Source organism: Bos mutus, chromosome 22 (assembly GCF_027580195.1).
Source record: "Bos mutus isolate GX-2022 chromosome 22, NWIPB_WYAK_1.1, whole genome shotgun sequence".
NCBI classification, from domain to species: domain Eukaryota; kingdom Metazoa; phylum Chordata; class Mammalia; order Artiodactyla; family Bovidae; genus Bos; species Bos mutus.
The window spans coordinates 53,188,700-53,314,146 of NC_091638.1; the positions used below are offsets into that span (position 1 = coordinate 53,188,700).

The 125,447-nt window shown below is 41.5% G+C and overlaps 1 protein-coding gene and 1 non-coding gene across 3 annotated transcripts; both read right to left on the reverse strand.

Annotated features, from left to right (window-relative positions):
* Window positions 1–42,279: 42,279 nt before the first annotated feature.
* Window positions 42,280–42,351, reverse strand: TRNAY-GUA (transfer RNA tyrosine (anticodon GUA)). Its single transcript has one exon. It is a non-coding gene; the product is annotated as a tRNA-Tyr (tRNA).
* A 21,210-nt stretch (window positions 42,352–63,561) lies between these two features.
* Window positions 63,562–97,302, reverse strand: CCR3 (C-C motif chemokine receptor 3). 2 transcript variants are annotated; one of them, XM_070359215.1, is made up of 2 exons: window positions 97,183–97,302; window positions 63,562–65,407 (listed from the first exon to the last, which is right to left on the reverse strand). In XM_070359215.1, the coding sequence occupies exon 2, from the start codon at window positions 65,394–65,396 to the stop codon at window positions 64,320–64,322; it is 1,077 nt and encodes a 358-aa protein (XP_070215316.1). In that variant the 5' UTR covers window positions 65,397–65,407; window positions 97,183–97,302; the 3' UTR covers window positions 63,562–64,319. The 2 variants fall into 2 exon arrangements, with proteins under 2 accessions (XP_070215316.1, XP_005900954.1); XM_005900892.3 differs by lacking the exon at window positions 97,183–97,302 and adding an exon at window positions 76,600–76,708.
* Between the last annotated feature and the right edge of the window lie 28,145 nt (window positions 97,303–125,447).

A 125,447-nucleotide genomic window follows, 5' to 3' on the forward strand; every position in this document is an offset into this window, starting at 1 on the left:
TTGAGGGTCAGAACCCGAGAGGAGACTACTTCTGGAATGGACATGGAGTGAGTCCCCCAATTCCTTTTTCATTCTTCCAAGGCTTCTGATTTTAGGTGTCGGGTCTGTTGTTGCTGTCTGTTTGTTTAGCTTACAGTCAAGGCTGGGGGCTTCTCGGAAAGTCATTCCTGGATATAAACGCAAAGCCATTTCATTCAGTGATGCTCAGTCAACTTTGATTAAGACTTTTTGCCTCTCCTACTACCTTGCTTTATTTTTCATTCTTTCTTTTGCACTCTGTTTAATACCTATGGAAAATTAGAAGTATATACAGCCCACTCAAATCTGTGTACTCACCAGATGCTTCTTACCCCTTCTCTTTCCTTTCTGATCTCTCAGCATTGCTGCCTGTTATGTTAATAAAGCGATCTCTTACTTAGCAAACCTTTGAAGTTCTTTAACCCCAGGAATAGATTAAAAAGCCTTTCAAACCATGAAAGACTGAAATCTTTCCCTCCAGCATCAGTGATGAGATTAAGATACCCATTTTCACCACTTCTGTTTAATAAGTAGTGGGAGTCCTAGCCAGAGAAACTAGACAAGGAAAAGAAAATAGACAAGGAAAAGCATCAAAATTGGAAATAAAGAAGTAAAATTGTCTTTGTTTGCATATGACTTGATCTTATATGTGCAAAACCTGGAAGATTCTATATAAAATCTGTTACAACTAATGAATTCAGCAGTGTTGCAGGATACGGAATCGATACATGAAAATCAGTTGCATTTCTGAAAAGCAGAAAGAAAAGAATTCCATTTACAATAGCATCAAAAAGAATAAAATATGAGTAAACTTAAGCAAGGAGGTGAAAAACTTGCACACTGAAAGTGCAAAACGTTTCTGAAGGAGATTAAAGAAGTTAGAACTAAATGAAAGGTAATCTGTATTCATGGATTAGAAGACTTAATGTTGTTAAGATGTCAGTATTAACTAAAATAATCTGCAGATTAAAGTCTGTGCAACCCTCATAAAAATTAAAGCACTTTTTTTTTCACAGAAAAACAAAAATCCATCCTAAAATTCATATGGACTCTCAGAGGACCCTCAATAGCCAGATAATGTTAAAAGAGAACAAAATTAAAGGTCTCACATTTCCTGATTTCAACCTTATATAAAGCTACAGTAGTCAAAACGGTTGTTCTGGTGTAAAGAAAAATATACTGAATAAATTAGAGAGCTCAAAAATAAACCCTCACATATATGGTCGAATAAATTTTGACAGGGCATCAAGCTAATTCAATAGGGAAAATACAGTATTTTCAACGTGGTGTTGGGAAAACTGGATACCCAAATGCAAAAGACTTAAGTGAACTCTTACTATATATCATATACAAAGATTAACTAAAAATAGATAAAAGACCCAAATGTAAGAGCTAAACCTATAAAAACCTTAGAGGAAACATAGAGGAAAGCCTCATGACATTGGATTTGGCAGTAACTTCTAGGATCTGATACCAAAGGAACAGTCAACAAAAGTCACAACAGACAAACTGGACACACTCAACAGAATGAAAGAGCAATCCATTGAATGGAAACAATTTGTAAATCATATATCTATGAGAGATTAATACCTAAAATATATAAAGAGCTCCTATAGCTGAACAACAAAAAAGCAAAGACCTAATTAAAAATTGGGTAAAGGGCTTGAACAGCTTATAAGTCCAAAAAAGAAAATGCCCAGCAAAGCCATGAAAAGTTGTTCTACATTGCTAATCATTAGAGAAATACAAATCAAAATCACAATGAAATACCACTTCACACCCATTAGGATGGTACTGTCAAAAAAAACCCCAGAAAATAACAAGTGTTATGAGGTTTGGAAAAATTGGAACTTGTACTTTACTGGTAGAAATGTAAAATGCTGTAGTAGCCACTGTGGAAAACAGTTTTGTCAGTGCCTCAAAAAATTAAATATAGACCATGGGATCCAGTGGTCCCACATCTAAGTATATTCTCAGAAGAACTGAAGGCAGGACTTGCCCTAAACAGATGTTTGTACTCTCATCTCTGTAGTAGCATTATTCACAAAAGTCAAAGGTAGATGCCACCCAAGTGTTCATCAAGAGATGAATAGATGGACAAAATGTGGTATATGTCTACAGTGGAAGGAAATTCTGACACAAGCTTCAATAAGGATGAACCTTGAAAACATTGTTTTAAGTGAAATAAGCCAGTCACAAATGGATAAATACTCTATGATTCCACTTGTATGAGATTTCTAGAGTAGTTCAGTTCATAGAGCCAGAAAGTAGAATGGTGATTGCCAGGGGCTGGGAGGAGGAGAAAACGGGGAGTTAGTGTTCAGTGGGGCCAGTTTCAGCTGAGGAAGATAAAAGAGTTATGGAGGTGGACGGGGTGGTGGTGACGGTTGCACAACAGTGTGAATGTACTTCATAACACTGAACTGTGCACTTAAAAATGGTTAAAATGGTAAATTTTACGTTATGTGTATTTTACCACAATTAAAAAAAAAACCAGAACACAAACTGTCTCCCAGACTAAATTTCACCACATCATGGGCTTGTAACACTGAGGATGATCTTTCTGGTTATGTGTTGCAACCCACCGATGTTACAGATGAAGAGACTGAGGCCCCGAGAAATGACACGACTTGATGGAGGCTGCCTAGCCACAAGAAGCAGAAGCAAGTTATGACAGTTGTCTTTCTGTCACTCTGCTTAACCCCATGTGGCTTTTCCAACTAGCCTTCTTGTGCTGGACTTCCATGCCCTCAGCCCCACCCCTGTCTTCTCACACATCCTCTGCAAAACCTTCAGGCTGTTTATTTGAGACTCAAGTTTAGGTCTGTATTCCCGATTAAAATCTCCCATGCTGCCCTCCTGCACCCCATTGTGTGATTAAGACCAGATTCTCTAGTGTGGCGTAGCAGACTTTCTGAAATCTGACCGTCTGACTCACCTTCCTCTCCTCCTGATGTCACCTTGCACTCTAAATTCACTCTAGTTCCCTGAGGTGTTACAAAGCTTCACACTGAATCTCCTGCCTGAGTATCTTACTTCCTCTCATTATCCTACAAAACAGCATTTCAGATCCCCTCTCCTCCAGCCAGCCTCCTGGATGTCCTGACGAGGATTGGGGCACCTGTGTTGATGTCAACACTGTACTGAGTACCACGGATCCCACTTTCAATTATCATTGCCTTCACACACTGCATGGCTGGGCTGTGAGTGTCCAGAGGACAGGGGTCATGTCTCTGATCTTGTTAACAAGTGTTTCTCAGTCATGGCTGTACATCAGCCCCAATCAAGGAACTTCACAAAAATACAGAGGCTTGGGCTGCTTTCTAGACCTGCTGAATCTGATTCCAGCAGCAAAGTGCTCACCATATTTAAAGGGAAGTCCAACTTCAGGGATTGGTAGGTCTATATAGGAAAATGCTAGGAGATAGGCCAGCAAATAAAGAAGGTTGGCATCCTTGAGAGCACCTGGACCATGGGAGTGATACTGAAATACACATTCTATGAAGGGTAGTCTGGTGTAGTAGGCAGTGTGGATTGGGAGGATGAGAGGCTGTGGACAGAGGCTTGAGCAACAACCTAAATGTTGTTTCAGATTTTTATTTCTGGTACCTAATGTAGTGTCAGACTTTATTTTTTTGGGCTCCAGAATCACTGCAGATGGTGATTACAGCCATGAAATTATAAGACGCTTACTCCTTGGAAGGAAAGTTATGACCAACCTAGATAGCATATTCAAAAGCAGAGACATTATTTTGCCAACAAAGGTCCATCTAGTCAAGGGTATGGTTTTTCCAGTGGTCATGTATGGATGTGAGAATTGGACTGTGAAGAAAGCTGAGCACTGAAGAATTGATGCTTTTGAACTGTAGTGTTGGAGAAGACTCTTGAGAGTCCCTTGGACTGCAAGGAGATCCAACCAGTCCATTCTAAAGGAGATCAGTCTCAGGTGTTCTTTGCAGGAATGATGCTAAAGCTGAAAGTCCAGTACTTTGGCCACCTCATGCGAAGAGTTGATTCATTGGAAAGGATTCTGATGCTGGGAGGGGTTGGGGGCAGGAGGAAAAGGGGACGACAGAGGATGAGATGGCTGGATGGCATCACCGACTCAATGGACGTGAGTTTGAGTGAACTCTGGGAGATGGTGATGGACAGGGAGGCCTGGCGTGCTGTGATTCATGGGGTTGCAAAGAGTTGGACACAACTGAGCGACTGAACTGAACTGAACTGAATGTGATACTGGCCACAAAATCGATGCTCAAGGAATGAATGAGTGAATGAATGAACTAGAGTCATGGTCGCAGGAACGGAAGAGAAAACTTTCCTGGATATATCTCAGGTGTAGAGAGAGAGTATAGACTTTTCTTCACCATCTTTTAGAATTCTTACTTTTTAAAAAAAAACATCTAGGATTATGTTCATTAAACTGTGGCTCAGCGCTGCTCTGCCAGGAATGAAACACCACGTATACCACAACCCCCACCCCCAGTCCCCTCCAGTGACCTCAAGTGTAAAACAGTGGTTGTAGCTGAGCTCAGCAGATTTCTGCCCCACTTCCCCTGCTTCTCTGAGTCAACTACAGGGAAGGAAGAGTCATGTCTTTTCCTGGACACACATAGGTTTTGTTTGGGTCAGAGAAGAGTTAGAGTTTCAAGGTTTGTTGTTCAGTTGCTCAGTCTTGTCCAACCCTTTGTAACCCCATGGATTGTTGCACGCCAGACTTCCCTGTCCTTCACCATCTCCTGGAGCTTGCTCAGATTCATGTCCATTGAGTTGGTGATGCCATGCAACGATCTCGTCCTCTGTCATCCCCTTCTCCTCCTGCCTTCAATCTTTCCCAGCATCAGGGTCTTTTCTAATAAGTCAGCTCTTCACATCAGGTGGCCAAAGTATTGGAACTTCAGCTTCAGCATCAGTCCTTTCAATAAATATTCGGGCTGATTTCCTTTAGGATTGACTGGCTTCATGATCTTGCAGTCCTCCAACACCACAGTTCAAAAGCATCAATTCTTTGTCACTCAAGCCTTCTTTATGGTCCAACTCTCATATCCATACATGACTACTGGAAAAACCATAGCTTTGACTATATGGACCTCTGTTTACATAGTAATGTCTCTGCTTTTTAAATGCTGTCTAGGTTGCTCATAGCGTTTCTTTCAAGGAGCAAGCATCTTTTAATTTCATGCCTGCAGTCACCATCTACAGTGATTTTGGAGCACAAGAAAATAGTCTCTCACTGTTTCCATTGTTTCCCCATCTGTTTGCCATGAAGTGATGGGGCTGGATGCCATAATCTTAGTTTTTTGATTGTTGAGTTTTAAGCCAACTTTTGCACTCTCCTCTTTCACTTTCAACAGGCTCTTTAGATCCTCATCACTTTTTGCCATAAGGGTGGTGTCATCTGCATATCTGAGGTTATTGATATTTCTCCTAGCAGTCTTGATTCCAGTTAATGATTCATCCAACCTGGCACATTGCATGATGTACTTTGCATATAAGTTAAATAAGCAGGGTGACCGTATACACTTACTTCAGTTCAGTTCAATCGCTCAGTTGTGTCTGACTCCTTGCAACTCCACGGACTGCAGCATGCCAGGCTTCCCTGTCTATCACCAGTTCCTAGAGTTTACTCAAACTCATGTCCATTGAGTTGGTGATGCCATCCAACTATCTCATCCTCTGTCATCCCCTTCTCCTCCCGCCTTCAATCTTTCCCAGTATCAGGATCTTTTCCAATGAGTAATCTTCACATCAGGTGGCCAAAGTATTGGGGTTTCAGCTTCAACATCAGTCCTTCCAGTAAATATTCAGGACTGATTTCCTTTAGGATGGACTGGTTGGTTCTCCTTGCTGTCCAAGTGACTCTCAAGAGTCTTCTCCAACACCACAGTTCAAAAGCATCAATTCTTCGGCACTCAGCCCACTTTATAGTCCAACTCTCAAATCCATACATGACCACTGGAAAATCCATAGCTTTGACTAGATGGACCTTTGTTGGCAAAGTAATGTCTCTGCTTTTTAATATGCTGTCTAGGTTGGTCATAACTTTTCTTCTAAGGAGTAAGCATCTTTTAATTTCATGGCTGCAATCACCATCTGCAGTGATTTGGGAGCCCAAGAAAATAAAGTCTCTCACTGTTTCCATCGTTTCTCCATCTATTTGCCATGAAGTGATGGGATTGGATGCCATGATCTTAGTTTTTTGAATGTTGAGTTTTAAGCCAACTTTTTCACTCTCCTCTTTCACTTTCATCAAGAGGCTCTTTAGTTCTTCTTTACTTTCTGCCATAAGGGTGGTGTCATCTGCCTATCTGAGGTTATTGATATTTCTCCCGGCAATCTTAATTCCAGCTTGTGCTTCATCTAGCCCAGCATTTCTCATGATGTACTCTGCATAGAAGTTAAATAAGCAGGGTGACAATATACAGTCTTGACATACTCCTTTCCCAATTTGGAACCGGTCTGTTGTTCCATGTCCAGTTCTAACTGTTGCTTCTTGACTTGCATACAGATTTCTCAGGAGGCTGGTCAGGTGGTCTGGTATTCCTTTCTCTGTAAGAATTTTCCACAGTTTGTTGTGATCCACACAGTCAAAGGTTTGGCATAATCAATAAACCCAAAGTAGAAGTTTTTCTGGAACTCTCTCACTTTTTCAATGATCCAACAGATGTTGGCAATCTGATCTCTGCTTCCTCTGCCTTTTCTAAATCCAGCTTGAACATCTGGAAGTTCTCGGTTCACATACTGTTGAAGACTGGCTTGGAGAATTTTGAGTATTACTTTGCTAGTATGTGAAATGAGTGCAGTTGTGCAGTTGTTTGAACATTCTCAAACAATTCTTTGAGAATGCCAATTCTTTGGCATTGCCTTTCTTTGAGATTGGAATGAAAACTGATCTTTTCCAGTCCTGTGGCCACTGCTGAGTTTTCCAAATTTGCCAGCATATTGAGTGGAGCAGTTTCACAGCATCATCTTTTGGATTTGAAATAGCTTAGCTGAAATTCCATCACCTCCATTAGCTTTGTTTCTAGTGATGCTTCCTAGGCACACTTGACTCACCTAGAGCCAGACATCTTTGAATGTGAAGTCAAGAAGTCAAGTTTCAAGGTTAGGGGAGTTAAAATCAGGGCTTTTTAGTCTTTCATGTTCTTGCAAATCTTCTGGAAATCTTGTTAAAATGCTCTTTCAGGAGCCTGGGGAGGCCTGAGATTTGCATTTTTAACAAGGTCTTGGTTGATCCTGAAGCTGTTCATCCCCAGATCACTGTTTGAGTATTAGGGTTCTGCAGAGCACTCCAGCTGGTGTTCCCAGTGAATGAAGCATCCTCGGTGGATAAGAGTTTGAGTCCCCTGGCTGCAAGTAGCCTCATCTTGTTTGTTGCAATATGATGAATAAGTATCATGCTCTATGATGGTACAACATGAAAAAGGTTGATAGGCACTGCTGAAAAGTATTAGTTCTCCAGTTTGGGTTGGAGTTAGAATCATCTGGGAAAATTAGTGAAACCAAAGGCCCAGGCCCTATTGTATATCAAAGAACCTGGACCTCTAGATAATTCGAATCCACATCAGTTTGAGAACCACTTCACTAATAGATAACTTTAGATGCCCCAGGTGGTAAGCTGTAGGCTGCAGGAAAGTAGTAAAGCAACTAATTGACTGTCAGAAAGGAGCCTCATTTTTCCTCTCCAGCTTTATTGAGGTATATTGATAAAGTTTAGGGAGGCTTTTTTTGTGCTTTCATGCACACTCTGTGTTAGGCATGGTTTTCAATACAGGGAGCATGGGTGTACCAAGATAAGTCAAACATGGATTTCACCCTCAAGAAATTCATGGTTTAATGAGGGAGACAGATGCCCAACACATCATTGGAATAGTCTGCAAGAAATAGGAAAAGACATGCATGCTTATAGTTCAGCAAACCTTCAGGGAACAGCTCTTCTGGATCCATTGCTAAGGTTACAAATTGAATAGGACACAGTCCTGCCTCCTGCCACCACCACCCGCTTCAGGAAACTCCTAGGCTAGTAGCAAAAAAAGTAATCAGGAAAGGTTAATGTGTTGGAGTTCCTTGGAGTCCTAGGCAGTAACTCAGAGAAGAGATGGTCTCTTCTGATTCAGGATTTTTAGATTTAATATCCATTGGTCACCATGGAAGTAGGTTGAGTTCTCATCCAGAGAAGCTAGCTCTCACAAACATTTTTAAGTGCCTAGTTGGTAATATGTTCTCCAGCTTCATCCCAGTTTTGCCCCCATCAATGATTTGTTATTCACATCCTACAGGGAACTGGAAAAGAGGAGGGTTTTAATGTTTAATCTTACCAGGATTTCACCATTTGACATTCCGTGGCCTACCATACCTCCAGTGTCATCCTCAATCTCTTCAGCTCCATAAGTCCTAAATTATACAGACTTTACACGCTAGGGATGTACATATTGCTTTTCCTCATTAGAAGCTTGCAATTTGCATCAGGCAAAAATGAGTCACTTCCTCTGGCCTTTTCTCTGCTTTGATGTTTAGAAGGTCCAGAACTACATGGCCAAAGAGGAAAGTTCTGCTGGTAGGACCTTGTGTCTTCAGCTATAATTGCTCCTGTGATGAGCCCAGGAGAAAGGTCATGCACCTGAAACAGAATGTGTTTATATCTCAGCCTTTGAATTGTTTCACCAAATGTAATCAATGAGAAGAGGAAGTCATCATCAGCAACCTCAGGAATGAGGAACCACTGTCTAGTTTGCTTTCAATAAAGCTTTGTATTCAAACATGGAAACAGTTGTCATTTTCAAAAAAAAAAAAATGAAATTATTGCATTTGTTGAGTACCAAGGACACTGTTTCACATACTCTTTATTTTCACATGTGTAATTTTCCTTTGGCCCCATCTGTACAAAACTCACAAGAATTTCCTCTCTCTTCTCATACAAAAATCCCTTTCTTCTCTTGCTTTTTCTCTAAAATAATTTGTGGACGCACTTAATGTCTTATCTGTGTAGTTATGGGTCAGCAAATGTTAAGGACTAAGGGAGGTGCTGTGAGGAGAGAAATGTTGAGACTTCTGTCCTCAAGAAGGATGCCTTCTAATAAAAGAGGCAGGACTTAACAGACCCGGAAGGGCAGCCAACAATGCTGAATTGCTTGTATTTGTAGGACAGTGTGAAGTCTCAGTTTATGCATGGGATATCTTATATTTCATTTGTGTTCATGGAGCATATGGACCTGTTGCTTTCTTATACTGTCTTTGTATGATTTTGGTGTCAGGGTAATACTAATCTCATAGAATGAGTTGGGAAGTATTTTCAGTTTTTTTTTTTTTTTCCAACTTTGTTTTTAAGTTCTATAAAAGAGTTTGTTAGAACTGTTATTGTTTCTTCTTGAAATGTCTAATAAAATTGAAGCCATCTGGAGTTTTCTTTGTGGGTTTTTTCCTTAACCTACAATCTCCTTTGATAGTTCTTAGTCTATTCTGTTTATCTGTTTCTTGTGGGGGTGATTTTTGGTTTTGTCTTTCAAGTAATTTGTTTTAACTGCCTAGTTTATTTGTATAGAATTCTCCATAATATTCCCTTAGTATCTTTAGGATCCGTCGTGATGTTATCTTCCTCACTTTTGATATAGGTAATTTGTAACTTCTTTCTTTTTTATGACTTTTTGACAATCTGGCTAGAGTTGTATTAATTTTATTGATCTCTAAGAACTAGCTTTTCATTGATTGTTCTCTGTTTTTATTAGTTGTTTTCTACTGCATTGATTTATGCTCTTTTATTATTATTTTTTCCTCTGTTTACTTTGGTTTAATTTGTCCTACTTTTTCTAGTTTTTTAAAGTGTAGGCTGAGGTCATTAATTTATGACTTTTTTTCTTTTTTAATATAGAAGGTTAGTGCTGTCACTTTCCCTCTAAGCATTATGTTAGCTGCATCCCACAAATTGATTTCAATGTAGAGCAAAGCAAAATCTAAATAAAAACAAAAATATATTATTATTGAAAACCCTTAGAAAGACTAAAAAGGAAAAACTCCTATTTTTCCTGTATTCTGTTCACAGCACTTCACCTAAAGGAAAACCCTGTTTCCTCTTCCTACAGAATACTCTGATCCCACATCATTGGGGAGTTTTTCCCACATCAACCAATCATCATTATGTGTGTGTGTGTATTCTTATTATATCACAATATTGTGGAAGACAGACATAGGAGATAATTTGTTGGTAAATACAGCAGAGTCATTCAGGACCTGTGAGAATGGTTGTGTGGTGGGTGTGCTACTGGGGACTAAGATGCAGCTCATTCTCTGTTCTAACTGAATATACCAACAATAGCATCTTATAAGGAATACCTTTTTCTGATTTTTCTGAAGGTGTGCTTTAGCTGCTCTGTCAGTGTTTCCCTTCAGTGTTGGAACAGATCAGTGGTTTGTTTTGTGTATGTGTTAGTCATTCAGTCATGTCTGACTCTTTGTGACCCCATGGATTGTAGCCTGCCAGGTTCCTCTGTCCATGGGATTCTCCAGGCAAGAATACTGGAATGGGTTGCCATGCCCTTCTGCAGGGGATCTTCCAGACCCAGGGACTGAACCCAGGTCTCCTGCATTGCAGGCAGATTCTTTACCATTTGAGCTACCCAGGAAGCCCAAAGTTTGGTTTAAGATGAAGTAGTTGGCTTGCTTTGAGGAGCCATGTTGGACAAAATAGATATCTTTATGTGGAGTTACTGTTATGATTTAAAGCTAAATGATAATCTTTGGTCTGTAAAATGTAGTAAATATTTACTTCTGTTTTATTGCCTGTATCTTTTAACTTGATTCATTGTGTCCAACTGTTTTCCTTTATTGCTGTGATTTTGTGCTTTACTTGTTAGAAAGGGTTTCCCTATCCTAAAGGAATAAACGTATTCTTCTGTATTTTCTTCAGTTCTTAAAAAGGGTTTTTTTTTTTTTACATTTATATATTAATCCACCTGAAATTTATTTTTTAGCTATAGTATGAAGAGTTAATTTTTTCCAGTGTAGAATCAATTTTTCTAACACCATTAGTTGAATAACCCGTCTTTCTCACATGATCTGAAGTGCCACCTTTATTCTATACTAAATCCCTATACACACATGAGTTGACCATTTCATTCATTTCCCTACTTCTGCGCCAGAATCCCCCATTTTAATTATAATTGCTTCATAAAATATTTTGATCTCTGAAAGGATGAGATTTTATTCCTCTGTCTCAAATATTGTTTGGGGTCTTACATTTTATTTTCTTTGTAAACTTGGAATCATTTGTCAAAGTTTAAAAAAATATTAAATTATATTGAATTTCTAGTTTAATTTGAGGAAAATAGACATCTTTACAGTAGCCTCTCTATCTAAGATATTAGGACTCCACACTTATTCATGCCCTGTTTTTTGGTCTTCTTATAGGAAACATTTCATATATACTGTGACATTTTGAATTTTTGCCACTACCCTGTGAGGTTATATGATGGGATTCCCATTTTAAAGATGAGGAACTCAAGGCTCAAATATAGTTTATGTAATTGGTCTGAGGCCAAATACTGTCAGAAGCAAGGTACCAGTGCACTTTCCATTATCTGTCATTTCTCCATGTGAAAATAGTAATAAGATGCTTTCCTGAATGTATGTTTTGATCAGGAGAGAAAGAAGAGAATATGACCTCACTTGAGCCTTTAGGAGAAAGGTGGATATGTCATTGGTGGCATAAAATGAGCATGTATTATTTTGACTCCCTGGTATGAAAACACTCTTTGTATTTTCAAAAGTAACTCAGAAAAGGAAGGGGAAGCTCTACTTTCCCTTGGAAGACAAATCAGGGGAGAAATGCCCCCTTTTCACTCTCTGACACCTTGTAGATGAGCATGTGATCTAGGCCTGACCATTTGCTGCCATCTGGAAATTTTCATCTGGAGTAAGTGGTGTTCAGGTGGAGCGCATTCACAGTGGCTGTGTTGTCACTGACTGACCAGTGTTGGGTGACAGGGTCTTCAGCAACAGCAGAAGTAGAACACTCATGTCATCAGGATAATGGATGTGCCTTAGTTTATGCCCAAACCTAGATTCTTAGTCTCCTCATCAATTATGGCAAATATTGATATCAATAAAATTATTTGCTCATATATCAATTGGAATTGTTTCTATTGCTCACAGTAAGAACCTTGACCAAATGGAAATTAGCATCTATAGGGGCACAAACCACAGACCCTCAGGGAAATGAGGAGACTGGAATTGATTCCCTACCCTGTTTTGGGCTAAAGCTGGGGAAAATCTAGCTGGTATTAAGGTATGGGCATTTGAAACAGCTAATGAAAGTATCATTTGTGTCCCCTACAATAGAATGTTATTTATTGTCTGGAATGTAAAACACTTCCGTTTTAAACGTTGTATAGAGGTGTTATTTAGCTTTAATCCATTTCTTAGGGGCACTCCTTAACATTTGAAATACCTCAATTAAGAATATATCCTCAATCCCATTCACCATTGCAACAAGAAGAATTAAATATCTAAGAAGAAACTTACCTAAGGCAACAGAAGAAATGTACACAGAAAATTGTAAGACACTTTGGCCACCTCATGTGAAGAGTTGACTCATTGGGAAAGACTCTGATGCTGGGAGGGATTGGGGGCAGGAGGAAAAGGGGACGACAGAGGATGAGATGGCTGGATGGCATCACTGACTCAATGGATGTGAGTCTGAGTGAACTCTGGGAGCTGGTGATGGACAGGGAGGCCTGGCGTGCTGCAATTCATGGGGTTGCAAAGAGTCGGACATGACTGAGCGACTGAACTGAACTGAACTGAACTGAATGAAAGAAATCAAAGATGACATAAACAGATGGAGAAATATTCCATGTTCCTGGGTAGGAAGAAACAATATTGTAAAAATGACTATACTACCAAATGCAATCTACAGATTTAATGCAATCCCTATCAAATTACCAATGGTATTTTTCACAGAACCAGAACAAAAAATTTCACAATTCATATGGAAACACAAAAGACCCTGAAAAGCCAAAAACCATCTTGAGAAAGAAGAATGGAACTGGAGGAATCAACCTTCCTGACTTCAGGTTAAACTACAAAGCTATAGTCATCAAGACAGTATGGTACTGGCACAAAAACAGAAATATAGACCAATGGAACAAGATAGAAAGCCCAGAAATAAACCCATGCACCTATGTGTATCTTATTTTTGACAAAGGAGGCAAGCATATACAATGGGGCAAAGACAGCTTCTTCAACAAATGGTGCTGGGAAAACTGGACAGCTACATGTAAAAGTAAGAAATTTGAACACTTCCTAACAACACAAAGATAAACTCAAAATGGATTAAAGACCTAAATATAAGACCAGAAACTATAAAACTTTTAGAGGGAAGCATAGGCAGAACACTTGATGACATAAATCAAAGCAAGATCCTCTATGACCCACCTCCTGGAGTAATGGAAATAAAAATAAAAGTAAACAAGTGGGACCTGATTAAACTTAAAAGTTTTTGCACAGCAAGGGAAAATATAAGCAAGGTGAAAAGACAACTCTCAGAATGGGAGAAAATAATAGCAAATGAAACAACTGACAAAAGATTAATTTCAAAAATATTCAAGCAGCTCATACAACTCAATACCAGAAAAACAAACAACCCAATCAAAAAGTGGGAAAAAGACCTAAACAGACATTTCTCTGAAGAAGACAGAGAGATGGCTAACAAACACACGAAAAGATGTTCAGCATCACTCATTATTAGAGAAATGCAAATCGAAACTACAATGAGATATCACTTCACACTGTCAGAATGGCCCTCATCAAAAAGTCAACAAACAATAAATGCTGGAGAGGGTGCAGAGAAAAGGGAACACTCTTGTACTCTTGGTGGGAATGTAAATTGATACAGCCACTATGGAAGACCATACAGAGATTCCTTAAAAAACTAGAAATAAAACCACCATATGACCCAGCAATCCCACTCCTAGGCATATACCCTGAGGAAACCAAAATTGAAAGACACATGTATCCCAATGTTCATTGCAGCACTATTTACAATAGCTAGAACATGGAAGCAACCAGATGTCCGTTGACAGATGAATGGATAAAGAAGTTGTGGTATATATACACAATGGAATATTACTCAGCCATAAAAAGGAACACATTTGATCAGTTCTAATGAGGAGGATGAACCTAGAACTATTATACAGAGTGAAGTGAGTCAGAAAGAAAGATGAAGATATAAAAATCTGTAGTCTAACACATATATACAGAATCTAGAAAAACAGTACTGAAGAATTTATTTACAGGGCAATAATGGAGAAACAGACACAGAGAATAGACTTATGGACACAGGGAGAGGGGAGGAGAGGGTGAGATGTATGGAAAGAGTAACATGGAAACTTACATTACCATATGTAAAATAGATAGCCAACGGGAATTTGCTGTATGGCTCAGGAAACTCAAACAAGGAGCTCCGTATCAACCTAGAGGGGTGGGATGGGGAGGGAGATGGGAGGGAGGTTCAAAAGAGAGGGGATATATGTATACCTATGGCTGATCCATGTTGAGGTTTGACAGAAAACAGCAAAATTCTGTAAAGCAATTATCCTTCAATAAAAATAAATTAATAAAAAGAAAAAGAATGCATCCTCTTGTAGTTGGTTAGTTAACTTTAGAAGACTTCAATTAAGAGCCTCATTCCAAAAAAGTATCCATCTTTCCTCCACTGATTGGCAATGACATGTTTATTATATATTAAATTATCTTATACTTATAAGCCTGTTATTATATTCAGTTCTGTTGTTATATCTGTCCAGTTTTGTACCAGCATCACAGTTTAAAAAAAAAATTGTGGGGTTTTGATATTATAGTAGAAAAATACCCTTGTGCTGTTTTAATTCGAGGTGGACTGAACTGGTCCTGCCAGTCAGATTCTAGTTCCAGAGTAGCAGAAAAGAGAAACCACACCTTCTGGGGAATGTCATCAAGGATTAGTTCTGTAGAGATGTGCTCCATCTTATTATGGCATTTAGACTTTCATAAAATATTCTAGATGTGAACTAGGCAAAGTAGCAAACACTTGTTTGCTCAGTGTTCTGATTTCTGTTTGTGTAGATTTCTGGTTAACTCTTTCTTTGGGGACATAACTCTTCTTCCATTTAACATCTTTGACCCTAATGAAAACTATTGGGTATTTTATGACCATAAGCTGATATAAATTTAGATGTCTCTCATCCTGTCTTATACAGCTAAAAATTCATTACTTTATATGCTATTAAAGTAATAAGTATTAGAGGAGGAAAAAAAGTCACACAATATGCTAATAGAGATTGCTTTTATTTTGTTTTTATGCAATTCTTGTTCATAATTTTAGTCCAGAATATGCATAAGCACATATAATTTTGCAATTCACAGAATGGGAAATAATTTTATTTTTATCACATACTGCAAGCTTTATTTCTGATGCTATATTGTTTTTAGAATAACACTTCTTCCTTTTAAAATATCCTTAAAATTTTTTTTAATTAAAAAAACTTTTTTCCCAGTAGTGATATTAATTATATGCCCAGTAGTGGGATTGCTGTGTGATATGGTACTTTTATTTCCAGTTTTTAAAGAAATCTCCATTCTGTTCTCCTTTGTAGTTGTATCAGTTTACATTCTCACCAACAGAGCAAGAGGGTTCCCTTTTCTCCACATTCTCTCCAGTATTTATTGTTTGTAGATTAAAATTTCCCTTTTTAAGGCATATAATGTGGTTGATATGGTTCAAATATGTGGTTCAAATACGTGGTTTGATATGTGGTTCAAATTCCCTGGTGGCTCAGATGGTAAAGAATCTGCGTGCAATACAGGAGACCCAGGTTCAATCCCTGAGTCAGGAAGATTCCTTGGAGAAGGGAATGGCAACCCACTCTAGTATTCTTGCCTGGAGAACTCTGTGGACAGAAGAGCCTGGTGGGCTGCAGTCTGTGGGGTCTCAGAGAGTTGAACATGACTGAGTGAATACCACACACACAATGTGCTTGATGTATATCAAATTATTAAGCATTATCATTATTATTGTACATTTGTCTCTAGACTTTTGCTATTATAAATAGTGCCTTAATGAGTTTCTTTCAGCATTTGGCATTTTCTTATTTTTAGATAATTTTTTTCAGTGTAAATCTCTAGGAATGGAGTTCCTGTGTCAAAGAGAAAGAAGTAGTTTATGACTGTTGAAACATTTACCCAATTACCTTCCAATAGTATTATGTCAATTGATAAAATATAAATGGATCATGTTCACTATTAACTTATAATATTAATACTTTAGCTATGATCATATTTGACATTTTTGAGATGTTAGTTTTTAATGCATTGAAAAATGAGACTTTATATACATTCCTATTAAACTTTATCCTCTTAGTTTTAACTGGTTATTTCAAGCTGTCAAGATGTTTTTGAAATCTTATTCTGTTATTTGTCATTAGCTGTCATTCCCAACTTTGTGCCAGTTATTATTCCAATAAGGCACAGCTTTAGTGCTGTCATTCCAGTAACTGCTAAATCATTGATTAGGAAACAGTTCACTGTCAGACATTTAGTTTACCCCTAAAGACCTTCTTTGAGGGTAATAGTAAGCCATTAATGAGCCAATGCTAGATACTATTGTTGAGCCAGTCTTCATTTCGCCAATGACTGAGCTATGCCTTAGGTCAATGTTAATTAAATCTATTTCTCATTATTTGAACTCCAAATGCCAAGATATGTACTAGGCAGTAGAGAGTCTGCCAAATATCTTGTCAGTAGCATTCATTGGCATTCTTGGATTTACCAATTAAGTAACTCCATTAGAAAGGGAAGTGTATTTGGTATGGCATGAATTGTTAGTAGCGGATGTATGTTGTCTTGACGGTGGAAGAGTTGATCGCCCTGCCACGGGAGTATGAGGGCACTCCGCAAAGGGTTTAAGCAACAACAAAAAAATAGGGATGGGCAAGTAGGGTGGAACTGAAAAGTTGTTGCTTAAGCATGCACAAGAGGGGCTAAACAAGAAGTTCATAAGCATGGTGGACTAATTGCAGGGAAATTTAGGTCAGAAGTTGGAAGTAGAAATGAAAGAGTGTTATTCAAGATGTTCATGAACTTTGGACACTGAGTTAACCAGAGCAAATGAGTATTGTTTTTAAATTCCTCTCCACTTCTCCACCCCTTCCTCTCATTTCTGTCATTTCTGGGGGCTTAACGTGTCCCTTGTCAGGCTCCTCATAATTAGTGTCTTTTAATATCTGTGAATTAGCTTCTAATTATTCTGCTCAGCATTTGTGAATTTTTGGTACCAATCTCATTCAAGTAAATACTCCAGAATTTCTTCTTTTATTGATACATATAAATGAAGTGAAGCAAGGATATCTTTCCAACTGCAGTCTTGGCCTCTTCTTTTACTCTGAATATCTTTGACAACAATTTTCCATTTATATCTGCAAATTCTTCCCAGACCTCTAACATGACTTATCTGAATCTGGAGAATAACTCTCTTTCAAAAAAATGGATGCTCTTGATATATATTCACCAAACTTGAGCTTTAATTTCTTCTTTTAAAAAGCGAGTTGCCAGTCCAGGTTCGATGCACGATACTGGATGCTTGGGGCTGGTGCACTGGGACGACCCAGAGGGATGGTATGGGGAGGGAGGAGGGAGGAGGGTTCAGGATGGGGAACACATATATACCTGTGGCGGATTCATTTCGATATTTGGCAAAACTAATACAATATTGTAAAGTTTAAAAATAAAATAAAATTAAAAAAATAAATAAAAGTTAAACAAAAGGAAAAAAATAAATCAGGAAAAAAAAAAAAGCTCATTTCTTCCATTATAAAGGTGATAGATACTAATTTTTGAAAAATTTATCAAAGCTATGACAAACCTAGACAGCATATTAAAAAGCAGAGATATCACTTTGCCAACAAAGGTGCATATAGTCAAAGTTAAGCTTTTTCCAGTAGTCATGTATGGATGTGAGAGTTAGACTGTAAAGAAGGCTGAGAGCCAAAGAATTGATGCTTTGAAATTGTGGTCCTGGAGAGGACTCTTGAGAGTCCCTTGAACTGCATGGAGATCAAACCAGTCAATCCAAAAGGAAATCAACCCTGAATATTCATTGGAAGGACTGAAGCTGAAGCTGAAACAGCAATACTTTGGCCACCTGATGTGAAGATATGACTCATTAGAAAAGACCCTGCTGCTGGGTAAGATTGAGGGCAGGAGGACAAAAGGGTAACAGAGGATAAGATGGTTGGATGAGCATCACCGACTCAATGGACGTGAGTTTGAGCAAAAAGCCTGGCATGCTGCAGTCCATGAGGTTGCAAAGAGTCGCACATGACTTAGCGACTGAACAATGTATAGAGAGAAGGGAAAAATCACTATAGTCCTACCATCAAAAGTCTACATTTTAAAGATTTAATTCTACTTCCTTTTAGCACTTTTCTCTTCATATCACCTGGATATTGTGCCAGTTCCTGGAATTGCTATGATAAGCAAAATAGACATACCTCGTACAGTCTAACTGTGGGACATGGACATAAAATTAAACAAACAGGAACTTCCAGGAAAGTGGACTAAAAGTACTTTCCCCTATTCTTCCCACTGAATACAACTAAAACCCCTGATCATTGTATATAAAACAAATAAGAAAACTCTGAAAGGTGAAGAGAAGAAGCTAAACCAGCTAGAAGTTAAACCAAGTACAACATGGTGGTGAGTTCATTGGGTTTTCTTTGCATCTCATATATCCTGGGCTGGGTGCTGAAAAACTAGGAACCTGGAACTGACAACAAGTATAGACAAAAACTAGGTCCAATGAAATACTACTCTCTCTAGCCAAGGACTAGAAAGACAGAAAACTTTCAGACGTTAAATGCTCTACTCCAGCCAAATGCCTCAAAGGGAACTGTGGCCCCAGCCTCACCCAGGCTGGCAAAGGCCAGTGTCAAGGCTTTAATGAGATTGCCCAGACTTCTCCCTTCCACCTGTGGCAGAATGGTGTCAAGAAAGTTATATAGGGAGTGGGGACTTTCATCCCCACCAGATAATGAGGCTTACCCCCTCCTCCCTTCAGTGCCAGTGGAGACTATGTGAGGAACCTGTATTTCAACTTCCACCTAGCAGTAAAAAAAAGGGTCCCTCCCACTATCCAGTGTGTTATTGTCAGAGGGTAACCAGTGGGAAGGCCAGGACTTTTACAACCACTCATTAACGAGGCCCAGTGGTAATGTGGTGTCAGTGGAGGCCACATGGAGGAACAGGAATGAGGCATTCCCATCCCCCCCCCATCCAGAATAGTATTAGCAGAAACCTAGTGAGTACTCTCACTTCCACCTAGCAGTAACAAGAGCCCTCCTCCTTGAGTGTCAATGAAGACCAAATGAGAAAATCTGGACATCTACCTTTACATGGCACTAAGAAGCCATAAACACCCTTTCCCCTACCAGAGCAGTGTCCAAGGAAGCCAACTAAAACAAAGGGTTTAAAAATAAGATCCACAGTTTTGTATTCTACTCAGAATGTCCAGGTTTCAGTAGAAAGTCACTTTGTCATATCAAGAAGCAATAAAATCTCAACTTGAATGAATAGAGACAACAAATAGCTCCCAATACTGAGATGATAGAGACGCTAGAAATATAAATAATTAAAAGCTGCCATCATATAAAGACTTCAGTGAGCAATTGTAAACACACTTTAAACATGAATAAGTTGAAGATCTCAGCAAAGAAATAGAAAATCTCAAGCAAAAAAACCCAAAATATTAAGAAGAACCACATGGAGATTATAGAACTGAAAAATATGGATGCAATAAAAACAACAAAAAATTGCTTCATGGGCTCAACAGCAGAAGTGGAAGTGACAGTAAAATAATCAGTGAACTTGAAAAGTGGACAATAGAAATGTTCTGTACTGAGCAACAGAGAGAAAAAGTGACTGAGGAAAAAAGAAAAGAATAAAAGCTCAGGAATCTGAGGGATCATAACAAAAGAATCCAACATTCATTCATCATACTTCCAGAAGGAGAGGAGAAAGAAAATGAGTCTGAAAGGGTACTCAAATAAATAAAAGATGAAAACTTCATAAGCTTAGAAAAATATATAATCCACACCAAGACACATCATTGTCAAACTGAAAACTAAAGATAAATGAAGAATCCTGAAAGTAGTTTGAAACACATTACCTATAGGGGGCAAACAATTATGACAATGAATTTCTCATCAGAAGTCATAGTTAGTGGTACAGTCTTTTAAATGCTGGGGAAAAGGACTATTTGATCCAGAATCCTATACCCAGTGAAAATACCCTGGAAGAATGAAGAGAAAATTAAGACATAAGATGAGAGAAAACAAGGAGCATATTATCTTAGGGAATGGCTAAAGGAAGTTCCTGAAACAGAAAGAAAATAAAATTAAAAAATCTTAGAACATCAGTAAGAGGGCAGGGACAATGGAAAAAGTTAAACACATCTTCCTCCTGATACTGTTTCATAACTGACTTTTGATGATTGAAGCAGAAATTGTAACACTGTTTGATGTGGTTTGAAACATGTAGAGGAAATATTTTAAGACAAAATATAAATGGGGAAGAGTAAAGGGAAGTAGAGGAGGTAAGTTTTCTGTACATCATTTGAATTCAGTTCAGTTGCTCAGTTGTGTCTGACTCTGCGACCCCATGAATCGCAGCACGCCAGGCCTCCCTGTCCATCACCAACTCCCGGAGCTTGCTCAAACTTGTGTCCATCAGGTCAGTGATGCTATCCAACCATCTCATCCTCTGTCATCCCCTTCTCCTCCTGTCTTCAGTCCTTCCCAGTGTCAGGGTCTTTTCCAGTGAGTCAGTTCTTCACATCAGGTGGCCAAAATATTGGAGCTTCAGCTTCAGCTTCAGTCCATCCAGTGAATATTCAGGACTGATTTCCTTTACAATTGACTAGTTGGATCTCCTTGGGACTCTCAAGAGTCTTCTCCAACAGCACAGTTCAAAACCATCCATTCTTTGGCACTCAGCTTTCTTTATGGTCCAACTCTTAGATCCATACATGACTACTGGAAAAACTATAGTTTTGACCAGACGGACCTTTGTCAGCAAAGTAATAAAGATACTAAATTAATAATGTAAGACTTTCCCTAAAAAGAAAATTCCAGGTCCATATGTTTTCACTGGAGAATTAAAACCATTTCTATGCAGCATCTCCCAGAAGGTAGAAGTGGAGGGAACAATTACAATTTAATATAGCTGGAAGTATCTTTTTACGAAAACTAGGAAAAGTTAATACAATAAAAGAAATGCAGACCAATATCCCTCATGATTACAGACATAAAAATCCTTAAGAAAATATTAACAAATAGAATTCATCAGTATTTAAAAACTGTTATATTCCATGACCTAGGGGGTTTGTTCTGGAGGAGGGCATGGCAACTGACTCCAGTATTCTTGCCTGGAGAATCCCCATGGACAGAGGAGCCTGGCAGGCTGCAGTCCATGGGGTCGCAAAGAGTTGGACACAACTGAGCAACTAAGCACAGCACAGGGGGTTTATTACAGGGATGCAAGGTTGGCATATTTGAAAATCATGTAATGTGATTCACTACATTAAAAGGCTAAAGAAGAAAATCAGAGGATCATATCAGCTGACCCAGAAAAGCACTGGACAAAATTAAAGATGCACTCATGAAAAAAATCTCAGAAAAGCAGGAATAAAGCAAAACTTTCTACTGCAAAAAAACCTAGATAGCATTATGGTTAATGGTGAGTAATTTAATGCTTTCCTTATAAAGTTAGAAACAAGCCAAGAATGCCCACTTTTACCACTCTATTCGATATCATGCTGAGTTTTTATTGCCCAGTGCCATTGGGAAGAAAAGAAATAAAAGTGTACAGATGCAAAAGTAAGAAACTGTCCCTATCTGCAGATAATATAATTGACTACATAGGAAATTTCAAGAAATCTACAAGGAAATCTCCTAGAAATGAGTTTGATAAAGCTGCTGGATGCAAGGTAAGCAACTAAAAGTCAATTATGTTTCTATATACTAGCTATGAACATGGACACAAAAGGTAAAAATGTAACACAACTTACAGTTGCTCAAAAAGTGAAATATTTAGGTATAGCTCTAACAAAACTTGTACAGGATGATTATGCTGAAAACTACAAAACTGATGAAAGAAATTAAAGATCTTTAGAAGTCTCAACATAGTAATGATGCCAGTTATCTCCAAAGTAATATATAGTGAAGTGAAAGTCGCTCAGTCATGTCCGACTGTTTTCAACCCCATGGAAATCTCCAGCCCAGAATACCGGAATGGGTAGCCTTTCCCTTCTCTAGGGGATCTTCCAAACCCAGAGATTGAACCCAGGTCTCCCACATTGCAGGAGGATTCTTTACCAGCTGAGCCACGAAGGAAGCCCAACCTAATATATAAGTTTAATGCAATTTATTTCAAAATCTCAAGAATATTATTATAGATATAAGCAAGATTATTCTGTAATTTATATGGAAAGCAAAGGAACTAGAAAAGCTGTAGAAATCTTGGAAATGAAGAACAAAATGAGAGTGATTAGTCTGCTAGATTTCAAGACTTACTATATAGCTATAGTAATTAATATGTGGAATTAGTGGAGATTTTTATTTTGTTCAGTCACTAAGTCGTGTCTGACTCTTTGCAACCCCATAGACTGTAGCACACCAGGCTTCCCTGTCCTTCATTATCTCTTGGAGTTTGTTCAAACTCAGATCCATTGAGTCAGTGATGCTATATCCAGCCATTTCATCTTCTGTCACCCTCTTCTCCTTCTTTCCTCAATCTTTCCCATCATCAAGGTCTTATCTAATGAGTCATCTCTTCCCATTAGGTGGCCAGAGGTATTACTGCTTTAGCTTCAGCATCAGTCCTTCCAGTGACTATTCAAGATTGCTTTCCTTTAGGATTGACTGGTTTGATCTCCTTGCTGTCCAAGGGACTCTTGAGAGTCTTTACCAGCACCACAGTTTGAAAACATCAGTTCTTCGGCGCTCAGCCTTCTTTATGGTCCAACTCTCACATCTGTACTGGAAACACCATAGTTTTGACTATACACTCCTTAGGTTTGTCATAGCTTTTCTTCCAAGGATTAAGCATCTTTTAAATTTCCTGGTTACATTCACCATCCACAGTGACTTTGGAGCCCCCAAAGTAAAATCTACCACTGTTTCCATTTATTCCCCATCTATTTGCCATAAAGTGATGGGACCAGATATCATGATCTTCATGTTTTGAATGTTAAGTTTTAAGTCAGCTTTTTCACCCCACTCTTTCACCTTAATCAAGAGGCTCTCTAGTTTCTCTTTGCTTTCTGCCATAAGAGTGGTATCATCTGCATATCTGAGGTTGTTGATATGTTTCCCAGCAATCTTGATTCCAGCTTGTGATTCATCCAGTCTGGCATTTCACATGGTGTACTCTGCATGTAAGTTAAATAAGCAGGGTGACAATATTCAGTCTTAATGTACTCCTTTCCCATTTGGAACCAGTCAGTTGTTCCATGTTCAGTTCTAACTGTTGCTTCTTGACCTGCATACAGGTTTCTTAGGAGGCAGGTCAAATGGTCTGGTATTCCCATGTCTGTTAAGAATTTTCCACAGTTTGTTGTGATCCACACTGTCAAAGGTTTTAGCCTAGTCAATGAAGCAGAAGTAGGTGTTTTTCTGAAATTCCCTTGCTTTTTCTGTGATCCAATGGATATTGGAAATTTGATCTCTGGTTCCTCTGCCTTTTCTAAATCCAGCTTGAACATCTAGAAGTTCTTGGTTCACATACTGTTAAAGCCTAGCTTGAAGGATTTTGAGCATTACTTTGCTAGCATGTGAAATGAACGCAGTAGTATGGTAGTTTGAATTTTATTCTTTGGCATTGCCCTTTTTTGGGATTGGAATAAAAACTGACCTTTTCCAGTCTTGTGGCCACTGCTGAGTTTTCCAAATTTGCTGGCACATTGAGTGCAGCACTTTAACAGCATCATCTTTTAGGATTTGAAATAGCTCAACTGGAATTCTAGTCCAGTGTTCTTGCTTGGAGAATCCCAGGGACGGGGGAGCCTGGCGGGCTGCTGTCTATGGGGTCGCACAGAGTCGGACATGACTGAAGTGACTTAGTGGCAGCAGCAGCAGCAGCTGGTATTCCATCACCTCCACTAGCTTTGTTCCTAGTAATGCTTCCTAAGGCCCCCTGGACTTCGCACTCCATGATGCCTGGCTCTAGGTGAGTGATCACACCACTGTGGTTATCCAAGTCATTAATATCTTTTTTGTATAGTTCTTCTGTGTGTTCTTGCCACCTCTTCTTAATATCTTCTGCTTCTGTTAGGTCCTTACCATTTCTGTCCTTTATGGTGCCCATCTTTGCACAAAATGTTCCCGTGATATCTAATTTTCTTGAAGAGATCTCTAGTCTTTCCCATTCTGTTGTTTTCCTCTATTTCTTTGCATTGTTTGTGGAGATCTAGTCACATAGGTAAGTGAAACAGAATCCAGTAATAGACCCACATAAATGTGGGCAACTGATTGTTGACAAAGGCACAAAGGTAATTCCTGAGAGGAAGAAAAAACTTTTCCACAAATGGTACTTAAGCAAATAGTTGACCTAGGAAAGAAAAAAAAAATACAAAAAACAACTCAAAATGGATCATGGACTTAAATGTTAAAGGTTTTTTACAGCTTTTGTTAAAGAAAAAAATTGGAATGTAGTATTAGGCAGAGATCTTAGACTTGGTACCAAAAACATGATCCATAAAAGAAAAAGTTGATAAAGTTAAACTTTAAAAGCTTTTGGTTTATAAAATATTCTCTTAAGAAGGCAAAAAGGGAAAGTTCAAAGTGGAGAAATTATTTGTAACACACATATCCAACAAAGGGCTAGCATCTAGAATGTATGGTATGAAGAACTCTCAAAACTCAACAGTAGAAAAATAATAACTAAAGAGAAGGACATAAAACATGAACAGACTTTTACTAAAGAGGAAATAGCCAAAAAACACATGAAAAAATGTTCAACATCACTGTCCTCTAGGGAAATGCAAATTAAGTCAGGATGAACTATCACTAAACACCTATCAGATTGGCTAAAACCAAATGCTGGTGACAGTGCAAAGAAGTGCTCACATCGCTGGTCAGAACGTAAATAAAACTTGACAGTCATTCCGAAAATAAGTCGGCAGTCTCTTAAAATTAAATCTGCAAATATGATATGACACAGCTGCTGAATTTCTAAGTATTTATTTCCAGATAAATGAAAATTTATGTTCATAACAAAAACTCGTAGATAAATGTTTCAGTTCAGTCGCTCAGTCGTGTCTAACTCTTTGCGACCTCATGAACCGCAGCACGCCATGCTTCCCTGTCCATCACCAACTCCTGGAGTTCACCCAAACCCATGTCCATTGAGTCGGTGATGCCATCCAACCATCTCATTCTCTGTCGTCCCCTTCTCCTCCTGCCCTCAATCTTTCCCAGCATCAGGGTCTTTTCAAATGCGTCAGCTCTTCACATCAGGTGGCCAAAGTATTGGAGTTTCAGCTTCAACATCAGTCCTTCCAACGAACACCCAGGATTTATCTCCTTTAGGATGGACTGTTTGTATCTCCTTGCAGTCCAAGGGACTGTCAAGAGTCTTCTCCAACACTGCAGTTCAAAAGCATCAATTCTTTGGTGCTCAGCTTTCTTTATAGTCCAACTCTCACATCCATACATGACCACTGGAAAAACCATAGCCTTGACTAAATGGACCTTTGTTGACCAAGTAATGTCTCTGCTCTTCAATATGTTTATAGTTGCTTTATTCATAGTAGTCAAAAAATGGAAACCACTCAGATGACTGTCAGTGGTTGACTGTTTAAACAAGCTGAGGTACATCCACACCACAGAATACTACTCAGTAATAAATAGGAACAAACTATTGATACCACAACATAGCCGAATCTCATGGGAATTATGCTGAGAGAAAGAAGTCATTTCACAAGGTTACATACTGTATGATTCAATTTACATAACATTCTTGAACTTAAAATTTTTGAGAAATAAATATTAAATTCAGTTCATTTCAATCACTCAGTCATGTCTGACTCTTTGTGACCTCATGGACTGCAGCATGCCAGGCTTCCCTGTCCATCACCAACTCCCGGAATTCACCCAAACCCATGTCCATTGAGTTGGTGATGCCATCCAACCATCTCATCCTCTGTCGTCCCCTTCTACTCCCGCCTTCAATCTTACCCAGCATCAGGGTCTTTTCCAATGAGTCAGTTCTTTGCATCAGGTGGCCAAAGTATTGTAGCTTCAGCATCAGTCCTTCAATGAATATTCAGGACTGATTTGCTTTAGGATTGACCGGTTGGATCTCTTGCAGTCCAAGGGACTCTCAAGAGTCTTCTCCACCACCACAGTTCAAACGCATCAATTCTTTGGTGCTCAGCTTTCTTTATAGTCCAACTCTCACATCCATACATGACTACTGGAAAAACCATAGCTTTGACTATACGGACCTTTGTTGGCAAAGTAATGTCTCTGCTTTTTAATGTGTTGTCTAGGTTGTTCATAGCTTTTCTTTTCTAGTATTCTTATATTAGGTTAGATAAGAGAAAATAAAGCAAGATGGCTAAAGCCAGATTATATCAAAAACCACAAAAAAGTAAAAAGTAAATGGATTAACATTATTCATTAAAAGCAAATTATTACCCATTGCTTATACAGGAACTCCTATAAGATCACCATATAGATTGAAAATAAAGGGGTCGGAAAGAGTTATTCTATTAAAAAAGTCAAAAGATTACTAAGATCAAAATAGAATTTATGTAAAATCCTTAATTTGGAAAAGAAGACTATGTAGTATTAAAGCAACAGTCTATTTAAAAAGTAATTTTCATTTTGTTAGTCTTAGAAGATATAAAATTTATAATATAATAAAATACTAATGTTGGTTTTAAATAAATTTTACAAATAAAATATTTTCCCAATTTTAAATGAGAAAGTTTCTCCTATAAACATAAACCCTTATCATGTTTATGCTTGAAACTGCTGGACAGTTTCAGATCAAGATTTTTGATAATAATAATTTCAAATTCATGCTAATCACAATAAATGGGAAGCTTTATTTATTTACACAAGTAATAATTTTTAAATAAAAATTAAAGCAAAATATTTACAACCATACAAAATTTTACAACAGTTAAAATTATATTTGAAGAATCTAATAGTTTTTCTCTTTCATTAACAAATATAATGTTGAAATGTCTTACAATGTTGAAGTACAAATGAATATCAAAGGCAATGAAATGTGTTAAGAGTTTAAAAACTGTGCAACTCTTCAAAGCTCACAAATATTGTTAGAACAGTCACCCTGCAGTTAGATTGGATGCCACTAAAAGGGTGCATCAAGCACAAATGGACACAAGTGACGAAATATGTAGAACATAGAGTGCACACAGCTGCTTAAAGCGGGGAGCCCCACCAAGCTTCCCCAGCCCCCAGTGTTAACCAGAAGCCTGTGCTCCATCTCCCAGGCACCTGGACTGTGAACCTCAATTCCGCAGAGCCCTTGTCCTTGCTGGGCAGCCATGAGCTCTGCAGCTGGCTGGTGATGTGGGTGTCCCCTTGTCTGGGCTCTTAGCACATTACCATAGAGCACAGGGCCAGGTGGACGTCATGAGTTTACTGTTCGTGGGGGCTACATTGTGCGCTTCCCCAGGCAAGGGGCTGCCTTCCAGAAAACCCATGAGGTTGCCTATGAGAAGGCCCTGCCCAACTGTCCTGAGGGCTGAAGAAATCAGTATGTTACAAAACCTGCAGTCCATTCATGGTGCACCAGTGGAGCAGCTCTGGAACCAAGACTGTGTAGAGACCTTGATAAATATCGACCAGATCCGAGTTCATAATACAGTTATTAGAAAATAAGGAAGTGTTATGACACAGACCACAGTCTCTGACTACAGTTTATTAAATTAAAAATTGTGTTTGTATAATTGTAAAAACCAAAAAAACATGTTTCTGAAACTGAAAAAATAAATTTCTAAATGCCTCATGAGTTAATAATGAAAGCAGAACAGAGGTGACAAAGTAATTCGAGCTGAATGAAAATGAAAGCATCAGTCCACAATCTGCAAGTCCACAGTTTGAAATCCAAAAACATCTGAAAACTGAAACTTTTGTTCGTAACTTTATTTACCTGACCCGAGATCATTCACAGTCTCAGGGATCGCACCTCTAAGCAAGATGGATGAAGGAAAAAAGAACGAGAAAAGGCACAGAGAAGCAATATTATCAACAACAGCCACCAAAGACTAAACTAGAACAGAGATGATAGAATGCTTGCAGCAACTTTATGACAGTACATTTGAAAGTTTGGACAAAATGGATAATTTCCTAGAAAATTATACATTGGTGAAATTGACTCATGAAAAATAGAAAAACCGAATAAACTTTTCTAAGAAATTGAGTTACTAAAATCTCCTTTATCCCTTGCCAACTTTTCAGAATGAGAAAAACAAATGGCCAATAGACAGGAAAATATGCTAAATTTCCATCATAATCAAGAAAGTGCACACTGAAACAGTATCGGGTTAACCGTTCCCATCATCTGCTTAGTAAAGATGAAAAAGCCAATTTTCATTGAGGATTTGGAGAAACCAGCCCTCTCCCATAATGTGGGTAGGGATGTAAGTTGGCAAACCCATTTGACAAGCAGTTTGGCAATATCTAGAAAATGTAGAGATGCTCTGATTTAGCAGTTCCATTTTTAGATACATGTCTGGCCTGAAGAAATTTCAATACTTGTACACAAAGAAACAGCAAGGGGGCCAGAGTAGTTGGAGCAGAGAAAGTGAGGGGCAAAGTATGGAGACCCAGGGCAGAGAGGTAGTGGGGAGCCCTGTATTGTGTGGGGCAGGTAGGCTTTCGGCAGGGAGTTGCCTTTTACTGGGCGTGAGCTGGGAAACTATCTGAGGGCCCTGGGTAGCAAAGTGACTGATGTAGTAACAGGATCACATCACTGTGGTGGCTGCATTGAGCACAGCCTGTTGAAGCAGACACCAGCAGGGAAACAAGAAAGGCAAAGTTCCCATGACAGAAGCTTTTTAAGGATAGGAGTAAGAGGTGGAAATGAGTGGTCAGATGCTGAATATGCCGGGGTCATGCGTCCGTCCTCTCCCACACAGTGAGTTAGAAATCTTCCAACAGCAAACAAGTCAGCTGCCTTTGGTTTGTACTTGTTGGAATCCAGTTTCTTCCCAGGAGAGCGCTACTTCTTTCCTGTTCCTTTTGCGAAAGTGAGGAGGCCACCACCATTACCACTTGTTTAATTTTTACCTTTTAAAGAGTTGATGTTGGGGAAGGATTTCTACAAGTGAGTCAATATGACCATTTTTAGTCATGTAGAGTGTGGAGGTGTCATGGAATGAAGCAAGAAAGCAGATCCCTAGATATACTGTCAAAATCACTAAGATCTTGAGAAAAGACATTGCAGAAACAAACAAGATTAAAAACTTTACATAATAATAAGGGGAATTATGACTCTGCCTCCAGAAGCAGGAACGACTGCACTGTATTCGGTGCCCCTTCCTAAAAGTAGATCTGCTCACCTTCTTCTCTGAGGGAAGATTCCTGCTTTGTCTAAACACCAGGATACTGATTCTGAATGATTCACTGGGTCTTGTGAGTTTGGGAGTTTATGAAGAAAATAAGGGTATTATTTGAAAAGAACCCATCATTTGTTTAAAGGTATGGGATGCTGGGAAAGATTGAGGGCAGGAGGAGAAGGGGACGACAGAGGATGAGATGGTTGGATGGCATCACCGACTCAATGGACATGTGTTTGGGTGAACTCTGGGAGTTGGTGATGGACAGGGAGGCCTGGCGTGCTGCGGTTCATGGGGTCGCAAAGAGTCAGACACGACTGAGCGACTGAACTGAATACTGAATGGGTTGCCAAGCAGTTACTTTGAACAGACTTAAATGACAGATATTACAAGGCAACCCAGCAGCATGATTCCGTCCTTTGGTTTTAAGAGCTTAGGAACACGTGTCACCCCACACTGGTCTGAGCATGCGGCTGGGTGAGCGGAGCACCACATGGATTTTAGTTGTCACCTGCCCCTATAGCAGGAGCAGCAGGCTTGTTTAAGGAACAGCCTACGAAATTGTCCTTGCCTATCCCTCCTCCAGCCACATCTTGGTAAAACCCAGAGCTAAGAGCAACCAAAGATCTCCTTATTTCAGTCGGGCTCCTTTTTAGAAATCCTTGTTAATTTTTTGTTGTCGTCTGCTCACTTGGGCCCCACTCACCCCAGACCTACTGAGCCAGCAGCTCTCTGGGTGGGCCTGTCAATCTGTACTTCAGCAAGGACAAGCAGGAGAAGCACTGTGAGGGGAGGGCTCCTACACAGAGGCCACGTTGATTCACCTAACTCCAGCTGGGCTCACCACTTCTTTTTATGAAGACTGAGGCATTAATTTTCAAGAGTCTCTTTTTGTAGTTTCACAAAATTTGGACTTTAAAGTAGATACTTTTTACAACCCTTTCTCTGTGTAACATTTTAGCTATTTTCCCCTTTACAGTTCAGTTCAGTTCAGTTCAGTCGCTCAGTCGTGTCCGACTTTTTGCGACCCCATGAATCGCAGCACGCCAGGCCTCCCTGTCCATCACCAACTCCCAGAGTTCACCCAGACTCACGTCCATTGAGTCAGTGATGCCATCCAGCCATCTCATTCTTTGTCGTCCCCTTCTCCTCCTGCCCCCAATCCCTCCCAGCATCAGAATCTTTTCCAATGAGTCAACTCTTCACATGATGTGGCCAAAGTACTGGAGTTTCAGCTTTAGCATCATTTCCCCTTTACAGATCCATTTAAATATAAGAACTTAGGAGCTATAGCTTTCTATTGTATGGCTCTGTAAAATGTCTCTTGCTTCCTTCTCCTCATCCCTTCTATAATTAAAGCCTTCTGGATATTCTAATTTTGAGGTAGCAGTGGGTTTAGGCTTGCCTGGTTTGTCGTGTGTGAAAAGCTCTTACTTACAACGGTGGAATTTGAGGCTTAATAGATGTTTGGTTGATAATTTTGGTTGAGGATTCTGCAAAAATGGTACTGTAGATGTACCCCTTCTGCTCGCTAACTCCACTGGCTCTTAATTATTCACACAGATCTCCTGTAGCTTCATTTTGATCTACTTTATCAGTTACTTTCCTCTTTGACCAAAACAATTTCATTTTTTAGTCATCATAGTTTGAAGCTAGGAGGCCTGAGCTTCAGTCCTGACTCTGCCAGTGAATCTGAGACATTGACCATGGCTTGTTACCCCTCAACTTCTCCAAAAGTAAAGGAAAGAAGACTGGATTCTGTCACAGGTCTAACAGTCTGTGGAATTTGGGAAGTTGTCTCTTGTTCTGTTTAATAGCGCCTTAAAGGAAGAAGAGTAAAGAGGAGCCTCTGCCCTGGGTGTTTCTTCTTCTGATGTCTCTTTTGCTATTTCAGTATGAGTCTAAGGAAGCGGGGTGAAAGACAAGGTTACGGAAATGATTCGGCTCTCTCCCCGAATGGGCTTTTTGCACTGTTTCCAAGCCCTCCCTCACAGTGCTTCTCCTGCTTGTCCTTGCTGAAGTACAGATTGACAGGCCCACCCAGAGTGTTGCTGGCTCAGTAGGTCTGGGGTGAGTGGGGCCCAAGACTGCTTTCCTAACGTGTTGCTGACACTGCTGGTTGGGGACCTCACTTTGAGCACCACAGCCTCCTCAACATCTCTACTTGTGTGATAACAACTAGAGTTTCAGCTGAGCCTCAGGATTCCTCAGGTGTCTGTAGTGGTCTACATGTCTTAGCTTCTCAGTCTCCACCACAGCCCTTTGGGGAAAGGGAATGTAAAATTACTGTTGTGCAGAGGAGAAAGTCCTGGTTGTGACAGGTTAAGGAATATTCCTGATCCCCCTCTTTCAGAGAAGGCAGAGATGAAAGTCAAACCCTGGCTGTCTGACTTGGAGCTAGTGCTCAATTTCACTTCCCGTTCTGTTTTACCACCCTGTGGACACGGCCCACACCCAGTCCTCTGTGCCTTTGCTTCACTGGCCCTGCCTGGAGTGCTTCTCTGCTGTGGGCTCTGCCGTATCATCCTCAGAGGCCATTTCAAAGGCTCCCTCTCCTTGAAGCTTCTCCAGATTTCCTAGTCTGTTACTACTCTAGTCCAGACTATTGATAACACCTCCCTCCTGTGAACATCCATTGTACTTTATCCTTGCTGTACTCTGTTCGGGCTTGTGTCTTAGCTCCTTGTTTTCCCGGCTTCCTTGCACAAGCCTAGGAGCTCCTTAAAGGTGGAGACTAATGCTTGTTCACGTTTGTATTCCCTGCCCCCTCCATTCCCAGCACCCAGCACAGGGCTTCAGATGTACTCACATTCACCACACACACGTGTTGGATTGAACTTCCTTGATGTAGACTGCATCTCTGGGAAATCATCCTGCTGGGTGTTTATCAGGAGTGCTTAGGATAGCTCAGGTGGGAGGGAAAGACAGGAAGTAGATTGAGAAGAGGGAGAAACTGGGCTGCATGCAGTCTCAACAAAGGCCTCAGCTGACTCCATGGGGAGCTCTGGAGCTGAGAGAACCCTGTAGAGTTATGAAGAGGGGAGGCAGTGGATGAAGGCTGTCAAGGGTGTGTGACTCTTTTCAGCCAAAGTAATGCCCAGAGGAGGCTGACAGCTGTGTCTGTGTTGGCAGCCCTCCCAGCACTGGGGGAATGAATCCTTCTGATCTGAAGGGGAGCCTGGGATGCAGCACAGTGACCCTGGGTGCACCCCCTATTTGACTCTGCCCACCCTTTCAGCCCTGGTGCTTCCCCTCTAGTTCCTGCTGCCTGCTTTTTGTATCTTGTACCCAACTCAGGCATTTGGGGTGGCCTCTGGCGTGGATCTCTTCAAGAAAATTAGAGATAACCAAGGGAACATTTCATGCAAAGATGGGCTCGATAAAGGACAGAAATGGTATGGACCTAACACAAGCAGAAGATATTAAGAAGAGGTGGCAAGAATACACAGAAGAACTGTACAAAAAAGATCTTCATGACCCAGATAATTCTGATGGTGTGATCACTCACCTAGAGCCAGACATCCTGGAATGTGAAGTCAAGTGGGCCTTAGAAAGCATCACTATGAACAAAGCTAGTGGAGGTAATGGAATTCCAGTTGGTTCCAAATAGGACTGGTTCCAAATAGGAAAGGAGTATGTCAAGGCTGTATATTGTCACCCTGCTTATTTAACTTCTATGCAGAGTACATCATGAGAAATGCGGGGCTGGAAGAAGCACAAGCTGGAATCAAGATTGCCGGGAGAAATATCAATAACCTCAGATATGCAGATGACACCACCCTTATGGCAGAAAGTGAAGAGGAACTAAAAAGCCTCTTAATGAAAGTGAAAGAGGAGAGTGAAAAAGCTGGCTTAAAGCTCAACATTCAGAAAACTAAGATCATGGCATCTGGTCCCATCACTTCATGAGAAATAGATGGGGAAACAGTAGAAACAGTGTCAGACTTTATTTTTTGGGGGCTCCAAAATCACTGCAGATGGTGACTGCAGCCATGAAATTAAAAGATGCTTACTCCTTGAAAGGAAAGTTATGACCAGCCTAGCTGCTGCTGCTGCTGCTAAGTCACTTCAGTCATGTCCGACTCTGTGTGACCCCATAGATGGCAGCCCACCAGGCTCCCCTGTCCCTGGGATTCTCCAGGCAAGAACACTGGAGTGGCCTAGACAGCATATTAAAAAGCAGAGACATTACTTTGCCAACAAAGGTCTGTCTAGTCAAGGCTATGGTTTTTCCAGTGGTCATGTATGGATGTGAGAGTTGGACTGTGAAGAAAGCTGAGTGCCAAAGAATTGATGCTTTTGAACTGTGGTGTTGGAGAAGATTCTTGAGAGTCCCTTGGACTGCAAGGAGATCCAACCAGTCCATTCTAAAGGAGATCAGCCCTGGGTGTTCATTGGAAGGACTGATTCTAAAGCTGAAACTCCAATACTTTGGCCACATCATGCGAAGAGTTGACTCATTGGAAAAGACCCTGATGCTGGGAGGGATTGGGGGCAGGAGGAGAAGGGGACGACAGAGGATGAGATGGCTGGATGGCATCACCAACTCGATGGACATGAGTTTGAGTGAACTCCGGGAGTTGGTGATGGACAGAGAGGCCTGGCATGCTGCAGTTCATGGAGTCGCAAAGAGTGGGACATGACTGAGCAACTGAACTGAACTGGCATGGCAGATCATACCAGCTTACTGCCCCACCTCTGTGTCTCTCCTTACTTTCTAACTGTGTTTACATTCAGGACAGTCTCCCTTCTAGCTAGGGATGGCTGTGTGGCACCGTCTTGGCCAATGAGACTGAAAGGGAAATATACTAGAAATTCCTAGGAAATTGTTCTTCTCTCATATTCTTGCTGCCCTACCTCTTCCTCTTAATTTATCTCTTCATTTTCCTTCCTGTTTAGAATGCAAATATGAGGCTGGCAGTGGGCCAGCCATCTGGAGCCCATGTGGCAGCAAGGGGACGAAAGCATTACTCTAGAGATGCAGAGTAGAGAGCTGGACGCAGAAGCTGGGGTATTTGTGCGAGTGAGACAAGTCCATAATTAGTCAGGCCACCCCTGTGGCTGGGTTTCTGTTGTGTGCAGGTGGAGAGATTCAGCTGGAATTGATCACCCCTGTTATTATGGCTAGTGTCTGTGCTGACCACTCAGTACATTGTTCTCACATATCTGGTTATTTAGAAGTACATGTGCTGAAGCTGTGAGACACAGGTTGTGGGTCTTGGACTTAGGGAGCTGATGAGAAGTCTTGGAAAATAGGGAAGGGATCCTAAAGTGTGAGTGTGGAGGAGGTTAGGCAGTAAGAAACAAGCAAAGGCAGAGGAAAGATTAAGCCAAATCCTTATTGTTCAGTAATGATCACTTCCTGCCAACATTGTTGCCAACACATCCAGGTCTTTCATGGGCCCTACAGGACTAGGAGGGTGGCCTAGGAGAATTTAGGCCTCAAAGAGGGGCAAAACTGAGGGTGAATCTTGAATTCCTCTCTGGTAAGCTGTGTAGATCATGGCATCTGGTCCCATCACTTCATGGGAAATAGATGTGGAAACAGTGGAAACAGTGTCAGACTTTATTTTTTTGGGCTCCAAAATCACTGCGGATGGTGACCGCAGCCATGAAATTAAAAGACGCTTACTCCTTGGAAGAAAAGTTATGACCAACCTAGATAGCATATTGAAAAGCAGAGACATTACTTTGCCAACAAAGGTCTGTCTAGTCAAGGCTATGGTTTTTCCAGTGGTCATGTATGGATGTGAGAGTTGGACTGTGAAGAAAGCTGAGTGCTGAAGGATTGATGCTTTTGAACTGTGGTGTTGGAGAAGACTCTTGAGAGTCCCTGGGACTGCAAGGAGATCCAACCAGTCCATTCTAAAGGAAATCAGTCCTGGGTGTTCTCTGGAAGGAATGATGCTAAAGCTGAAAGTCCAGTACTTTGGCCACCTGATGCAACGAGTTGACTCATTGGAAAAGATTGTGATGCTGGGAGGGATTGGGGGCAGGAGGAAAAGGGGACGATAGAGGATGAGATGGCTGGATGGCATCACCGACTCCATAGATGTGAGTTTGAGTGAACTCCGGGAGTTGGTGATGGACAGGGAGGCCTGGCGTGCTGCAATTCATGGGGTCGCAAAGAGTCGGGCATGACTGAGCGACTGAACTGAAGCTGTGTGACCTTGGGTGAGTTGCTTAGCCTTTCTGAATTTTTGTTTGGAAAAAGATTTAATGTGATTTACATAGAGCTAGGTCAAGAGAAACGTTTCAGATAAATCATTGAGGAAATTGAGGAAAACAAGTGGACAGCAGTGAGTCAGGCCACAGAGGGAGTGCTCCAAATTTTGGTATACTTTCTGGAGGCCTTCCAGTGTCTTGCCCTCAGCTCAGAAGCAAATGAAAAGAGTAAAACATGGCTAGTTTTGAATTGTCAGGACTCACAAAATCAGCAGAGTAGTTCCCCAGGAAATGCCGTTCTTGGTACTGAATTCGAGAAAAGTGTCTCTCGTGGGTCTTCTTTGAGACGAAATGAACATGGTGAAGTCTGTACAGACAAGATTGTCTTGAAAAATGTGGTTAAATAAGTTTGGAAAGCCCCTATCTATCAGATCTTCTTCTTGGAGTGTTCCACATTAATGTATTAAAGACCTCGTGAATTTCACAGCAAACAGACTAGCTTCCAGAGCTTCTGGAGCACAGAAGAGAATCTTTGACTTCTTTTTCCTTTTTCTCCTAATTTTCTGTCACAGCTGTTCACTGGTGTATCACGGAGCACGTGATGGCAGCTACTAGGGCAGTGTAATCAATATCCTTAACAAGACCCATGGAGTAGATACAGCACAGCACTGCAAAGAGCCGCTTTAAAGTGGAATACTCCTCAATGTAGGTCAGGTGCTGAAACACAGTTCAGGAAAAGGTGGTCTGGGTGGGGGAAATGTGGTGTGGAGGCTGCATCTGCCTCACACAAAGCATCCATTAAGAGTGCAGGATTAATCTCCCCTTTCTGGACCTAGAACATAATCCCTTGCTAAGGGATTAGGGCCATTCTTCTCATATGAGTTATCCCTTTCTTTGGATTGAGTTGAAATTTTCCCTTTTGTGGGTTTCCTAAAAGCAAAAGGCAGGCATCTTAATAGGAAAGAAGTATATTACTTGTACCTAAATACATATTTCTCCCAATAGGAAGGTCACATGAGTAAGGGAGAGAAAGGCCTGGTATAGCGAGGTCATTCTGAGGCCCCTTGCAGAAACCCCAGCCCACTTCTAGAGTGCAGTCAGAAAGCAACGGCAGAAGGGTATTGGTAGCCCAGGCCAGTTTCTTTGAGTGGGTCAATTCACACCTGATAACCAGAGCCATTACTGGGCTTGAAACATCCCAGGGAAGTTTGCTGAGAAGAGGATAGACAGGGTGGATGTGTCATCCTGAGTTCGCATGTGTGAAGCATTTGACATGGGCCTTGAGGATACCTCCAGTTCTTCCCTCCCAGCACTCAGGATCCATACGCAAAATTGTCCAAGACCCAACTTATCCATGAAGCTTTGGGCAACAGTTCCGCCTCCAGGCAGTCTCTTCATTCTGCCTCATTGCCTGTATCAGTGTTTCTCAAACACGACGTCTGGGGAATCTTCCTAAAGTGCAAATTCTGGTTCAGTAGGTATGGGGTAGGACTTGATATTGGGCCGTTCTGATAAGCTCCCAGGTGGTGTGGATGTTGCTGGTCCACCCACCTCATATCAGAGTAAAAGGTCCTACATCAAACCAGTCAGCGCTGCTGTTGAGTGTCTTCTAATAGATCACCCTGAGAGTAGGTCTTACATTTCCCCTCTATCTGTCATAAATTTTAGCTCAGGACTGCATCCATGGACACTGCTTCCTACATGTTTGGTGGGCACCGTGGGAGCTCTCAGAAAAATCACAAAAATCTGCCTGATTCTTCATGGACTTAAGCTAGGATCATGGGTCATTAACAAAAACATCTTTGCCCCTCTATCAGCCCAGGCTGCCTCAGTTTTGATCCCTGTGTTGAAATCCCCTCTTCTTACCTGGTCTTTTTGCCCTTTTATCTTAACTTCTATAGAAGGATGGAAACTAACAACCTTTGATTTTAAGTGCTTAATTTCCTCCTTGCAGGTTTTGAATTATCTGCATGACTCATCTCTCCCCCTACTTTTTGAAAGTCTGCATCTCCCTGTCCCCTACTAACCTCTAAGCCCACTCACTCCTGGGATGTGTCACAGTTCTGTGTCAGTTTCCCTGAGAGACTCCCCACCTTGCTTTTGTCATATCCACCTTCTCTCTGGGGTAGAGAGACTGTAGATGCCTCCCCCATCCACACCTTGTTTACCCCTTCTTGGTTGTCTCCACACACTCCCTCTGCTGTTACTCTTAGATGACTGTGCTTTCTGTAGAGGATTCACACAACCTCCAGGGTAAAGAGTGTGATTCCCAGGTCATGAAGGCTGTACACATGGGCTGGGACCAAGAGGCAGTTCAGAAACTGGTGGGTTGTGATCACTTCATTCATTGCTCTTCACCTCTGCCCAGGTCACTGTGTCATAACCAACAATGTGGATGAGTGGGGACTCACCTAGAACAGGGGCAGGGGAATGGCTGGACTGCTCTTTCGCACCAGAAGAAGTGTCCCATGGTGCATCCTACACAAACTCTAACGGAGTATCTTGACCCAGGTTCTGATTCCATCCAAACTGCTCAGTCTGGTGGATGGGGCTTGGCAGTAAAACTGCAGACAACACCTAAATCTGCTTCCAAAAGCCAAGTGATGTGTCTTTCAGAGCCACACCACAGATCAGGAGTATAAAGAAGGCTGAGGCCATCCAGGGCCAGCAGAACCTCCTCTGCAGCTCAGCAGGATTTCAGGGCCAATACATGTGAAGTAGAATTCACAGGGGTACTGTCAAGCTGGATTCAGGAATCAGTGCTCCAGAGATTTAAATGGTGCCCATGTTTCTCTTTCATCCACAACCAAAGCAGCCTGATATGAGATATAAGACTAGCACTTGACGGCATACGATTTTAGGTGGTGATGTTGCGAGGAGGGTTTAAAGGAGGCTATAATCTGATTGTTAATCTGACACAGTTTCCTTTGCTAGAAGCAACCATTTTGAGGGGAAACTTGCTTTCTGCGGTATAAAGTTTAGTTCCTTATCTCATCAAGGTGTGACTTTCAACACTTGTTTATAGTGGGGTTGTTTGTCTTTTGCTTGCAAATGTGTAAGAACGCTATATATTGTAGATATCAATACTTTATTGGTCATCTTTGTTACAAGTGTATTTTCTCCAATTATTTTTATATTGGGTTTGCTGTGGTCTGTTCCAGTGGTCCCCAACCTTTTTGGCACCAGGAATCAGTTTCGTGGAAAACAGTTTTCCCACAGAACAGGGTGGGGGATGGTTTCTGTTTCGCCAGTTGTTTACCTTGTTCTGCGCAGCCCGGTTCCCAACAGGGTACTGACCGTGAGGTTAGGGACCCTTGGTCTCCTCTGTCCTACAAAAAGTGGAAAAGTGTGTATGTTTACCTTTTCTTTTATGGCATCTACATTCTTATTCCATATCATTACTATAAGGAAACACTGTTGATTAGTATGTGTTCCAGAAGTTTCTTTCTCTTGAATTTTCTAGGTATATGAATGTCCAGAATTTTATCTGGACATTTATCTGGTGTTTGTTAAACCCGCTAAGGTAATATTGAATTATAATGAGGGTAGCAGACAGTGATAGATGGTGCCTGACTTATTTGGCTTGTTTGGGGTGATACATTTTGAGGACTTTTGGTAACAGATGTCAGCACAGATAGTTTCATAATTTCCCCTATTTTGGAGATAATTGCTGAGCTTTTATCAAATAATTTTTTAGTATCTATTAATGCAGTTATTTGGTTTTTGTTCTTTAGTTTGTTAATCAAATGCATTAAGAGAAAAGAACTCCTAATCTGGATTCCTTTTCATGTTTAGCTATCATCACTTGACCACCGTAAATTATTATTTTGATGTACTGCTAGATTTTATTCCCCAATGTTTTGACCTTTACTTATAAATTTATAAGTGAGATTGACATATAGTTGCACTTTCTCTCTTTAAAAATAGACTGACCTCACAAAATTAAATAGGAATTTTTCTGTAGTTTTCTATGAGCTACAACAATTTAAATATCACAGAAATTATCTCTTCTTTAAAAAGGTTAAGATAGTATTTAACTATTAGTATATCTGGTTCTGATATTTTTAAAAAGCAGATATTAATTTACCTTTCTAATTTTCTATGTTAACCAGCCGATTTGTATTTTCCACTTCTTCTTGAGTGAATTTTGATAATTAAAAAATTTCTAGTCATCCTCCCCTTTTTCACACTTTTCCAATGAGTTGCCATAGTGTTGTATGTAGAATTTATCTATAACTATTTATCCTTCCCATCTTTGTGTGTCTGTTTTTTTATCTAATGAGTGGACAGCTCATGGAAGACCAAATCCAAGTGGCTAAAAAATATAAAATATGTTCAAACAAGCAAATTACATTCAAAGTGAAAAATCACTCTATGTCCATCGTACTGACCACATTAAGAAGAGTGGAAATGCCTGGTATAATGAGTTGGTGAAAGACAGGAAAAATGAGGGGTTTCTTCATATGCTGTCTGTGGAAAAGTAAATTATTATTATTGTTTTATAATATAATTTGCTTGGGGCTGGTGCACTGGGATGACCCAGAGGGATGGTACGGGGAGGGAGGAGGGAAGGGGGTTCAGGATGGGGAACACGTGTACACCCATGGCAGATTCATGTTGATGTATGACAAAACCAATACAATACTGTAAAGTTATTAACCTCCAATTAAAATAAATAAATTTATATTTTAAAAATAAAAAAATAAAATTTAAAACATATATCCTGTGCCCCACCAATCCCATACCTGGGAGCCAATGCCATAGAATTAGAAGTACCAGTGACTGGCATGTAAGGATATGTAAGTAAAAAAGAAGAATCTTGAAAAGTGATTAATGCTAAATACTAGAAATGTTCAGGTTTCCCTGCTGGCTCAGATGGTAAAGAATCCACCTGCAATGCGGGAGACCTGGGTTCAGTCCCTGGGTTGGAAAGATCCCCTGGAGGAGGGCATGGCAACCCACTCCAGTACTCTTGCCTGGAGAATCCCCATGGACAGAGGAGCCTGGCAGGCTACAGTTCATGCTGTCGCAAAGAGTTGGACATGACTGAGTGACTAAGCATATACACAGCACAGAAAAGTTCAATAAATTATGGCCCAGCCATACTCTAGAATATTATTATGCCGTTAAACAGAAAGAATTAGAGCCAAACCAGCTGATTAGGAAGAATTTCCACAAAGTATTGTTGGGTTCGAAAGTAAGATGCAAAGAACAGTGTATTGTGTATTGTAAACAATGGCAAAAAAGGAAAACAAAACCCCAGACAACTGTGTATGGATATGGTGCATTAGGACAGAGAACAAGGGCCATTTGTGAGACTTGGGGGATATCAGATAGGAGAGGGCAGAGAGGAGATGAAAAGACTGGTAGGAAAAAAAGGAGAGAAACAAAAAACTGTGCTAAAAAGATACCTTCAGACATGCATGTATAATATCATTCTATAAAAGTAAAATTATATGCCTAATGTGTGTTTTGGAGGGTAGCCCAAGTCATCAAGTGCCACATCTAGAGATGAGTCCCTGAGCTCAATCGTCCAAGCCCATGCTCTCCCAGTGATCTTAGTTTCTTTTGGACTTTCACTTCAGCCCAGCTGATCATCTGTAACCTGTGAACCAAATGTTACATTTAAGCAGAACCAGCATAACTCAAACACAATAACGGGAGAAGTAAAGAGGGATGAGAACGATAGGCAGAAACAATACTTGTTTTGTACCTGGTTCTTAAGACCTTCATCCTCCACTACTATCTTAGGTTCCCCTTTTCTGTGGCCACCACCTCCATGGACGGAGTCCTTTGAGGTGGCCTAGTCTGTCATCCCTCAGGCACCTGAGACATTCATAGATCTGTCTGTAGGACTGGGGTTGTTTCTGTTAGTTCCTACTTTGGGGTATAAGGCAATGCACAAGCATTCCCCTATGTTTCATATATTATACATACCCTGCCAGAATATGTATATACACATGTATATGTATCTATATGTTTTTCTTTTTTCTGCTGTTCACCATTTCTCTGATTGTGTAAGGAAATGGCAGTGGGGTCAGGTGGCACTCTCAGTTTCCAACTAAGAACTTTTTTGGGTCACTTGGGCTCTAAAACCTTGAAACTACTGGAGCTTAGAGGTGTGAAGACCGGAAACAGTATTTATGAGTGGATCATGAGGTAAAAACATGAGATGTGTCACAACCTCCTGTCTCTCCACCCATCTTCACCTTGTGGTTCCTGGCTCTGCTTCAGAGGCTAGATCATCTCAAGCTTCAAGATGCTGTCTCAGCTGGTAAATGAGTTAAATTTTTGCGTAATTTAAAAATAATTTATTGACTTTTCCGGCACAGTAAGAAAAAAGTGAAGAAGCGAAGTGAAGTTGCTCAGTCATGTCCGACTCTTTGCGACCCTGTGGACTGTAGCCTACCAGGCTCCTCAATCCACGGAATTCTCCAAGCAAGAATACTGGAGTGGGTCGCCATTTCCTTCTCCAGGAGATCTTCCCAACCCAGGGATCGAACCTGGGTCTTCCGCATTACAGGCAGATGCTTTACCGTCTGAGCCACCAGGGAAGCCCAAGAAAAAAGCATTACACCAATATATGTTTAGGATTCTTATAAGACTTCTGAAATTGCTATGGTTATGGAAATAACTACACAGATGTTATGTCTTTTTTTTCTCTTTTAACTTCTCATGAGTCACAAGAGACAAAATGTAGATTTTGACCAGTACCCAGTACGGATATGGGCTTGCCTGGTGGTTGAGACGGTAAAGTGTCTGCCTGCAATGCAGGAAACCTAGGTTCGATCACTGGGTCAGGAAGATCCTCTGGAGAAGGAACTGGCAACCCACTCCAGTACTTGCAGGAGCATGGTAGGTTACAGTCCATGGGGTCTCAAAGAGTTGGATACGACTGAGTGACTTCACTTTCTTTCTTTCAGTATGGATATAGTTGATGTAAGAATTAAATGCCATTCAAAAATATGGTTGAGGTAATACGAGGCAGGTGAAAAAAATATGACTTGAAAGAATCTAATTTGGGCTTCAACTTTGACCTTAGTTTGGAAGAGCAAAAAGCTAGTTGCCTGCATCAGTTATTTTTGGGATTTTGGAACTTTTGCGTGATCAATGGTCATGTGATTGTGCAGATCCACATCATATAAATATGTGAAACACAAGCATAAGTTTATTATAAGTAACTGAATTCAGTTCCAAAGATATATAAGCATTTAGAAGTAACTTAAGAGTGAAAAGTGACCTTATTTGCTTTTATATGTTGAAATTCAGTCAACCAATTGAAATATAAACATTGAATATTCCAAGAGGGCTGCAAAAACTGATGGTAATAAACTGTCGATTTTATGTACAAAAGTAAGATATTTCTATTGGTTAAATAAATAGGCAAACTTGTTTTTGTTCAGTTACTAACATGTCCGGTTCTTTGTGACTCCATGGACTGTAGCACACAAGGCTCCTCTGTCCTCCATTATCTCCTGGGATTTGCTCAAATTCATGTCCATTGAGTCAGTGACACTATCTAACCATCTCATCCTCTACCATTCCCTTCTGTTTTTTCTTTCAGTCTTTCCCAGCATCAGGGTCTTTTCCAATGAGTCAGCTCTTCACATCAGGTGGCCAAAGTATCGGAGCTTCAGTTTCAGCATCAGTCCTTCCAATGAATATTAAGGACTGATTTCCTTTAAGATTGAGTGGTTTCATCTCCCTGCAGTCCAAGAGACTCTCAAGAGTCTTCTCCAGCACCACAATTCAAAAGCATCAATTCTTTGGCATTCAGCCTTCTTTATGGTCCAGCTTTCACATCCGTAAATGACTGCTGGAAAAACCATAGCTTTGACTAGACAGACCTTTATGGGCAAAGTGATGTCTCTGCTTTAAATACGCTGTCTAGGTTTATCATAACTTTTCTTCCAAGGAGCAAGTGTCTTTTAATTTTGTGGCTGCAGTCACTATCTGCAGTGATTTGGGAGTACAAGAAAATAAAGTCTCTCAGTGTTTCCATTGTTTCTCCATCTGTTTGCCATGAAGTGATGGGACAGGATGCCATGACTTTGTTTTGTGAATGTTGAGTTTTAAGCCAGCTTTTTCACCCTCCTCTTTCATCTTCATCAAGAGGCTTTTTAGTTCCCCTTCACTTTCTGCCATAAGGGTGGTGTCATCTGCATATCTGAGGTTATTGATATTTTTCCCGGCAATCTTGATTCCAGTTTGTGCTTCATCCAGCCTGGCATTTTGTATGATGTACTCTGCATATAACTTAAACAAGCAGGGTGACAACATACAGCTTTGGTATACTCCTTTCCCAATTTGGAACCAGTCTGTTGTTCCTTGTTGGTTCTAACTGTTGCTTCATGATCTACATATAGGTTTCTCAGGAGGCAATAAGATGGTCTGGTATTCCCATGTCTTTAAGAGTTTTCCACAGTTTGTTGTGATCCATACAGTCAAAGGCTTTAGTGTAGCCAATGAAACAGAAGTATATGTTTTTCTGGAATTCTCTTGCTTTTTCTATGATCCAACAGATGTTGGCAGTTTGAACTCTAGTTCCTCTGCCTTTTCTAAATCCAGCTTGAACATCTGGAAGTTCTCAGTTCACATACTATTGAAGCCTGGCTTTGAGAATTTTGAGCATTACTTTGCTAGCATGTGAAATGAGTGCAATTGTGCGGCATAGTTAATTGTGTTGACTATGAGGGCTACTCCATTTCTTTTAAAGGATTCTTCCCATAGTAGTGGATATAATATTGTCACCTGAATTAAATTCTCCCATTCCCATCCATTTTGGGCTTCCCAGGTGGCTTGGTGGGTAAAGAATCCACCTGCAGTGCAGGAGAGCAGGAGACGTGGTTTCGATCCCTGGGTTGGGAAGGTTCCCTGGAGGAAGGCATGGCAACCCACTCCAGTCGTCTTGCCTGGAGAATTCCATGGACAGAGGATCCTGGAGGGCTACAGTCCATGGGGTCATAGGAGTTGGACATTTCTGAAGCAACTGAGCACAGCACACGTTCCCATCCATTTTAGTTCACTGATTGCTAAGATGTTGATGTTCATTCTTGCCATCTCCTGCTTGACCGTGTCCAATTTACCTTGACTCATGGACCTAACGTTCCAGGTTCCTATGCAATATTGTTCTCTACAGCATTAGACTTTACTTTCACCCCCAGACACTTCCACAACTGAGTGTCACTTCTGCTTTGGCCCAGCCACTTCATTCTTCCAGAGCTATTCGTAATTGCCCTCCGCTCTTCCTCAGCATATTGGACACCTTCCGACCTGGGGGGCTCATATTCCTGTCTTATCTTTTTGCCTTCTCATACTTTTCAAGGGGGTCTTGAGGCAAGAATATGGAATGGGTTGCCATTTTCTGCTCCAGTGGATCACGTTTAGTCAGAACTCTTCACAATTAATAACCTCTTTGTCTTGGATGGCGCTGCACAGCATGGCCTATAGCTTCACTGAGTTATGCAAATCCCTTTACCATGACAAGGCTGTGATTCATTATGGGGAAATAGACAAATAGACTGGCATTAAAAACAAGAACTTCTTAAGAATTTGTTCTATTTGTGTACTATAGCAAGTATATTGTGTCAATTTTAGGCTGAGAAATGTTTATAAGAATATTAAAGGGTATGAATAGCATTAAAAGGTAGAATAGAATAAAAGAATAAAGATTTTGGAGAGTCAGTTATAATTTTGATATTTATAGTTGCTTGACCTGCTAGAATTATTTGTAAAATTAAACAAAATGACCTTTAAGAACTGTAATCGAGTCTTAGTTAATTCAATTTTAGCCAGAAATCTTTGGATAAAGTTTTCTATTTGAGAGTTCTTCTCATCCTATGAAGATGAATTAAAAGCAAAATGTGCAGATTTTCACCTTAAAATTTTCCAAAAGGATGTCAGAAGAATATATGAAAATTTTCATGATAAATTTTCTTTGATCCTGACATAAAAAAGAATATGAGGTATTTTTTTAAAAAAGAAAATGTTGGGGAGAGAAGGGAAATATTTTGCTTCATTAATCAAACTTTGAAATAATCTACTTCACAAGAATGTTTTACTAGGAGGGAGATTCAAGAGGAAGGGGACGGATATATACCGATGGCTGATTCATGTTAATATATGGCAGAAACCAGCACAACATTGTAAAGCAATTATCCTCCAATTGAAAAATAAGGAAATTTAAAAAGGAATGTTTTGCAAAGGCAGAATCTTTGTTTTCAAAAGACAGTTGAAAACAGAGGCTAAAATTGAAACAAAAAGCTTGTCAAAAGTATTTTTAGAGGTTCCCAAACATTTTCAGAAGTTGAAGAGTTTTGAAATTTGTCCAGGCTATGAATTCTAGATGCAAAGATCCTTCTAGAAAATACGGATTACTGATGATCCTAAATGTGCTGGTTTTGTGTACAATGCACCTGCTATTTGGATATGCAGAGACAACCAGGTATCTTTTTTTGAAACATTTTGTAACCACACAATTCTAGTATGCCTCTTATTTTGTTTGTCAAGAGATTTCTGGGTCTCATGCAGATAACAACCTAGTGAATCTGAAGGAAAGAAAAAACATGTATGGAATGGAAAATCACTAGAATGTTCTGTAATTGTCACTGATAATGGAAAACACATGGTGAACCTGTGAGTGATTTAGGGATCACAAGCATGCAGTGTTTTGTTCACACCTTCAGCTGTGTTTTCAGAAAGTACCTATGACACTGCATAATGTAGCAGATTGCTGGTCATAAGCGCAAAGGTAGACGGCCACTTGTGTTATTCAGTGTTTAGCCAAAGATAAAATGTGTGACATATACGGGATAGTGAAACTGCTTTGATACACATTTCTCCAAAATGCTTAGACAAATGGAATAGCATCCTTGATGTGTTAGAAAGGCTGCTTGACCAAAAGAAAGTGAACTAATACACCTTACAGTTAACAGTGCTATCACAGGAAAACTTGGTAACAATCAATAGTTGCTTGTGGAAAAATAACTGATATACTGGACCCGTTGAAGAAGTCATCTTGAAAGTACAAGTATTTCTGACTAGGTACAGCTGTAGAGATCCTGCTGTCCTTTCTCTCCATAGGTGTGCCTATGATGACAGCTGAGGTGCAGGTGGAATCTGAGATAGTTTTTTAAAAAATGTTTAGTGACATTTGGATTACTTATGGCACCTTATTAGATTCAAGACTTAAGAACAACCCTTTCTCAAGTGCTTGTATGAAACAAGCATGGGAAAATATTAGATATTTAAAATGAAAGTGAAGAAAATAATTGTCATCTCTTGTCTTCACTTGGGTTTCCCACAAGGCAGAGCCTAGGATCAAGATTTATGTGCCAGAACTTCATCAGTGTGTGTGATTGCAGGCAGCAGAGGTGAGGGATGGGGTAGTAGGCAGGGAAATAGTAAGTGCATTGTGGCCACTACCACATGAGCTGGATGCTATGAGATGCTTCTCAAGATTGTCCATCTCGAGGGGTGGAGGCAGACACATTTCTCTGTCAGCTTCTGTTTTCCATTGGACATCAAGTTGCCTGCACTCCCAGCCTTCATGTACACGGTGCTGAGTGTCAGTGGAGGAGTCCTGGGGTAGATGAGGAGAGGCATTGTACCAGCCCAGACCAGGCACCATCAGGCTACACCTGTTCAAAGCTGACTGGAGCCCCAGCAGAAAAGGCTGAGAGGAGTGGAAGTGACTCCCAAGAGGCGTCCAAATAGTCAGCTTTTAAGAACACTCTTCAGAAGGCATCCTCTTGAAGCTGTGCACTAATAGTGAGATTGCATTAGCAACCAGTGATGGTATCTTTAATTCCAGGAGTTAAAGAGAAGACAAACTGTTACTTTAGTTGATTACCATTAGAGATAAGGAAAGGAAAGCTTAGAAAGTCCACAGCAACATCACTGTGAGCACTTTCCCACACTGGCATGGTAAGCCCAAGACCTTGGTCCTCAGCCACCTTCAGCAGTGACCACAGGAGCTGCTGAATGTTGACAGTGCAGAGACGTGATTATCTCTGCACCATGATGTCAGACTTTAAAGATGAGAACACTCACCTGTAATGATACAGTTGAAATTATAATTATAATTTAAAGTAAGGTTTCAGATTGTATGTAAATCCCAGCAGTTTTTCCTCTGAAAGTGACCATCCATTTGGCCTTAGCTGTGGCCAGGTATTTTAGCTAACATTGGACCATTCAGCGTTCACCCAAAATGTGTAATTAATTAGCCTCTAATTTACTATATAGTTCTGATAATCTAAATATGTTTTGGTTACTGTTTTGGACAGTGTTTTGTTAGTTGTTTGGGTTACTATTAATAAAAAAACCAGCACACAGTCAAGTTTGAGCTTAGGTTTTCCAGTTGTCAGAGCCTTAGAGCATATGGAGTAAGGGATTCTGCTTATGGCTTAATCTTACTTTCCCATTCTTATTTTCCTTTTGCACTTATTTTCGCATATATTGACATCAAAATTTTAAAATTTGTTTTTATGAAAGTTGTAATAGGGCATAGTTAAAAAAATTAGATGCTGGCCACAGAGGACAGAAAATAAAAGCAATTACAAATAGCATCTTCTGCTCCACTTCTCCCCACCTTTGCCCCACTCCTCCCAGGCAACCGTTTTCATCTCTGTTGGTCAGTTCTCCTGCTGCTTACCTACAGTTGTTAAGTCATATGCTTCAGTTGCTGCCTTACAGTCTAACACCTTTCAGCCTTACTTACTGATTTCCTGTTCTTGTAGGGGAGGACTAGCTCGCTCACACTTCCTTCCCCTTTCTACATCTTCTCAATATGGTAATTGTCTGGTTTCTGGTTAAATCCGCTAGTTAGTGTTCATGCCATGAAAACTGCATAAATAGTATTCACTGTGGAGCAATGTATTGTGTTCCTGCAGTTGATTGGCTTCCTCCCATCTACTTTGTTTTATATCCGCCTTACCGGTTTTCCAAAATTCTTCAGTTTGATCTGTCAGTTATTGCCTAATAGTAATTTTTCAGAATGTCCAGACCCCACATTTTCTATGTTTTGTCTTCAGGACCAGTCTGGACTGTCTCTGAGGGTGAGTTCCCTTTGTCGCTCTCCTATGCTAAACTGTTTTTAGGATCCTGAGACCCCCTCTTTCTGGCTTAGTCCTCATTTTGCTGAAGCATATCTTTTGTCTCTTCCTGAGAACAGGTAAATTGGAGGTAAATTTCAAAGTCCTTACATTCCTAAAAGTACCTGTATGCTACCTTCATACTTGATCAAAACTCTGCCTCTGTATAGATTTCCAGATTGAATGTAGTGGTTTCTCAGAATGGTGCAACTGCTGCCCCGCTGTCTTTTATCAGTCAGTGTTGTGTCTTTGCTTGGTCCATTTCTGTTCTTTTCTGTTACCCATTTTTCCTCCTTATAGCTCCCAGTATACTTACTTATTTCTTCTTATAGCTCTCAATAAACTTATTTATAGTTCATAAGGATGTGCTGTGGAGAGTATCTCTACATAAGAGAACTGTTACGAGGATTAAATGAGTTAATTTATAAAACCCTTCGACCAGGTCCTGGGAAAATAGTAAAAATTGTTATTATGATCTATTTCCTATTAGTTTTTCTATTCAACTTTATCTTTCAACTTTGACTTCCCTGGTGGCTCAGACGGTATAGCATCTGCCTACAATGCGGGAGACCTGGGTTCAATCCCTGGGTCAGGAAGATCTGCTGGAGAAGGAAATGGCAACCCACTCCAGTATTCTTGCCTGGAGAATTCCATGGACAGAGGAGCCTGGTAGGCTATAGTCCATATGGTCACAAGGAGTCGGACACGAATGAAGGACTTCACTTTCTACACTTTATCTTTCATACCTTCCATTAACTTTTCTTTAAAATTTATATTTTTAATTTCCTCTTCTCTGAATGTTCTTGCTCTCTTTCCCTTTTCTCCTTGCTTCCAGAAGCCATACTTTTTATCTCTCTGAGAATTCAGAATGTGTATTACATGTGTGGTGGGGTTTTTTGTTTGTTTAGTTTTCGTTTTTTTCATTTTTTTCCATGTCCCCATGTTTCCCTTGCCTCTGAGTTCCTTTTCTCCTGGGTTTTCATTCCAGATGCTGTCTCCCGAGTAGGCTATTGTCCTCAATGTCTTGCAGTCCTTGGTATTCCATTTATAGTTACAAGTGAGACCAAAGCTGGTGGGGAGCATTGAGTGGGCAGAGCTTGTCCACGGGTGGTGTTATCATAGGTGTTTAGATAGTGAGCTCATCCTTCTGTTGAGGGACCCCTGAACTGTGGCACAACCTGTGGGTATCTATCTCTGGGATCATTTGTTTCTGCAGAGGAGAATCTTCTCATCTCCTGCTCTTCCTGGCTGGAGAGTTTTTGAAAGTTGGTGTTTTTGAAGTGGGGCTAGCAGTGTCAGTATTTGGCATGAGATGGTGTGCTCTAATCTCTTTGGTTTGAGTCCAGCACTCACCCCTGCCCTCCACTGTGTGCCTCTGAGTGTGGAGATCCTTGAGTTTATTTACTCTGGAGACACATGAGGGTCTCCTGTGGGGATGAGTAGGATAATCACCTGGTCTGTGCAGGGTGAAGAAGGGTGTGGGGACTCCTTTTGCAGATTTTTAACTTACTGCCCTGTTTTCAGCCTTGAGATTCAGTTCTAGCTTCCAGAGTACTTGTACCCCTGAGTCGCAAGAATGGCTGAAGTTCTAAAGGGCTCAACTAGCTGCTTCTCATTGTTCTTAGTAAATTCTCCAATAGGCCTTCCCACCATTCTACAGGTCCAATTGATTCTAAATAAATGTGAGTTCATACTAGAACAAAGACCAAGAGGCCACATTGGGCATCAGCCTAAACCCCTCCACCTTATGCTGTGAAATAAACTCTTTGCCTATGGTTAGGGTACTGTGATGATGTATAAGGCCTTCAGGAGGTATAAGGGTAGACAGAGTTAGCAGAGGCATGAGTAAGGGAAACAGTCCAGTTACAGAATATTTAGCCCAATAAAGACAAATCCTGTCCCCCTCCATAATGCAGCTGGAAGCTGGCTGGTTTGCTCTGAGCATGGTGCCATATTGGAGTTTAGGTTGATTTTTTCCTGAAGGAAAATTGGCACACAGTCATGGTAGGAACCAAGGTAGCCTCAACAAGTAGAAGTCCATGTTTTTAAGTACCATTGTTTACTTTGTTCATGAGCCCCATGATAAATATGTTACAGGAGGGCAACCAGCACACCATATTATCAGAACCTCTTTTCCATTTGTTGAGCATTTATATGAGATATGAATGTTTTTAGGTGTTCCCATTGTCCGAATTCCTGACTCTAAAATAATAAATGAGTGTTGTTGTTCCAAGCCTTTGTGTTTTGGGGTAATTTATTTTACAGCCCTAGATAACCAACACAATGCAACAACTTGTCCTTCAGAAATATTTGCCAACCCCTATTCTAGATGAATATCTGCATGGTAATTACCAGGACTGTAATGGTTTGCTTCAGCAGTGGAACCAAATTTAAAAGAATGTATACAATTAAAGGCACTATCTGATTTAGTTGTAATATTTTACTGTTCTTCTCTAAGACCCATCAGTTTTTTATGTCGGCCAACTGGAGAATTATAAGGAGGTACTATTATAGGAATCAGTATGCCTGCATCTTTGTTCTCTGTGATGGGACACTGATTTCTGCTCTTTTCTTCATAGGATAGTGTTCTGGTCTTGATTGGGAGAACAGGAGGCCTGCAATTACTCCCACTTGGACCTTCCTCTCATAGTAACCATTCTCTACTGTCTGAAAGCCAGTATGGGAATCCCACCTTTTGTGTATATCTCTTCCTACACAGCACTTGAGGTCTGGGGAAAAAAATCACAAGGTAGGCTCAGGGCCCTATCCAGTCCACAGTGATACAAAATTCATCAAAACTCTATCAATCTGATTCTCATGAGCACTACTCTGAGGCTGACCTCAGTGATTCCTTGGGTCTTTTGGAATTACTGTACTCTACTATTGGCATCTACTAAAAAGTATATTTCTTTTCCTGGTAGTGGTAGAGTTAGTCGCTCAGTTGTGTCTGACTTGTTTGTGACCCTGTGAACTGTAGCCCACCAGGCTCTTCTGTCCATGGGATTCTTCAGGCAAGAATACTGGAATGGATTGCCATTCCCTTCTCCAGACGATCTTCCCAACCCAGAGATCAAATCCAGGTCTCCTGCATTTCAGGTAGATTCTTTACCATTTGAGCTACAAGGAAGACCTTGTTTGACTGTTTCTTTTCTTTTCCTAGTGCCTGTTATTCCAGAAAATTGGCTGAGGGTCCACTTGAGAAAGGTGAGGGTGAAGGTTTTCACAAGTGGCAATTTTTTAAAGCTTTTTCTCAGTGAAGTGTAGTTTTCTCAACGAAGTCTAGTTTTCTTATCAATCAAGTGCCCCTGTTTATGTAAAATTACTCGCTTCTGAGAATTTGGACAGAGGATACATTCTCAGCTAAAGTAATCAGGACAGATCTGACTTTTGTCAGACTTGAAATTTTCTTGAGTAAGAGTTTTCTGGGTGTGTCAGATCCCTCCTTGGGCCCAGATCACCATCCTTTGCCTATTGACTTCCATAATGGCCACACCTACATTGTCTCTTTGGATGGTAAAACATCTACACTTAATATACTCCTTAACTTACTGAGATCAAGAATTGTATTAATATTTTAATTATAGCCCATCCTACCACCATTGCAGATGACCTTCTGTCTCCAATCGTGTCTTCAAGACAAAAGAGAGAATGGTCTTCCCTGCAGTAGAGAGAGAGGGAGTGAGGTCGACAAGTCAGAATGCACGTGATAGAGGTGATATAATGAATAGTCTTCCTCTGGGTTCTTCCAGGGGATCCCTGGCCTAGCATGACACTCACCTAGCATGGATGAGCATTTGGTCTAAGTCTGTATTTGCCCAGTCAACAAACTCACAGAACCTCAGCCATTGAGTTTAGTATTTCTGATGAGTGCACATATAAATAAATTTAGTCCAATTAAAATTCTCTTCTGCTCACTTTTACTAAGTATTCTCAAAATCCAAATTCAGCGTTTTGATAATATGTTTTGAAATTTTTCTGTAATTCCTTATGGAATTTTCTTCCCTACTCTGATTTCTGCATTTTATCTTTTGGGTTGTGTTGAATTCAAATTCTGTTTATTAGGTGAGCAACCTTAAAGTTTGGACATGGAGTGAACTGTTAACTTTGTCATGCTAAGGAAAAGTGGCTTTCTTTGGAAAGAAAGGTGTAGATGAGAGTGTGCCAGAGGGCAGTGAGGGTCAGGGCTTCCCAGGACCTCTGCATCTGTCCAGGTAGTCCCATTCTTACCTGTCTCAATTACTGCCTTAACATTCATTCATGCTTTTTGGCAAATGTGTGAGTTCAGTTTACATTAAAGAAAGTGAAAGCGAAGTCGCTCAGTCATGTCCGACTCTTTGCGACCCCATGGACTATAGCCTACCAGGCTCCTCCCTCCATGGGATTCTCCAGGCAAGAGTACTGGAGTGGGGTGCCATTGCCTTCTCCAGAGGATCTTCCTGACCCAGGGATGGAACCCAGGTCTCCTGCATTCCAGGCAGATGCTTTAACCTCTGAGCCACCAGGGAAGCCCAGTTTACATTAAGACACCTGCCAGTTCTGGCTCTGAGTTGGTTTCCAATAGCCCAATGTGGTCACAGAAACGCTGTTTCTCTCTAACTTGAAGATGAAAACTTTGGTATTTGAGTGTTTTTTTTTAATTGCCCGGAGTTTCTCAGTGCCTTCAGAAGCAGCCATTCTACCCTCTGGTTCTGGCATCCCTCATCCTTCTAGGAGGTTGCATAGTAGCACCTTCCTGCCACCTGCCCCATCCCTGGCCAAGCTCTGTCTTCAGTGGGCCCACAGTGCAAGGTGATAGCCTGACTAACTGTTCACTGCTCTAGCCCATGGGCTGCCATTTTCTCGTTTTGGGATATGGATGTGAGTCTCGTCTCTCTGAAAGTCTTTGATGCCTGCAGCCTGCTTTCTAGCACTCATTTTTACATCACTTTGTCTTGATTTATAAATGACCCAACTTGAGTCAAGAATGACTGTATGCCTGTGGTTTGGACAGTTCACGGAAGGTGAAAAGGTGAGAAGGACCTCAGAGGAGATCACGCAGCCCCATTCTAGGCCACAGCCATAGGAGCAGTCACTGCCACCCATCTCTTTGTGTCTTTGTTTGAGTTTTCGATTCTGATTGGCCTAGCTTAGGTCAGGCTAGAATCTATCACTCTTGGATCAAACAAATTAAGGAGAACCTAGGAGGAGCCTGGTGATGATCACTGTAGGAGCCATTATGAACCAAGCAACCCCCACCCCAGTTTGAATCTGTAGCAGTGTCACTCCGGTTGCCAGTAGGGTACATCCAGACCCTTAGCATCAGCGTGTCCTTGCTTCCTCACTTGTTGATTACTCCCATCCACGTTGACTGTTAGTCTCTATTCCTTGAACATCTGTTGTTCATTCTCAACTTTGCCTTGCATAACCCTTTCCTACAGCTTTCCTCAGAGGTGTAGTTTCCTGTACTTAGGGCCCAGCTTCACCCCTCCTCTTTCAGGAAGTCTTCCCTGAACACTGAACATGCATTTTCCATACTTTTTCTTTTGTTGTCAGCTTGTTTTCATGTGCCATATATTGTCTTCTCATTGTCACTCAGGGTCCCAGCAAGAGACGACACACTCAAATTGGGCAGTTTAAGAGGAGTTTAATCAAGGGACCATTTACAAAGGTTAGTAGGGTCGGGGGGAGAATGCAGTCCCCTGAGATGAGTAACTTTGTTACCAGCTGTAGGTCAAATTGCCAACATCTGTTGAATCATAGAAAAAACAAGAGAATTCCAGAAAAACATCTACTTCTGCTTCATTGACTAAGCTAAAGCCTTTGACTGTGTGGATCACAACAAATGGTAGAAAATTCTTAAAGAGATGGGAAGCCTACCTGCCTCTTGAGAAGCCTGTATGCAGGTCAAGAAACAACAGTTAGAACTGGATGTGGAACCACGGACTGGTTCAAAATTGGGAAAGGAGTACACCATGGTTGTATATTGTCACCCTGTTTATTTAACTAATATGCAGAGTACATCATGTGAAATGCTGAGCTGGATGAAACACAAGCTGAAATCAAGATTGCCGGGAAAAATATCAATAATCTCAGACATGCAGATGACACAACCCTTATGGCAGAAAGTGAAGAGGAAGTAGAGTCTCTTGATGAAGATGAAAGAGGAGAGTGAAAGAGCTGGCTTAAAATTCAACATTCAAAAAACTAAGATCATGATATCCGGTCCCATCACTTCATGGCAAATAGATGGGGAAACAGTGGAAACAGTGGCTGACTTTATTTTTCTGGACTCCAAAATCACTTCAGATGGTGACTATAGCCATTAAATTAAAAGGTGGTTTCTCCTTGGAACAAAAGTTTTGATAAACCTAGACAGTGTATTTAAAAACAGAGATATCACTTTGCCGACAAAGTTCCATCTAGTCAAAGCTATGGTTTCTTCAGTAGTCATATATGGATGTGAGAGTTGGACCATAGAGAAGGCTGAACGCAGAAGAATGGATGCTTTTGAACTGTGGTGTTGGAGAAGACTCTTGAGAGTCCCTTGGACTGCAAGGAGATCCAACCAGTCCATCCTAAAGGAAATCAGTCCTGGGTGTTCATCGGAAGGACTGACGTTGAAGCTGAAACTCCAATACTTTGGCCACCTTATGCAAAGAGCTGACTCATTTGAAAAGACCCTGATGCTGGGAAAGATTGAGGGCAGGAGGAGAAGGGGACAACAGAGGATGAGATGGTTGGATGGTATCATTGACTCAATGGACATGAGTTTGATCAAGCTCCAGGAGGTGGTGAAAGATGGGGAAGCCTGGTGTGCTGCAGTACATGGGGTTGCAAAGAGTTGGGCACAACTGAGCTACTGAATAGCAACAACAGGTAAAAAGGGGTGAGGGGTGGGAGGAATCAGGAAGATCCAGAACTAAGAAATGGATCTGCTGTGCCACCAGCCCCCAGTGCTGCTGCAGGGAGAGGGTTGGGGGAATAAATACTCTGATCTCACTCTTCTCCCTTCTTCCAGACTCCTGACCGTGTTCCCTATAGACCTAGTCCAGAGAACAAGGGAGAAAACTGGTTTGGTCCATTCAAGGCAGCTTTTCAGGCACAGAGCAGGGTGGAGAGTGGATCTGGATGGGACAACAGAATATCCACACACTCCCTAACTTGATAAATTCTCATCTGCTTGAGACAAGCTACTATGTTTTTGTTTTGTTTTAACCATCCCCTTTACCTCCTTGCCTCCTTGAAATTAAAAGACGCTTACTCCTTGGAAGAAAAGTTATGACCAACCTAGATAGCATATTAAAAAGCAGAGATATTACTTTGCCAACAAAGTTCTGTCTAGTCAAGGCTATGGTTTTTCCAGTGGTCATGTATGGATGTGAGAGTTTGACTGTGAAGAAAGCTGAGCACTGAAGAATTGATGCTTTTGATCTGTGGTGTTGGAGAAGACTCTTGAGAGTCCCTTGGACTGCAAGGAGATCCAACCAGTCCATCCTAAAGGAAATCAGTCCTGGGTGTTCATTGGAAGGACTGATGTTGAAGCTAAAACTCCAATACTTTGGCCACCTCATGCGAAGAGTTGACTCATTTGAAAAGACCCTGATGCTGGGAAAGATTGACGGCAGGAGGAGAAGGGGATGACAGAGGATGAGATGGCTGGATGGCATCACAGACTCAATGGACATGGGTTTGGGTGGACTCCAGGAGTTGGTGATGAACAGGGAGGCCTGGCGTGCTGCGGTTCATGGGGTCGCAAAGAGTCAGACACGACTGAGCGACTGAACTGAATTGAACTTACCTCCTTGCATAAAGACTAGGATGATTATAGATGTTCACTGAAGTGACCAGCTGAGGTTTGACCAATGAACAGCATCTTGATTGAGCAATAGTAGGATGAGCAGAACATCTGTCCATCTGTCCCTTCTCACATGTCCTGGGTCAGAGGAGTTGCTGTTCTGATTTACAGATTTCAGAATATAGATTGGGCCATACTTACTAGCAGCTGGGGCTTTTGTATGTTAAAAGGTCCCATGCGTGCCCCAGCAAGTCTAGTCTGTTTCCATCCTCCAAGAGGCTGTATGTGGAATCAGAGTGGGCCCCATGAAGGCAGATTCTGCCATCCTCCTACTCTCCTCTGGCGGCACATGTTTTCAGCCTACCCATTGCTTGCATGTGATCTCTGGCATTAGATCTGAATTTTTTAAGAGGAGATAGTGTAATTTCTTGGAGAAGGCAATGGCACCCCACTCCAGTACTCTTGCCTGGAAAATCTCATGGGCGGAGGAGCCTGGTGGGCTGCAGTCCATGGGGTCGCTAAGAGTCAGACATGACTGAGTGACTTCCCTTTCACTTTTCACTTTCATGCATTGGAGAAGGAAATGGCAACCCACTCCAGTGTTCTTGCCTGGAGAATCCCAGGGACGGGGGAGCCTGATGGGCTTCTGTCTATGGGGTCGCACAGAGTTGGACACGACTGAAGCGACTTAGCAGCAGCAGCAGCAGTGTAATTTCTTAGGACTTGAATGATAACCAGCTTTACCAAAGCCATACACTAGGAAACTGGGAATTAGCCCTGGTAATAACAAAGTGAAACTGTGTTTCTGTCTGTTTCTCCCTCTTGTGGCCACTGCATCGCACAATTCCTTGGGATATAAATGACAACTCCTAGAGTTTTGCGACTTCAGTCAGACAGGATCAGATATAGGCATTCCTGAGTTTCTTGCTGTGACATCATCAAAACCTCACCTCCCACCTAGCATATGGACGTTTTTTTCTGCTTCACTGTTTTCTTGAGTGACTGCATGGGGCTAGCAGCAGCTCTGGCGTTGACGAAGGCCCCCTAGTGCTCACATTTCCCACTGCGACTAAGTGAAGCGGGCGTTAGCAAGTAAGGGGCAACCTGAGACCAGGGGTCAATTTCCCGGGACCCAAACTAAGCCACGAAGAATCTTGTCCTGTTTGCAAACTGAGAGGCTTTCCTCAATTCAGAAAGTCTAGATTACAAGAGGTAACCAGTCTTCTTTTTTATTTATTATTTTTTAAATTTATTTTTAAATTCGAAGATAATTGCCTTATAACATTGTGTTGTTTCTGCCCTACAACAATGTGAATGAATCACAACTATATATACACATTCCCTCCTTCTTGAGCCTCCCCGAGCCATCTTACCCTCTAGGTCATCACAGAGTTCATTGGGCAGTGGCCAGGGGATTGGCTCCTGCTTAGCCACGAGGCAAAATCTAGGTGTATAGAACTGTAAAGGCATTATTAAGTATTTCTCTACCTTAGCCTATATTAACATGTATTTATATCTCTCTATATGTATTAAGCATCATTGCTTTTTTCTCTCTCTGCCTTATTTCTTAGCCAGGATCTGGGGGCTCTAACATCCATTTAAGTCCTGCAGAACAGTCCTACAAATTCATGGAAGCCCTCTGTGGACCTCAAGAGCTGAAATTTGGGGTCCTTGAATTTACTGCCAGTATGTTGAACCAATAGGGCTTATGAGAATCTACTTTCATGTCTCACATCCCTTTAAACTGAATTAGAGGCTGAAGTTCTTCCAGCCCCAGTGAAAAGTTGCGCCTTCCCATGACTTCTGTCATCAAGCTTAGGTGCAAAAAAATCCCATAATCATTTGAACTCACTAAAAGGAGAGGGCTCCAATTCAGAAATTGAATGGTTGATCCCCATATGAATAGCAAAGGTCAACTTGCTTTGACTTTTAAACCTTCCTCCACCTCCCAGCTGGCGGAGGGATGAACCACGCACGGGGGCTGCCAGCCTACTTGTCTCTCTCCTTCCTTGGCATTCCTGCTCCTCCCCCTGCTTGCTAAACATGGTTTCTAGTCCCCCCACTGGTGGGCGCTGGGAGAGGAAGGAAAGTTCTTGATTGACTAACCCTATCATCAGGTGGTGACTTCACCCCCAGCTCCACCCGTGGGAGTGGCAGGTGTAAAGGTTGATTCTTTCTCTCATGGACTGCTTTTGTGGAGGCATTAAAGACGTCCCTGGGAATATTCGTCTTCAGCATAACAGGAGTATCCTGTTGTTTTGGCTGTCCAGTGCACACATATTTTTCTCATCCTACAGACAAACTCCATCCAGGCAGTCTTCTTGGGCAAGATTAGAAATCCCCCAGCCAGCTCTTTCTCATTTGGTCTGTGGAAAACAATCCCACGTTCTTTGCCAAAATCAACTCTGAAAGCATAGATCTATCCCAAAGTAGTGGCAGTTTTTCTCTACTCCAGCCCCAGAGCAGATGGCTGGCCTGTCTCTGGTCTCCCCATTTCCTGAATGAGAGTCAGATCTTCTTTAACCTGAGTGACTTGTATCATTCTCTTTGTGTGGCTCCATTGGCATAGCTCTTAACAAGCTTGAGGTGAGAGATAGCACCCACCATGCCTTCCTTCCTCCCCATCCCTGAGAGAGAGGTGGTACCAGCAGACCTCAGCAGAGAGTTTCTTTTTAAGTGTCTCCCTAATTTTAATCAACTCAATTTCTTTGTCCCGAGTAGAGGTGAAGTGTCTCAAGAGTTGTGAAATATGTTTTAACAATTCCTGTGTCCATTCTGCATATGGCCTGCTTTAGAATACCGCATCTGTGGGGTCTGGCTGCCCCAGCTGAAACTTTCAGTGTGCTCTCTTGGTATAGACTGTTAGCATTTTTGCATTAGTGACCAGAATTTGACTACTATACAGTCTAACCCTATTTTGATTGTTTAGAACTGCATCCATGGTCAAGCTAGAACTAATCTGCGTATTTCGGCAGCTTGTCTACAAACCTCACGTGCTGAGTAACCCCCCTGCCCTGCCCCAAGTCTAGTCTCTCTTATTTTGGCTATGCATATCAGAGCCACAGATCCTGTGGGGCATGAATTATCCAGGTTCAGGAAACTTATTCTGTAGAGACAAGAAAGTAAACGGTTCAGGATTTGTGGACTGTGCGGCCTCTGTCACAGTCGCTCAGCTCTATTATGGCAGCACAACAGCAGCCACAGACAGCTCATAAGCAAACGAGCATGGCTGTGCTCCAGTGACACTCTACTCACAGAGCAGACAGTGAGCTGTGTTTGGCCCCTGGGTCACAGTTCACCAAATCCTGGATTGGATCAGTGAATTGAGAAGAGAAATGGCGGCCTTAACTAAACCCGGGGTTTATCTGGGCAGAAAGTGGAGAAAACCTCAGTGATTGAAAGCCCACAGACTGTGAAGGACATAAACCTGCTTTGTTCAGAAGGTGTGAAGATTAGAAATTTGGCTCTGGAATTTGAAGAAAACTTCAAAAAGTCAAGCTGGAAAAGGATTGTATTTTTTAAACCACCAGGATATGATTCTCAGCAAAAAAAGAGGAGCGTCAGGAAAGTCAGCACTGTGGTGTGTTCAAGGTCACCTGCCATGGTCAAGGTCACCCTAGTCTTCACCACAGTAGACTCTCTCTAGTGCACTTTTGTGTCGTCGTGGCTGCCAGCATATTGACCTACCTGGCTGGACGTTGCTCTCGATTCCCCTCTTTGGTATATGAAAAAGTCTTTCAAATATGTAGCAAACACTTTATCCCTCAAGCCTTAACTGAGTGTGCCCAGCTGGCTTCCAGCATCCATATCTGCATCTTGTTCCCGGGGAGCTTTTCCTAAAGCTGGAAGGGCTCTGAGCGCCAGGCAGGCTGAAAGTCCTGGTAAATTAGTGCCAGTCAGCCAATGACCAATCGGAGTGCAATGTTAATACCCCAACTTTCTTCCCCCTCACATGGGATAATGGAGGACTGTGAGTTACACTGTTGCCCAACAGTTTTCTAGTGGTTTTGAGCTCCAGTTACCCCTCAGTGGAAGGTACACTGTAATGTACCCTTGTTTGGCATCTTCCTCTCCTGTTGAACTTCCCCACTCCCTCCTGGAGTTTCCTTTCAAATAAACTCTTTGTTCTCCACTTCCTGCTCAGGAATTGCCTTGGGGGGAACCCAGCCTAATCAGAATAGCATTTTCTCTGTGTACTTTTCTTCAATGATTTCATTCTGTTTCTGCTGCAGGGGCTTTTGGGCACCTGTCACATTTCATTATAGTCACTTGAGTCTATTCCACGGAATGGTGAGTTTTCCAGAAATGAATCTTATTCATCTTTGCATCACTGGCATTTTCCCTAGCCTGTCACACAGTGTTCAAGATGTGATTGCTGACCACAGGAGGCTTGATGTACAGGCAGAGCAGAGATGAAGAGGCAAGTTTGAAGAGGCTAGTGCTGCACCACTAACCACATGAAGTAGCCACTAGCCACATGTTGGCTATTTAATTAAAATGGAATGAAAATGAAAACTTCACTTCCTCAGTCTCACTAGCCACATTTCAGGTGCTCAGTAAGTGCATGTGATCAGTAGTGATTACATTGGACAACACAGATGTAGAACTTTTCTATCATTGCAGTTGGTTCCATTGGACAGCATGGGGATGGGGAGCAGGGTGCAGCATGCTGAATCCGTGATTTGGTTTTGTGCGGCTTTGTGTGGGCCACAGAACTGAAAGCTTTCAGGATCAAGGGAGTATAAACCGGCACCTATAGTCCTGCACTTGCGGTTATCTAAGGGCAGATACTTCATAGTGCAAGAGAGAATCAGAGGTGTATAGTTTGTACATGATTGCTTCATTTACATTTTGGCTGAACCACAAAAAAGAGAAAAAGTAACTTCAGAGTTTCCTAGCCAAATTGAGATTCATGTTGTGCGGTTTAGTGTTCCACAGTTCATATCCTGTGCTGTCCATTTAGGGTTGGACTGAGGTAAGACCTTTTAGACAGGGTCACATGAAGGTAAGAAACCTCAAGGCCACTCACCAGCAGTTGAGGCTGGATTGCATGGCTAGCTAAGAGCATGTACATCATTTCTCCAAGCGTTTGACTAGAATGTGAAATGTTCTGGAGTTGGAGTGTTTTCTGGTCTTGAAGGCAGGAGAAGAAGGAGCTGACAGAGGATGAAATGGTTGGGTGGCATCACCAACTCGATGGATATGAGTTTGAGTAAGCTCCAGGAGTTGGTGATGGACAGGGAAGCCTGGTGTGCTGCAGTCCATGGGATCACAAAGAGTCGGACATGACTGAGCAACTGAACTGAACTGGTCTTACAGTGGAAGTCTCTGTCATTTGGATTGAATTTAGGCATTGGCAGTTTTTAAGACATGATTTTGAACTTGGACAGCGTAGGACAAAGCAGTGTCTAATTCAATCTGACAGTAGCTTCCTGAGGGGCTTAGTTAAGAACATGACATGTGCTCAGCAAATGTTTTTTGAATGAATGGATACATGACCAGATGAATGACTGAACACGTGAAAACTGAGTATACCTTAGTGAGCACAGGAACTGCACTTGGTGTCATGGCCAGTAGGAGGTGATGCTGTAAAATTGTTCACTGTGTCACCTCCTTTTAAAACAACAACAACAGCAATGTATTTTGTAGACTTTGAGCATCTACTTTCTAAAACTTTATCAAGATCAGAGTTTACTTTGGCTATAAAGGATCTTAGAAATAATCTAACCAGGTCAGAGGTTCATTCATGGCAGAGGACATCTAATCTCTTTATGGCTAGTAGAATGGATACTATATATGAATAGTAGCCTAGTCTTTCATTTTTAAAATATAATTCTAAAATGTTTATTTAAAAAAAAAAAAACACGTTCCCATGTTTCAGAGTCCAAAAGATGCAGAAGAGTGTTTAGAGAACTATCCTCCTTCTCTTCTCTACACATGCCCCTCCCTAAAGACAACCATTGTTCCTCTTTTCCTTTATATCCATTTTAAGAAGATGGTCAGCGCTTCTAAACACAATGAAAAATGTGTGTGTCTCTTTTTCGTTTTTTAACGTTCTGTTTTGCCCCCACCTTTTTTCCCCGCATCAACCATATACTGCTCCTAGTGTTTTAACTCTTCCTTCACACTGCCTCTTGGCCAGATTCTCCTCAGGGTGCTCCTGGCACCTCTCTTGATCAGTCGTTGATCTTTCCTTGTCTCCACACTTGCACTTGTCTCCTAACTTAGCTCCCTCCACAGTTCTGGGGCCTCTGCTCCATCCTCCATGTGATACCAGAATTATCTTCCTGACACACCATTTTGATTTCCTTGCTCCCCATGCCTTCCCCAATAAAGCCTGAGGTACTCTGCCTAAACATCATCCTCATCCCAGCCTCCCCACCTCACTCTGCCATCCACCCACATTCGTGCCTTCCCCTCTCCTCACTGGCTTACAGAGCCTTCCCCCCAAACCTCCCACTTCTTCAGAGACCTGCTCAAAAGCTACTTCCTCCATTAAGTCTTCCTCCCTCAGATTCCAGTGGAAATGGTCTTTCTTCCTGACCCAGGTGTAGCATTGAGTATGCTCTTCTTTGCACTGGAGTTATTTGTTTCTGTCTTACATCCTCTACTATAGGGAATGTTTCATGGGGGCAAGGAACGTGTTTGTCTAATACAGTTTGGCATCCTTCACTTAACCTAAGACAATGTTTTTGCATCCTGCCTGTATCACCTAACACACAGTTACTGGATAAACAGTGAGAGTGGGGTAAATTAAGATAGTGTCCACACATCTCAGGGCTCTGAGAAGTTTCTATGAGCAGGACCTTTATTCTCTGTACTGCTGCTGCTGCTGCTAAGTCGCTTCAGTTGTGTCCGACTCTGTGTGACCCCATAAACAGCAGTCCACCAGGCTCCCCCATCCCTGGGATTCTCCAGGCAAGAACACTGGAGTGGGTTGCCATTTCCTTCTCCAGTGCATGAAAGTGAAAAGTGAAAGTGAAGTTGCTCAGTTGTGTCTGACTCTTAGCGACCCCATGGACTGCAGCCTCCCAGGCTCCCCCGTCCATGGGATTTTCCAGGCAAGAGTACTGGAGTGGGTTATTCTCTGTACTGAAAATGCCAAATTGCTCTTCTTCTATTCTCCCCCTTGCCTTCAATCTTTCCCAGTGTCAGAGCCTTTTCCAGTGAGTTGGCTCTTTGCATCAGGTGGCCAAAGTATTGGAGTTTCAGCTTGAGCATCAGTCCTTGCAATAAGCTGATTTATTACATTGTAATAGTAAGAAGAAATGTAATTGATTTATTAATATTTCGTTTATGTTTATTATGTTTCATTTATATCAATAACTGGCTGAAGTTAAGATTTAAGATATAAAAAGCTTGACTAGTTTATAGCTGCATATAGTAACCATCTAACATTCAGGTGCATTAAAATTATGTGACTCGAGTGAATCAAGCAAAGCTCTGCTTTTCAGGGTTCATAAGAAGTCATTGTCCAGCCGTTGACCTTTGGTAATGACTTTGGGGTGCATAGATACACCGTCACCATTGTGTATATATTTTAATGGCTTCAAGAGCTATGGCCATTGTGCTGGAAGTCCAAAGGACTGGTGAAGAGGTCGATGTGTTGGCTTCATCTGTTCTGTACATCTTCTTTAGGCAATGTTCTGCATCTGACCTAAAATACAGCAGAGAGTTCCTGCTCCCCTGTTGATGGGGAGACAGAGCTGGTTCTTTCCAGTTTTTCACTAGGAAGAAATGGCATGAATTTTCCCAGGTAGGTGGCCATATATCTGTGGAAAAAGTGGCGGAGGTGCTTCCGGAACCTCTCACCAACGAAGGCATAGATCACGGGGTTGACACAGCAGTGCGTGTAGGCGATCACCTCTGTCACCAGCATGGCCAGGTCCAGCTGTCTGCTCTGTTCACAATCAGCCTTCAAGTGCATTTGAAAAGCAAAGAGTAGGACAACCAGATTGTAGGGTGTCCAGAAAATAAAGAAGACCACCATAATTACAAAAATAAGTCGAATGGCTTTATATTTTTTTTTACTGGGGCATCTCAGCAGTGTTTTAATAATTCCTGAATAGCAGATGGTCATAACAAGCAGAGGCAGAGCGAGACCCAGGATATTCATTCTCAGAGCATGGAATCGCTTCCAGGCATTTTCATTATCCTCTGGGTAAAGAGGACTGCAGAAAGTCTGTCCAGCCTCCTCTTGGGTCTCATGAAAGAAAAATTCAGGGAGGGCTGCTAGCCCTGCCAGGACCCAGGTGAAGATGCTGGTAACAATACCAAAAGTGACTGTCCGGGCTCGAAGGGCAAACACGGCGTGGACGATGGCAAGATACCGGTCTATGGTCAAGAGGATGATGAAAAAGATCTCACTGTACAAGCCCATGTAATAGAGCCCGGAGAGCAACTTACACATGCGGTGGCCAAACACCCACTCGTTCCACCTAACATAGTGAATCCAGAATGGCAGCGTGAATAGGAAGAGCACGTCAGAAATGGCCAGGTTGAGCAGGTAGATGTTGGTCATGATCCGGAGCCGCTTGTACTTTGTGAGTATCACCACCACCACCACGTTGCCCAGCAGGCCGGTCACGAACACCAGGGAGTACAGCGGGGGCAGGAACTGGGCCGCCAGCTCCTTGACGTTGCTCTTCTCGCATGGCAGTGCCGCCTCATAGTCGTAGGGTGTGGTCCCAGCAACTTCACCTACAGTTTCAATCCCATCGGCTGAGGTCGCCATTTCCCTTGTCCCTGTGATAGAAGAAGGCAAAAGTAACCCCACAGTTAACGATGATCGCTCCTTGAGACCCACACCAGTCAGTTTATTCACTTACCCACTAAAACCACATGGAATAAATAGCCTATACATTCTTCAGCATATATTTCCAAAGATGTATCAGATATGCCATGGGGCGGGGAGAAATGTTAGGAGTGAAAGATGCAATGTTTTGAGAGTCAGCATGATCCATCATGGGAAAAGAAACAAACATTGTGGATGGCAGTGAAGAGTGGAGATGTTGATCCTGAAAGCATTTGGAAGAAGAAATACAAAACAGGAAGAGATAGGTTGGGTAATGTTAACAATAATCTTATAATAATTATATTATCACTGTATTTAAAAATTTTGTTTTATGTTTTATGGTTTATATATGACCTTCAAAATCATCCATTTAAAAACCAAATGCTAATAATAGTGATTATTATCCTTAGAAATAACTACCCATTTCCATGGCTCCATAACATAAAATGCAAAATTTAAAAATACAGTAATGGGGAAATTGAACCTCAAAGAAATTTAATAAGGAGTCTAAAATCCTTTAGTAAGCAATTTCAAAAGTTCAGGCTAGATCTTCAGTATCTATGCTCAATTCTCTCATCACTGGATTCAAGTACAGTGATTTTTAACTTATAATAATTATTATAATTAGCTGTTGTAGTAGTTATTAACTGTTGTAACAATTGTAAGCAGCGTCCCCTTTTCCTGTTCCTGACAATGCTGACATAAGCCAGTCATGTGCCTACAACAGACCCCTTAGAGTTTCTCCCTCATAAAGAGGCTGAGCATGTACCAATGGGACTACTTCTTAGATTTTGGATTTTTTAGACCAGGATCCCTAGGGTCAGTGCCTGCTTTTCTTAGAATTACAGCCTTGGCTGGAGAAGAAGGAAAAAGAGACAAGGGAGTAGTCCATGAAAGGCAGCTAACCCCTACCCTGCTTCCTCAGGAGTCCTGCTAACCTTCTCTTTTCTGTGAAAGCACAAGTGTGAGGTCATGAACATACGTCAGCAGGTATTTCTCAAGGCAGGGCTTAGAAATGCAGTAATTGGAGCCGATGGCAAGGATTGTCTTTGCTTTCCTAAGAAAATACTGGGACCCTAAAGTCAGCACCTGTTGGGGTTCTGTGTGGTCCAAGTGACTGTAGAGAGGGGAGACATAGGAGCAGTTCCTGGCCATTCTGCTTGCCAGTGAGAAGACTCAGACAAGCCCTTAACTCTGAGCCTCGTTTATTCATCTCCAAAATAAGGATCATGGTAGCCACCCATTTGATGTGGTGAGCATCAAATCAGAGAGTCTACATGAGATCATATTTTAAACTAGAAAAAGAAAAAACTGTATGGTAGAAAGCAGAAGTGAAAGAAAGGCAATGAGAAGTGGTTTCACATGAAATCGGGAAAAAGTAGAGGCTCTTGGATAGAACTTGATCTATTTTCATAGCTCTGGCCTGGTCCATCATCTACTAATCAGTGACACATTCAGGCTTTCGAGGTTAAAAATGGAATTGAGTAGCAACTGACTTATATGATCTTACCAGCTTTTTTAAAATTCCCAATGGCATAATACACAGCAGCTGAGAAAAAGTACCCATCATTTGGTCTGTTATGCATTTTTGGTCATGAGAGTATCTCTCTAAACCTTAATGTTTAAGGCAAGAGTGGAAAGAGCCTCTACTCATCATTAATTATTTATATTTTCTTTCCTTTTCTCACAGACAGATCTGAAAACAAGTCAAACTTTAAAAAAGAATTTCACTGAAGTGTTTTCCAACTTGAAGATCATCTTTAATTCATGTGTCATTTCCATAAATCCTACATGATGAGTGTAAGATTATAGAATCTTGTGAGGGGGAAGGGGCCTAGACTGCAAAGCACTGGAAAACAAGTAGAGTTAGAAGTCAAGTCCTTGACCCCTAGTTACATGAGATCAGAGACACAAAAACAGATAGAATTTTTACCTGTCTGCACTCCTAATCACAGTCCTTGCAGTTTGGAAAAATAATATAGTAATAATAAATGAACAACATCAATCATAAAGAAAAGGAAAAAAATAGTAAAAACCACCCCAGATCTCACCATGATGAGTTTACTACCATTAACATTTCTCTATATATGCATACGTGGATACAAAGTTTTACATAAATTGACATCATACTCCTTTAGCTGATTCACTAAAAATGCCCATAGTACAATTTGGTTGTGCAATGTAAATGAAGTTTCTTTAGTTTCCAAAACTATCTGAATCTCTTACCAGCTTCCCACCTGCTGGGTAAAAGAAAACAGTATTCACAAATTTTAGTCCTAAGTGGTTTAAATTTAGTCTTATCCTTCCATTCATTTGAATGATAACTTTAGGTTTTACTCATCCTCTGTTAATCAGCTTGTAATTTCAGTTCCTTGTCTCCTCTCATTGGTCCTTTCTAAGATGGCAGTAGAGAAGGGCCAGCATGACTCGATGCATGGGCAGAGGGAGAAGAGGGTGCTCTAATCTCCTGTTGGTTCTTGATGGACGTGACTGGTGTCTGCTAAGGTGGGGGTCGACCCAGTCCCAACCCTGAGTCTTTGTGCTGGCATCTGCTGCAGTGTTTGTAGTAATGACCTCAGGATCCATTCATTCTCAGTCCTCCCCAGGCACAGTGACCTCTCCAAGGTGATGGAGTCTTCACTCAGCCCTGTAGAATGGAGAACCACACCACCATCGAGTTCCTGGCTCAAGCTCTACTCTTTCTTTTGAACTGGCAGGCGCCCATCAGACATGCTCCTCTTTGACTCCATGTGCATGTCCTGTACAAACCAAGGGACACGCAAGACTGCAAACCAGATCTTTTTTCTGCCTGACCACCAACTTAACTGCTCTGGCCACCCCATGTGGGTAAGGAGATACTTTGCAGAGAGATATCCTCTTGAGAGTCCCCTAGTTTATCAAACAGCTCTCCAAACCCCCTAACTCTGGTCAAAGCCTGGATGGGAGAGATAGGACACACAGCTGTGACTGCTTCCTTCCAGGGTCTCTTTTCTTATAATTTCTGAAGTCAGAAGTCGGGGAGCCCTTTCCCTGCCATTCTTGTCTGGCCAGCTCCAATAAATGTATATGCAACCTCCATCTATACTATGATAAATGGGATGAGGTGATGGATATCTCAAACTTCATAAATTCACATTCACCAGTGTAAAATTTTAGTGAGTGTTGCAAAGTTGAATTGAAAAAAAAATATTTAGAATTGGGGATCCTTCTTTAGAAAATATATTTAAGTTTGAAATGTCATTCTGATTATATAAAAAAAAAATCTAATGGTGATGCTCAATGCTGGTGAGTTTGCAGTGAACCTTATTCATTGCTGGAACACTTACTCATTGCTGGTGCAATGTAACTTGTTTTAATAAATTTTGTATCTAACATGAGCCATCGAGATACACATGGCTTTAATCCATTAGTTCTAGTCCTGTGATTTTACCCTGAGGGGAAAAGGTCAAAAATGTATTACCAACACATAATGTGCACAAAGATGTTCGTTGTGGCATTGTTCTCATAGTAGAAAACAAGAAATGAGAGCAGTCTAAATGTTTGACACATGAAGGATGTTTTGAATAAATTGTAGTCTGTTTAAAGAATAGATTATTATGTAGTCATTAAAAGTAGTTTTGGATACCAGATAAAATCACAGACAGATGTTTATAAGAACAAAGAGAATGCAAACAAAGATTGCAACAACGTGAAATTATATGTACATATGAAAGGCAACAGGCAAATAATCAAAATAGTTGTGAGAGGTAGGTGGATTATCATTTTTAAAACTGAAAATCTTAAATTTTTCTGTATTTCCTTATCAGTTAAACTGTCTCTGAAAGCTAATGTTTTTAGGCAGGCACTGCTAGAAGATTTGGCAGACATTTTCTAGGGTGAAAACCTAGGCAAATTACAAGATGAAGGGTTTACTCATCAGAACTTGAAACCACAAACTGAAATCTAAGGAACTTAAAAAAGAGGGCACACTAGGCAAAGCATTTGAATTTTGTTTTCAGATTAAGAGATCTGAAATTTGTTTCAGATTAAGTGCTAGGTTCTCCCCTTTGATCTTGGGTTGAGCTGGCATCCAACCACCTAGACTTGGAGAGGGGAGGCGTCTTTTCGGGTCTTGGGACCTGCATTGGCAGGGGCTCGGCCAGCCTCCACGGGAAGAGTGAGACGGCAGGTCAGATGACCGCAGTGGGCACCTGTGTGAAGACAGGTGGCCCGTGGGACACCAGCTCCCTGGATGCCTCCAAATTGTTTGTATAGATTTATTAGATTATTTATGTATATTATCTGATTAAACAACTGCGTTTCAGTATTCATTTCCAGTATGTCTTATCTTTTAGAACCATTTGTCCTATTAGATAAACTTTTGGATCCCGTAGTCAATACTTACAAAAACATAATTTTGAGTGAAATTTTGTTACATTTGTAAATAAGTTTAGAAAGAATTGATAACGTTACATGTCAGGCTTTTATATTTGGGAACATACTATGTCTGATTACTCTGCTTACCATAGGGCTTTAAGTTTTTGGTGTTGCACGTTTCTTTTTACATTTTTGTCTACCTTTATATTCCTCAGGTTATTGTGAATGAGATACTTTTCCCTAACAAATTTTCTAAACAATTGTTGGTAGTATGAAAGAAAATACGTGTTTTAAGCTGACTACCTTACCGACTTTTAAAAATAAATTCCTTTAGGACTACTAGGTCAATAATCAAATTTTTTGTGAAGCACTGACAGAATTATATCCTCCTTTCTGGTATTTCTCATTTGTTTCTCTCACCTTATTGCTTTGGTGGGAACTTCCACAGTGATGTTAAATAATAGTGGTGTTTCTGGTTCCTGATTGTAGTTAGACATCCACCCTCCAACCTTTCAAAGTCCCCAAAGTACAAAAAAGATATTATTAATTTGAAATCTGTTTTATTCTAAAACTTTACTAAAGTGGAAAACTGCCATGCCTGTGATGAAGAGTGCTGATCCTTGACAGTAGTGGAAGTTTGGTTGAACTCAGTCATGTCTGAAAAAGGGCCACGTGCTGAATGATATCCCAGTTTAGTAACATCAGTAATCTGGGGTGTGTGTGTGTGTGTGTGTGTGTGTGTATTTAAGTGTTGAGTCTCTCTGAGGGGGATCAGCCTCTCAGGTGAACTTGATGAATCTTCTAAAGTATATATAACAGCAGGGGAAGGAGAGGGTGGGACGATTTGAGAGAGTAGCATTGAGATATGTACACTAGGGTGAGTGAAACAGAAAGCTAGCGGGAAGCATATGTGTAGCACAGGGAACTCAGCTTGCTGCTCTGTGATGACCTAGAGGGCTGGAATGGGGTCGAGGAGGCTCAGGAGCGAGGGGACCAATGTATACTTACAGCACAAACCAATACAACATTGTATAGCAATTATACTCCAATTTAAAATTAAAAAAAAAAAAAAAGAATATAGAGAAGAGAGGAGGTTGTGAAGTCACTGCCTACCATCCTGAATCTGCCTGTCCATCTAGAAGAGCTCTGCCCACAGACTCCAAGTGGTCAGTATTCCTGCAGGACCACCTGCTGTGAAGATCAGATTCCAAGCCTAAGGCCCTAGATACTTTTGGTTTCATGGGTATTGGTGCCAGGGAATCATAGTCATAAGATTTTTCTTGCTTATATATCCTTGGTCCTTTTCAGTATAGGATAATGATTGAATTCCTGAGTTTGAAGAAATGACTGTGTGACATAGAGCAAGTAGGTTACCTTCTCTGTGCCTCAGAATCTGTATGTGTAACCTAGTGATAAGAAGAGTTACTGCCTCATTCATTCAGCAAATGGGGTTCTCCAGTCAGTCATTCAGCAAATAGTTAATAGCAACCTATGACATGCCAGGCACTGTTCCAGCGATACGGCACATCCGTGAACGGTATAGACAAAACTCTCTGACCTCATGAAGCTTATATTCTAGTCAGGGAATAATCGATAGCCAAAAGCTACAGTGTCTCACATGGTCATGAGTGCTGCAGAGAAAGGTAAAGGAGATGAGAGAAGGCAGCAGTAGGGTGGGATTGGAGAGAGGCAGTTTAAACTGGAGAGGGTCAACAAGAAACTCATGAGATGACATTTGAGAAAAGTCTGGAGGGAGGCGAGAGAGTGAGTTGAACAGGTTTCTGGGGGATAAGAGGAACACCAAGTGCAAATATCCTGAGGTGAGAGAGTGGCTGGACAGGTTCTTAGAGGAGCAGAAGGGTTTAGTACGGCCGAAAGAGAAATGAGGGATGGGTATTATGAGAGGGAGTCACAGAGACATGAGGAGCTGTGGGCAGGGGTTCTGTGGAGCTATGCAGCCAGGAAGAACTTCAGCTTTTCTTTGAAAGGAGTAGGGACTGTAGGTAAGTTTCCATTAAACTTGACATTATCCTCCTCATATTCTGTAAGGATTGTTCTGGTTGCCATGTGGAGAATAGACTATGGAAGCACAATTAGAAACAAGGAACCAGTAAGGAGGCTGAAGCTCCAATACTGGGCCACGTGATGCAAAGAACTGACTCCTTAGAAAAGACCCTGATGCTGGGAAAGGCTGAAGGCAGGAGGAGACGGGGATGACAGAGGATGCGATGGTTGGGTGACATCACCGACTCGATAGACATGAGTTTGAGCAAGCTCTGGGAGTTGGTGAAGGATAGGGAATCCTGGTGTACTGCAGTTCATGGGGTTGCAAAGAGTCGTACACGACTGAGCGAGTGAACTGAACTGAAAGAGGCACTTATGATAATACAGGGAAGATGTGACACTGGGCAGGGCTTGGCAGTAGAGGTAGAAAGGGTGAGAATAGACGGATTCTCTATAAATGCGGAAGCAGCCACAGGATTTGTTGACAGCGTATGAGTAAGTGAGAAATAGTCGACGACTCCAAGAGTTTTGTCTGAGCAACTGGAAGGATGGAGTTGACACCAACAGAGATAAAGTCTGGGGCAAAATAAGCCTGAATTGGGGCAAGCAAGTCTGAGATTGATTATATGCCATCCAAGTGGAGATGTGCAGTAGGCAGTTGGACAAACGGCTCCGGGGAGAACTGTTGACTGAAAATACAAAAGTGACAGTTGTCATCACATAGATGTAAAGCCTTGATTCTGGAAAAGAGCACCGAGACATAGGTGTAGACAGCAAGGGACTGCATCTCCAGGCATGCCAAAAGTCAGAGGTCGGAGAAAGGAGGAGGACACAGAAAGAGAGACTGAGAAAGGGTGGACAGCGAGATCAGAAAAAACGCAGAACTGGTGTCCCTGAAGCTGTGTAAAGAAAGTGTTGCAAGGAGGGGGGAGTAATGTGAGGACTACATGAACCCATGTGAGAACATCAGCACACAGTGCCAGGCAAATGCAGGCTAGTTCTTCTCCCTCTCCCTCTACTCACTGACATTCTCTATTTTTTCAAGTTTTCAGCCCTTTTCAGAATTTCTTACATCTTTTCCAAAATAGGATTTCCTCCATCTAAAGAGAAATTCTTAGCTTTCCACAAATCACCAGTCTGTAGCCCATTACTCAGAGTTACAGAAAACACAGTGATTGGTATCCAAAATGTTTTAAAAAGGTATTTCAGCCTTCATTAAAATCTGTAGTTACAGTAAATGAGTTTGAATTTCTACAAATGGTTTTGGATCTGTACCAAATTAAATAGCCTAATAGGAACCCAAGAATATATTAATCCATTTATTTACTGACATTCCAATGAAGAATTATTGATAATTCTTTCACAAAGAAATAATTATCTTTCACAAATATGACAGGAATAGAGAGAGAGAGAGAAGTGACAGGCTGTACTCTCCTAAAGTTTTTGAATCTCTTTACTGTCTCTGAGTTACATACCTCCAACCTTTTTAAGTTGGAAGAAAAGAGGAAGTTTAAGAGTTGAACTGAGAGTATCCTCAATTGCAAGCTCTTTAGAAGCCAATCCCAAGAGCTGGTTCAGTCTTCATCAATATTAATAGATCATCCAGAACAAAGGAAATCTACCCGTCTGATTTTCCATCCACCTCTCTTCTCAGCTACCCCTTCATGTATTCATCCAATTATCTGTCCATCTAGCACCTTGAATTGCTTCCCATGTACACAATCTTAAGCCAATCCTCCTTCCCTTTCATTTCTTTCCACAGAAAACCTGGGTAGTCAGAAAAAACAATTATTTGGTACAGCACTATCCTGTAGACCTTTCTTGCAGTGATGGAACGTTCTGTGTCTGTGCTGTTCAGTAAAGCACCTAATTGAGCACTTGAAATGTGGCTACTGCTGTTGAAGAACTGAGATTTTCATTTTATTCAAATTTTATTAAGTTAAATTGGAATGGCCACATGTGGCAAGTAGCCACTCTCTTGGACAATGCAGGACTATTGCCCAGTACAATGCTTGACAAGTAATAGCTGCCTAATAAATGCCTCTTAAGTGGATAGAAGGATGGAGCAGAAAAATTTTACCTTTTTTCACTTTTCAGATTATGCGTTTGAAATGTTAGATTCTCTTCAGGTACCACATCTTATGAGCATTGGTATCTACCTGCAGCATAGAACAGGCTAGGATGATAAAGGTCTAGAAACATCAATGGTATTTCACAGAACTTGGAATGTTTTATATAAAAATTAAAAGTCTTCAGGTTTATTTTAGTTTGTTTTCTTCTTATCCCAATATGTGTACATCTTTGATCTGGACCAAAGTTTTCTAAGGAGTTGGACACGACTGAGCGACTGAACTGAACTGAAAGTTTTCTAATCTTTTTTTAAAAAAAGAATTGGATTAGAATGTCCTGGGTTCCCTTGAGATGGGAAAATCTATAATGTGATAGCTTCTGCTGTAGAAAAAGGAAGCAGACTCTACAGAGAGCAGAAATTTGATGGTAGTAGAGGAAACTACATTCAGTCACATGTGGGAAAGACCTTGGTGAGAACCACATTGTGCAGGATGGAATGGGCTGCCTTGTGAGCCAATGAGCTCCTTCCCTGGAAATACACAAGCACCTCTGAAGGTTGAAATCTTGAATAGATGAAGTCTTCTTCCCAGCTGCAGGCATCTCCCAGCTTTTATATTTTAGGGCAGCACATGGACTTCCTCAGCTTCCAGTCATTAATATTATTAGAGCAAAGATTATATTCCATTCTTGGAATGTAGTCAGTTAAGTGACTTGGTTTCATCCACCTGCAAAGTAACTTGGAATAGTTTTTACCAACTTCTTTGTTCAAAGAGTAGATTTACTCACTATGTTCTAATACCAGGTCTTTCCAGTGTGGCTGTATGTTTAATGTTTGTATGCAGGCTGATACGTGATTTCATTGAAATAGATGATCCTGAAAAGTGTTTTATGGGGAAATTATGCCTGTGCAGTCAAAGTACACATGGCAGGAGTGTTCAGTGTACTGAGGGTCAGTTTCCTGGCCCCTGGTATTTCCACCTCCACCTGTGTCTTGAAGAGAGAACCATTACCTCTTTTCTAGGCATATTTGTTACAGTTGATATCACATTTGCACACCCTTTTGTATTCTGGTACTTAAAATTTTATTGCTGTTGTTCAGTCACTGAGTCATGTCTGACTCCTTTATGACCCCATGGACTGTAGCCCTCTAGGCTCCTCTGTTCATAGCATTCCCTGGCAAGAATAGTGGAGTGGGTTGCCATTTTTTCTGCAAGGAATCTTTCCAGCCCAGGGATCCAACCTGTATCTCCCTGAATTGGCAGGTGGATTCTTTACCACTGAGCTACCAGGGAAGCCCCACCTGCATCTAATTCCATGTGGTTAAAAATTATATGAAAATATAATTTGTAATGACTTCAACATACTGTATATTTATGGTTTTTTAATCATTGTCTTACTGTCGTGTGATTAAGTTGTTCCCTTGCACCTTTACAAATAATGCTGCAGTAAATGTCTTTGTATTTTTATTAGTTTGTTAAAGTGGATTTCTCAAAGGATAATTTCTACTTCTAGTCACATTTCTAAGGCTCTTGGTGCATTTTGCCAAATTGTTTCCAGAAGTTGTATAACAATTTGTATTCTATTTCGTATTGGTGCCAGTCTCAACAAGCACCCATCAATACCAAGATCTAAAAGAAAAAAATTACTTGGCCAATTTTACAGGTAACAAGGGTGTCATTATCTATGTAACTAATACTTAATAACTGAGGGGTTTTTTTAGCTGTAATTATTAGTCATTAGTATTTCCTTTTCTGTGAATTATCTGTTTGTGCCTTTTACCCTTTTTATTCTGCTGGATATATCTGCCTTTTTCTTATTGAGTCATGCAGCCCCTCCCTAGAGAAATAACTCAGCCTGCATAGTTCATGATAATCGTCACCATTTTCTGAAATGAGTTGCAGACATGCTCCAATTCCTATCGCTTCCATGAACCAACAACCCCATATTCCCACTCCCTCCCCTCAAAACACTTGCCGAACACAGTTAACTTTCATCTCCAACTGGTTGAAGGTTTCCCAGAAGATTAGAAAGACTTTCTATCCCTACCCTCTAATATAGATCCAAGAAAAGCAGTCAACTTCGTAGATCCAAACATAAAAAGACCAAATCAACCGATCAGCTGATTCATCTGACAGCCTGACTTAGAGTGGATTTTCAGTGAAATATAAAAATTTATATATATACAAATGTAATATACATGTATGTGCACACATATGTCAGTTATACTTTCACTGCTTCTTACTAATCAATATTACGAACGCAAAACTACTAAAGAGGACCCTTTTGGAGTGGCCATCCTCTCAATTGTTGAGAATTTATGAAAGCAGAGGGAAGACAACATGGACACAGTTGTGGACAGGTTGACTGAAGAGGGTAAAAGGCTGAGTTTGGATGAGTGGAAAGGCAAACACATCATGATACAGGTGAGAGAAAGGCAAAATGGGAAAAAGCAAGAAGAAAACGGACATATCTTACAATCAGCAATCCCACTTTGGCCCCATACTACCTACTGCAGCACAGCCGACGTCCCTCTACACCCCGTCCATCCAAGAGCACTCCTGGGAGGTGTAACTTCCACCTGCCAAGACTCCTTGCTCCATCTCCTTTTTCCTAGAAACCTGACTGTCTTCCTGGAAACCTCTCCTGAATAAACCACTTCTGTTGCATTCAATAGGTTCTTGCCCAGATGAGAACAAAAAGAAGATGATGGTACCTGCTAATTTAGCAAAGTCCTTTATGTGTCCAGTGATAGCTTAGGTCTTGCCACTCATGAAACGGAGATGCCATCTGATACCACCAGAGACATTAGTAAGGTAGGAAACAACACAGCTTCCTGTTTCAAAGAGTCTTAGCTTCTCAGGTTTTGCAAGTTTTTGAAAAGATAATCAAGTCTGGAGTAGTTCTTCTTTTCTATGATTGAGATCACACACTAAGCAAGCACTCAGTTGAGTAATCCTTGAGAAGAATGCTGTTGATGTCAGTAACTGTTTGGGGGATTCTGCCTTCCCTTGGAATTGCTCATTGTTTTGGAAGAGGGATCGATTCTTGAATAAGCATGCATTGACCTGTCAGGAGACAGGATAAAAAATGAAATTGGGATTTCCTTGAAATTACTCTGCAGAGCTGAATGGGAGACTTAGATGAGGCAAGTTGTACTATGGGTTTAAACAACCCAAGACGACTCGAACTTGAATTTCAGTTAGGGCACCCACAGCTGCATGGCCTGGGTTAATCGTTTAATCTTGCTGGACCTCAGCTTTCTCATCTGTCAACTTAGAATGATAATAACTACATCATAGGGTTGCCATGGAACTAGCTAAGATAAATATGCAAAAAGTCTCTGAGGACTGTCCAAAGCTAAGCAAATGTAAGGGATGAGTAGAATACCACTGAGACCTAAGCCTCACGGGGAAGAGCCATGTGCCTGCTCCATGTGCTGATGTGTCCATGGCACCCAGGATGGTCTTGGGCACAGAGCAGGTGCTCATCCAATGTTTTGGGAAGAAGTCTGACCATGGATGGTGCAATCTGTGATGCAGTGGCTAAAGTGGACAAGGCAATGAAGTTCACCAAGTGTTCATCAGACATCTGCTGTATATGCAGGAATGTGCTTTATACTTCAAATGATAAAGAAAAGGTAGGAAGGAAAGACAACAACTTTGCTGGGAGGGCTCATGGGCATCCTGGGGCCCCAGTTTGAGGAAGCTTGATAGTCAGCATCTCGGCTCAGGTGGTCAGCAGAGACAGTCAGAGAAGAGTTAGGAGAACTGGAAGCCTCTCCTCTGAATATGAGAAAATAAGTCACCGTTGCTTTGTTATTATAGAATTGGCCTTTCCCATGGGCCAGTTATTCTCTGAGAATCATGATCACATAGGATTCTTGTTAGAAATGTGACTCGGGGGCCTGTGTAAACTCTGGAAGGGCACTGGTGACTCTGAGAGATCTTGGTCAGATTTGTCATGTATGTTGGGAATTTCTCCTGTGGGTTTTTTTTTTTTTTTTTCTTGGTATCAAGAGTATTCATTCCAGGTTGTAGCCCTGCATTAACCCTTCATTGGTTAAATGTACTCATTTGTCTTTCCAGTCTCTTATGATCCAGGCATTAGCATTGGAGGTGACACCAAGTCTGACACCTTCATCCTCCTCTCAGGGATCATTGTGTTACCTAATATAGCATTCCAGCAAAGGGTGTGGTGTGGGAGCCCTCAGGGCCTCTCGGACACTGTGTGGAAAACACTCATGGAGATTGCTTCACAGGACGTTAAAGTGTCTGAGAAAGCCTCAGTGAGGAATAGGTTTCAATTTGGTTAACCTTGCATTCCTCAAACCTAGTGTTAAGGTAGAGAAAACATTGTGTGGTTTTTTGTTTTTTTTTTTTTCACATAACAACTGTTAATATACTTCAAGACTGGGGTTGGGTAGGAGAATGCTGCAGGTGCTTGTCTAATGACTAGTCAACGTGTGGGCACAGCACAGTACAGTTGCCAACCCGCTTCTGGCCCATCTTCTCATTTAGACAAGGGTCTCCTAAGCAGCCCCTCGAGGTATGTGGGGATGCTGTTGTAGACAAGGAAACTGAGATTCAACAAGGAACTTGGCAAACACTGTAGAGACTAAAAGACAGAGCTAGGTTCCACCTTAGGGTTTTCTTTTTTTTTTTTTTTTTTTAAGGTATTTTTATGTGGACCATTTTTTAAAGTATTTACTGATTTTGTTTGTTTCATGTTTTGAGTTTTTGGCCATGAAGCATGTGAGATCTTAGCTCCCCAACCAGGGATTGAACCTGTACCCTTTTCACAGGAAGGCAAAGTTTTAATCACTGGACCACTGGGGAAGTCCCTTACCTCAAGAGTTTAGACTGTTCACTGGTGCTCATTTTTCCTGCCCTGCATCACCATCTGAAGGACTTGTGCTTTCAGCTGAAGATAAGGATGGCAGATTGTAAAGGTAGAACCAGAGTGACTTCCCTGAGGTCCAGAGTGGCTTGTTTGGTCTGACTTTTCCCAGGATGGGCAGGAGATTTTTGGTGCTTCCTTCAGGCTACTTGAGACAGTCAGCTCATGAGTTTCCAAGGTACACAGAAAAACCTGACCCCGAACTCTAATACCTCTGATCTTTTCAGATTCTTAATGTAGATAAAACTAAAGCAGAAGCATTTTGGAGAAAACAACCAAAATAATGACATCGACAACAAACCAAACAGAAGACAGCTTAGGAATATAGGAACATCTGAGGGAAAAACAAACAAAAGATGTGCAGAAGCTATATGAAAGGTCAGAAATTTCTTGCAGGCAAGCTCAGGTCAACTGTGGCTTTGAGCGTGTGAAAGGAAGTGGTTGTTGAGCATCAGGAAGAAGTACTTGGGTTCCTTTATCCTATCTTCAACACCAGCTCCTGGCTGCAGGGTCCTGGGACAGGAAGGTGGGTTCCAGCCATTTACTTTCTCTTACTGACATGTTCCCAGGGGAACATTAACTCCCAGAGGAGTTAATGGAAGGATTCATGCAGTCAGTGGTGCCTGCCTCTGGCATTTGGTGGTCGAGTGTATTTCTGAGTTGTCTCCATTGACAGTACCCTGCCCTTCTGTAAACCCCCAAATCAGCAGAAGCAAACCTTTACAAAAAGGGCTGCCCTCCTCCAGACTGTTAATACAAGACAAGTTGGAGTGACCATGTGGAAGCTGTATTACTTGGGGAGGTAGTGGACATCTCAAGATTTGAACAGAAGAGCAGGGTCTACACTTAGCATTGGCCTGCAACTCAAATCTAGAATTAAACCAAGGATACAGTGAGCCACCCACTGGACAGCTGCAAGCACCTGGCACACTTCCAAGTGCAGGGTGTGTGGTTGACCAAGCCCTGCTGCTGGGCTCTGAAACCAACACTCTGCTTTCCCCAAAGCCAAACTTCCTGTGGCTTGCCCCACCCCTGACCCATCCAGCATGGAACCTGAGGCAGGCCCACTCCTGCGAGACAAGGCTTCCACTGATGGCTGCCTTTAGCTGGAGAGGTCCCAAGTAGACATGCTAAACTCCCCTTAGTCTACACAACAGGCTGGGAATCATCTGCCATCCTCCCCTTGCTCCCTGTTTCACTTGAGGCCTGACCGTTCTTGCCCATTTTCCCTCATAGGTACCTCCTGTAATAAAGGTGTAAGGCCTGCTGGGTGTTTGCTTTTCACTATCACACCCTGCATATTCACACTAGCTTCAGAATAGAGCCCAGGTCCCTTTAGGCCATTTCCAGGAAAAATTGGGTGGTTGTTGATCTGACTATTCTGTATGTTTCATTTTGCACTTTTTCTTTCTTTCTTGTCAACATTGAAAAAAATCTAGTATCAAAATTAGAAAATAAATGATGAAGAAAAAAGTGAACGATGATTTAGAAATGATGCAGAAAATAACAGTTTTCTCCCCAAGATATGGGAAGTACCTCTTAATGAGGTGCAAATACAGTGCATCTCTGCATAAACAGAAAATTCACCAGATGTCTGTCAAGTGGAGTAAATGACATCTTTTCTTCCACAATATCTTGAACTATAAGATGGGCCCTTGGAAATATAAAAAGAGAAGAGAGAGCGAGAGCATAGATAAAAAGACAAGAGAAACAGGAGATACGAGGGATAGAGAGATAATAGATATTTAAGTTAGTCTCTTCCTTTTTTTTCAAGTGGCAGACAGAAATTTTCTACCAGATGAGAAAATTTAGCTTCTGCTTTGTTCACAACCATGTGACACAGTGTTATAGAGGCTTCTATAAAGCCCAGTGGCCAGAAGGACACCTAGAAGTGTGACTTGGGATGGGGAGGACTAGATGATTTGTTTTCCTCTGGGGTGTTGTTTTGCATCTCATCTCTGTAGACACAAAAAATGTTCACAACCTAAAAGAGAGTTATGTTTTATTTTGTGGGAACTTTTAGGACTTCAAGCCCAGGAAGCATCTCAAGTAACCCTGAGAGAACTGCTCTGAGGAGGCGATGAGGGGAGCTAAGTTATATAGAAGTTTGGCAACAAAGGGCAGATAGTTGGTACATCAAAAGATGATTGTTAATTAAAAAAAAAAAAACCAGATATCTCCAAGTTAAGGACTTTAGTGCTTTTCTGTGTATGGGCAAGTGCAGGAGTCTGGGCTCGCATCCTGGTTCCCTCGGGGCTCACCATCAGGAGTGGCTGCAGTCTTAGGACTGCTACATGGCCGGTATTCCTTTCCTCCTGAGTTTCCTCAGTCCTCACTGGCTCACATTCAGGGGTTGCAGGGCTGCAATCGCTGATGACTGTGACATCCTTTTGTTTATTGATATGGCAAGAAACATTCCGTTTCTCACCCCCAAGATTAATCTGGGTACTTTCTAAACATGTCAAGCCTCTATTTTGAGCCGTGCAAATCCTGAGCGAATTTTCAAATGTGCCAGAGCCATCTACTCTGGGAAAGATGAGAGAGCTAGTGAGGGGGTTGGAGGAAAGGTGTATCAGTCCTGAGCTCCAGGCAGCATCAGTGAACTCAGACAGTGACCAGGAGTGACAGGGTGGGGGCTGCCCTGGGGGTGGGCAAGTTATGTGAGAGAAACCGTTCAAAAATGTAAACAACACTTCCTGCACACTTGTGTCACATGTCACACCAGGGATCTGCTAAGGGCTTTATGTACTTTGTCTCTTTTAAGCCTCTCAGTGACCCTGTGAGGTAAATGAGTTTGTTTTTTACCATTTCTCAGAGGAGGAACTGAGACAAGTGGGTTAAGCAACAGCTCAGGATAACACAACTAGAAAATGGTGGGGCTTATTCTGGAACCCACACCTCTGTATGCTTCCATCTCTCTCCTCTGACCACTGTGTCCGCTATTCCTCCAGGAGTCTGCAGATGAGGCCCAAGGAGTGGGCAGTGGGTCAGTTGGTGCTGGCCCTTCAATTCACTCCAACGGTCCATGACCAAGATTCAACAGGTGATTTTTATGTCAGAACACCTTTGCTTTAATTCAACATTAAGAAAAAAAAATCTGAAGAAAGCAGGCATATTACACTTCATTAAAATAAGGAACACGTTCTCCTTCTAGGAGAATATGACATATGTTGGCAGAGCTCTGCTGGATCCCGTTGAGTCCCTTTCCCATTTCTGGCTCTCCTTCCTCAGCCTCTGTGCTCTTTTGCTTCCAGCCTTGGCACCTGTGACTGGCTGTGGAGGGCTATCAGGCTCAGGAACCATCGTGCCCCCGACTCCTCAGCCCCAGTCTTCTTCATAGAGCCAGGAGGAACCCCTCTCACTGCCTTGTTCTGAGGCAGGACGCACTGCGAGGCTCCTGTCCCAGGGCCCGCTCAGGATCAGGCAGAGGCCCTGGGGGATCTCTGCCTGAGACCACATCCTGCTGCTTGCTTCCTCCCTTCTTGTCCTGTTCCCTCACTCTCTTGCTGGTGTCTTCTGAGAGCACCCACTGAATAAATCACTCACACATGAATCCTCCCCTCAGGGTCTGGGCCCTTATAAGATAGGACATTTAACATAGATGGAAGTTGCTTGATTTTTCAACAGCTTATTAAGATGTAACTTTTGGACAATAAAGTATATCCATTTAATGTCTACAGTTTGATGAATTTTGACAGTCATATACCTTTGGGTTACAACTGCCATAGTCAAGATATGAGTGTTCCTATCCCCTCCAAGAGATTCCTTATGCCCCTTTGAACTCCATCCCTCCCTCCAGCCCCACTTCCCGGCAGTCACATCTTTCCACTTCCTAAGATCAGTTTCTTTGCAGCCTGCTGCCTAAACTTTAAGCCAGTGTTATATATTTTTGATTTTTGTATGGCACTACTTAAAATTACCAATTTCTATTTTAGCTTAGAAAATGCTAGCTGACACAAAACTCCAAAACGTACAATGAGCTTGAACGTCTAGAAGTGTACTTCTTGATCATGTACAGCAATCAGGTTTATTGGTGGCAGTCTGCCTTTAATCATTAGTTCAGGCACCTAGGCATCTACATACAGTGTCTACCATCACTGAAGTTGGCATTCAAGACCCAAATGTATACAGCTGCATCAACCAGAGAGGAAGGAGAAGAGTATGAAGGAATGCTCATGGAAGGATTTTTATGAGCTGGTGGAGAAATCGTTCATATCATTTCTGTCCACATTCCGTCAGCTAGGACTCAGTCATGTGGCCACCCATGAATGCGTCAGTAGCTAGAATGTAGTCTGTCTGTCTGTCTAGAAATTAATAATACTTATGTGTATGCATGTGTTAATAACTATCTGACCAGAAAAGAACGAGCTCAAAAGAGGAAGATAAAAGACACACTGACACTTAATGCCATTTTAATAACATTAAATGCAACAACATAACTATGAAGTGACAAACAGTAAGAGTGATTATCATCTTCTGAGGAGTTTGGTGCCACGTACTTTATGACATTTATCCTCACAGTTCTACAGGTATGCAATTTCCTTATGAAGATCAAAGCAGTAGGAGATTATAAAGCTGTGGTTACCAAATGGCAGAGGACAAATGTGTGCCCAGGTCTTTCTTGATGCCTAAGTTTCTACAGTTAGCATAAAGCAGAACAAATCAATTACAGCATTTTCCCACTTCAGTGAGAGCTATGAATTATCAGCAGCAGATTTCAACATAATCCAGGGCATCAAGAGTCTGTCATTATTCAGAGATTCTAGAAGGAGCAGTAAATAAACTTCCCACATCTTAGACCTCAGGGCAGATGGCCACCCAGGCACCTGCACCACAGATACGAGGGTGGGGTCACATTCAGCCCTAGGAGAGTGAGAAAGCTCATGGCTGTTTACCATCCCCTCTGTGTTTTAAGGAGGCTGAATCACAAAGAAAATTCTTAGGGTGATGATGGCAGGGGTTCAGGGAGGAGACACATTTTTTTTTTTTAAATAACTTGAGAGAGAAAAAAAATAGGTAAGAAGAGAGAGGGTGTAATGCAGAGTGGGTGTCACGTGAAGTCTAGGAAGAACGATGAGGCTGGCACCAGGGAGACTGAGAGGGCTGTGTGGGGCCAGGAGGGAGAAGGAAAGGTGCCAAGCAAAGGGGCAGTAGATGAGAAAGGATGTAGGAAAAGAAGACAGAAAGTTCAGCAGGGTTTGAAGGCGGGTTTTTGTGCAGTGTGGGATGTAACCTTCCTATATTTCTCTAGGTATTTTGACCAGGAAGGGAATTAATGTAGATTCCAATGCCTTGACAACTAGTAAATATTTTCAGGTGCTTATGGAACATTCACCAAGATAAACCATATCTAGAGCCTCAAAAAGTTTTTAAAATTTGCATTATATAGAATATATTCTCAGATCAAAATGCAGTCAATTAAAAAATAAAAACAGATGACAAACATTTCTAAACGTGTGAAAAATTAAAACACACGTCTATACAATCCACAGATCAGAAAGGAAGTCTCAAAGGAAATAAAAATGACTTTGAACTAAGTGAAAACAAAAATACAACATCAAGATATGTGGGGTGCAGCTAAAGCCATTCTGAGAGGAACATATTGCTGCACTGAATGCTTGCATTAGAAAAGAAGAGCGGAATCAAATCAATAATCTAAGTTTCTTCCTCCAGAAACTAGAGAAAGGGCAAAATAAGCCCAAATTAAGCGGAAAGAAGGAACCACAAAGATAAGAGCACAAAGTAATAAAATTTAAAACAGAAAACAGATTAAAGCACTGAAACAAAATGCTGATTCTTCAAAAAGTCATTAAAAATGAGTGATAAACCTCTAGCAAGATCTGAGAGATCAGATGTCACAATGTGACAATGTCACAAGTGAAAAAATGTCAAGAATGAATACAGATTCTTCAGCCATTAAAAGGACAGTTAAGAGAATACTGGGAACAACTTTGGGGCTTCCCAGCTGGCTCAGTGGTAAAGAATGTGGCTACAATGCAGGAGACATGGATTTGATCCCTGGGTCAGGAAGATCTCCAGGAGAAGGAAATGGCAACTCACTCCAGTATTCTTGCCTGGGAAGTCCCATGGACAGAGGAGCCAGGTGGGCTACAGTCCATAGGGTCACACAGAATCGGACATGACTAAGCAACTGAGCACACACAGAGCACGTGAACAACTTTATGCTTATACATGCAACAATTTAAGAGAAACAGACCAATTCGTTGATTATTAACAGAGATAAGACATTTGACAAAGTATTTCACCCCCTCATGATAAAAACCTTTGTGAACTGATAACTTAATAAGTATCTACAAAGAGCCTAGAGATAGCTTCATGCTTAATAATGAAAGACGAATGCTTTCCTCCAAGATCATGAACAAAGCAAGAATGTTCGTTCAGTCACTTTTCTCCAACCATAAGTCCTAGCTAGAGCAATGAGACTGGAAACAAAATATAAGGCATATAGATTGAAAAGGAGGAAATAAACTGCCCTTATTTGAGGATGACGTTGTTGTCTACATAGAAAATCCCAAGGGATTCTCCCCAAAACTCTTGAAACTAACAAGTTTAGCTCAGTTGCAGGAAAAAAATCAGCAAACAGAAATCAATCACATTTTTATGTATCAGTGAACACTTAGAAACCAAAATTAAAATACCATTTATAATTGCTTCCAAAATCTTTTAGACTATACCTCGGTATAAATCTAACAAAACATAGTCAAGATTTGCAATGAAAACTATGAAATGAAGTTAGAAGGAAAAAAAAAAAGGCCTATGGTTTAGGCAGAGGGATATACACATAGAGTAATGGAACAAAATAGAAAATTACAGAACCAGACTCATAAATATATCCGACTGCTTTCTGACAAAGGCACAGTACCTTTCAACAGAAGAACAGGAGCCTTTTTCATAAATAATGCTGGAGCAATTAGATATCCATAGACAGAAAATAAATAAACTTTAAACTTTACATCATCTATCCTTCAATATAATTTTTTAAAAATAAATATCAACTACACTTCAATAAAAAACTTAAAAAGACACATACAAAAATTGACTCAATTTATCACATACTTCATTGTAAAATGTAAAACTGTGAAACTTTGGAAGATAGCAAAGGATAAATCTTTGTAATCTAGAATTTGGTGAAAAGTTGTTAGAGTTGATGCCAAAAGCCCTATCCATAAAAAGAATAGTTGATAAATTTGGCTTCATGAAAATTAAAAGCTTCTTTGAAAGACTCAAATACAAGCCAGAACCTCAGGAAAAAAATCAGTAAACAATATATCCAATAAAATATTCATATCTAAAATATAAAGCATTCTCAAAATTAAAAAGCAAAAAACCAATCTGATTAGAAAATAAACAAAGATTTTTTTTTTCCAACAAGGTAGAAATTTTAAAAGGACTTATCTCAAGCAAATAAAGAAATCTACATATGGTTAGAAAGAAAAAAGAAAAAAATGGGCAAAGGCACGAACCTCACTGAAGAAGACATGTATATGGCAGCTAAGCACATGAAAACACATTCAGTATCATTAGTCATTAGGAAAATGCAGATTAAAACTGCCATCACACGTATCAGAACGACAAATAAAAAGCAGTGACAACACCAAATGCTGGAGAAGATAAGGAGGAGACTGGATCACTCCTACATTGATGTCAGGCATATAAAATAATACAGACACTCTGAAAAAGAATATGGCAGTTTCCTATAAGACTAATGGCACTAATGGTGAAGAACCCACCTGCCAAAGCAGAAGACGTAAGAGACTTGGATTTGATCCCTGGGTCGGGGAGCTCCCCTGGAGAAGGAAATGGCAACCCACTCCAGTATTCTTGCCTGGAGAATCCCATGGACAGGGGAGCCTTGGTGGGCTGCAGTCCATAGGGTCACACAGAGTTGGACACGACTGAAGCGACTGAGCACACAATCAAAACACGTGCTTACAACACAATCTAGCAGTCACATTCCTGGGCAGATATCTCAAAATAAGCATTTTTGAAGATTTTAGATTCAAAATGTGGCACGCGTGTAATAAAATGCCTAAAGCATACTAATCCAAGTTTTTGCACGTATACACACCCGTGTAACCACCATGACTGGACAGTGCCAGAACCCCAGACCATTCCTTAGTGTCTCTTCCCAGTCTGTATCCACAGAGGCAACTGCTGTTTTGTTTCTATTACTGTAGATTAGTTCTGGCTGTGCTGTGTGTAGTAATAGCAGATTGTTCTTTTATGTTGTCACATAGCATTTTATCATGTGAAGACACCATAGTTTGGGGCTTCCCTGGTGACTCAGTGGTAAAGAATCTGCCTGCAATGCAGGAGACCCAGGTTCAATCCCTGGGTCAGGAAGATCCCCTGGAGGAGGGCATGGCAACCAACTCCAGTATCCTTGCCTGGAGAATCCCATGGACAGAGGAGCCTGGCGGGCTACAGTCCGTAGGGTTGCAAAGAGTTGCACACGACTGAAGCAACTGAGCTCACAGCACATAGCACCCAGTTTACCCATTTTATTGTTGATAAAAATCGGGGGTTTTCAGTTTGAGACTTTTATGAGTAAAATTAGTAGCTACATTCTTGTGTATATCTTTAGAGTTCATATACACTTCTTTCTCTGGAGTACATACTTTGAGGTAGAATTTTGGGGTCATAGAGAAGGCATTGTTTAGCTTTACATGCTACTAAACAGTTTTCTAAGTGGTTGTACCAATTTATTATTCTTTTGCCAGCAGTACGTGAGAGTTCAAGTTCATCTCCATTCTCGTCAATAGTTGGTATTGCCTATTAGAGATTTTTATTGTTTTCTTTTCTTTTTTTTAAAATTTTATTTTATTTTTAAACTTTACATAATTGTATTAGTTTTGCCAAATATCAAGGTATGGGCTGCTATATCATTATGGTTTTAATTTGCATTTCTCAAATGATTAATGATATTGATTATCTTTTTTTTTATTTTATTTTATTTTTAAACTTTACATAATTGTATTAATTTTGCCAAATATCAAAATGAATCCGCCACAGGTATACATGTGTTCCCCATCCTGAACCCTCCTCCCTCCTCCCTCCCCATACCATCCCTCTGGGTCGTCCCAGTGCACTAGCCCCAAGCATCCAGTATCGTGTATCAAACCTGGACTGGCAACTTGTTTCTTACATGATATTTTACATGTTTCAATGTCATTCTCCCAAATCTTCCCACCCTCTCCCTCTTCCACAGAGTCCATAAGACTGTTCCATACATCAGTGTCTCTTTTGCTGTCTCGTATCTTTTCACATATATGTTGGTTATTTGGTTATCATCTTCTGTGCAGTGCCTGATCAAATCTTTTGCTGGTCTAAAAATAATTAGGTTGTTTGTCATTTCAATATTGACTTGTGGGAGTTTGTAACCTATTCTGTATACGAGCCCTTTACCTAAGAGAGGCATCTCTGATCTGTTTCTGGCTATAGGCACTTGCGCTTTTTTCTACCAGTCTTCTGGTGCACCCTGATCACTCCTAATAGTGATTCTATTTGCAAACATCTCTAGGCTTAAGTTTCCAAACCCTGCTGGAGTCACCAACCAATTCTCCAGTGCTTCTGTCAGTGTCTCAGATTCCTACAGGCACACGGCTTGCCCCTGCCCAGATTCTGGGCCAGCCGTAAACAAAATCTCTCTGTCTTTGATCCCTTCATCTCTCACTTACTTCTCAGAAGCAGTAAGATTTCTTGTTCCCTGAGGTAGAATGAAGTGAGGAAATAAGTTTATTCAAGCAGGTACATGATAATACCATACTCGGAATTAAAGATGTCAAACTATACTCTCACCTGTGGTCACACACACATCAAGGCATCAAACTTAATCAACCAGTCTCCATATCAGCCTCCTCGTATGCATGCAGCTCAGTGCTGGGCACTGTGGGAAACCCACAAAGGAGGACTGGACATGGGTCCAGCTGTTGAGAAGCTTACAATCAAGTTGGGAAGAAAAGGCGTAATACAGGTTATGTGATTTAGTAAAATAATGCGTGTTAGATAGTACATAGCATAACTCTTCAGAATCAAAGAGTTTTAGAACTGGGCATGCAAGACCATAAGTGCTAATTCAAGCTGGCCCTGGATGGGAAGTTTTTAGAGGACTTCCTTAAGATAGTCTCTCCTTCCCCTTTTCAGCATGGGGGTGGGGAGAAGGGGTTTCTTGGACAACTTTTTTACATGTAGGAGATACTCAGCACATGTTGGCTGGTTTGAGTGAGGCTTAGCTTGCAGAAATAAATAGCTACATAACACCCATCAGCCAAATACCTACCAAGTACCAGGTACACAGTAAATCACATTTAATTCTTGCCACAATTCTGAGAAGGGAATGATATTGCTTCTGTTTTACCGGTGGGAAAATGGAGGCTCAGGCAAAGAAAAAGACATGGCATCTAATAGAGCCATGATTCAAAGCAGGTTGACATACTGGGGCACTTGTTGCTTGCTGTGAGACACCGCCATTTCCTGTTGCTTGAACAAAGGGAAGGGGACAGTGGGCCTAGCCACTCGATGTCAGAGATTAAAGCCCAGGTCCTAGGGTACCGGGTCTCTGAGGCAGGGCCCAGTAGAAGAGGCCAACCCTTCAAGGGAGGCCTAGGGTGGCCTGAGTGGTGACTTTGGATAGCAAGGCAGAAGCGAGAGGGAAGCAGATTAGATAAGAGAAAGTAACACAGCGAGGTGGTCTGTCACCCCTCCCCCCTTCCTGTAACTTCCCCAAAAATAATGCTCAATGTCTCATGTGCCCAATTTGGCTGGATGTCCATCTGTCCTATGAAACCCCACCTCCACCTCCACCTTGCCATCCAGGAGTGCCCTAGCTATGCCATACCATGGAACTGTGGCTGCTGGGCTGCTGTGGCCTGGCAGTGCCATGCATTCCTCCTTCCTCTCGTCTCATCGTTCTGAAGCAGGAATTCAGATTGGCCCTTTGTGCTTAAATCTGCCAGTTTTTCCTTCCCTGGTGGCCCAGTGGTTTAGAATCCACCTTGCAATGCAAGGGACACCAGTTTGATCCCTACTCCGGGAAGATTCCACATGTCTCGGAGCAACTAAGCCCGTGCACCGCAACTGCTAAGTTCTAGGGCCTGCAGGCTGCAACTCCTGAAGCCCGTGTGCCTAGAGCCTGTGCTCCACAACAAGAGAAGGCACGCAGTGAGAAGCCCACACGCTGCAATGAAGAGTAGCCCCCGCTCGCTGCATCTTGAGAAAGCAAGTGTGCAGCAACAAAGACCCACCACAGCCAAAAAATAAATAAGTAAATCTTTTTTAAAAATTAAAAACAGAAAAACTGAATCACTTTTCTGTACACCAGAAACTAACAACACTGCAAATCGACTATGCTTCAATTAAAAAAAAAAATGAAGGCCAGAAAACAACAAAATACCACCAACCACAGCTTACTCCCCTCAAGAAAACCCACAGAGGGAAAAGGAAGATAGTAACGAGACTAGAAAGTTCAGAAAAGGGAAGTATGAACTGAGTACAAGATGCCTCACCCCACAGGCACAAGCCCATGGTTTGAACTTCTGTTTGTGTGGCGTGAAGCAGAGCCCACCCCAAGATGGCAGTGCGGCAAGACCCCTGCCTCCCTCCAGAAAGAGGACTGATCTAGCAGTGGTCTCATGAGCTGGTACATCCCAAGTGTAAGGGAATCCCCCTGCAAATAAGAAATTGAGCGCCAGCTAGCCGTATAAAGGGCAAGCATTTGGTTTCTGCCCAAACCAAAGATTTGTGGACTCAGATACAAAATCTGTTATGTTATCAGATCCCTTTGTCCTTGCAGATTTAAGATGAAAGAGATGGAAATACCTTTCCTTACATTCATGGTGTGTAGATAGCAGTAATGTGCTGGTAAGTGTTTTAACAATCCACTAGGAAGAAAGAAACAAAAAAGGCATTGAAATGTTTGCTGGTTTCCAGTTCCCTGGTGCAAAGACTCTCCTTGTGGCCAAGTTCAAGCTGCTGACTTAAGGTTACCGAAGGTGGAGTTGGGCAGCCTGAGCTTAGCACAGGGTTAAACAACCATAGTGTTGCATTTACCTTATGTGCTTTATGTGCATCGTTGGATAAATGTTTGTAGATGAAAAAAGTGAGGCTCAGAAAAATAGATTGCTTACCCTGTGTCATTAGCTACTTACTGGTGGAAAGAGGAGTTTAAAATCAATTAAAATTGATCTGCTCTAGACCAGTAGTTCTGAAGCTTTTTTGATATTGGCATAAACAGCCTTTTTTTTTCTTAGTCGTATGAGAGGATTTTATGAGCAATAAATTGGATAGCCTATGTAAGACCCCTAGTATAGATTTATGCAATTGATGATCAATAAATAACTTATTTATTACTATCAATATTGTTATTATTATCATATCCTTGTTATGTATGAGGTAGAGGCTCCTTGCTTTGATGTGGAAAAAATGAAGCATTTGTTGACATGAACCTAGTTAGAGAAGAAGTGGCTATGCCTGCAGTTTCAATAAAATTCTTTGAAAGGCATTTCTTATGGCACAGACCTTGTAAGAAGCAGAGCAGGGCTCAAGGCCATAATTTCTCCATATATCCCAAAACAGATTTCACTGACTTCTCTTAAACTCTGCTCTTTAAGCCAGATCATAGCATGTGTTGAGGTTTGGATAATACCACACCCATGGGATGCTGAGGGCAGAAACCTTGAGCAGGAGAGAATACCTTGCTGCCAAAGGATGTTGCCAAGCCAAGAAGTACATCTTCATGAGGCACTCAGTGGCCATAAACTCAGCTCCGTTCCATGTTTTCCTCTCACTCTTACGTATTTTTACTTTAGAACACTGTGTACACATGGGTGTTGGTTTTATTCTCAGTGGTTCCCAAAATAGAAAACAGGTAACAAACACCTATCAAATTGTGGTGCTGGGGAAGACTCCTGAGACTCCCTTGGACTGCAAGGAGATCAAAGCAGTCAATCCTAAAGAAAATAAACCCTGAATATTCATTAGAAGGACCGATGCTAAAGCTGAAGCTCCAATACTTTGGCCACCTGATGCAAAGAGCCAATTCATTGGAAAAGACCCTGATGCTGGGAAAGACTGAGGGCAAGAGAAGGAAGCGACAGAGGATTAAATGGTTGGATAGCATCACTGACTCAGTGGACATGAATTTGAACAAACTCTGGGAAAGAGTGAAGGACAGGGGAGCCTGGTGTACTGCAGTCCATGAGGTCACAGAGTTGGATACCTCTTAGTGGCTGAACAACAGAAGCAAGTGCCTAACAAATAATTTTGTGAAAGTACATTATGACTCTATTTTCACAATAACTCAGACCAAACTAGAATCTTTATAGTAGAAAGTATTACATGCCTCACCCATGAGTCAAACATTTACAGATTTAGCAAATGGGCTCTGTGTCCTAAAACGATGTTTACTTGTAACTATTGTTGTTGTTTAGCCACTAAGTTATGTCCAACTCTTTGGGACCTGGAGGCCCGCCAGCGTCCTCTGTCCATGGGATTTCCCAGGTAAAAATATTAGAGTGGGTTGCCATTTCCTTCTCTGGGGATCTTCCTGACTCAGGGATCAAACTCATGTCTCCTGCATTGCGGGTTTGCTACTGAGCCACCAGGGACTCATTTTCTTATTTAAATATGTGATTTTGAGTCCTGGCTCTATGACTTTTTTAACTGACTTGACTCTGAAACTTTATGGCATTGAGATACTCGAGCCCAGAGGGTCACAGGGCAGGTTGGTTTGGGATTTTGTTTTTGTATTACAGTTCGTGGTCATTTTAATTTATCAACATAAAATTCAAATAAATGGATATTCCTAGAAGTTCCCTCTGGGACAATTATTGGGAAAATGCCATTAGTTCCTAAAGTTTAAAATGTCCTACCTCAGAAAATCCCAAGTTGCACACATACCAAAAAGAATAATTTCAAACTCATAGAAAAAGAGGTCAGTTTTGTGGTTACCAGAGGTGGGAGTTGGGAGGTGGGGAGAAAGGGAAGGTGGAACTGGATGAAGGTGGTGAAAAAGTACAGATTTCCAGTTACAAAATAAAAAAATACTAGTCATGTAAAACATTTTGAATATAATTGACACTGCTGTTATACATGAGAGGTGTTAAGAGAGTAAATCCTGAGTTCTTATCACAAGAAAAAAATTTTTTTCTATTTCTTTAATCATGTCTATTTGAAATGATGAGTATTCGCTAAACTTACTGTTACTTCATGATGTATGTAAGTGAAATCATTCTGTGGTACACCCTAAGCTTATACAATGCTGTATGTCAATTATATCTCGATAAAACTGGAAGAAAAAAATAACAAAATATTCTTAGAAGAATGATTTGCAATGCCAGTTTTAATGGCTGGTAAGCATTCTATCATGTGCATATATTTACTAATTTTTCAGGTGGTCCATTATTATTAGATACTTAGATCGGGTAAAGTATTACTCCGTCATTAATAAGGCTGTGATACACATCCTTATTCACAGAGTGTTGTGCACATCTCTGATTGTTTCACTGGACTTGCTACTAAAACTTTGTGCCCTCTGAAAGCTTTTGATACATTATTGCCAGATTTCTCTGCCAAACAGTTGCATTTAAGGTGTAACTTTAGGCACCCCACTCCAGTACTCTTGCCTGGAAAATCCCATAGATGGAGGAGCCTGGCAGGCTGCAGTCCATGGAGTCGCTAAGAGTCGGACACGACTGAGCGACTTCACTTTCACTTTTCACTTTCCTGCATTGGAGAAGGAAATGGCAACCGACTCCAGTGTTCTTGCCTGGAGGATCCCAGGGACGGGGGAGCCTAGTGGGCTGCTGTCTATGGGGTCGCGCAGAGTCAGACACAACTGAAGTGACTTAGCATTATTCCCAACAGCAGTTCATGAAAGTGTCTGTTTTTTTCACACTGTCAGCACATCAGATATTGCCATACTATTTCTTTAACTTCTTTAATGATTCTCAATTTTATAGGCAAAAAAAAGTGCCAACTTGTTTTTTTAGTTTGTACCTCTTGAGAAAAACAGGATTCTTCGGGCGCCACCTGCCGGGGTCCTGCCCCGGCTGATCCAGGGTATTCGAAGCGGGGACGGCGTCGGCGACCTATTTATTTAAATATTTTATCAAAGATATAAAGAGTAATAGGATGAGGATAGCTCAGTAGGAAAATTCAGTGGAGAAAAGAGGCTGAGTAGCTTGGTTTACGCGGGAGACCAATAAAACTTCAAGACAAGAAGTTTGCACCACTTACGTAGGCCGCAGGCGTCCTTCTGTTCTCCCGAAGGAGAGGAGACACTGAGGCCTCCCCGGTCGGATCTTAGAAGCCCAGGCATAATTAGTAAGCATGGTGGGTTCCGCGCTCCAGATGGAGACTCAGCTCGAGTGAGAGAGAGAGCAACATGGGGAGACCAGTATTTCGAGAAACTGATCCCAATTCTTTATTTTCCAGAGTCTGTTTTTATACACTGAGATGTTATACAAAAGTCACGTGGGGACAGCAGTCCTGACTTTTATTAAAGTCAGGTGCTTCACACAAATGTATACAGAGGTCTTAGGGGTGTTACATCATCTTCTGGCCAGGGGGGCCTGCTGACAATTTACGACCCTCTCCTTGTGACAGCGGTCAGCCAACCAGGACACTTATTTCTCCAGGGCTGATTATTCTCAAAACAGACGCCACCCAAATAAAGTTACATTCCTACAGGGTGAGGGTGTAGTGGGTTTTAGTTAAGGAAAGAATTTACTTAGCCTAAGGTCTAACGTGATTAATATCAAAGGTTAATTCTATATATTCATTAATGTGTGTAAGGGCAGGGGATATGGAGACTTAGCAACAAACATTGGCTCAACAAATGAAAAACCCTTCACCAACACAATTTCTAATTAGCCCATTATACTTATACTAATAGTTTTCTAACTTTTCTAAGGAACCTGTTTTTAGAAGGTTTAAAGCATCTCGTGCCTCTCACGGTTGGGAGGCTGTGAGCAATCACATGTGGCCCGACGAGCCTGTCAGGCAGGCTAGAGAACCTTCAGAGGAGTTTGTATGTTAAAACACTCTTGTCACACCCAAGAGTTTTTATTGACTGGAGCTCTAGGTTAACTCCTTCTCCGAAAGAGGTGGTGGGGGACAGCCCCCCGTAAAGTCAGAGGTGTAGGTAAGAGCACAAAGTAGTAAAGTAGGCAGGCTCTGGTTATGGGGGTAGATGCTCGAGGAGTTCCAAGGGGACTCCTGAGGCTCGATCCCGCCTTTGCGTATGTCGAGCCTCCTTCCTCATGACCTTTGTCACGGGCGGAGTACCTCACTCTGGCCCCCAACAAAAAAAGCCCTGGATTTCCCTCACGTTTTCCAGCATCATGTTGGTGGCACCACAGTCACTGCACTGGGGCTCCGTGGCCAAGTGACTCACTCTGTCAAAATGCTAACAGAGTTTCCTGCCATCGGAGGTTCTGTCAGAACGTTACATGGCTTAATTTTGACCCTTAATACCAACATCCTTTGTTCCGAGAGGAGGGGAAGAGAAAGCATCAAGTAAACATCCTAAGAGAGGGTAGCAGCTGGCAGGAGCATTTCTGCTTTCATTTGTCTGGATTGTTAGGTTCAGACTGAAGGGCAGATAGGAAAGCCCTTTAACAGGCACGGAAACCGACCGTAAGGAGACTTTGTTTTGACACAGGTCACTTTCGGTGTTTTAATGCACTCACAACAGTTTCTCCTTCTGGTGTGGAGTTGGAACGACCCTGGACTCCACAGAGGCGTGGTGCCCTCCCTGTAGACTGAGTGAATCACATTCTGTCGCTCCTCTGTTGCAGTTCTGAGTAGAGTACGTTTGCCCTCATCTCTTTTCCCCCCTTCTGTTAGGAGCAGACTAAATCTAATACTGTGTTTTTAGCGTATGTTGAACTTAGTGAACTCTGTGATTCTCATGAAAAGGCTCGAGTGGAGAAAGGCCAGGTCTTGTAATTAAAGGCTTCTGGAAGCATCCTTCAGAGCACATGCCATTGGCTCTTGTACCCTGTTGTCCACCAGAGTCTCTTCTCTGTGTATTGCAGTGTAAGTGTGATGTGGCCAAAGAGAGCTGATGCTTGAGATTTTTCACTGTGACAGTGCAGAATAACAAAGAAGGGGGAGACGTTTCTTTCTTTAAGTTTATATTGACCTAGCTTCCATTGCTCTGAGAATTACTATATGAAAAAAAATTTTTTAATAAAGTCTGTACTATTATATCATTATTATTGATGTAATGGGTTAAAAATTGCATATTGGTTTTCATTTTTAATCCGTCTATTATATATAATATGGACTTCCCAGATGGCACAGTGGTAAAGAATCTGCCTGCCAGTGCAGGGAGACACAAGAGATGTAGGTTTGATCCCTAGGTCAGGAAGATCCCCTGGAGCAGGAAATGGCAACCTACTCTAGTATTCTTGCCTGAAAAATTCCACGGACAGAGGCGCCTACTGGGCTATAGTCCAGGGGATCGAAAAGAGTTGGGCGCAGCTGAGCACAACACACACATAGAATATATATTAAATATTAGTTTTATATCTGGTCAGCCTCAACTCTACCCCCTCCTAGGTTTTAACACTTTTTTTCACTTTATTCCAGACTGCAGCTTTTTCCTAAGCTCATATCAGGTCCTCATGTATAGAAAACTGCCTTGTTTATTTGAATAAGAAAAAGTTTGAGACTTCCAGAAGAACATTAAACAGCTACATGCATACAGAAACAGAATATAGAATATACATTTCTAATTTAACTTTGGTATAAGTCACAACTTCTCTAGACCTGTTTTTACATGATGAAAGGAGAGTTTATCATTAGAAGAAAGAACACAAGTAAACCCGTTTCTATTTCAGACCTGTCAGGGGAGTCAGGCCCCAAGTCTTTCACAAACCAGGAGCTGTTTCCCCTTCTCCTCCTGAATCTTAGCTCCATTCCCCTCTAGCTCTTTACTTACTAATAGAACCGGACAGTAGGGTTAATAACCACCACTGATTCCTATTCTGGACCCGAAATAGGTGTATAAGGTTCAGAGGGTGGATTTACTTGCTCCGTGAGGCACACAGAATCCAGGAGTGGTTGAACTTGAACTTCAACCCATGTTTTCAAGCTCCAGAACCATAATCTCAACCACTGAACTATGCTGTCCCAAAGTAGCCTGGTGGTTCTCCAACATTTTTTCAGCACTGAAACTTTTTAACTGATATCTTCCATAAAATTGCAAAAATAGGGCTGCCCTGGGTAAGAAGGAACCCAGGTCTCATTTGCTTGGCCTCATTTACAAGCCTGGGTTGGCCCCATGCTGCTTTCACAGAACACTGAGCTGCAGGAAGTAGGAGAGGAAACCACTACATTCCCATGACTACACTGACCTTGATGGAGCACAACCTACCTTGCCTCCTCTCCAGAGTCTCTGGGTGAAGACCAAGCAGTCAGGGTCCACAAGAGCAGAGGCCCAAGAGTGTGAGTCACAGCGTAAGTAGCAGTGTCAACAGTCAAAGGCCGATAGAGCTGCCCTATTTTAATACTTCCACAGCGCTGCAGAAGGGTTATCAAGAGACAAGCAGTGTCTGCATTTTCTCTGCCTTCACAATGGACATGATAAGGGATTTGGAAACTCATTTCCCCTGTTCTTCTCTGCCAAGTAAAAATCAGAGTTATACTGAATAAAAATTGAATACCCTATGTGGCTGGTTTGGTAATCATTAATGCATCCTTAATATCTAGCTATGTCTGCTGGTCATACCAAAATCTGCTTTTAGATCTTTCAGTTCAGTTCAGTTCAGTTGCTCAGTTGTGTGTGACTATTTGTGGCCCCATGGACTGCAGCACACCAGGCTTCCCTGTCCTTCATCATCTGGAGCTTGCTCAAACTCATGTCCATTGAGTCAGTGATGCCATCCAACCATCTCATCCTCTGTCATCCCCTTCTCCTCTCGTCTTCAGTCTTTCCTAGCATCAGGGTCTTTTCCAGTGAGTCAGTTCTTCACATCAGGTGGCCAAAATATTGGGAGTTTCAGCTTCGGTATCAGTCCTTCCAATGAATATTCAGGACTGATTTCCTTTAGGATGGACTGGTTGGATCTCCCTGCTGTCCAAGGGACTCTCAAGAGTCTTCTCCAACACCACAGTTCAAAAGCATAAATTCTTCACCGCTCAGCTTTCTTTATAGTCCAACTCTCACATCCATACATAACTCATGGAAAAACCATAGCTTTGACTAGACGGACCTTTGTTGGCAAAGTAACATCTCTGCTTTTTAGTATGCTGTCTAGGTTGGTCACAGTTTTTCTTCCAAGAAGCAAACAACTTTTAATTTCATGTCTGCAGTCACCATCTACAGTGATTTTGGAGCCCCCAAAATAAAGTCTTTCACTGTTTCCCCATCTATTCGCCATGAAGTGATGGGACCAGATGCCATGATCTTAGTTTTCTGAATGTTGAGTTTAAAGCCAGCTTTTTCACTCTCCTCTTTCACTTTCATCAAGAGGCTCTTTAGTTCCTCTTTGCTTTCTGCCATAAAGGTGGTATCATCTGCATATCTGAGGTTATTGATATTTCTCTTGGCAATCTTGATTCCAGCTTGTGCTTCTTCCAGCCCAGAGTTTCTCATGATGTACTCTGCATATAAGTTAAACAAGCAGGGTGACAATATACAGCCTTGATGTACTCCTTTCCCTATTTTGAACCTTTCTGTTGTTCCATGTCCAGTTCTAACTGTTGCTTCCTGACCTACATACAGATTTCTCAAGAGGCAGGTCAGGTGGTCCGGTATTCCCATCTCTTTAAGAATGCTCCAGAAATAACTCATGCTTTAATAGAATCTGACATGTCAGTGTCCTAGTGAAGAATATTGCTTTCATTGTCTCTTGCCTTCTGAAATACCTCAGTCCACTGGGGACCAGTGTATTTATAGTACCCACAAATTGTTTTTAAATTTCAACTGTTGAGTTAGGTGTGCTTGAAGGACTTGTGAGCACAGAACCACAGCTACACTACCTAGTTGGCCCCAGCAGCACTTATCATCAGATAAATGGGAGAAGAGAATTTATCTTGACTGCAGGGGTAAAACTCATAGTGCATAAGCAATCCAAGCAGATGAGGGTTAGCAATGAACATGCAGAAGAAACTGATGTTGGTGAGTAAAGAGAAGGAGGCCAGAAGCTTCCCATAAGAAGTATAACCTAATCAGAACCCTGGCAACTTGAATGGGATTTAAAAGCATGTCCAAAAGAAGTTTGCCTTCTTGGCTCTATGGTGGTGTGGTAATGGAGTGAGAGCGCTTGGAGCAAGTTCCTAGAACTTTTGGCCACAGTAGAGTGTAAATTATGCAACAATCAAATTCATTTATTGGTTTTATTTAAGCTGAGTTTTTCATTTTGGACTTTTTTCTTTTTCACATTTTCAAATACTTCAACCACATGTAAAATCTTCTTTGAAAATGACCTATCAACCAGCATCGTTACAAGTACATGTGGGCACAGCATACTTAGCGCAGGATCCTGTACGCACATCAGCTCTTCCATTTGCTGCGTAAGACGTTTCTGTTTCCTAACGCAGAACACCCTTCTCTGAGCTCACCTACTTGGGACTGCTGATGAACATGGAGGCAGTTTTCAATTTGGGGCTGCTACACATACAGCTACTATGAACGTGTGTAACAGATCTTTGTTTGAACATAAGCTTTCTTCTCTCTGGAGTAAATACCTAGGGGTGATATATGCCTGGACTTTTATAGTAGATGCATATTGAAGTTTCTTAAAAACTGCTCAACTCTTTCCCAAAGTGACTGTACCATCTTATATCCTCATCAGTAGTGTGGGATTTCTAGTTGTTCTACGTCCTCACCAACATTTAGTATGTTTGTTATTTATTTATTTTTCTTTTATTATACTATTTATTTTTTTTCCTGGTGATTCTCATGCCTTTTAAGGATTGGCCTTCTTCACATCTTCACCTTCCCCCAACCTCTGCAGTATAGTTTCTATTCAGTCAAGTCCTCCTTCCGCTGGAAATGACTTCTAAGAGCTCCCCATCCTTACTGTCCTGACCTGGATCCACTTCCCAGGCCACACCACTGTCCTCTGGAAGCTTCTATCCTACTGGGTGGGGCTCCCTGGCTCCCGGGCCCTCCACCTTCCTTTCTTGCTTTGCCTGAGTACAGACCTAAGTAACTTTCAATGAGAGAACAATGATAGATAGAATTTCTGAATCCTCACACATGTGAAATGTTTTCGTCTTGCCTTCATACCTTATATACTTTGATAGTTTGATTGAGCAGAGAAATGTTGGCTCAAAGTTATTTTCCTTTAGAACTCAAAAACCATCTATCATCTTTTAGCATCCTCTGTAGCTAATGATATTTCATTATATTATTTCAAATCCATTCTTATTTTCAGAAAGAACCTTTCTGCATCCTTGGTTTTCTGAAATGTCCCCAAGAATGTGTCTGAGCCTGGGTGCTGTTCATGATACTAAGAACTCAATAGACTGTTTCAATCTGAACACTTTTGTTCCTTTAATCTGGAAAGTCCTCAATCTCAATTTTGTATAATTCCTTCCACTCTGATTAGTTGATTCCTATTAATCACATTTTGGATCTCATCCATTTTTCCCTCCAGGTATTTTGTTATTTTCTCCCGTATATTTTGTCTCTTTTGTAGTATGGTTTTCCATTTTAGTCACTCAAAGGAATAGAGGTATATCATATTTTAATTTGTATTTTTTTAATGAATACTGATGTTATATGTTTCTCTTTTCTTTTACTTTTAACCAATCTATTTCTTAATATGTGAAGTTGGTATCTAAAGGCAGCATTTATCTAATATCTTCATAATAATTTTGCAACTTTTATGTCAGTTTGAAATTACTCCAAAATTAGAAGTTTATGTTTTTTGTTTGTTTTATTTTATTTTTTAACTTTGCAATATTGTATTGGTTTTGCCATATATCAAAATGAATCCACCACAGGTATACATGTGTTCCCCATCCTGAACCCTCCTCCCTCTTCCCTTCCCATACCATCCCTCGGGATCATCCCAGTGCACCAGCCCCAAGCATCCAGTATTGTGCATCGAACCTGGACTGGTGACTCGTTTCATATATGATATTATACATGTTTCAGTGCCATTCTCCCAAATCATCCCACCCTCTCCCTCTCCCACAGAGTCCAAAAGACTGTTCTATACATCAGTGTCTCTTTTGCTGTCTCGTATACAGGGTTATGTTTTTAAAAAGACTTAAATACTAGAGAAAAGATATTTTATATTTACTCATTTCCAGTGCTGTTCATTTCTTTGTGCAGATCTACATTCACTTCTCATATAATTTTCCTCTTGTCTGAAGTTCTTCCTTTAACTTTTTTTAAAATTTTATTTTATTTTTAAACTTTACAATATTGTATTGGTTCTGCCATACATCGAAATGCATCTGCCACAGGCATACATGTGTTCCCCATCCTGAACCCTCACTGTTCTGTTGGTGATGAATTAATTCAACTTTTGTTTGAAACCATCTTTATTTCACCCTCAATTTTTTGGATAATTCTTCAGGGTATAGATTCTCAGTTGAATCTTTTTTCATTACTCTAAATGTGTTGTTCTAGTATTTCCTCATTTGAGTTGTTTCTAATCAGAAATATCATCATTATGTTATGCTGTGGTGTAGTTTTCTTCAGGTTACTTGTACTTGGATATCAATAAGATTCTCAGATCTGCGGATTAATATTTTCAATTAAACGTGAGTTTTGAGCCACTACTTCTAATTGTCTTTTCACCACTGCTTATTTTTAGGGACTCTAATTATTCGTCCATTAGGTCACATCTTAAAATTATCTCATTGATGATTTTTAATTTATTTTTAAATTCTTTTTTCTCAGTCCCATTTTGAATACTCTCTATTGATGTCATCAAGTTCACTAATCATTTCTTCTGCAATGTCCCATGTACCATTAATCCTATTCCACTTTTCTATATGTTTTACATAAATTGCCTTTCCCTCACCTCTGGATTATACCCAATGATATTGCTAATGATTTTTTATACATTAAATATTTCTTATATTTTTATAGCAGTTCCTTAAATTGGCAATTTCTTCCACATTTCATGGATTCTGAGAAGCAAGTAGGGGGTGATATTAATAGTGTCTGTGTTTTACAGGTAAAGTAAATGAGAAATCAAGTGAGACTGCCAAGGTGTCTAGTGAGTGGAAATCACTGTGGTTGATCATAATCATTTATCTTTTCTTATATGATCGTATTTAATCTGGAACCATTTCTTATTTTTAAATTTGGTTGTTTTGGGTTACATAGACATATATTACATTATAGATGGATATTCAGTTCAGTTCAGTTCATTTCAGTCGCTCAGTCGTGTCCGACTCTTTGTGACTCCATGAATCGCAGCACACCAGGCCTCCCTGTCCGTCACCAACTCCCAGAGTTCACCCAAACTCATGTGCATCGAGTCGGTGATGCCATCCAGCCACCTCATCCTCTGTTGTCCCCTTCTCCTCCTGCCCCCAATCCCTCCCAGTATCAGAGTCTTTTCCAAGGAGTCAACTCTTCGCATGAGGTGCCCAAAGTATTGGAGTTTCAGCCTCAGCATCAGTCCTTCCAGTGAACACCCAGGACTGCTCTCCTTTAGGATGGACTGGTTGGATCTCCTTGCAGTCCAAGGGATTCTCAAGAGTCTTCTCCAGCACCACAGTTCAAAAGCACCAATTCTTCGGCGCTCAGCTTTCTTCACAGTCCAACTCTCACGTCATGACCACATACATGACCACAGGAAAAACCATAGCCTTGATTAGATGGACCTTTGTTGGCAAAGTAATGTCTCTGCTTTTGAATATGCTATCTAGGTTGGTCATAACTTGCCTTCCAAGGAGTAAGCGTCTTTTAATATCATGGCTGCAGTCACCATCTGCAGTGATTTTGGAGCCCCCAAAAATGAAGTCTGACACTGTTTCCACTGTTTCCTCATCTATTTCCCATGAAGGAATGGGACTAGATGCCATGATCTTAGTTTTCTGAATGTTAAGCTGTAAGCCAACTTTTTAACTCTCCTCTTTCACTTTCATCAAGAGGCTCTTTAGTTCCTCTTTGCTTTCTGCCAAAAGGGTAGTGTCATCTGCATATCTGAGGTTATTGATATTTCTCCCGGCAATCTTGATTCCAGCTTGTGCTTCTTCCAGCCCAGCATTTCTCATGATGTACTCTGCATAGAAGTTAAACAATCAGGGTGACAATATACAGCCTTGATGAACTCCTTTTCCTATTTGGAACCAGTCTGTTGTTCCATGTTCAGTTCTAACTCCTTTTCCTATTTGGAACCAGTCTGTTGTTCCATGTTCAGTTCTAACTCTTGCTTCCTGACCTGCATATAGGCTTCTCAAAAGGCAGGTCAAGTGGTCTGGTATGCTCATTTCTTTCAGAATTTTCCACAGTTTGTTGTGATCCACACAGTCAAAGGCTTTGGCATAGTCAATAAAGCAGAAATAGATGTTTTTCTGGAACTCTCTTGCTTTTTCAATGATCCAACGGATGTTGGCAATTTGATCTCTGGTTCCTCTGCCTTTTCTAAAACCAGCTTGAACATCAGGAAGTTCACGGTTCACATATTGCTGAAGCCTGGCTTGGAGAATTTTGAGCATTACTTTACTAGCGTGTGAGATGAGTGCAATTGTGTGGTAGTTTGAGCATTCTTTGGCATTGCCTTTCTTTGTGATTGGAATGAAAACTGACCTTTTCCAGTGCTGTGGCCACTGCTGAATTTTCCAAATTTGCTAGCATATTGAGTGCAGCACTTTCACAGCATCATCTTTCAGGATTTGAAATAGTTCAACTGGAATTCCATCACCTCCACTAGCTTTGTTCATAGTGATGCTTCCTAAGGCCTACTTGACTTCACATTCCAGGACGCCTGGCTCAAGATGGATATTAAATATATTATATTACATTACTATTTACCAAGTTGTAAAGATACATCAATTCCTTTGTTTGTAACCCTATCTGAATTACTTTGCTGACAAAGGTCTGTCAGCAAAGGTCTGACAAAGGTCTGTCCAAGCTATGGTTTTCCAGTGGTCATGTGTGGATGTGAGAGTTGGACCGTAAAGAAGGCTGAGTGCCAAAGAAGTGATGTTTTTGAACTATAGTGTTAGAGAAGACTCTTGAGAGTCCCTTGGACTGCACTAAGATCAAGCCAGTCAATCGTAAAGGAAATAAACCCTGAATGTTCATTGGAAGGACTGATGCTGAAGCTGAAGCTCCAATACTTTGGCCACCTGATGCAAAGAGCCAACTCATTAGAAAAGACCCTGATGCTGGGAAATATTGCAGGCAGGAGAAGAAGGGGGGATAGACGATGAGATGGTTGGGTGGCATCACCGACATGAGTTGAGCAGCTCCAGGAGATGGTGAAGGACAGGGAATCCTGGCATGCTGCAGTCCATGGGGTCGCAAAGAATTGGACATGACTGAGTGAACAACAACAATCTGAATTCTAGCCAGTGATTTTTTCAGGAAATGTGAAACCAGGAAACAATATGCTAGGTTTCTTCTGTAAATACTGATGAATATTAGTCACATAAGTGACTGAGAGGTACGCACACAACCAAAACGAAGTATAGGAGAGCTTGATTGATTGGGGAAATTACCTGCTACTAGGCCCAGCTCTCTCATTAACTCACTTTCATGCCCACCTCCTTTCCTTATGCAGATAATAAAAGAGGAAAATCTAGTTCAGTAAATATTTATCAGGGGCTTACTATGAGCGAAACATTGACACATGACTTTTGATTTAAACCTCACCACAGTCCAGACGTCCCATTATGTAGGAGAGAGAACCAATATCAAAGAGATAAGAAGGGGCAAAAGGAGAAAAGGAAAGATATACCCATCTGAATATAGAGTTCCAAAGAATAGCAAGGAGAGATAAGAAAGCCTTCCTAGGTGATCAGTGCAAAGAAATAGAGGAAAACAATAGAATGGGAAAGACTAGAGATCTCTTCAAGAAAATTAGAGATACCAATGGAACATGTCATGCAAATATGGGCTCAATGAAGGACAGAAATAGTATGGACCTAACAGAAACAGAAGATACTAAGAAGAGGTGGCAAGAATACACATAAGAACTATACAAAAATATCTTCATGACCCAGATAATTACAATGGTGTGATCACTGACCTAGAGCCAGACATCCTGGAATGTGAAGTCAAGTGGGCCTTAGAAAGCATCACTACGAACAAAGCTAGTGGAGGTGATGGAATTCCAGTTGAGCTATTTCAAATTCTGAAAGATGATGCTGTGAAAGTGCTGCACTCAATATGCCAGCAAATTTGCAAAATTCAGCAGTGGCCACAGGACTGGAAAAGGTCAGTTTTCATTCCAATCCCAAAGAAAGGCAATGCCAAAGAATGTTCAAACTACCTCACAATTGCACTCATCTCACACGCTAGTAAAGTAATGCTCAAAATTCTCCAAGCCAGGCTTCAGCAATACATGAACCATGAACTTCCAGATGTTCAAGCTGGTTTTAGAAAAGGCAGAGGAACCAGAGATCAAATTGCCAACATCCGTTGGATCACTGGAAAAGCAAGAGTTCCAGGAAAGCATCTGTTTCTACTTTACTGACTTTGCCAAAGCCTTTGACTGTGTGAATCACAACTGTGGAAAATTCTGAAAGAGATGGGCATACCATACCACCTCACCTGCCTCTTGAGAAATCTGTATGCAGGTCAGGAAGCAACAGTTAGAATTGGACATGGAACAACAGACTGGTTCCAAATAGGGAAAGGAATATGTCAAGGCTGTATATTGTCACCCTGCTTGTTTAACTTATATGCAGAGTACATCATGAGAAACACTGGCCTGGATGAAGCACAAGCTAGAATCAAGATTGCCAGGAGAAATATCAATAACCTCAGATATGCAGATGGCACCACCCTTATGGCAGAAGGCAAAGAGGAACTAAAGAGCCTCTTGATGAAAGTGAAAGAGGAGAGTGAAAAAGTTGGCTTACAGCTTAACATTCAGAAAACTAAGATCATGGCATCTGGTCCCATCACTTCATGGTGAATAGATGGGGAAACAGTGAAAGACTTTATTTGGGGGGGCTCCAAAATTACTGTAGATGGTGACTGCAGACATGAAATTAAAAGTCACTTGCTTCTTGGAAGAAAAACTGTGACCAACCTAGATAGCATACTAAAAAGCAGAGATATTACTTTGCCAACAAAGGTCCGTCTAGTCAAAGCTATGGTTTTTCCATGAGTCATGTATGGATGTGAGAGTTGGACTATAAAGAAAGCTGAGTGGTGAAGAATTGATGCTTTTGAACTGTGGTGTTGGAGAAGACTCTTGAGAGTCCCTTGGACAGCAGGGAGATCCAACCAGTCCATCCTATAGGAAATCAGTCCTGAATATTTATTGGAAGGACTGATGTTGAAGCTGAAACTCCAAAATTTTGGCCACCTGATGTGAAGAACTGACTTACTGGAAAAGACTCTGATGCTGGGAAAGACTGAAGATGCGAGGAGAAGGGGATGACAGGATGAAATGGTTGGATGGCATCACCAACTCAATGGACATGGGTTTGGGTAAACTTCGGGAGTTGGTGATGGACAGGGAGGCATGGCATGCTGCAGTCCTTGGGATCGCAAAGAGTCCGACATGACTGAGCAACTGAACTGAACTTGAGAAGGGGCAAGGCAGGGTCATGTTCCTTTCTGTGTAAAAAGCCCTGCTTGCTATTAAGGAACCGGTAAAGATGAAAGAGAATTCTTCTCCTCAGGTTGCTTTCAAAATAGCAGAAGTGAACAGATGCACAGTCAGCGAGCAGGGAGGCACCAGTTAATAAGGAGAAGCAAGTGCTGCAAGAAATGATGCTGAAGGCAAGGGAAACACGTCAGAGGGAGAAATCACTTCTGCCTCCCATGGGTGGGTGAGGGTCAGGTGCTGATTTATCTTGAGAGTGAACTTTAATTTATGTATCTAAGGGAGATGATGATTTTTTATAAGCAGAGATATTAATTCTGGATGCAAGTATCATCAGTAAGCATCACTGTACACAGTGATGATAAAACTTGGAGTGTGTGCAGGACTCAACCAGCAGGTCGGTGTGGATGGAACACAAGCCCTGGTGACTCAGAGTGTCCCCTCCAGACCTGCTCCATCCCTGTTAGCAGGGAGGTCCCTAGAAATGCAGGCTGTTGGGTCCCACTCCAAATGGATTGCAGTCTGCACAGGTGATTCATGTGCAGAAGGAATAAAGGCAAGTCACACAGAAAGGTAGCTTCTGATCAGATCCATAGAAGCTGCAGGATGTATTGATTAGATGAGGCCGTGGCATACGACCCAGCAATCCACTGCTGGGCATACACACTGAGGAAACCAGAATTGAAAGAGATACGTGTACCGCCATGTTCATTGCAGCTGCTGCTGCTAAGTCACTTCAGTCGTGTCCGACTCTGCAACCCCATAGACGGCAGCCCACCAGGCTCCCCTGTCCCTGGGATTCTCCAGGCAAGAACAGTGGAGTGGGTTGCCATTTCCTTATCCAATGGGTGAAAGTGAAAAGTGAAAGTGAAGTTGCTCAGTGTCCAATTCCTAGGGACCCTATGGACTGCAACCTACCAGGCTCTTCCATCCATGGGATTTTCCAGGCAAGAGTACTGGAGTGGGTTGCCATTGCCTTCTCCAGTTCATTGCAGCACTTTTTACAATAGCTAGGACATGGAAACAACCTAGATGTCTATCGGCAGACGAATGGATAAAAAAGTAGTGGTACATGTACACAATGGAATATTACTCAGCTATTAAAAAGAACACATTTGAATGAGTTCTAATGAGGTGGATGAAACTGGAGCCCATTATACAGAGTGGATTAATTTAGAAAGAAAAACACCGATATAGTATATTAATGAATATATATGGAATTTAGAAAGATGGTAATGATGACCCTATATGTGAGACAGCAAAAGAGACACAGATATAAAGAACAGACTTTTGGACTCTGTGGGAGAAGGTGAGGGTGGGATGTTTTGAGAGAACAGCATTGAAACATGTATATTACCATATGTGAAATAGATCACCAGTCCAAGTTTGATGCATGAAACAGGGCACTCAAAGCCGGTGCACTGGGAATACCCAGAGGGATGGGATGGGGAGGGAGGTGGGAGGGGGTTTCGGGATGGGGGACACATGTACACCCATGGCTGGTTCATGTCAATGTATGGCAAAAACCACCACAATATTGTAAAATAAGTAGCCTCCAATTAAAATGAATAAATTGATTAAAAAAAAAAAAGATGAGGTCTTGGAGCAAGACAGGGTGTCCATGTCTGCTCTGCCTTCAGCTCCATCACTTTCCAGCTGTGGGACCTCTGGAAAAGTTACTTCAACTATATCTAAGTTACCTGTGGCCTCATAAGATTTTTTTTTAATGTACTTTATTTATTTAGATCCGTTTCCAGTTCACAGCCAAACCCAGGGGAAAGGACAGAGAGTTCCCATTCACCCGGTACCCCCACACACCTTCAGCATCCTCCGTTACTGACATCCCCAACCCGAGTGGGGCTGTGTTGTAGCTGATGAACCTACATTGACTCATCATCACCCAAAGTCCATAGTTTGCAGTAGGGTTCACCCTTTGTCATCCAGTCTAATGCGTTTAGATAAATGTGTAATTATAGGTATCCGTCACTATGGTATCACGTTCCCAACCTGAAAAATCACCTAAAAACGTGCTGTGCCTTTCCATCTCTTCTCCTGAATCCCTGGCAACTGCTGATCTTTTACTGTCCCGAGAATTTGCCTTTTTACAGAAAGTATTATAGTTGGAATCATACAATATATACCCATGTCAGATTGGCTTCTTTCACTTAGTAATATGCATTTTTTTAAAGCTTCTTTGCATGGCTTGATAGCTCATTTCTTTTTAATGCTGAATAATATGTTTTTAAATTGTGATTCTGGAGAAGACTCTTGAGAGTCCCTTGGACAGCAAAGAGATCAAACCAGTGACTCCTAAAGGAAGTGAACCATGAATATTCACTGGAAGGACTGATGCTGAGGCTGAAGCTCCAAACTTTGGCCACCTGATGTGAAGAGCTGCCTCATTGGAAAACACCCTGATGCTGGGAAAGATTGAAGGCAAAAGGAGAAGGGGGCAGCAGAGAATGAGATGGTTGGATAGTGTCACTGACTCAATGGACGTGAATCTGAGCAAACTCCAGGAGATAGTGAAGTGCAGAGGAGCCTGGCGTGCTGCAGTCCATGGGGCCACAAAGAGTCGGACACGACTGAGCGACTGAACAACAACAGCAGCAATATTCCATTGTCTAGATGTATCACAGGCTATTTATCCATTCACACCCTGGAGGGTATCTTGGTTACTTCTAGGTTTGGTAATTGTCAATAAAACTGCTCCAAATATCCAGGTGCAAGTCTTTCCTTAATATGTTTTTTTTAGTTTTAATATTTTTTCTTGAAGTATAGTTGATTTACAATGCCGTATTAATTTCTGCTATACAGCAAAGTGATCCAGTTATACATATTCTTTAAAAAAAATACTCATTTCCAAATACTCAGTATGGTTTATCATAGAACATTGAGTAGAGTCCTCTATGCTATAAAGTAGGACCTTGTTTATCCACTCTGTATATAAAAGTTTATATATGCTAACTCCAACCTTCTACTCCGTCACTCCTCCAAACCCCTCCCCCTTGGCAACTGCCAGTCTATTTTCCATCCATAATTCTGTTTCTGTTTCATAGATAGGTTCATTTGTGTTGTATTTTAGGTTCCACATATAAGTGTTATCCTATAATATTGGTCTTTCTCTTTCTGACTTAACTTCGCTTAGTGTGATAATCCCTAGGTCTGTCCATGTTGCCCCAAATGGCATCATTTTGTTCTTATTATGGCTCAGTAATATTCCACTGAATGTGTGTAACACATCTTCTTTATCCATTCATCAAAACTAGTGGTATTCTGGACTCAGGCAGACCAAAGATAATTATATGGAATTAAATGAACTGCTGAATGTGGTCATAATCTTGTGACTTGTCTCTCATATTCCTGGCTTCTTTATTTATTTGTTTTTCACTGTGCTGGTCTTTGTTGCTGCCTCTGGACTTTCTGTAGTCGCAGGGTGTGGGGCTACTCTCTAGTCGCAGTGCACAGGCGTTTCAGTGCAGTTTGGTCTCTTGTTGCAGAGCCCGGCTCAGGGCACATGGGCTTCAGCAGTTGCAGCACACTGGCTCAGTAGTTTGGTGCATGGGCTTACTTGCTCTGCAACATGTGAAATCTTCCTGGACCAGGGATCGAACTCTTGTCTCCTGCATTGGCAGGCCATTTGTTAACCACTTTACCACCAGAGAAATCCATTGCTGGCTTCTGATCTTTGTTTTTAAAATATAGAAAAGCCCTCTTCCTCACACTACTCATGATTTACAACAATTTGGTAATTTACACCTGTGGGTAAAATTAAAATATTTTTCTTTTTTTTCTGTCTGGTTCTTCCAGAAATTGGAGACCCTTGTTCTAAACAACCTTATCAGGTGAATGGGAAAGGCTATCGCTTGGCATGTGCAGGAATCTATTAATAGATATTTTGTTGTTATTGTTCAGTCACTAAGTCATGTCCAACTCTTTGAGACCCCATGGACTGCAGCATGCCAGGCTCCTCTGTGCTTCACTATCTCCTGGAGTTTGCTCATATTCATGTCCACTGAGTCGTGATGCTGTCTATCCCCTCATCCTCTGCCACCCCCTTCTCTTTTTCCCTTCAGTCTTTCCCAGCACCAAGGTCTTTTCCAGTGAGTCAGCTCTTTATATCAGGTGGCCAAAGGATTGTAGCTTCAGCATCAGTCTTTTCAATGAATGTTCAGGGTTGATTTCCTTTAGGATTGACTGGTTTGATCTCCATGGGACTCTCAAGCATCTTTTGCAGCACCACAATTTGAAAGCATCAATTCTTCAGCGCTCAATCTTCTTTATCGTCTCTCACATCCATACATGACTACTGGAATAACTATAGTTTGACTATATGGACTTTTGTCAGCAAAGTGATGTCTCTGCTTTTTAGTAAGCTGTCTAGATTTGTCACAGCTTTCCTTACCAGGAGCAAGCGTCTTTGATTTTCATTTCTAAACTCACCCTCCACAGTGAGTTTAGAAGCCAAGAAAATAAAGTCTGTCACTGCTTCCACTTTTTCCCTTTCTCTTTGCCATGAAGTGATGGGACTGGATGCCATGAATCTTTGTTTTTTGAATGTTGAGTTTCAAGCCAGCTTTTTCACTCTTCCCTTTCACTTTCATCAGGTGGCTCTTTAGTTCCTCTTCACTTTCTGCCATAAGGGTGGTGTCATCTGCATATCTGAGGTTGTTGATACTTCTCCCAGCAATCATGATTCCAGCTTGTGATTCATACAGCCCGGCATTTTACATGATGTACTCTGCATAGAAGTTAAATAAGCAGGGTGACAATATAGAGCCTTGGTGTACTCCTTTCCTTATTTTGAACCAGTCTATTGTTCCATGTCCAGTTCTAATTGTTGCTTCTTGACCCTCATACAGATTTCTCAGGAGGCAGGTAAGGTGGTCTGGCATTCCCATCTCTTCTAAGAATTTTCCACAGTTTATTTTGATCTACACAGTCAAAGGCTTTAGGGTATTCAATGAAGCAGAAGTGGATGTTTTTCTGGAATGAAATTGTCTAGATTTTTGGGGGGACCTGAAAAAGAGATAAATGTACCCAATCTGTAGATATCCCAGGCAGAATCTGAAGGCAAGGCAAGCCATTGGCATGGCTTTACTGGCCTTGAGAGGCCTTTAAAAAGTCCAATCTGAGATTCTTAGTAAAAGGTTTCAGTGTAGTCAGTTTGGTTGGGCATTAGTTCGATGTGGCCACTTTGCCTGGTAAATCAATAAAAGCTACTGTTTTCTGCTTTACCCAAAACTCTGTCTCTGTATTCACATTCAGCACTGGTGAAGAGAGGATGAGTTTTGGCGTCAACACCCTAGTCCTCTGCCTATTTCTCTGATAGACTCCTGCTCGTGGTCTGTATCAGATTAAGTCTCTGCAAATGCGATGTCTCTGCAAAACACTTTGGACCCCGCCTACTTTCCTCTGTGCATCTCTTGAACCCAACCAGATTTCTGTCCTAACCAGACTGTGACTTTGTAGACAAGAGTGTCTCACACTGTAATATGTGAAGAAATCCCTGGGGAGACTGGTAAAAAAAAAATGCAGATTCTGTAGGTTTGCAATGGGGTGAAAGTCTGCATTTCTGATAAGCACTCAGGTCTTCATCACACTTTAAGAGCAAGGATCCAGCACTGATTCTCAGACTCCAGCACCAATAAGGAGCATGTGGAAAGCTTGTTCAACCATAGCTTCCCAATCCAACACCCCCACATGCTGAAATTCTGCAAGTCACAAGGTGGCGCCTGAGTGTCTTCATTTCCACCAAGCTCCCAAGGTGTTGCTGCTGCTGCTGGCCCACAGACCTGACCTTGAGTTAACATGAGTTCCAGGTCTTGATTAATGCAACTTTGAAACCCTTAACTGGCAGAGAAAAGGGGTGTTTGATAAGCATGTGAGAAATTAGCTGGATGGGAATCAGTACCAGCATGCATCAGCCATGTAATTAGAGCTTTCAGAGCAGATAGATGAGTCAGTGGGTGCGTACATACACATGTGACAGTCTGCAGCTTAGAACTGAGGTACAGAGGGTCATAGTCAGCCTCTTCTTTCCTCCCTGCCTTCCCACCAGGCTCAGCCCACAATGGGCCAGTACCCAGTGCTTGCGGGTACTTGGTTCAGGGAGCTGTCATGGTCTGGTTAGCAGCTCTTGGCCCCAGCTTTCATGGGCTCAGTGGCCACACCCTGGGCTCTATACCAGCAGGAACCACCCCCCAGAGATCCTTGTGCTTATGAGCAGGTTGTGGAGGGGTGAAAAGAGGCCATGAGGAGATACAGCACTCCCCCTTTGTCCATAACTACTCAAAACCTGCCCACAGTGTCTCTGCTCTGAGCTTCCTTATTTCTAAGAACTGACGACCGGAAGAGACAGCACTTTTTTCTGTTAGATGTCATCAAGACTGGATGAGCTGCACCATCTCATGGCCGTGAGCAGAGCTGGTCTGTGTGTGCTAGAAACATAGAAGTGCCCTGGGTCCTGGATAAGTCACAGAGCTGTTATTAACCAGCTGTGTGACCATCCTGACTCTATGTTTCTTATGACTCATCCATTCAAAAATGTTTATTGGGGGACTTCCGTGGTGGCCCAGTGGTTAAGACTCCACCCTCCCCAAGCAGGGGGCACAGGTTCCATGCCTGGTAAGGGACCTAAGATCTCACATGCTGCACACCATGGCCAAAACAATGTTTACTGAGCACCTGCTGTGTGAGGCTACAGCAGTGAACAAAACAGGGAACATTCCTCAGGAAGCTGTCATTACATTGAGAGAAACTGGACAGTAACTACGTATTAAATATATGTAACCCAGAAAGTAATAAGTAAATCTGGGAAGGGGGTCATTGACTTCTAAGGTGGGAGAAGAGGAGATTCAATTTTAATAAGATGGTTAGAGAACACCTCCTCAGAAAGCATTGCACGTGTGTAGAAATGAAGGAGGTGAGGGAGCAGGCTTCCTGGGCATGTGGGGGAGGGGCATCTTGGCAGAGGAAACAGCACGTGCAAAGGCCCTGAGGTGGAAAGGCACCTGGCATGTTCAGGGGCACCCTGGGAGGCAGTTTGGCTGGAACGGAGTGAGCAAAGGAGAAACTAATAGATGAAGTCAGAGAGGGGAGGAGGGCAGGCGGTGAACCACCTTGCAGGCCAATGTAAGGACTTGGAGGAGGTGTGCCTGACCTGAAGTAACCCTTGAGGAGTCCCTCCAGCTGCTGTATTGGAAAGAGACTGTGGTCTTAGTTCATTTGGATCAAAGTGGGGCCAGTAGATGAAGTAAGAGGGTATTAGAGTCTTTATATATTTGAAGATGGAGTCAACAAATTCTGCAAAAAGATCACAGGTCAGGTTCAAAAGAGTAGACTCAAGTGTTACTCCAAGGTTTTGGTAGCTTCCATCAGAAGAATGGAGCTGCCATTTACCTCTAGATGTTCATGACAGTGACAAAATTTGGGGAAAAGATCAGGAATTTGATTTGAAATGCTTTTGAGAGACCCAAGTGAAAGCACTGAGCAGAGTATTGGGTATGAGCCTAGATTTGAGGGGTGGGGTGGGCTGGAGATGTACATTAGGGCGTCCTCAGTGTCAACGTGATGTTTGGACCCACGAGAGAATGGTGCCACCAAAGGTGTGACTGTAGATCGGAAAGAGGGGAGGATTCAAGGACCATGCCTGGGGCATGCCAAGGTTAGGAAGTTGGAATATTGAGCAGAAAGCAGTGGGTGTGGAGAAGGGGCTGCCTGCTGCCTGTGAATCATAGAAAAACCAGGGAAAAACTGTGTCCTGCATCCACAGAGGAAGAGTATCAAGAAAAGGGATCAATTATGGTGTAAAATGTGCTGAGCAGTCAGGTCCAGCAAGGCTTGAGAACTGACCATTGCATTTAGCCACCTGGAGGTCACTGGTGAACCTCCCAAAATCATTGGTGGTTAGGGGGAGAGCAGGGTCCAGAAACTTTGGGTGGACTGGAGCTGGATACAAATAAACACAACGCTGTTGAGTATTGTAAAAAGCTGAGCAGAAGTGAAGCAGTAATCATATGAGACTTCCCTGGTGGTCCAGTGGCTGAGACTCTTTGCTCCCAAGGCAGGGGGCCCAGGTTCAATCCCTGGTCAGCGAACTAGATCCCACATGCTGCAACGTACAAACCTCACAGTGAAGATCCCATGTGCCACACCTGTGATTCAGCACAGTGGAATAAATAAACAAAATTTTTTTTTTTTAAAAGAAATGACTCAGTAGTTAAAGACAAAAGTGGAATCAAAGGAGACTGTGCTTGCTTACTTCTTTGTTTGCTTATATGTTTCAGATTAAGTGAGAGCATGAGTGTATACTGATGAGAATAACCCAACAAAGCAGGAAAACTGGTGATATGTTTCAGATTAAGTGAGAGCATGAGTGTATACTGATGAGAATAACCCAACAAAGCAGGAAAACTGGTGAAAACAAAGCAGGAGAAGATGACTAGAACGATGTCCTCGTGCTGATGAAAGAGGATGTGATCCCAGGCAGCGTGGACGAGATGGACTTAGAGCATGGAGAATCCATCCACATGGCAGGAGGGAAGCAGGTAGAAGGGCCAGGGAAGGGTGGATGGGAAGGAGGGAGGTGGGATGTGTAAACAGTCTCTTCTAAGCCTTCTGTCTTCTCACTGACGTGGGGAACAAGGTCATCAGCTAAGACTGAGGATGATGGAGGTGGTGCTGCAGGTTCAGGGAAAAGGCAGAAAGTGTGACATAATGTCTCAGAGGGGGAAAGCTATTGATGGGCATGAGGGACCCTTTGCATGTGGCCATCAGTAATTTAGGGGGGTCCCAGTCAGTTCCATTGTATGGTTTCCTCCAGCCACGTTCAACTTCACAGTGCCAGTGGGGATTCAGATCTGATCAGGACTGGGTTTGTGCCAGGTGGACACAACCAGATCAGAAAAGATTGAAGGCGTTGAGGATGTGTGTACGGGAGGGACTGTGACGATGGCCCCTGGACTCTAAGGTGGAAGTAAGGGCACGAGGAGGCTGAGGGTCAGGAGAAACTGACACATCAGTGGTTACACTGGGGTCAAAGCACCACTGGAGCTGAGATGCTCGAGGCAGTGAGGAGTAAAGGTGGGGGGCGTGAGGGGCTGGGGTGTCGGGACCCAAAAACCCCTGGAGCTGAGATGATCGAGGAGTGAGGAGTAAAGGTGGGCGGGGCTCGAGGGGCTGGGGTGTTGGGACCCGAGAACCACTGGAGCTGAGATGCTCGAGGTAGTGAGGAGTAAAGGTGGATGGGGCGCAAGGGGCTGGGGTGTCGGGACCTGAGACAGAAAGGACACAGATGTGGATGATGGTAAAATCCCGGGATTAGGGAGGATCAATGGAGTGAGTGGCTAAGGATGGGGCAAGACACGCCCATCAGAGGACAGGAATTCCAGGAACCCCAGGTGAGGCAACTAGAGGAAGCCTGTGCTTTTGCTAGAAGATAAATATGGCTTCAGAGCCCTTCCATCTCAGTACACACTGGCCTTTACAATGTGGCTTTATTTCTTCCCTTGAAAAGGCAGATTCTATTTCCTGACTGCGTTGTTTGTGGCTTGGCTCTGTGACTTGCTGTGAGTGATTGACTGCAGCATAGGTGATCCTCTGTGGCCTCAGAGACTTTTCCTAGAGATGCTTTATAGGTTCTTCTCATGCCTGAGACCGTCCGTCATGCATAAAGCCAGTCTGGCCGACTGGAAGACGAGAGCCACGTGGAAAACTGAGGCACTCCAGTCAGCAAGCAGCGCCCACCATCAGACGTGGGAGTGAGGCTACGTGGGAACATCTGCCTAGCTCACAGAATCATAGAACAATCTCCTTGTGATTTTAAGCCCCAAAGTTTTGAGATTGTTTATTAGGCTGCAAAGACAGAGAGGTATATAGATAGTGAAATGAACAATTGTATAAGAGAACTTTATAGAGTGGTACCAAACAAGAGCTACCAGCCAAGGTTTTTAGAAAATTAAAGTTTCTTTTTATTTATGTATTCATTGGCCATGCTGGTCTTCATTGCTGATTGGTCTTTCTCTAGCTGTGGTGAGCAGGGGCTACTCTCTCGTTGCAGTGTGCAGGTTTCTCCTTTGAGAGCTTTGCTTGTCACAGAGCACCGGCTCTAGCACGTGGGCTTCGGCAGCTGGGGTAGGGCCAAGAGTTGTGGTGCAGGGGCTAAGTTGCTCTGTAGCATGTGGGATCCTCCTGGACCAGGAATCAAACCCTCTTCCCTGCTGAACAACCAGAAAAGCCCAGAAAATTATAGGTTGTAGTCCTTCTCATTTTTGAGTTATTTTGATGCCTTGCTGTTTATTGTCCAAATGTCCAACCTATACAACTAGGTGTGAATAAGAGAAAATCTACCACCACCCCAAAAAAACTTAAAACTCTCCGAGCTCCAGCATCTACTTGTCATTAATGACTTCCTGCTGTAGCGGGTCAGAAGGCTTCATGGAGGAGGTGTCCTCTTGGGTAATCCAGGCAAGATGAGAGGCATCACCCGGGACATGTCCAACACCCTCTTTTGCTTTGGGAGCAGACCCAGCACAAGGGGGCAGCTGAGCAGAGCAGAGGGACTATTAGACCTTTCCCTGTGGTTTGTCAGGTTGGGGGTTGTACAATTCTGGGGGCATGCAAGAAGCCTGGAGAGGCCAAGTCGGTAGGGAGAGGCAGAGATTAAGGAGAGAGGAGAAATATGGAGTGAGGAAGGGTGGTGAAAAAGGAGACTAGGGAAGGAAATTAGACAAAGAAAACAGGGTAGGAGGGCCTGGGATGAAATGAGGTGATGTGGAGGGGACAGGGGTGGGTTACGTCTGAAGATCCACTCTTGTGCCTCAAAGGCCCTCCTCTTCATCTGTGGGACACTCACCGGCCTTTGGAGTCTGAATGTGACCTGGGAGCAGAAGCCACCTCCCTTTCCCCACATAGAGAGTACATCCCAGGATTAGACAACAGAGAGTTCTCCAAGGTCATGACACTGTATCCCCTCTCTTGGAAATTAATCTGCTGGTGCAGCATTTGAATCTGAAAAGTGTGCCTCATTGACAAGTGGGCTCCCTGGAGCCAAGGAGCCTGGCCTCACCCTGTGTTGGTTACACAAAGCATAAGCTTTCTGGGATGTTGTTGTTGTGACAGGAAAGGAGAAGCAGAAACAGGACTGTGTTAGGACTAGATGTCATGGTGAGACGTAAAAAGGAAGTCTGTGAGATCAAACTGGAGGGACCAGTGGGCCAGGATGGGGCTGACACTGGACGGGGTGCTGAAGCATGGAATCAGAGTCCTAGACAAAGTCAGGGTCAGAATCATGTGGTGTGTGCCTCACTGCTACTCTCTCCGTTTCCACTACAACAGGACCTTTGCCTAAGTGCAGGGTCCTGTGTGCTGGTTGGGAAGAATCTCTTGGGTATGATGTTCAGTGACAAAAGGAAGATGGGGGAAAATGTGTATCATATGCTCACCTGTGTTTTAAAAACAAAAAGACCAAGTGTGTGTGTGTGCAGGTACGTATGTGTGTTTGCACTAACAAGTTTGCCTTTCAGCTTTGAAAGGTCATGGGGCCCTGGGTGTAGGTGACAGGAAGAGGGAACAGAATGGGCCACTGAGCAGCTTCCTCTTTCAGCCTCAAGTTGAAAGCAAAAGAATTCTTCTCAACTCACATCAGGGCCAGCCCAGGTCTCCTAGAGAGAGATCATGTAAAACATTGGGCCAAATGCCTGGTGGAAAACCAGATCCGTGGTTCTCAAACATTCAGTCAAGGGCATACTAAAACACAGAATTTCTGATTCAGTAAGTCTGGGGAGGAGCCCAAATCTCACACCACTAACAAGTTCCCAAGGTACTGATGCTTTTGGTCTAGGGCCCTCACCTTAAGAACCTCTGGTCTGGAAGAAAGCAGACTTTCGAGGAGGAGCTAAGATGGCGGAGGAGTAGGACGGGGAGAACACTTTCTCCCCCGCAAATTCATCAAAAGAACATTTAAACGCCGAGCAAATTCCACAAAACAACTTCTGAATGCCGGCAGAGGACATCAGGCACCCAGAAAAGCAACCGAAGTCTTTGAAAGGAGGTAGGAAAAAATATAAAAGACAAAAAAAGGGACAAAAGAGGGAGGGACGGAGTTCTGACCCGGGAAGGGAGTCTTAAAAAGAGAGAAGTTTCCAAACACCAGGAAACCTCACTGCCGAATCTGTGCCGAGCCTTGGAAGCACAGAGGGCAACATAACAGGGAGGAAAAATAAATAATTAAAACCTGCACATTGCGAGCCCTACAGTAACTCCCCCAGGGGAGAAGCAGCGCAGACGCCTGCATCCGCCATTAGCAAGCGGGGGCTGGGCAGGGAGGCTGCATCGCAAGAATCTGGCCTGAATACCCCGAGCGCTATCCGAACGAAATAATTTGGGCTAGCAAACCAGACTGTGGGATATCTACCACGCGAAAAGCCAGCCCTAACCTATGACACCGCCAGGCCCGCGCACGGAACAAAGGACTGAACAGAGATAGCCGGCGGCAGACCATCCCCCTCCGGTGATAGGCAGCCAGAGCCGGAAGGGGACAATCGCAGCCCCAGAGAGACATTATCTATAAAACTGTAAGCAGGCTTCTTTGCTAACTAAAACTTCTTGGGGGTCTGGACGGTCAACATCTACCTGAGAAGGTGTACCAGTGCACAACTAGATAACCGAGCGGTGGGGAGGTGATAAGTCGCAGCAATCACGCACGCAAAACACCTCATCACTTGAGCTGCTCGGATCTGGGAAGGGCACAAAACGCAGGCCCAACCGAGAGTCTGCGCCTCTGAGGACTACCCGAATTCCTGAACCTGAGCGGCTTGGACCTGGGAAGTACAGGCAGCCCAGGGCCGGCCGTGGATGGTTCCTGGCGGAGCAACCTAGAGCCTGAGCAGCGTGGGCAGAGGCTACACGCGCCGTGAACGGGGGGCAGACCCAGTGTGGCTGAGGCACTGCGAGCACACGCCAGTGTTATTTGTTTGCAGCATCCCTCCCTACCTCCCCTCAGTGCGACTGAACAAGTGAGCCTAAAAAAAAAAAAAAAGTGTCCTCCACCGTCCCCTTTGTGTCAGGGCGGAAACCAGACACTGAAGAGACCAGCAAACAGAAGAAGCTATAACAGAGGGAACCGCCTTGGAAGCTACAGGCAATAGATTAAGACCCTGTGGTTACTACCATCTACATAGGAAGGGGCCTATAGATCTTGAGAAATATAAGTTGGACCAAGGAACTAGCCAAAAATGAACTGAACCCACAATACTCACAACAAAACCAGAGAAAGTCCTAGATATATTTTTACTATTTGTACGATCATTCTTTCTTTTTTTTTTTTTTTTAAAAAAAATTTTTTAAGTCCTCTATTATTCCTTTAATTTCCAGTTTTATAACCGATTATTTTTGCAAAAAAAAAAAAAAAGAAGACCCTATTTTTTTAAAGCAAACTTCATATATATATATATTTATAATTTTTTGACTTTTTTGTCCTTCTTTTCTTCAACATTGTATTTTTGAAATTCCAAACTCTACTATAGATTTTTAATTTTAGCTTTTTAGTATTTGTTATCAATTTTGTACCTATAGTTTTTTTTTTTTTGTTTTTTTTTTATATAATTTCTGTGACCCTTTTTTTTTTTTTTTTTTTCTCTGTTTCTTTCTCTTCTTCTTTTAAATAACATTGTATATCTGAAATTCCAAACTCTACTCTAGATTTTTAATTTATGCTTTTTGGTATTTGTTATCAATTTTGTACCTGTATTTTTTTTTTATAATTTATGCGACTTTGTTTGTTCTTGTTTGTTTTTTTCTCTCTCTTTCTTTTTCTTCTTCTTTCTTTAACATTGTATTTTTGAAATTCCAAACTCTACTCTAGATTTTTAACTTTTGCTTTTTGGTATTAGTTATCAATTTTGTACCTATATTTTCTTTATAATTTTTGCGACCTTGTTTGTTTTTGTTTGTTCGTTTTTTCTCTTTCTTTTCCTTCTTCTTTTCTTTAACATCGTATTTTTTGAAATTCCAAGCTCTACTCTAGATTTTTAATTTTTGCTTTTATGTATTTGTTACCAATTTTGTACCTTTAAGAACCCAATCTTCAGTACCCATTTTTCACTAGGGAGCGAGATTACTGGTTTAACTGCTCTCTCTCCCTTTGGACTCTCCTTTTTCTCCACTAGGTCGCCTGTGTCTCCTCCCTAACCCCTCTCTACTCTACCCAACTCTGTGAATTTCTGTGTGTTCCAGATGGTGGAGAACACTTAGGGAACTGATTACTGGCTGGATCTGTCTCCCTTCTTTTCATTCCCCCCATTTATCCTCCTGGCCACCTCTGCCACCTTCCTCTTTCTTCTCTTCTCTGTATAACTCTGTGAACAACTCTGAGCGGTCCAGTTGTGGAGTGCACATAAGGAAGAGATTACTGAATAGCCCACTCTCTCCTCTATTGATTCCACCTCATCTCATTCAGGTCACCTCTAACTCCCTCCTCACTCTTCTCTTCTCCACATAATGCTGTAAACCTCTCTGGGTGAAACAAGTTTCAGGGCAAGACATACCAAGCAAATTCTCCAGCAGCAAGGAACACAGCCCTGAGCTCCAAGATACAGGCAGCCCAAAGTCACCCCAAAACCATAGACATCCCATAACTCATTACTGGACATTTCATTGCACTCCAGAGAGAAGAAATACAGCTCCACCCACCAGAACACCGACACAAGCTTCCCTAACCAAGAAACCTTGACAAGCCACTTGTACAAACCCACACAGAGTGAGGAAACACCACAATAAAGAGAACTCCACAAACTGCCAGAAAACAGAAAGGACACCCCAAACTCAGCAATTTAAGCAAGATGAAGAGACAGAGGAATACCCAGCAGATAAAGGAACAGGATAAATGCCCACCAAACCAAACAAAAGAGGAAGAGATAGGGAATCTACCTGATAAAGAATTCCGAATAATGATAGTGAAATTGATCCAAAATCTTGAAATCAAAATGGAATCACAGATAAATAGCTTGGAGACAAAGATTGAGAAGATGCAAGAAAGGTTTAACAAGGACCTAGAAGAAATAAAAGAGAGTCAATATAAAATGAATAATGCAATAAATGAAATTAAAAACACTCTGGAGGCAACAAATAGTAGAATAACAGAGGCAGAAGATAGGATTAGTGAATTAGAAGATAGAATGGTAGAAATAAATGAATCAGAGAGGATAAAAGAAAAATGAATTAAAAGAAATGAGGACAATCTCAGAGACCTCCAGGACAATATTAAACGCTACAACATTCAAATCATAGGGGTCCCAGAAGAAGAAGATGAAAAGAAAGACCATGAGAAAATACTTGAAGAGATAATAGTTGAAAACTTCCGTAAAATGGGGAAGGAAATAATCACCCAAGTCCAAGAAACCCAGAGAGTCCCAAACAGGATAAACCCAGGGCGAAACACCCCAAGACACATATTAATCAAATTAACAAAGATCAAACACAAAGAACAAATATTAAAAGCAGCAAGGGAAAAACAACAAATAACACACAAGGGAATTCCCATAAGGATAACAGCTGATCTTTCAATAGAAACTCTTCAAGCCAAGAGGGAATGGCAAGACATACTTAAAGTGATGAAAGAAAATAACCTACAGCCCAGATTATTGTACCCAGCAAAGATCTCATTCAAATATGAAGGAGAAATCCAAAGCTTTACAGACAAGCAAAAGCTGAGAGAATTCAGCACCACCAAACCAGCTCTCCAACAAATACTAAAGGATATTCTCTAGACAGGAAACACAAAAACGGTGTATAAACTCGAACCCAAAACAATAAAGTAAATGGCAACGGGATCATACTTATCAGTAATTACCTTAAACGTAAATGGGTTGAATGCCCCAACCAAAAGACAAAGACTGGCTGAATGGATACAAAAACAAGACCCCTACGTATGTTGTCTACAAGAGACCCACCTCAAAACAGGGACACATACAGACTGAAAGTGAAGGGCTGGAAAAAGATTTTCCATGCAAATAGGGACCAAAAGAAAGCAGGAGTAGCAATACTTATATCAGATAAAATAGACTTTAAAACAAAGGCTGTGAAAAGAGACAAAGATGGTCACTACATAATGATCAAAGGATCAATCCAAGAAGAAGATATAACAATTATAAATATATATGCACCCAACACGGGAGCGCCACAATATGTAAGACAAATGCTAACAAGTATGAAAGGAGAAATTAACAATAACACAATAATAGTGGGAGACTTTAATACCCCACTCACACCTATGGATAGATCAACTAAACAGAAAATTAACAAGGAAACACAAACATTAAACGATAAAATAGACCAGTTAGACCTAATTGATATCTATAGACATTTCATCCCAAAACAATGAATTTCACCTTTTTCTCAAGTGCACATGGAACCTTCTCCAGGATAGATCACATCCTGGGCCATAAATCTAGCCTTGTTAAATTCAAAAAAATAGAAATCATTCCAAGCATCTTTTCTGACCACAATGCAGTAAGATTAGATCTCAATTACAGGAGAAAAACTATTAAGAATTCCAACATATGGAGGATGAACAACACGCTGCTGAATAACCAACAAATCACAGAAGAAATCAAAAAAGAAATCAAAATTTGCATAGAAACTAATGAAAATGAAAACACAACAACTCAAAACCTGTGGGACACTTTAAAAGCAGTCCTAAGGGGAAAGTTCATAGCAATACAGGCATACCTCAAGAAACAAGAAAAAAGTCAAATAAATAACCTAACCCTACACCTAAAGCAACTAGAAAAGGAAGAAATGAAGAACCCCAGGGTTAGTAGAAGGAAAGAAATCTTAAAAATTAGGGCAGAAATAAATGCAAAAGAAACAAAAGAGACCATAGCAAAAATCAACAAAGCCAAAAGCTAGTTCTTTGAAAGGATAAATAAAATTGACAAACCATTAGCCAGACTCATCAAGAAACAAAGGGAGAAAAATCAAATCAATAAAATTAGAAATGAAAATGGAGAGATCACAACAGACAACACAGAAATACAAAGGATCATAAGAGACTACTATCAACAATTATATGCCAATAAAATGGACAACGTGGAAGAAATGGACAAATTCTTAGAAAAGTACAACTTTCCAAAACTGGACCAGGAAGAAATAGAAAATCTTAACAGACCCATCACAAGCACGGAAATTGAAACTATAATCAAGAATCTTCCAGCAAACAAAAGCCCCGGTCCAGACGGCTTCACAGCTGAATTCTACCAAAAATTTAGAGAAGAGCTAACACCTATCCTACTCAAACTCTTCCAGAAAATTGCAGAGGAAGGTAAACTTCCAAACTCATTCTATGAGGCCACCATCACCCTAATACCAAAACCTGACAAAGATCCCACAAAAAAAGAAAACTACAGGCCAATATCACTGATGAACATAGATGCAAAAATCCTTAACAAAACTCTAACAATCAGAATCCAACAACACATTAAAAAGATCATACACCATGACCAAGTGGGCTTTATCCCAGGGATGCAAGGATTCTTCAATATCCACAAATCAATCAATGTTATACACCACATTAACAAATTGAAAAATAAAAACCATATGATTATCTCAATAGATGCAGAGAAAGCCTTTGACAAAATTCAACATCCATTTATGATAAAAACTCTCCAGAAAGCAGGAATAGAAGGAACATACCTCAACATAATAAAAGCTATATATGACAAACCCACAGCAAACATTATCCTCAATGGTGAAAAATTGAAAGCATTTCCTCTAAAGTCAGGAGGAAGACAAGGGTGCCCACTTTCACCATTACTATTCAACATAGTTTTGGAAGTTTTGGCCACAGCAATCAGAGCAGAAAAAGAAATAAAAGGAATTCCGATTGGAAAAGAAGAAGTACAACTCTCACTGTTTGCAGATGACATGATCTTCTACATAGAAAACCCTAAAGACTCCACCAGAAAATTACTAGAACTAATCAATGATTATAATAAAGTTGCAGGATATAAAATCAACACACAGAAATCCCTTGCATTCCATACACTAATAATGAGAAAACTGAAAGAGAAATTAAGGAAACAATTCCATTCACCATTGCAATGGAAAGAATAAAATACTTAGGAATATATCTACCTAAAGAAACTAAAGACCTATATATAGAAAACTATAAAACACTGGTGAAAGAAATCAAAGAGGACACTAATAGATGGAAAAATATACCATGTTCATGGATTGGAAGAATCAATATAGTGAAAATGAGTATACTACCCAAAGCAATTTATAGATTCAGTGCAATCCCTATCAAGCTACCAACAGTATTCTTCACAGAGCTAGAACAAATAATTTCACAATTTGTATGGAAATACAAAAAACCTCGAATAGCCAAAGCGATCTTGAGAAAGAAGAATGGAACTGGAGGAATCAACCTACCTGACTTCAGGCTCTATTACAAAGCCACAGTTATCAAGACAGTATGGTACTGGCACAAAGACAGAAATATTGATCAATGGAACAAAATAGAAAGCCCAGAGATAAATCCACGCACATATGGGCACCTTATCTTTGACAAAGGAGGCAAGAATATACAATGGATTAAAGACAATCTCTTTAACAAGTGGTGCTGGGAAAACTGGTCAGCCACTTGTAAAAGAATGAAACTAGAACACTTTCTAACACCATACACAAAAATAAACTCAAAATGGATTAAAGATCTCAACGTAAGATCAGAAACTAAAACTCCTAGAGGAGAACATAGGCAAAACACTCTCCGACATACATCACAGCAGGATCCTCTATGACCCACCTCCCAGAATATTGGAAATAAAAGCAAAAATAAACAAATGGGACCTAATTAAGCTTAAAAGCTTCTGCACAACAAAGGAAACTATTAGCAAGGTGAAAAGGCAGCCTTCAGAATGGGAGAAAATAATAGCAAATGAAGCAA

What these genes read in the sequence shown, in the direction of transcription:
- CCR3 (XM_070359215.1), bottom strand. Translation starts at nt 65,396, where the DNA reads ATGGCGACCTCAGCCGATGGGATTGAAACTGTAGGTGAAGTTGCTGGG.